Source organism: Dermacentor silvarum, chromosome 1, assembly GCF_013339745.2.
Source record: "Dermacentor silvarum isolate Dsil-2018 chromosome 1, BIME_Dsil_1.4, whole genome shotgun sequence".
Lineage (NCBI taxonomy): Eukaryota > Metazoa > Arthropoda > Arachnida > Ixodida > Ixodidae > Dermacentor > Dermacentor silvarum.
Window position 1 is genome coordinate 45,510,369 of NC_051154.1, and position 129,325 is coordinate 45,639,693.

At 49.3% G+C, this 129,325-nt stretch overlaps 1 protein-coding gene across 3 annotated transcripts; it reads right to left on the reverse strand.

The window, feature by feature from the left end:
• Positions 1–7,133: 7,133 nt before the first annotated feature.
• LOC119461990 (knirps-related protein) lies at positions 7,134–121,501 on the reverse strand. 3 transcript variants are annotated; one of them, XM_037723352.2, is made up of 5 exons: positions 121,293–121,501; positions 79,760–79,813; positions 43,183–43,260; positions 14,934–15,078; positions 7,134–14,429 (listed from the first exon to the last, which is right to left on the reverse strand). In XM_037723352.2, exons 2-5 carry the CDS (start codon positions 79,811–79,813, stop codon positions 13,651–13,653), a joined length of 1,056 nt encoding a protein of 351 aa, XP_037579280.1. In that variant the 5' UTR covers positions 121,293–121,501; the 3' UTR covers positions 7,134–13,650. The 3 variants fall into 3 exon arrangements, with proteins under 3 accessions (XP_037579280.1, XP_037579286.1, XP_049523379.1); XM_037723358.2 differs by lacking the exons at positions 79,760–79,813; positions 121,293–121,501 and adding an exon at positions 56,788–57,361; XM_049667422.1 differs by lacking the exons at positions 43,183–43,260; positions 79,760–79,813; positions 121,293–121,501 and adding an exon at positions 56,788–57,364.
• Between the last annotated feature and the right edge of the window lie 7,824 nt (positions 121,502–129,325).

Genomic DNA, 129,325 nt, shown 5'->3' on the forward strand with positions numbered 1-129,325 from the left:
TGACGCTCGGGCGAAGCAATAGGTCCGCCTGCAGCTAGCAGCTCTCTTCCTCCTGCTGCACGTTCGAGCCATAATTCGTGCATTGGTTCCAAAGCTGATTTTAATTCAACCAAGGCGTTCTTTCGCCGAATGCGTATTGTACTATGTATTATATGATGCATGGTGGCCTAATAATGTGCACATTTATAAAATTAACGCTGCAAATTGTATCGGCGGTAATCTGGAGCTACCATATGCGCGCGCGCATTGAGAGTCGCAGCGAACGAATGAACATGCGTGGGTTTCGCTTGGAACTGTAGCAGACGACAAATGAAAGTCCACTTGCCGACGTCACCGATGCATACGTTACGCGAGCACGCATGTATGCGGAAGTGCAGTGCACTCCTCATTCTTCTAAGCCTTCCGCCAAGCGCAAGTGACTGAACTGAAGTTTTCAATGTAAACTGCGTCAGAAAATTAGTAAGGTACGTCGTACACACGAGCTGCAGACAAGTTAGCTTCGGATTGTAATTCGAACATACGAGAAAAGCATAATTCTGTTACGAGGAAAATCAAAGAAAAAGCCTCCATTGGAGCACGAATATTCACGTGTATGCCGAAAAAGGTCCATATGGGATAACCTCGGGACATCCGTGGTATAATATCCTAAACTGGATGTCCGGCGTATGTCCTATTTGTCTCCGAAATGGTGCATCGGCATTGGGACATGATTCAGATGTCCTACGGACGAAGTGTTTTCACTGAGTAGCGATTCCGGATCTACCAATCTTTTCCTTCCTTGCTTTTTTTTTTTTTTTTCCCCCCAATACTTAAACGTCTCTTGCTTATCTCGACTGCTGACCAGTTAATGCTTCCATCCGCTTTGAATACCAGTGCTTCTGGTATTGAATATCTTCTGGTAGTGAATATCTTGGCATTCCATTACGATGTGCTGAATTGTTTCCGCACTTTTGTTGCAGCAGGCACATGCGTAATCGTGTTGCGAATATTTGATCCGGCATGTTTTAATGCGTATATTTAGCGCACCGGGCTGCTGTGCTGCGAGAACAGGGTTCGAAACCAACCGTCGGACCAACTTTGGTCACCGAGTATGTGGGAATATGAACATACAGTATATATGTATACCGCTCTTCAACGAACCTCTTTCACGCCGACACTGTAGATGCGGGACTGGGTAAATGTATACCGCTCTTCCAATATGGCACAGACTTGGAGTACCGATTAAGTGCCACTCGGTCTGTTCTTCAACGAACCTCTTTGATGCCACCTTGCAGATGTGTGCCGCCCTTCAACGAACCTCTCACCGACTTGGGCCACTGGGTATGAGCCACTGGGTGTGTGGCAAACGAGGGTACAATTGTCAGCGTTCGCAGGCACCGGTGCGCCCGCTTCTCGGCTCGGAGGCCACGTGCGGACTTCACGGCAGCACCACTAGATGGCGTAGCGTGTCCAGATGGAAGCGCGAGAGAGCAGCCCGATTGCCGCGTGTCTGCGCGGCAATCGGCGCGCCATGCATTTCGAAAGCGACGCGCAGGCTTCGTAAGTGTTCGTAAGGAAGTACGAAAGAGGAATCCCGCTGCAGTGTACACGCCGCATACGTAACTTGTTTCGACGCTGGCAATATATGTCGTTACATTGATTCAATAATAAACGCATTATCGTCGACAGTCATCGTGAGATCGGCTCTGCCGAATTTTGACGCCGACTTGGACCACTGCTGCTTGCGTCCGCAACCAGCAGCGGCAGCTCGAAGAGGAACAAGACTTTTCGTCGTTAATGCGATTGGCGTTACAGATCGTCACATTAATCTGCTGTGCCCCAGAAGTAATCTACCGGATTCTACTCGGCTGCACTAAAAGTACATTCGCCGACCTCCGCCCTGCTGCAAGCAGCATCAGGAACTCGGAGGAAGAGTACTCCGTCAGGGTGTTTATCAAGTCTCATACATGAGGCATTTCGGAGGTGTCAATACGGTGTGTCGCTACATTGGTTATATGCTAATCGCATTGACGTTGACATTCATCTAAGATGGCTTCTGCCGGAATTATCGATAACTCCAGGTTGCCTATTTGCACTTTCAATTACCCGGTGTACTTGATTCCCAAATTTCTTGACCTCTTCCCCAATTCCGTGTACACGCTTTAGATCTGCAGGCATTTGTGCACATTATCCTCCAATTTCTTTCCATTCATGTTCCCGAGTCTTTCTTCAAAACTAATTCTGCTCTGCGCTTCTTCGACTCAAAAGTGGCTCAACCCACGTCACCCTGCAGTGCCTCATTTGTGGTTTTACCGAGGGCTCCCAAAGCCAACCGGCCTACCGATCTTTGGTTAACTTCCAACCCCGACAAGATATCTCATTTTAAGCGCAGAATGGCGCTTGCGAATGTTAGCGCTGGCACCATTACTCCTCTCTGAATTCCACGCACCACCTCATATTTATCGTAGCCTCAAAGGAGATCTATGTGTAATTATTGCTGCTTCCCCTTTATTTTCAGATTATCTTGGTGGATGTCTGAGTAGGTCTTATCTTCTGTATGCACCCAGCAAGTTATGTTGCTTGAATATGGGTATGACATGCTGTTAAACTGATACCATTGTATCTTCATTAAAGATAATTCCCGATTCCCAAGGTAAGCATATGGGAAATTAGTGTTTTTTAACTAAAATGTAGTGTTGACGAGGATAAGGGAAACGAAAATGAAAGAAACAGATAAGTTGCCACTGGGGTTTGTCTGGCGAATTATTTGGCGAAAAGATCCCGTTTGAAGTTGAATCAAGAGTCACCCGGCCATGGTTTTAGACCGTAACAACGTAGTCTATTTTTGTTTTCCCCGCCTGTTTAATTGTACCGAGACAGAGGCAGTGCTGGAGAGTTGTCATACATTATATACGTCAGAGGACTTTTTAGTGTTTCGATAAGCCGATGCAATTTTGTGGACTAATTGGATGCATGTAAAATACACGTGAGCAGCAGCGCTGGTGGTGCCATCTCGTGACGGAGGCGGTTAAGAAGAATTTTTATTCACTCGCGAAAATGAAAGCACAGTAACAAGATATACAGAAGGAAGTCCCAAAGCTCAAGGCTGTAAGGGCACCTGTTGTTCAGAGTAAGTTTTTCCCGCAAAATATTATAGGCTTTATCGAAAGCCGCAATGAAATTCGTAGTTGTCTTTCCTTCTTTTTCTTTAGGTCATGCATCCTCCAGAAAACAAGGAGTTCGGTGATTTCTTCAACAGCATGCGCTTGATATTCGGAGAACACCCTTACCCGACTAGGAAGGTAGTATCAACTAGCCCAAGTAGTAAAACGGCAGAAAACAACTGCTCCTGTGTGCCAAACGTTGCGGGCAGTTCCACCTTTATGTTAGGGTTCACCATCTGACCGTTGTTCAAGAATTATTCGCTGGTGTACTGCAGGTCATTAGGAATATTTCGCTACACGGCACGGCTCCCCCTTTCTGTGACGGTATCGTAATATCCTCGGGAACTGTCAATGACTTCACCGTGCTTCTACTCATTACAATCTCAAGCATGCAGTCAAAGTGCGCGCCTAAAGTTGTCGCAGATGCGTTGTTCCATCAACTTGGCACAGAGCCTGCAGGCACGCGTCAAGGAGACGGTTTGTTTTACACCATTTTCTTTCTCCATGTTTTCCACCATGTTGAACCCCGAGACACACAAGCACGGCGCTAACGCCGCGTCTTCGTGGTATGGTCACGTGATCACGACTGAAGGCACCCAAATTCGGCATTCAGATAAACCTAAATCGTCGTTTTCTTACCGGGTATCTTTTTGTTAAGTTAATCCGCTAACGTAGCTATGGGCTACTAGCTGTAAAGGCGTAAGAAAGAGCATAACCATTAATGTACAGGCTTTTTATTTCTTGTTTTATTTCCCTTCCACGAGAACAACATAAAACGCTTTGTGACGCTTAGTAGTTGGAGAAACCGCCGCATAATGTCGTTACTATCGCAGCTGCTACCATCCAGGTCTCCTTTGTCCTGGTAATCCTTCCTGTAAATTGTAACCCATACTTCAACGTTTGTTTATCACTGGCTTTACTCAACAATAAAGTATAACAAAATTATAGACGTTTCGCCACCTATGCGAGTGGCATCGTCAGTACACAAATGGCAACAAATGAGAAAATACATCCTGTTTATGTATGATACTGTCGCAAACATCCGGCAGGGGACCACGGTTAGAATTGCATGCAAATCGATTGCGACGGATAAACCATGATTCCACAAAATTTCTTGGGCTCCATCGCTGTTCCCGTGCTAACGTGGAAGAAAATGTGTGGAATCATGGTTTATCCGTCGCAATCGATTTGCATGCAATTCTAACCGTGGCCACCTGTCGGATGTTTACGGCAGTATCATAGGTATTTTCCCATATGTCATTTGTGTACTGACAATGCCACCTGTATAGGTAGTGAAACGTGTATGTTTTTTCAAGCGAAGCTTGTCATAAGGTACAGATTTCGGTGGCATCCGTGTACGCAGAAAACTATCATCATCAGCAATGGTTTGAGCGTCATCTTCCACAGCTCACAGCTAGCATGTTAGCGCCCCTTGGCGCAACCGCGCTTGTGCCATTGCTCCCGCGTTCGTCGTAGTCTTCTTCCACAGCTGGCTCCGTTGCCACTCATCATTCCAGCGTAGAATTTCACCTCTCTTCTGTCGTCGTAATTAATGGGGAGGCCACGTTTACGGGAGTACGAGCCATTGCTTAAGGGGGTATGAGCCATTGGTTGTCTTTCGTGACGGACAGATTTAATTTTGAAGAATCGCAAGTGTCAATGGCGGGTGGGTGCTGCTAACCACGCTGCCGAGCAAACTCGAGACATCGAACTCGAGCGTTTGTGGTTCGACAACAACTTGTCCCTCATCAGTGTTATCCATTTCGACGAAGAGCGACACAAGTATACATATATGAATGAATGAATGAATGAATGAATGAATGAATGAATGAATGAAGAGATTCTGAGGCAGTATGAAGAACAAGGGCACAGTCCAGTAAACAAAGTTGATGGCGAAGAGGACTGTTAGGTATACAAAGGCACAAGCTTCGCTTATCAGCTATCTTCACGGAGTGGAAGGGCCGACGAATTTTTGTTATACTTTATTGTTGACTAATGCCATAAAGAGGTAAGAGATAAACGTAAACAAACAAATAGTAAAGAGATAAACAAACTTAAACATTGAGAGTAAATAGAGAAACGTAAACAAACTTTAAGAGTAAAGAGAGAAACAAACGTCGAAGTATGAGTTCCCCTAGCTTTTGGAGCATATCTTGAAATTGTAGCCTAGCACTTGATTCAAATGTTGAAGCTCAAACACGAACTCACCTGTAATACTCACCTGTGCGACGTGGTGTCCGCTTTCAGTTTCATACGCCGGAGCGCACACATGCACGTGCGCCACGGCTTTCTCTGCATAGACCATGCTGTGGCTCTCTTAGAATCAAGGATATTAATGAAGTTCAATCTTTCTCTCTCCGCACGTGGCATGTTGTGGTGTAGCATGCTACGCCTTCCTAGTGCTCTTGTACTAAAATTGTAATGGCAATATGTAATTCCTTCATAACGTTTAATCGTTCGTGTGAATGTTCGCGATGCGAAAGGCAGTGCATTTGTGTTGAGCTGTTGTGAAAACTGCTGGGCTGGTACCTCTCAAGCTGTCCGTAATAGCTTTTTTTTTTTTTTTTTCCCGCCTAGAAGACTCAATTCGTTGGAAGATTAAAACATGATAAAAACAACACAAGCATAAGAAAAGGCCGACTATGTTGGTGAAACTAATCTTTCTGAATGGGTTCTCTGTCGCTGAATGAAGCATTTCTGTTCTTTCCGCAACCCACTGACGGCGAGATCCACATTCTTTGCAAGGCCCTGCAGCTCCTGTTACGTCCGAAAACAAAGTTTTGAAAAAAAAAAAATGTTTTGTATGAGACATCAGCCATGTGATGCTGCGAATTCCGTACACACGCACGTACAGCTTGGTGCGTTGCTAGGTGTTTTACCTGACAATAGTGCTTAAGTTCTACATGAAATGTTCCCGAAGATTATTAAATTATGGGGTTTTACGTGCCAAAACCAGTTCTGATTATGAGGCACGCCGTAGTGGGGGACTCCGGAAATTTGGACCGCCTGGGGTTCTTTAACGTGCACCTAAATCTAAGTACACGGGTGTTTTCGCATATCGCCCCCATCGAAATGCGGCCGCCGTGGCCAGGATTCGATCCCGCGAACTCGTGCTCAGCAGCCCAACACCATAGCCACTGAGCAACCGCGGCGGGTATGTTCCCGAAGAGGGTCGCCGATTTCGAGTTAATGAGTTTATTAGGAGAACTTCTGATGTCGTTGGAGTGACTGACGTTATTATTTTTCCTTCTTGCGGCTCTGGAATAAGAACATTACTTTCGTACCTGCGATTCTTAGTGGTCCGCAAACTCATGCGAATCCTGTACCGCAACACATAAGCCACATGTAACTTATACGTCACGACGACATTGACTAGTAATCCTGAAAAGTACTGAAAAAAGTACTGAAAGTTGGGCGAGCTGGTAGCTATTCATCTTGAAACTGCAGCGCGCACACAAGAAACGAGGACGTTTCTTGTGTGCGCACTGCAGTTTCAAGATGAATAGTAATCCTGAGCTGCATGTAAATGCGGCCGGGTAAAGCTGGGTCAGCTTGACTTGCAATTCACATGCAAGATGCACGTGTTGAGGAAACTGGCTCCAGCACAGCGTCTGTTTACGCGTAACAAATGTTGGTTTACCCTTCTCGCTCCGTCCGATTTTCTTAACTGTAGAGTGGCATCGTTGGCGGTCAAGAGAAGGCGCTGGTAGATCAATCCTGTAGCGGCGTCGCTCACAGGTGTGACTTCGCCGGCCAACAACCGTTGTATGCGCGCTCAAAGTGACAGAGTGGCGTAGAAGACAACTGTTGTCCTCGATCACTCCACCACGGCTGGTGTCTTTTTCAGCGACAGTATTTTAGCGTCATAACACGGGACGAGGGAGACAATAAAGACAAACGTCTTTGGCGCTGAAAGACGATTTGAATCAAGACCACCAACTCGCCCAAACATATCACGCTATAGACACGAATAACGCCACGGAGGACTCGTTTTGAAAACGCTCAACGCATCGTTTATTTAACAATGTTACAATCGTAGTCTGTGATTTTATATATCCAAAAAATACACAAGAAATTTCTTTAAATACACGCAAGAATGAGGCTCACGTTCGAAACAAGCACAAAAAGAAGGGAACAAAAAACAGAAAAAGGAAAGGGGGACATGGTGGTGGGAAACGAGGCAATGTGCGTATGAACAAGTGAGTCGCGCGGCTGGAATGGCCTCCTGCACCGTGCTTTCCGTGGTCGGAGAGAGGGGACTGGAGGAGAAGCACGTGCCAGATGGATTTAAATAGAAACTCAAACGAAAGGGGAGAAGAACAAACAGTGGAATGCGAAGGAGTGAAGGAATGTAGACAGTGACGACGCGTTTCCGTGCGCGCTTCTCCCTCGGATCGAGATCAACGGTTAAGTAGAAGTGAGCCCGTGGTGGCTCCGCTTGTCGGCGGCGTCACTGTTTCGGCGCTGGGTGTTTGCCCGAGAAACGCGCGACCACTTCGCCCCCGAGCTACGCTTGATCGAGACTACTGGGAATCCGTCGCTGCATGCAACGTTCGCGCTACTGCCGGATCTAGCAGTACACTTGCGGTCTTAAAAAAAAAAACTTACACCCTTCGGGCTCGTCCCCCAGCAATAATCGTTATCTTTCTTGCGTGCACATTCTCTAATGCTGCGCGCCCGGTACTTTCCTGTCAAGAACCTTATGTCACGCTACCCGCCGTGGCGGCGTAGTTTCTTTGGCGCAGTTGCGCTGCTAAGCCCGAGGGCGCGGGATCGAATCCCGGCCGCAGTTTGATGGGGGCGAAATGCAAGAACGCCCGTCTGCCGTGCATTGGGTACACGTTAAAGAACCCCAGTTGGTCGAAATTAATCCGGAGTCCCTCCACTACGGCGTGCCTCATAGTAATCACATCTTGGATTTGCCACGTAAAACCCAAGAATTTATGTCATGTCACGCTGATACGCGCATACCGTTCACGACCTGAAAGTACCGGGAGCGCAGCATTAAAAGGGACACTAAAGAGAAACACTGAATCGGTTCAGATTGATACAAGTATTCTTGAATAACTCTACTGTCGTTGACTTCGCGATAAGAGGTTGATTAGTAGAGAAAATTTCATTTTTGTATTTCGAAGGGAAACCTTAGGGCAAATCATTTCTTTTTTTCGCATTTCGACCGTTGTGGTTCAGTATAGGTTCACAGCTAAAATAATTTCTCTTTAGTGCCCCTTTAAAGAAAGGATATGCATGCAAGATAGACGACAGGTACTCTTGGGAGACAATTAAGCCCCGAATGGTGCCAATTTTGTTTCGCAGTGTAGCGCAAACAAAGCCTCTTCTTGACGATTTGCATTTAATTTTCAGTGATTTTTTTGCTTGATTACTTAGCTGATGACACCGTAATCACGGTGGGAGACCTGTTTCTCGAGCGCGAAACATGATATTCTAATGCGAGCTAATTCCAGCAACGCGCGAACTCTTTGCCGAGCGCTCATCGCCACTGTAGCTTCGTTCACATGAACTCGACGCGAACGGGTCGAGTAGAAGTCGAGCTGACCCACCTTTACCCGACCGCGTTTACATGCATCTTGCCTAGCGGGTTGGGCGATTCAATCGCTGTTTGTGCAAGGGTGGACCGAACTCTCCTCGACGCTCGCTAGCTTTCATGTGAACACGACGACCGGTTTTCAACGCGCTCAAACCGATTCGACCAGCCTTTGTAGGGTTCATGTGAACGTACTTGTGCGGCACGGGGGCAGTGGTCCCGTGGTCGGGTCCTTCAAGCACCTTCGTTTAGCGACGACTACTCGCGGACTGTGTCGGCAGCGTCAATCGGCATAATGTGCCGGCAGCGCGACGTACTGACTGCGACAACGCTCGTAGCACACGAAGGCAGCAACGACGCTACGGTGTCACACACATTCTAAAACAAATTGGCTCAGTGCTTCAGGGCAATATTCATACATCATTCGACACCAGAGCGCTCCAAATGTCTACAAAAGAGCACCAACATGAGCATCGTCGTGTTTACCGCGTCTAGCGGTTGATTGTCTTTCCTCCCGTATGCGCTGTCAGGTTCAGCAAGGTGGGCCCGCGGATAGCTCAGCTGTCACGTGAACGCGAATCGCAGCACGAACACAACAACGAACCGAACAGCGCACGGAAGAAAAAATATCAAGAAAACGCCACCGTGGCGCGGAAAGCGTTTTGGACGGAAGCAGCAAGTTTCGTTCATCTTGAACAAATGCAACCGATCTAGTTGGACAAACATCAGGCCCAACCTTAGGCGCATCACAAAGCTCGGGAAATTAAATGGCAATCTATATCGGTTGTTCAACCAATATCCAAACGCTTCCCGTATCTTAGCATTGTTTTTTCTCTCTCTCTCATTCCTTGCAGCTGATACATCACGTTCAACATTACAAAACAACTCTTCATACTACTCATGATAAATGTTAATGCTCTAGGAATACGTAAGGCACTGGATGTCCGCACTCTTTCGGTGCTAGCCATAATAATGCCTTTTAATTTTAGTTAGTGCTGCTTACAGAACACTTCCCCCTGTCGGTGGGAATCGGTGGGCCTAGGACTGGCGTCGTGAAGGACAACGAGCGTGAGATATGTCAGGGCCGCCAAGAAATTCAAAGCGACAACGATTGCTGTCGTCAAAGCAGCCGTGTGATGTGCTCGTTGTAGCGCTTTTAATTATTCTCGACAAAGACGGGCGATTGTTTTAAAGGCACAGCTGCAACGAAGTTTGGACCGTATAAAAAGCCTAATTTCAGGCAGTTCAGATATGGGGCAGCCATCCAGCAAAGCTTGCGAGACGTTTGTGATACCGAAACTGGAAGTGCCGCCGTTACCGCTCGCAGGAAATGACGCAGAATCTAGAACGGAGAACCAACGCGGCTACTCGACATGACCTGCAAGATTGGGCGACGCCCGCGGCGTGCTGAAAATCTCGAGGCCATTGTATGAAATTTGCGTCGTAAATCCGCTAGCTAGAGTTACTGTATTTGACTCCCTTTAGGCAGCCAGAGTTGCGCATCTGTTTTCCTTTCGCCGCTCTCGCCACCATTCGTCAAACGTAGTCAAGTGGTTCCAAAAGCAACCATGACACGCGGAGAAGCCGCCACTGAGGCTCAGATAAATTTCGCTATGGCAGCGCCACCAAGCCACCACCGTTTGGCATCTTCTTTGATGGCCAACGTCCAGACGATGCTTCCGAAATTAGTATGTCTTGTATTTTTTTTTTTCAGTGCGAAAATCGCATGATAAACAGCTGTTCTTCGTATAATGAATTGACTGATGATGTAGTAACTTAGAAGCGTGAATTGCTGGGCTAGTTGATGATGTAGTAAGCATTTGCTGTCCTGGCGATGACAAGTCCCCTTGTCGAAATGTTGGCTTAAGCGAAATTCCTTGTTCGACTACTGCTAATCACTTTAAGTTCCCTTCTTCCTTTGAACTTCTGTCTTGTTTTGATCAAAATTGTATTAGAATGGATTGCCTGTGGCCTAAGATGGGGGTAGGCGATCAGGTGGAAGGAAGGATGCCTTCCTCCTTAGCGAAGACAGGCAAAGCGTTAAAGTTCCTGGCGGCGTCTTCTTGCGGTGCGACCCAGTCGTCGTATGACGCCACCCTTACGGGTCAGGTGTGCTTGTCCCTGAGGCTGGCTGCGGCAGGAGAAGACCAAATCAGATGCTTCAGATCGAAAATGGTGATCGCAGGTGAGTTAGGGCATCCCACTTATGTTACTTTCCACCTGATCAGAATATCCGGTGTAATGGATGCCCTAGCTCTTGCCTTGCCCACAAGAATCTGAGCTGCTCAGTGAAGGCCAGCGGGAATAGGAGGGATGATGCTGGGTATGAACTCCCGCAGTAGAGCTTTCCTCCGTGCTTTAGTCAGGCAGTCTGGTGTTCTGGTATAATAATGAATTGCAGGGAGCCATTGGTGTGGTCCAGCAATGGTGGGCTCGCATCGAGGCTGCGCTGGCGGTCGTCTTTTTCATTCAGGATGACTGGTTGGCATGTTTCGGCAGATGGCACCGCCACGCTGCTCGCAACGAAGGATCCGGCGCTAAGCGACATTTCAGCCTATGCGTCGGGATAGATCGATTCGTTCAGAAGAAATCGAACTACCATAGTTCACATGAGTAAGTTTGTAATAAAGTGGTCCTCTGGGTGGTCCAGATATGGTGGGTAGGCCACGGGCGTAGCGCAGGTCGACCACGCTCGATGGGTGATGTCGTGACGAGCTTTTGGCTCTTGCGAACATAAGTGTAGCTTTCCCTAAAAGCCTTGGTTTGTTTTGCGCGCAAGATGGCGGAGCTTCGCGCAACTCTGCTCCCTGCGGGAACGAATACAGTAACCACTAGGTGCATGCGTCATCTTCTTAGGTGCCATTTAACGGGTGTTCAGAATAAGATTAGACAGTTATCAGCCTTGCAGCTTTACCAAGGTTGCTTAATGGTATGTACTACTCATTTATAACCAATTTAGCCAATATGGTGAAATTTCGGTGCAGTTAACCTTTTCGGGGAAAGTCAAAGAAGGCTACACGATCTGGGGGACTTCGCGATCTTCTGGGACATTGCTCAGCACAGAAACGTTCCGAATTTACGAATGTACCGTGAAATCCACGCCGTCGAACTGACGTCATCAGCAATGCGGTATGGACGAAAAAAATATTTTTAATTGGAGAGTTTACGTTTCACTTCAAATAAATGCAAATTGGCCGTTAATAGACTACTCTCCAGTGCGAACCGCTTTAGTGTCTTATTAGTGTCTTTACAAAAGCACAGCAAATACGTCGCCACCTGCCTTTTCTCGTACACAGTCTGTTCTCGCTCGAATACGAACGAAGTAATTCTGTGGTTTAAGAGATCTCTTAGTGCAGCTCCAACGCCAGTCGGCACCGATTTCAAACTTGGGAAATCTTACGTCGGACTCAAAAACTCCCAAGTCCGTTCGGTGGCCAACGCCGGGCAGATTTTCCAGCAGCGGCCCGCGAGCATAGAATGTTGGTCTTAATCACGACCCAGAGGGCCGCCTTCGTCTCGTTCTTATCTCTCTGAAGCACTGCCTCAATGGGGAGCGTGGCTGCTCACAGCCTAAACTCAATCATTGATGGTTAGACGCTCGGACCGCATGATAAGCGACGCGAAAGGATGGCCGTGTGCGTCGTTTTCGGGGGCACGCACTTGCCGTAATTAGCTGCGACATATGAGAGGGGGAAATGCGAGGGAAAAGCAGCAACACGATCCGCGCATGCGCGGCCACACTGTTCGGCAGAGCGCGCCGCCAGGGGCGGAAAGGCCAGAGAAGGACAGCGGCAGCCTGATCAGGTACTGGCCCAGTGCGGAGAAGACGGGGGAAAGTGCCAGAAGTAAAAGCCACTTGGAATGGTTTGTACTAGAATGCCCACAGCCCCGATGCGCGTGTACACGCGAAATTACAAACACACACACACACACATAAAACACACACACGCCGACACACATATATATATATATACATACTAATATCTATATATATATGTATATCAAGGCTCGTAGTGAACCGCCTGGTTCGAAGGTTTTATCACAGTGGGAATAGAAGAAACATTAAACGCTTAAAAACAACGACATTTCGAAACATGCGTATGAAGGCCTCTCTTGGAATGGATGCAGTTTGTGAATTTTGTACAATGATGCAGGCCACCAGTGAGCAGCGATTGTCTTCCTGGCACACAGACAGCAATTTGGGAAGGGAGGCTGCGTGTGGGGGACAAAATGTACAGGGAGTGCGTCGGTGACCGCGACCACCGCCTTTGGCGCCAGCGACGACCCTGGCAGTTTGTAGGCCCGTTTGCAGCGTCGCCGGGCGGGACTCGCGGACAAGCGGTGTAGCTGTACGGAGCAGGCACTGGTGGCACGAGGACGTAATACTGGTGGCGGCTCGGACCGGACGAGTCGCCCAGCCAATGGCGTCCTGCCAAAGGACACTCCTGTGGCGCTATACATCGAGTAGGGGACGCAGGAGAAAAGAGCGACGGAATGTCTCACGAAAAGGCACGAGTTTTGGTGGCGATGTGGAATGGTCGGTGGTCCACGTCTGAGAAGGGCAAAGATAATAGGAACATTGGAAACAGGATACGCGAAGACGAGGAGGAACGAGTTAGAAGACCGACAGATCGCAACGAGACGCTTGGCTACCAAGTCTTCTGCAATGCCCTTAGTGAATTGGGAGAGGGAAAAAAACACAGTAAAAGACAGACGTTGACGGGGCCACAGCGGTCCCTTCGAAGACGAAGGACTATTACAAAGAGCAGGCTCACACAAGTTTCCCTGTCGTCGACATAGTTCTCTCTCTGTGGTCCATAAGCGTCGTTCTGTGGGGGGCATATATTACACAGTATTACAGCTCTGACACACACACACAAACACGCACACACACTGCGACCTTTGTTCCGGCGGCGAGTCCCTATGAACACGTGGACGGCTGGCGAAAGGGGCTGGGGGGCATCACTTCTTGGCGCTCCGCAAGTCGAGTGGGATCTCGGCGCCAGAGGAGCAAGGCGCCTGCAGCGCGGGCTTGACGTCACTGTCCTGGGTGTCAAGCTCCTCGGCGTGACCGTCGGCAGGCGAGGCGCTCGGGGAGCAGGGCTTGCGTACCGAGAGGTCGATCGGCTTCTCCTGCTCGGGCAGGTCGGCCAGGCACTCGCCGTTTACGAGCAACGTCGACGGGTGAAGGAGGTCCCGGTAGGGCTTCAGGTGCCCAAACGGCATGAAGCGCGGCGAGTACGGATACGCCACGGCGCCACCACCGTCGGCGAGAAACTTGGACAGCCCGTTGTGCGACACGGGCGCCTTGCCGAAGAACACGCCGGCGCCAGGGTGGAAGAAGAACTTGCTCGGGTGCAGCGGAGAGATTGGCGACACGGGCGACATGGGGTGGTAGGCCAGCGCATCCGCGTTAGTCGGGCTCTCGCCGTTCGACGACTTGGTTTCAAAAGCCGACGGCGTGGACGCGAACGTGCTGGCAGACGACGACGGCGGGGGATACGATGCTGGTGACGACGGCGGCTTGTCCGACGACGAGAGCGGCGAGCTGGTGCCGTTGCCTTCTTCGGTCTTGGCACCGAAGCCCAACACGTCCTTGTCGTAAAGAGCCGTCAGCTGGTGCGCCGACGCGGCCGCGCCCATCTGGTGGTGCTGTTCGGCGATGCGGGAGGTCATCTCCGCCTGGTCTTGGATCAGACAGTGGATCTTGAACCAGTTGGAGCGGCGCCCGTATCGGGACCCTGCAAACGGGGCGCAGACTCCTGTCATCTCCGTGTATCGCATACCGTGCACGGGGTGTGCCAGACGGAAACTACCACTGTCGGTAAGGCACCACAAGTTTGGACCCGTTTATTGCGGACAAATAACCACGTCACGCCCTCTCAACAACAGATGCAAATTACGAGAAACGGGTGGGCGATAGCTATCCACCAAATAGTCTAACCTTCTTCTATAGCCAACTCGCTATCTCAGTGAAAGCGACATCCTGGCTAAGGTCGCTTTGACCAACAGACAATTTTTACACTAGGAAATACTGACATCCTGTCGCTGTGTATCATCAAGTTAACACATGCACTCTCCCGACCCTCTTTGCTGTTCAGTATGCCGTTACATTCACACCTATTCCGCCGCAGACCGCAGTCTAGCGCACAAAATTTGCGTTCGCGATCTCTAAGCACACCATTCGTATATAGTTATACAAGTTAGAACACACTGCACAACAACTGAGTGCAGCTAATACACACCGCTTTTGGACATGCCGACCATGAGACATTTCTTGAGTCTACAGCTCTTGCAAGAGGTCCTGTTCTTCTTGTTGATAACGCACTGGCCACTGTTTTTGCAGTCACCAAGAGCTGCAAGGTTGTTGTACGTCCGGCCGAAGAAGGACTGCAAACAAAAAAAGAAAAGAAAGCAGTCTTTTAGCGCGATATTTGCTGCTTGCTGGTACATTTTTCTGAACACAATGTGCCGAACAGTCCTCGACTGAATTGTATGATACTATGCTGTCTGGACGTGGCATGCACGTCGTGCGGCATAAGGCATCGCGAAAATGTAGCGGTAGCGGTGAGTGGGATGCTTGGCCGAGCATTTGCGAGGCGGAACAGAAAAATCTAGTATCCAATAGATTGCGATATTTAAGTTCGCACTAACATGTGCAAACATGCGCGAAGATGGGAGAAGTAGAGTCACTGTGAACCACACCCACGGAGGAAGGAAAAAGACCAGGAGGGAGCGTTACGTGAAAATTTGTAAGCCTAGTGATAAAAAAATATAACGGAAAGGTTCATGGGAAAAAGGCCCTCGTCACGCTATGTGCAAGCGGTAATTTCTAGCCGCCGAGCTCGCAGAGAGTACAGGGGAGAGTAGAGCGGATAGCGTGTTGCTAGGACCGATCATGACGAGGGCGCTACTAAAATCTACCACGAACCAAACAATGCCTTGAGAGCTCCGGCAACCATGGAGGATCTACTTCCCAATCTTTGAAATAGTCCCTTGGAATGCGCAGATAGGCCCCGAACAGAGCAGTGGTGTCAGAGGAGACTATAGCGGCCCGACGTCATGCTCCCTCTTAGATTCTTGCCTTTTACCATGCGCAAACTATAGTTCCTTTTTTTTTTAATTATCTATATACGTGAGTAAACGTTCTTCTGCATACCTCCGAAACTCCGATTGGGTTTTTTGGTACCCTCGGCCCTATAGCGTACCTCAACTTTGGGTCCCCTAGTTCTGACAGTCCTTAACGGTCGAACGTCCCGTGGCGGCGCGCAAACTCGCTCTGAGAGTCCGGATTGTCTAGCGGGAAGCCTGGGGTACTTCACCGTTCAGCCCTAAATTTGAGCGCCCTTTCGCCTCGCAAGGGGAATGCGGAGGCAGGTATGGGACTAGCGACCTCTGCGGCACGGCGGGCCACCGCGCGCTGCGCAATGTGGGCCGGCGACGTTGGGTGCTCCGGGGCAGGGTTCTTGTGCTGCGCCGAGGTCGCGACTGGCGTGCGCCGTGTTTGCGCCGCTCAAACAGCCGACGAGGAGGGCGGAATGCGCCGCCGGCCGGGGGTCTCGACTCTATGCAGCGTCCTCGAACTTACGCAAACAGCGGCGGGCGCAGGTGGCCGACCTGAGCACGGCGAGAAGCCGCGCCGATGGCCTGGTCGCCCTGGTCAAACAGCCGCCCGGGCGCCGTTAAAACAAGCGCGCTTCCCTTTAACGAGCGCCGCCGCTACTGGCGGCGCGCACGCGCGCGCGCGCGCACCTGCGGCCGATTAATTGCTTTGGTCAGTCGCGCATGAGCGCCCGCGGGCTCCACTGGGAAGACGCACGCTCGAGTGGCTCCATTCAAACGCGCGCGCGCTCCCCATTCAGCGACAGCCAAGTTCAAGGTGGCGAGCTGCGCCGCCTGATCAGAGCTGGCCGCGATAGCGTGGGAACGCAAGCGGCGAGCACAAGTTTGCCCGTCCAGCGGAGCTCCGGTGGACGCACTTCCGATGCACACGCTGCACTCACGGGAAGTCTAAACATAATCGAAACGCGACGACCGCTGTTCGGCAGATAATGCCAACTTGGGCAATCCGAATTCTCGGTTACGATACCACGAATAATACACAGCGCTGAAACTCGCTCTGCGCGAGAGTGAGAAGGTCTTAATCATATTAGGAATCGAAGTTCCGGAGACGAACGCAGTCACGAACGATCAAAGAGGCTTCTTTGTCCAAATGCCGAGCGGCGCTTCCCGTTGAGCAATGAGGCGCCGTCGACCGTGCAGCTAGCTCTTTTAGTTTTTTGGAACACGACGCCTGAACTCGCCATGCCGCACGCTATTCGCAGTACCATAAGTGCGCAGTACCATAAGTACGGTGGCTCATTGGCTGTGGCATTCTTGCCGCGGAGTATTTCCTGCCGGTCGTGGCTTAGACTCCCGGTCGTGACGGAATGCGAAAAGCTTTGGGTGCGCGTAAAAAACTAATCCCGAAAACATTTTATCGGAGTTGATACGACCAGCGCAAAAACAGACACGAAACACAAAAAGAGGAGACGAGGACAAGCGCTGGTCTCGTCACCTCTTTGTCTTTTTGCGCTGGCCGTATCAGTATGGAATACCAACTAGCCCGGTCTCACACCTTACTTAATTTTATCGGAAAGTGGGGAGGAGAAATGCTGTGAGATACGTATACGCATTGATGCGCGTTCGCGTAATGGATAGCAGTCGATCGACGGATTGTGAATACACATTACCGCAAGAAGGAACGCTACTTGTATGGCTCAGTCATTCTGACTACGCCATAGATATTTGGATGTTAAACTTGCAGGGGGAGTGAGCCGCGCAGGTATATATACAGCCACACACACTACTTGCAGGCAAGGCAGAGTGTCATCCAACTCCTGCCTTCGGGGCTCGCCAACCACCGCCACAAGAAGGCAGCTGAACGACGGCCACCGAAAAGGAGTGCGTCTCCGGGCGCCATTATTAATGCGGCGTGACCTACATGCCGCCTGGTACGGGTCGCGCCCCTCCGATGCATTCCCGTACCGCTCTTCGCCTGGGCATCCGCCGCCTCGTCGCTTTCGTCAGCGGGCGCCGTTCGTTCTCCTTCGGCAGCGGTAGGGCGATGTGTGTAGTACCTGCGGAATGCCCTCTCGACGCGACGCCTGCACAACCCACCGAAGGTCGCCCGCCCGGCATGTTCTCGGCACATCGAAGACGCAGACTGACAGCCCAGTGACCTGCAGCGTGCGAGTGGCACCGTCCTCTCGAGCGCCTTGTGGAAGAGAGGGAAATCCCGGAAATATTGCGCAGTCACTACGGCTCGAAAAAACACTCCTGGTGCGCCCGTAGCCTATCGTAATCCTCTAGCTTCCTCCCACAATCACGTCATGCAGGTTATTCCAGCTGTAGCGCCCGCGCGAGAAAGCAAGAAACGGCATTGGCTATACCGGCTCTCTCGTACTCGTCAGTTCAGCCAACTTTAAGCACACAGTGCGCGATGCATCGAAATAAAGTCATAAGAAACGCGCTGATATAAGGCCAACCAAACTGTTTCTGACGGAGTAACTTTCGCGTAGTTGTTTATTGCACGTATAACCCTTGAAAGTAAGCGCTGAAACGAAAAACCAAAAGCCATCTAATATTGCTTCCACGAGCAGCCCGGATCTTACGAGCGTTTTTGCATTCCGCCTCAATCGGAACGCGACCGAACCCATGACCTCGGCAGCGCAACTCCATTGAGCCGCCGCGGCGGGCAATTCTCGTTTCAAGATTTGCGAGAGAACCGCAGCGTTTTGTCACATCTGGCTTGATAAGCGTCTTTTTGTTCCCGGAGGACACACGCAACATTCGCGTGTCCATTTGACAGACCCAGTTTATTCGTGCCCGGCGGCTGCAGGCACGAAACTTGGAAAATTTTGCCAGCCACAACATACACCGCTTACTTGGGACAATCATTACGTTGCTTTTCGGCCTCGCTAGACCATGGCCCGTATTCACAAAAATGATATGTTCGTAAGAGCAGATGCCGATCAATCGAGACAAATAAATGAGGCAACGTTAACCATACTACCCCGGATTGGCTGCCCTGTACTGTGGTAAAAAGTGCATGAAAGATAAGAGTAAAGAAGAGTTAAGGATGAAGAATATAATACAAGCACTGTTAAAGAAGTTTGGTCTCTGTGTCGTGATGTCGGGCACATTATTAGCGAATGCCGGCTTGCGAATAGCAAAGAGCAAAGTTACGAACGAAACTTTGCCACTTTTACTTTCCGCTGGGCTGCGCGTCACATCAAGGACGCCTAGGGAACTGCCCCGCCCGAAGCCGTTTAGCGTGAGGTGATACGACGGAGGTAGTCGCCAACCGCACAACAGCCACACGCCGCAGTATTGGACAAATCCGTTAATAAGCGCAGACTAATTCTCGGTGCCGCATACAGACGGCATACCACTCGGCACCGCCTTTTGGCAGCGCCAGACAGGCGTAACGAATGGCACAAGACACCACCTGCACGCAAGCCGCTTGGTCTGACGTCGGCGAAGGTAGTTTCACCGGAGAGCTGCGAGATTTCCTTGCCGGGAAGCAAGCAGGTATTTGCCGAAGAGGGGGGGGGGGGGGGGGGGGGGGTTATGCCGGCGGCTTGTTGTGGCTGAGCCCATCAGACTGCCCCCTGCAGCGCCGTTGCCTATGCTCTTGAAGGGACACCAAGCACAACTCCATTTTCAACTGGCGGAATGAAGCGGAAGTTTGGTGGAATGAAGTTGAAGTGCTCGTTAGTGTGATGTCACGGGTATATTTCGTATGTTTGGATCCCGTTTCTGTGCAGAAAATGTACACCAAAACTCACTTATAGGTAGAATGTTTTGTTCCTGTAGAATGACCAGATAAAGACCAGGAGAGTGGTGGCGATGGTTCTTGCCCCAGCAGCCTTTAGCTGCTTTCAGCCCCGCACGCTCGCATCGCCATCCTCTACAAATGTCATTCTTGGCTATTGATAAATTATTAACTTGCCCGAGCAAACGCTTTCCAAATCCATGTCATCACGAGGATCTATAGTGCGAGAATGCCTGGCAAAGCCACCAGTCTTTTTTTTTTTTTGTGTGTGTGTCTTTCATGGCATTACCTAGCCTCCTCCCACGGTAAAACTGGCTGTTTCGCTATTGCAGAAGCGTAATTTAGCGATACCGATTAATATTTCTGTTTAGTGTCCATTTAAGAGATTAAATTTGAAATTTTAACACCTGCATGCATTCGTAGGTTAAATGCGTAGATATAATGCAGTTTTTAAGTCCTGTTATTCTTGGCATCAAAATATTGCTTTCATCCCCATGCAAGAATAAGGGTTCAATTTTGGCCAGCAGCATATGGCATCCACTCAACTCATCCCCCCTCTATGAGCAACGCATTTAATCCAAATCAGTAAAGCAGTTGGCAAACAAGAGTCTCGCCCTCCCTACATATGTGCAGCGATAGCACGGTGCCTCATCGGAGAACGTGTTCCAGTGCGTCTCAGTTACTCTACTCTGCGACTTACAATCCACGAGCAGCACTGCCGGCCTTCGCCGACGGAAAGAACGGAAGCCTACCAGCAAAACGGACCGTCCCATGATGCTCGCCTCGGGGCACGTGACGACCTGCGTGTTTGTGCACGCGCACCTCAGCATTGCAAAGAAGCGGCCTTCTGCGGAGCGGGCGCTCCTGTTTGCCCCGCGGGTCGCGTCACCCCCGGGCGTACGCGGCCCCGCGTTCGGTAAATCTCCGGTATGCAAACGCCGCTGGGAACGCCCACAGCAAACAGACTCGGAACAGCGCCCGCGCACGCGGAAGCTTCCGCCTCGAGCGAAACGCCGAAGGAAACGCGGAAGGCAAACTGCGCGACGGGCTGCGGCCCGTTTGAACGGCGCCGCAGTGGCCCCCGGCAATCGCCGTCTTGCCGGTACATCGCCAAGACAGCCGAAGACCTCGACAAGCGGCGCGCACACTTCCAAGCTCACTAGTACTAACGCACTCGGCTCGTCTTTCCGCTGGAATCAACGTCTCCGATTATTTCTCACCCTTGGTGGAAAAGGCACGATCCGTGGTCGAGGCAACGCGCCCGGAACGCTCGACCGCAGCACTCCGCCATTGCACAACATACTACATACAGCCTTGCAGCCGAGCACATACAGAGCCCGGGTTCGATCTCCGCGTGCTTGCAATGCACTTTAGCTGGACCACGGTTGGCGAAGGAGCAGAGGTTTTAGCCCGCTTAAAGTATAACGTACAGGACTGATTCTGTTGGTGTCATCCGTCAAATGTGGCATTATGGGCATTGGCACACAGAGACCTGTTGTACAAGACCTCAGAATCAACTTTCAATTGGCAAGGTGTTTCAAAAGCGCCCCTGGGAATGGATGGCGCATTCCTTCTACGCCTGGGAACGGACCACGGTTGAAGCAGCGGGCAGGAATGGCGATAGCCCGCCCCGACGACTTGTGCGCGGTCTCCGCGATGGATCCGCGAAACGGGGACGCCTTCGCCCGCGCGGTGGTGGCGAGCGAGGGGGAGGCTTCGGTTGCTGTCGGCAACGCAATAATTTAATCTTCCGCCGACCCCGTGACCCGGCGCCTGCCATCGGTCATTGCGAGACTCACTGGTGCGCCGAAAAGGAGCTCCCGCCGAGGAATCGAGGTCTGCGCATACGCTCACTTGATGCCCCGGTGACGAGGTTAATAGCGCCGCGCTCGCCCGACTGACTGGCTTCGCCGGGTTCGGTGGACCGACAGTGGCAGGCTGCGCGCGTTCCAGCCTACACCGCCTGCTGCACTGTGCGGCACCGGTGCGACGCCGGTGCGCTCCTCGGCGAGTATCAAGAAGCACGCGTCCGATGCCTCGCGGGTGATTCTGTCTGGCGCTTTAGTGAGCGGGCGACTTCCGTGCCCGTGGGTCGGAACACTCTCAACCTACAGTAAACGACTGGGCGAATAAAGCGTGCCTCATACTCTTGAAACTGCACTGCGCACACACGCACACGGATGTGCCGTTTTGTGCACTGCCGTTCCATGCATCATTTTCCCACTACGCTTCGCGTAAACTAAATTAGGCGGGAAGTGATATTTGGAGAAACATTTGGGGACAAATGTCACGAAACTGGTGCTAGTATAACGAGGTCAACGGAATTGCGTACTTGCCAAAATAGTGGATCCGGATATACACATGAAGAACGCTATCGGGTACTTCTTCAAAGCAAAAGCAGAAGTGATATGCAAATATACTTTGTAGTATTCTCCGTACTGCGACAACGCACGGCAAAATAACCGCGTACAAGATGGCGCCCAGGATGTGCTTCAGGGAAGCACATCCCCTGTTATGATGCAGAGAGCGCAGCTGTATACTTGCACATTTAGCACAATTGCATAGTAAACTTGCATGCATTTTAAGCAGCCTAAGGTTGTTGTTTTTTCACTTAAACTCGGAAGCTCTCATTATGAAAGAAAAAATGTCTTTAAGTGGAACCCGAAGTTTGCCTAGTCTCTGCACAACTCCTCAGTACAATCACTTCCTAGAGTTAACGCAACTTGGGACCAAGTTGCAATGCAAAAACGGTATCTTCGCGTCTAGGCAAGCTGACAGGGATTACGAAACATCGCTTACGAAACGTACTTATTCAAATGAAACCTGCTTATCGCGTTGTTGGTTGACGAAGCAGTGATCGGGCTTTTGCTCACTCGTTTTGTAATCTTTCTTGTCCGATGGTACGGTGAAAGTTCAGTGTTGCCCATGAAGCTTACCATACATCGCTGCTACATTCAGTAGGTATTTACAGAAAGCACACTGCCAATACGTAGAGTAATTCCGCAAGATCAAAGGGTTTTATATATTACAGGTGGCCCTTTGATCATACGGTGTCATATTGGATATATTTTCAGATTGGTTGGCGTCACATTCATCCACCGAACAGGACTACTGCCAGGACCTCATTTTCCGTCACTGTTCTTTGACAGAAGACACGCCTGCTGCTGTACTTCACTGTTGATTTCTTTCTGATGCCTCGTACAGACAGACAGACAATGAACTTTTATTGAGGTCCTGAGGGACTAGCCGGCGGAGACCCGCTGGGGCCCCCGGCTCGCCGCTGGCTGCTCCCATGTATGCCTCGTACACAAGAGAATTTCTTCCGGCTTCCAGAAGGCAAGACAAGTTCGGAGCCCAAGGCATGTATAGGTTTCCCTCAGCCAAGAAAGAGTGCATGCATTGTCTTATACCGGAAGGTAATTCGGGCAATAGTTCGGTAAGATTCAATATCGATGACACGCATCGCGTGTCAGCGCGAATGCGCCCACTCTTGCGCGTTGGCACAGCATCCTGGGCGGCAGCGTCTTTTGCTGTTGACGCAAGCAGCGATGACAACTTTCCCGGCCCTCCCGAAGCCAAGCAGCCTTTGACCGAGAAAAAAAGAAATCACGGGGTGACGCGTTTAATAATCTCGCGCAGCTTGGTGGCGATCCATTCAACCACGCAACAATGAGCGTGGCTGGGCATCCGCGACAGTGAGTGGCCTATTTAGTCCCGGTAATTGGACGCATTTAGGCTCGTGGTAACCCAGAGAGACGAGGCTTCGTGACCACCGCATTGTGTGGTTCCGCTGTTTCTTGGATGGCCTTCTGCGACGACGGGCCGCTCGCGTGCACTGCACCCGGCCGCCGAAAGAAAGCGGAGGGGGGGGGGTTCACCGCAGCGCGCTCGGTAATTGTTTTAGACTCGCGTTCGGCCTCCGGGCGCCTTTCGCCTCGAGCAACTCACGAATTGACAAACAGCATCGGCTTTCTGACCTTGGTCGCAAACAAAGCCTCGGTCGCAGTCCTCATTACGCTTCGTTGGAGAAGCACGCGCGCTGTCTGGGACCGTGCTACCGCGATCACGAACACCAAAGATGCGCCGCCGGAGAAGTGGGTCCCGGAGAGGCTCCCATTGCGACGCCGCTTTGTTGACCTTTTACACTGCACGATGGCGTGACGCTTTCCCTTCACGAAAGTCCGCTGGGCGAACTTTTCCATTCGGCAGCCAATCGCGGTAAACGACTGGGCGAAATGCGATCCCGAGTGCAGGAAAACGCGCATCATCCCTGCGACGCACAAGACGTGGAGCGCGGCAGAGCAGAAAGCGCCGTTCCAGAAATCGCTCGGCGGCGGGCGAGCCCCGCACGAAGGAGAGCAGCGCCGTGACCTTGGTCGCCGCCGCCGAACGATGTAAATACGCATTTCTCGGAGTCTCGAAACCATATCACGAAAACTTTCACTCTTGATGGCCCAAGGTCCCGGACGCTTTCCAACTCTTCCAGTTTAAGCCGGCCTCTTAGCTGGCCGGCTCGCGTTTCTGTTCCTCTCTTTGGTCGTTTTTCTTTGCTCCCCTCTCGGTCGGCGGGTTTTGTTCTCTTTTCCTCGTGCTCATCGATTTGAGGAAGGTTCCAGTCGACGAGCTTCGAAAGCCGTTCCCAGGTGCTGCTTCGCTGGACGCGAGCCAAGGCCCGTCCGGGCACGCCCAGCTTCTCCCCTCGCCCAGCCACATCGTCGCGATGCGTGTCTGTCGCCGGACGTCTACGGTGCGGCCGCGCAGTGCCCCCCCCCCCCCCCCCCCCCACCCTCGGGAGGAATGGGTAACGATGCGGCAACCTCGCACCGTTACGCAGATCTTTCATTGACAGGGCACCTTGTAACCACACGGGAGGACTTGCATTTATATGCGAATATTCTGGAAGGCAAGTGAAGAACAGTGGGATTGGATATCTCCCTGGTTAGTTAAGGAGAGAGCGAAGACTGCGATACAATACTCGCCACGGCGGGCGGAACAGTCCACGTCGTAGGCGCAAATGGCCTTCTAGTTAATCTCGATATTCCTACCAACTCTCAACGCTTACGCCGATATTGCCGAGGTGTTATATCACTCTCCACGAAGCGACAGGGGTTCGAATGCTTCATTCATATCGGTTTACCCTGGTATCCGGAAGACGCTCGCTCATAGGCGCACGTGCGCTGTCCTTGATTTGCGCGCGTTTAATGCATTGCATTTGCAACCGGGCAGTCGCAGTTTAGCTCTGGCGCTTTGGAGTACGGTGCTCAGGGTCATCGTTGCGGGGACGCGGCATAGCCACAATTTTACGGGTGAGAAAAGCCGCGCATCCACGAACCAGACTCTTCACGCGTCAAACACGAGCAATTTTGTCGCAATGCGTAGTTTCAGCATCGTTTAAAGGCGCAGTACGCCGCACATTGCGAACAAAGCATTCACGACAGCGCACAGAGAAAAACCGCGATTCGTTTAAGTTACGCTCAATAAGCAAAACAATGGCGAGGCGCTGGGAGGCCGCTGGGAGGCAACAAAGGCCTCGGGGAGCGCTTCTCGCGATGTTAACAGCGCAGGATATCGGGCGAGCAAAAGGCCGCGGCGATGATTGCGACGAGCCATTGAAGCCACGTACTACACAGCCACGGCGGAGGGGGGGGGGGGTCAGCATTGCAGGCTCTTGCGATAGAGCCGCTGGGAAGCGTGAAAACAAACTACGTACGCGCACGAGCGCCGGGGCTGGTACCGCACGCACCCGAGTTCTTGCAGCGAGGGATTGCTTTGCCCCGGCGGGTCAGCTCGGAAGAAGCCCTTATAAACCGGTCCACCACGCGCGCCTCGAGAAACTGAGGCAACGCCGACGCCCCGCACGCGTGCTTAGTCACGCCGTTCAGCGTCAAAGGGGAGGAGGGGGGCAACCGATGTGCGCCATATTAGTTGGGTTGCCATTCCGGGGCCGCACCTGTCTCGCCCCTTCCACCGGTGACGAGTGAAACCGCGCGCCTCCGCTATCGCCGCTCTAGAGAACGGTCACCGCTGCTGGACGACGGCGAAGCGCAATTCAACAAACTGCGCAGACAGGAAATGATTACGCCGCGCGAGGCATCTCCACGTTCTCGTGCATAAATTTGCACTCACGTAGTTCGCTCACAACGATTTAAGAAAAAAAAAAAAAAAAAAAAAAAAAAACGATCCCGTTTTCTACTTCACTATCGCCGAGTGCCGCGAATGAAAGTAAATCGCACGGAGAAAGTGGAGGCGGAAGCTACACGGCACTGGAATTTCTCGCCGCCCCCGCTCACGGTCACATGCCCTCGCGTTGCGACGCGCTTCTTGAGACAGAAGCGCGCGCGCACTGCTGCCGACCGCAGTGGCGTGTAGGCAGCGCGCGCGAAGCCGATAACCGCCGCCGCCGACGGGCTACGTGACCAACATGCTCGAGTGGCCTGTCGTCGCGCGCGCGGATTTGTCGCCGTCTGTAAACAAGCTGGTTCACTCAGAAACCAGGCGTTGTACAGCGGGCGCTGCTCGACTGCGATGGTCATCGGGCTGTGACTCAAGCCCCGCTTTGAGTCACGAAAAAGAAATAAATCGAGCTCCTCAACGGTTTTTCTTCCAGCAGTGATTTGGTTGCCGAGCCGTCGTCATGAGCGGTTGCGGCGCTTTTTCGCCTCTTGCGCACGCGAACAGCAGGTGAACCGGAAAGCCCAATTGCGCGCCCACCGGCGGAACAGTTTCTGAGCGGCGATGACATCAGGGATGTGCCTTCGGGGAAAGTGGTTCGCTCTCTCCTGAGTCACGCTCTGGGGCGGCGAGGGGGGAAAGTGCGGCTCCGTGTGAAATCCGCGCCGGTCGGCTCGCGGTCCGTTCGAGGAAGGAGCCCAGCGGCCTTGGCTGCCGAGGAACCGGCGCATCCGACGAGCGGGACGCGCCTGCGTAACGGGGAGGCCGCCAGGCAGCGCTCGGCGCAGCACCACGGCGGGAAACGTATACGGGGCAGACCTAAGCGAAGGGGGTTCCGAACAACATCTTCAATGATGGCAAAGTCACTGGATCACGTTGAAGCGCAAAGCCACAACTCGTGAAGAAAGGCAGTCGAGGCAGGATCGAAGCAGCGCTGGACTCACGACTGGGATACCGTTCCTGCCCTGGATAGGCTGGCGCTGTTCAATTTCGCTGATGACATACACGAATAACAGGACACAGACATATGCCAATTTCGCCAGCGAGTTGACTAACCTCCCGACAGAATCACGTTGAATGCGTGTTGAAAATCTCCCGAAAAGGAAGCGCCCGCTGTAAGTGATGACGGCTAAGCTGGCTGTTTGAGACGCGACGGCTTAAAAGCATCGCGATCGGTGCGAGAAAAGCTACACTTTCAGCGGCTTCCTAATTTTTCAGTAGACGCTCTAGAGATAACGAGCGCCGCTAGTTGTATAACACCCCCCCCCCTTTTTTTTTAATTTTTTTTCTTTATTCGCTGCATCTAGCAAGCGACAAAGCGCCGCCGATCTTACGCGCAGAAACGGCGTTCACGAAGCGATCAGATAAGACTCCTAGCGTAAACGCGGGGCACGACCCGGTTCAGAGATTGTCGAGCAGCGGATCTCCCTCTTTGCCATTCAGCGCCGGTAACGCTCGGAGCCATCGGCTGTATTCTACGCTGTACACGGACGCATCAATATCAAACGAAACAAGAAACGACACCCTAATCGGCCCACAATCAATGCAGAAATGTGACATCAGACTTCGCCCGTTACCTGATGTGAAGGAGCCCTCCTGTCGCCACGATCTGTTCCGGTATACGTTATTTTCAATGCACAAACAAGAAAAATCTACGGCCTTGCGTTAATGTAAGGACTTGATTATATGTACTCAAGAAGCCACCAAATGCTCAACATTTACAGTCTGTCAACAACAGTCTTATACCCCTGTCACACGGCACGTGTAATGGCATTCGCAGCGAATGAGATTACGTGTTAGTGCCATTTTTGTTGCTTCTACACGGGCACAGTGAATGACATTCACTGCTAATGGCATTCGCCCGTTGAATGAGTTTCCCGAACTCATTCACGCGCGACTTGTGTACTCTCGACGACAGGGGCTTGGCAAAAAATTACAAAATAGATAAGTTAAAACGAAATGTAATATATTTTCAGATGACCATCCAATGTTTACCATTGTATTGTTAACAATATAGTGAAAAGATGTAAACAGCAAGCACGATTTGTAGGGTTTCGTTATCATAGCAGCCTGCCGATAAACATTGCCATCAATTGCGAATGCCATTTTGTTTACCCGTGTAGACCGGGAACCCAAGACGGCAATGACATTCGGTATGAATGTCATTTACTACAAATGGCATTACATGTGCCGTCTGACAGGGGTATTAGTCACCGGCAGTACAGGCAATCAGGAGCCGGAGTTCATAACCCATCCAGTGAGACGCCCGGAATAAGAAATGTGCCGAGTCGTTGACGTTTGCTTCAGTGCATCGATTCTCGCTCGGTGTTCAATACGCGCATAACGGCGAGCGTGTGCGCAATCTTCACCGATGCAGCACAACCGATTACAGTGCGCTTTTTGGAGAAAAAAAAAATTGGGAGGACACCTAAGCTTCGCCTTTAAGAGTGCAACGCGATAGCAATCAAAGATCCCTGAATGCTTGTCAGGCTCCCTGGCAACTGCAGCTTTCTTTTTTCTCTACCGTCGCCTCTGCGCGCCGCTGTTTTACGCTCCCCACGCTGCCGTAAAATCCCTATATAAGAAAAGTACCGCCATCCTTTGATCAACGCCGCTTCTCTCTCTCCTGTATCTCCGATTGGACGATGATAGCGCGCGCTTTCACTTTATATTTTTTTTTCCCCGCCTCAGGGCCATGTTGAAAGTCCTCTGCGCAGTCGCCGGCGGCGGCGCGCGCCTGGCCTGAAAGCTTCAACGTGGACTTTCTAGGTGCGCCACCGTCGACTTGCTTTCGCAAGCAAAAAGTAAATAAAAACAAGCGCTTTAGGAGAGGAGGCGGCGGAGGAAAGAGTAGATGGCGGTACTTTTCTTATATAGGGACTTTACGCTGCCGAGGAGGCAAGCGCCATCTGGATGGTGTTTTTGGCATTGCAAGTAATCTACCCGGGCGCGCCGCTGTTGGTATGGTATAAATGCTGGAAAAGAGGTTTGTGTTTGAGTTTCCTCGTAACAGAATTATGTTTTCTCGTACATTCAAATTACAATCCGACGCTATCATGTCTGTAGGTTGTGGTCTGCAGGATTTTCCTGACGGATTTTACTTTGAGAAATTCAATTTTGTTCACTAACATCTCTGCGCCACCGGACTTCCGCCTGCGTCGTCGCGGTGGTTCGGGATATGATTTTCTGCGACACGGGGCCCTTAACGCGCGTTAAAATCGAGGCGAACTCTCAGCACTTCGGCAGTGGTGCCGCGCTTTTCGGATACAGGCCGTATACGATGTGGCCCCACCACAGAGGTAGATGCGCAGACTTAATCTCGCAATTCATTCGGCGCGCTGTATACCCTCTACGTCACGGTGACAACGTGCCAAACATACCGTGCCCTCTTACTACGCTCGCTTCCACTCTTCGGAACTTTTAACGTGCCTTTCTCCAGTTCCTGTAATTACCGCGCTCTGATGGAAAGTATCACTAGTAATATGCCCTTTGAGACAAAATGGCGGCTTCGTCAACGCTAAGATGGGTGACCTTTGTAAAACACTATTGTAAACTGCAATGTTTACCAATTGTGTATATGATTGCGCGCTAACTTGCAGGGATAAACTCAGCATTAACATTGTGTCACTATGGTTTTCTTTTACCGATTCTACTTCTGCGTCACCAATATTCTAAACGCGTTTGTGTTACGCGTGTGATCGAGCTAGTTGGGTAACCCGCTAATTTTAGCGCCAAAAAAAAAACAAAAAAAAACAAACAAAGGACGTGTGATTTCGTTCTTGTCTCGTGTTCTATTTTGTTCGTGCTAAAAGTAGCTGCTTTGTTTATTTATTTTCCCCCTTTCTCCAACGTTCACAAAGCGCATGGTCAGATGAAACTATTGCCATTATTTGAAGGTTGCGAATCATACCGAAACGCCATGCACTTAAGTAAGGTTCAAATAGGCCGTAGTTGTGGACGTGCGCTGACGAGGTACTTTTGTTACGCCACTCGGCGTAGTCGCTGTTCCAATCCTACTAGTCAGGTGCGCTAACGTCGACAACAGCGGGCGGGCCGCCAACAACCGTAGCGATGTTACCCTTTTGCCCGAGCGCCGAGACCGACCGGCACAAACAAAGAGCGAGGAGAGAACTTTAAGCGTCGACAGCTTTTTTCCCCCGATGCTCGAAATTGAAAACGGAGGCTGCGCGCGCGCCTTGCCTAGTCGAACCAGTCGGGCCGCGCAAAGGGCGTAAGCGCGCGACAAGCTTCACTTTCTCCGGCGGCAGAGTGTACACGCCTCTGCCCTGCTCTCTTTGGGCATGCCGATCACGCGCCGGCGGCGCCATGAATGAGCGACGCATCCGAGATCGCTATCGTATCGGCCTTCTCGGCGGCACACACGGGCGCTTCTCGGTGGCCGTGTGTCGAGGTGGCCTCCGCTGCCCACGCCGTATTGCGGGGAACAAAGCAGGGAGGAGAGAACCCCTTGCCCGTGGGCGCTGCCGATTGTGGGCCGCGAGCCGGAATGCGTCCGCTGCCTCGTTCGGCATCCTGGCGACACGTGGGCCGCTAAGACAAAACGGCCGCCCCATGCCGCCAAGGCCACCGTGAGCGAAATTAATCGCGGCTGCTCCGCGCGCTTCTTCCCTCATCGCGCGTACCAAATACCGCAGCCCGTCTCCGCGGCATTCTTTTGGGCCCCAAATTTGTGCCTTGCGCGATACGCGCTCTTTCGTAGGAGTGACCGGTGGGAAGCAAACAAGCGCGCGCGCAGTGTTTGCACGCGGCAGTGCTTCTTCCTCGCGTTCCTTTCAAGTTCCTCGCTAATTTATTCGTCAGTGCTATCTCGCGCGAGACGGCAATCTTGCGCGCACGTGCTTCACGTTTCGCCTCTGGGCGACGAGCATGCGCGAGCGAGACAACGCAGTAATCGGTGGGTGCTCACTCAAACTTGTAAATGGCAAGAAGATGGGCTCCTCGTCATCGCGGCCTCGATTACTGCAGATCACTGCAGATTCAAACGTTTCCTGTGGGATCGGGACAGTGCAATCTCGGAGGCCCACGTCGCGAGGTATTAGCCGCGAGAGCGACCAAGGCGGCCGTCCGCACACATTGAAACGTACCTTTAGCATAAGTTCGAAGGCGATCAATCCGGAAAGCGACTTGAATGTGTTGTAGCGTTTACGAGGTGCGGCTCCACTGGTAACAGTGTCTCAATTCAAAGTCCAAAACGTACATTCGGCACTATTCTATGCTTCGAAACCCACTATTGAGCGACTACACGTTTCAGTTCCATGTAATTAACCGGAAAAGACGCTCTGATCAGTTATTTTCTGTTCGCGTTTCAAATTGTATTGATGGCAGCGCTTCGCCGAGAGCACTTTCAGCCGACTATCTCGTAATGGAACGCTCTGGTTGCAGTGAACTGTTAATGTACTGTCCTCCAACGTCAATGCCCCCCCCCCTCCCCCCCCCCCCCCCATACAATGCGCCAGATACATTCTTATTCTTCGTGATAGAAGCGCGAAATGCCAGGAAACAGAGACCTCGCACTCAGTCAAGCAATTTATATTTCGGTACTTTGTCGGGCTTCAGGGCGAGCGCATTCGACTTAGGTGACCTGCCATTGAACATTGCAGTTGCGTCACCTACAAGTGCAGCACTTTCTCCTAATCTTGCCACTGGCATATGTAAAACGCAGTAATCTTCTACAACGAAGATAAAGTTTACGCGAGCGCGCTTACAGATTGTGCACTTCATTCGGTGTCCTTTATATTAACGTCATTTTGCTGTGAAATGATGCAGCACATTTCCGCAATTATGCAGCCTAATGTACAGAACTCTGAGCGAAAGCGCGTTAGCAAGGTCACCAAGTTGCTACACACACACGGTTTAGAGAACAAGCGCAGACTTCGAAGGCGCTGTCCCGCTTTCCAATGACAGCGGGATTGTATGACACGTACGTTGCTAGCTTTTTTTTTTTTTTTTTTTTCCCTGTCATTCGCAGCGAACAACGCACAAACTGACGCTCATTTTCGAGACCAACGGAGACATTCTTGACCAGCCACGAGTCGTCGGTAAATTGCTAACTGTGCTCAGCAACACGATACGAGACGGCGTGTCGTCGCGGGTCGAGCGCGGCAGACGTCGGGCCCGCCAGACCTCTGCCCCGCGTCGCGACAAGGCACACCAAAGGAGAACGAGGAAACACAGCAGAGGCGCCGGCGCAGATTAGGCTGACGGCCCCTCGAACAGGTTCCGTTTCACGCTGAAAGGGGGGGGGGGGGGGGGGGGGGGGGGGGGGCGGCGTCTGCTTCAGCCGGAAGTCGTCGCAAATGTGAAACAAAGTGTGCAGACGGGCGACAGTGCCCCGCGCTGATGCGTTCTTGGCGGCTCACTTGTCGGCCGAAATGCATTCGTTACGCAGAGGCCATTAATGCTCGATCGGTTCCGATTTTCATTCAAGAAGAGGTATAAGACACAACAACTTCTACATTTCAAGTGGAACCACCTACTCTCCTTGGAAAACCTTCAAGGCGTACGATAGTATAGCACAATACAGCACGTTATTATAACCTAACTGCACGTTGATTACGACAGCAGTGGCGACCCGCTTACTGTGAACTTGGGTATACCTCGCAGTTGTAGCAAATTCGAACATGACGTGATTCCAACGCGCTATGAATTTCCGCGCTCTAGGTCCACAGGAAGGAATTCTGTGCCTAAAGGAATCATTCACCCAGTACCCACGATTCAGCGAGAGCATTGATGATGTCTTAAATAATATCCATCCTAACCCACTTTTTGTCAATCCGCGCTTTTAAATTTTGACGTTAACATTGAAGTGCGCACACCTCTGCGCTAAGAGGCACAAAGAACGATTAAGTTTTCTGCCTCTGGCGGAGATAATTCGCTCATAACGACGTGTCGGAGGGGAAAATATTAAAAACGACACGAGCGACCACGTGCACACTTTTACGTACTAGCTGGCTCCTAACTTGAACCGATTCTCATTTTGCGAGCACTGCACAGCAGCGGGAAACGCGTGGTTAACATGCACACACGCCTAACCAAAGCAGGGTCCGCTAGAGTCGAGAGAGGACGTCGCGTTTCTTTGCACAAGCAGAAAAGCCGAGCTGAATTAGCACTCAGTATCTGCCTGGCTTCATGCCGCTGCACCAAAAGCGAGTTGTTTGCGACGTCAAAGACGGCGCAGTGACCGCTCGTCCCATCGCGCGGGGCTTGTGTACAAGGCGTGTCTGATTGATAGTTGGGCTCTATATACAAATCCCGCAACTTCCTCCTTGGGCCTGCGAGAGCTTACCGCGGCAGAAAAGTTGATTGACACTGTGCTGCTCGAATAATCCTTCCTTGCTCATATTTGTGTGCGAAGCGATCGTCGTTGCGGAAAAATGGGCGGGAGCCTACATAGCGTATACGCGCGCCATGGGCGGTGCCGCGATTCCGAGAGCCTCATATCCGCAATGCACCACGTAGCGCACCAGAAGGTTGGATGCATGGATGGATGAATATTATGAACGCACCCCTTTGAAATGGAGCACTGGCTGATGCCACCAAGTTTTACCTTTATTCTGCGCTTATTATCGGTCCTTAACACTCGTACTAACAAAAGCATCTAAATTCAGAGAAATTTATTGCTATATGCGCACTTACGTGTTTTCGTTCTCTGTTTTCATTCGCCCTTGCGCCCACCAATACTGAAACAGTCTTTTCTCTGCAGCAGTCGCCATACAGAGGCTAACCCAGAACTCCCGAGTGGGACAAGTGTATCAGCTACTTATTACAACCACGATACTAGACAACAAACGGTATATGTTTTGTTTGCGCAGAACAAAACAGAAAGCACGCCCTAAAGAAAGGGCCCTGACCTCGTGTTTTGCTAGCGCCCGTCAGGGAAAGCAAATAAGTTCCTTGCTGATCAGACGAATAGGCTTGGCACTTGGTATGCTCGCGGATAGCGCAGATGGTTACCAATCCAGCACATCGCGCTCAGCCCATGGAAACGTACGGAGCGCGGATGCTTGGTGCAATCGGCCGAAAGGTCGTGTGCCTTATCTGCCCGAAAGAGGACAGAAGAGGGAGCCGGCGCCATTCGCGCGCGGGGTGCTCTGAGGTGCCACAAAAGGAAGGCCGTCCTTTCGGGTTCCCTAAAGATCCAATTAGGGGACGAAAACTCCCACGCCTTGACGTTTCAATGGGTTCAAAGCAATGACCGCTACTACTTTGGAGAACCGAAGGCGACGACAGAGGGTCGACCCTGTACAGCAGCGGATGACCCGCGGGCTATGCGGTTGGTTGGGGGCAGCGGAGACAAGCTACGCGCACCCCTGCACTTGTGATAGGCAGAAGACCACAGATGTCAAAGACCCTACTGCCGGCCTTCTCAGAAGCTCGGAAACAATGCCAGCGTCTCCGGAAGAGATCGTTGCACGACGCGGAGCAAAACACAAAGCATGCCAAAACTTTCTCGAGCACGTTTTGAGCGGTGTCGCAAAGAACAGCTACCGAAATGGCACCCACGCCCCAAACAACCCTCCCCTAGAGGCACCTATTTTCCCACCGTCATCTTCTCACAATAAACCGTTTTTTTTTTTTTTTTTTTTTTTTTTTTTTTTTTTTTTTTTTCCCCACAGTGAACGTTTTTGCCTCTTTACTCTGCACTGCGTTGTCGGCAAGGGAGAGACCGCCGCTCGCTGAAACGAGCCAATATCCTCGTCAAACAGCGCCCTTTCAGAACTACCTGCCAGGACACAATGCCTCAACCTTGCCTTCCCAAAGTGGTCTGAACACCATTGCAAGCTCACTGCTATATTGCTTCTTCCGCGCCTTTGCACGAGCGAACTAGTCTCCCAGGTACACTCTTTAGGCAGGCGCTTCAAGCGCGAGCTCTCAACGGCTGCACGCACTAATAGCCCTTGTCCTCAAAGAGAGAAGAAAAATGAGATGCGAAAAGCGGGGAGAGGTGAACTGGAAGGCAAACATCCAGTTCGCTACACTGCGTTGGGGAAGGCGTGCCCATCAAAACCTCTGAAAGTGCCACACTCGAAGTGCACACGGGCGAGGTTCGTGGCTTCATTGATTCGTCGTCGTAAGTTCCGATTTCTATTTTACCGAAAGGCCCTACACAAAAATCACGAAGTCCGCTGGTCGGCAGCAACGAGGCACGGGGGAGGAAGGCCGCAGTCCAGCGAGGCAGCGCCAACATCGCAATTTGTCAGGCACTTCGCGTCGCATAGGCCTTTTAGTCAAACATGCAGCAAACCAACAAACCATTCCGAATACTAGCGCTTGTTCTGCGTGGACAGTACCGAAATGCCTTCACTCACCATCTTTTGTGGAAACTGTAGCGCCGTGCGCAAAACTATATAGCCATCATAGCGGTAAGAAGAACAAAAAAAAAAAAAAAAAAGCTCGGGCGTTCTTGCGTTACTCCAGAGCAGGTCGGCCAAAAAAGAGTCCTCTATGCTCATTTCACTCGGAGCATAGGTTGCCGTGCGGAAAAAAATAAGAAGAAAACCGCCTCACAGGCGTCGGCGCGACTCGTTGGCGTCGTCCTCCCGCTCGTTGGCCGAGATGGTCGGCGACAAAAAAATAAAAAAATAAAGGTTAGAAAACGATGAGAAAGATCGCTTTTGCCGCAAAGAAAGGCCCACAGTGGGAACCGGGTCGCGCGCGCAAGAGGCCGAAAGTGAAACACTGGTCTCCGAGCACGACACACAAAAGGGCGTATCGCGTCTGCTTTTGATGCGCGCCCCTTTTGAAAGAAAAGGGTCGCGAGGGTCGAAAGGACCTGCGGCCAACGTCGGGTGTGCAGGGGTCACTCCGAGTTTCGTGTAGAAAGTAGGAATGGCGAGCTGGTCGACGCGTCTCGAGATCTCTCGCGCGTGCATGGCGAGAAAGAAGACGAGCGTGCGGAGATGACGCTTCGCTTCCCTGCGAAGGCGCGTGTACGCAACGCACGGCGAAGAAAACGTCGCGCCACAGTGTGGCCCGCTCGTCGAGGGGGCCCTCTTGACAGCCTGTGAGCGCTTCATCCATTCCCGAAAGCGTTCGGAGCCTCGGTAGAGCCAACCTCGCCAACGAGGTGTCGGCGCCGATGGCCGCCGCACGTCCCATTAGGCCGGCCGTCCCTCGTGGTTCTTATCGCCGCGGTGCCGGAGAAATTAATGGCCCGCCCCAGGGTGGCACGCGTGCCGCCGCGGCACAAGCGGTCGAGCAGAAACCGAAAACGGTCGGCGCTTCGCGAGCCATCGATGCACCCTCTCAGCCGCGCACCGGGAGTGTCGGTGAGCGCTGAAAAAAGTGCACCGGCACAAAGTCCATACGCTCGATTTCGCAGGACGCGACGGCTTCTCTACAAGATAAATAGAAATCGGTGTATTGGCGAAAAGTGGTCGTTACGTGTGTAGCGGGAGCTAAGCTCAACTCGTGGACGGAGTGTTAAGTAGTTTTCCTTAAGGCGCTCTCGAATTATTCGCTTCCTCTATAATGCGACATGAGAAGAAAAAGGAACATGAACTCAGTTGACTTGCGGCAGTCGCACGCCGGACGTTAGAATGAAATGCTGAAATGAAATGAAACAGAAGAACGTGTAAGGGCGTAACCACTACACCATTTAAGTCGGATGCCCGTTTCCCTTTCACAAATCTCCTGCAAAGAAAATGACATGAAGTGGATGCATGTTTCCATGCACTACTAAGGCTTTCTGTTTATGCTAAGAAATATAGACAACAATCGTACTAATTGAAACGTACATTCGCGTACGGGCCTGCTTACCAACGAGTCATATTTGTCACTATACGTTTTTTTTTCTTTGTAATTTAGCAGTATGCACTGCATCTAATCAAAATGTGTCACGTGCAGGAAACTCGGCTGCTTTATTTAAATATTTTTCTTTGTGTGAGTGTGCGCGCGCGTGCGTGTGTGTGTGTGTGTGTGTGTGTGTGTGTGTGTGTGTGTGTGTGTGTGTGTGTGTGTGTGTGTGTGGTTCATGCATGCACGAACCTGCCATCGTTGCACATAGCCGGCATGGCCCCGTCACCCGTGTTTCTTCTTGCAATGTGAAAGGTGCGAATATCTCTACCTGAAGCTGTAACACAGGGCATGCAACGTGGCTATGGTCGCTCGATGAAATCGATTCTCGCGCTGCACGTGCCATCCGCTCGGAGCGCGCGCAGGGTAATGGAATATGGAAATGGACGTTTCAGCGGCTGCCCGTTGAGAGGCGGGACCGAGGCGAGCAGGAAGGAGCCGCGCGCCGGCTTCGCTTTCACCCCGAACACTGTGACCTATGGCGGGCACGGAGGAACGCGACCGCAGCGAGCCGAACCAGGCCGCTCTTTTAATGATTGGACCTAGTTTTTTCGAGCTGCTCGCCGCGAGCTGCGCGCGCGCCGTAAGCACCGCGCGTCGCCGTGGATGCACCTTGGCGAATCGGGAGGGACGAGGGGACAGAGCGGCGCGAAGCAGCGCCCCTGTGCGCTGCTCGGCGGGGTCGTCCGGGAGACACGACCTCGATCCTGGCCGTCTGTGGGGGTACACCGTGGATCGAATCGCGCTGCCACAGACGCCTGCTTCATCTCGATTTCTCGCAGAAGTGTCGCCACACCGTGAAAAGACCTGGGCACGGCTGTGACAACCGCTTATCATAACACAGCGGAGTTTGCAAATCAGCTCGTGAGGCTTAGAAGACGAAGCACTCTCGCAGCGGTCAGTTTCGAAAGTTGAAGACATGTGTGGTGGCAGCGACTACCAAGCGCATTCTTGCCTTCTCAGCGCACCCGAACGCCTGAATCGCCGTAGACGCAATACGCTTGCGTGCGTATGTGTAACGGCGAGTCACAGTTTGGTAAGATGTAAAGAAGAAAAGTGTCCTTTGGTGCTAATGTATTTGCGCGGTGACTGGCTCGCGCGCGCATGCGCGACGGGTCTCCATGCGGCTCGTCGTGAAGCCCGTCTCAATATGTCCAGTGCGGCAACTTCCATTCAGACCGCAGTGAGCTAGTGGCCAACATAAACTGTCATACTTTGGCCCTAAAGGCGAAGAATCGATAGCGATAGCAAATTATTGCCCAACTGCGCGAAAGTAAGGTTCGTAGTTTTATCGGCCGTGCAAATTGCAGTAAACATTCGCTAATTAAAGTGACAAGCGTGGTATCACGCGCGCACAGGCAAACAAACAGATGTCACTCGATGACCGCAAACACTCGCTGTCACAGCGCTGGCGTGATGAAGAGCGCAAACAAATGAAGGGGGAAGAATGTGGAGAACGCTTCCGCTGCTTCTCGCTTCAAAGCATCTCCGAAACTTGAGCTTACGCGTCCCCACAACACTATAGGCGCCGCGGAAGGCAGCGCACATGCAGCTACCAGCCAACTCGGCTCGCACAGACTTTACACCCGCCCAAGACAACCGGCGTACGCGCTCAGCCATGCGCAGTCACGGCCAGGCTCTATGTCCCTGCCTTTCTCTCCTCATCAAGCCAGTGGGCGTTGCGTCCTGTTTAGGTCATAATTGCTAGCCCGCTTCTCTTTCTGTCTTGTGGTGTTCATATACGTTTAATTCACAATAATAAGAAGAAAATAATAAGATGGGACATTCGTCCAAAGCTCTTGTTCGTTGGGAAACTACGATCATTTGCCAGAACCGTGACACGTTGTCGCGAAGTTGGCAACGGTGAAGAGCAAGTGGGCTTTATGAAAAATTCGGAGATAAATTTGTGCCGGCTTATTCGAGGGTGACTAGGTGTCAGTAGCGAAGGCCCTGTATCGCACTAATGCGGCTTTATGCTTGCGGCAAGCAATAAGAAATTTAGAATTCAAAAAAAAAAAAAAAAAAGACCAGTAGCGATTTAGCGGTAAATCGGAGAGACATGCGTGAGCACTACGTCGCAACTTTTGGATTGGAGGTCCCGGATCCATGATTTAAACCGCGTTCACCACACTGCAAGTGTTGTCCAGAGCTCACTCGACACACGTCCGGCATGCATATTTGAAAATTCACCTTCACTTTTTCCCACTTTGGCACTTTAATGCTAGCGCGTTAAAAGAAAAAAAAAAAGTGGGCGCACGCGGTTTGCTGTACTGCAGCGAGGCTGCCGCAACAACCGGGATGTTTATCCTCTTCGCGGTCTCGAACGAGGAAAGCGCGAGCAGATGAAAGCCGACCCAGCTTTCTCTGCGCGCGTTCTTCGCGGGGACGTTCCACGGCGAAGCTGCCGATACAGAGAGGCCGTGACGCGATCGTTGATGTAGCGTTTGTTTTAGCCTCGCACCACTACCGCCACCTGCCAGCATGAGAACTGTACCATGTAACGCTCTGCAGGAGGGGGCTGCGATGCTGAGGGTGCTCGTGCCGCCTTACTGTAACAAAAGTGCTTTGCGGCCTGCCGAAAACGCTCTGCAAACGTCTCGATTATCGCGCTCAAAGCAGTTAGCGGCGTGGCTTGGCGCATCAAAGTGCCGACTTACAAGCCTCCCGGGCTGTCACGTATTGTACAAGACGTCGCCTGAACTTTGTTTGACGCACCAAATTACGCGCAGGACTGCTCGCGGCGCACCTCGTTAAAAGAACTCCACAATGCGCGCCTCTTGCTGGAAATCGGTGGCAGCATGGAACCTCGCAACTTGACGACACCGTCGGCTGCCTGCTCCACAGCTGCGAGTGATCTGTTCGCAAGGTGGGGAAGTGCCCGTCAACGCAACGGCGGTCAGACAAGCTCTACGGGCGCCCCTGTTTTGATGGCGTTGAGGTCAGACAAACTGAACAGTTGCCTAGAGCCACTTTAATGGGAGACAAGAAGGGAAGATTAAGTTAACCAGCATTCAGCTTGCTTTCAGAATGCCGTGAAGCTCACTCTTACCGCGAGCGGGGACGTCGGAAAGCCAGATAAAAAAAAAAAAAAAAAAAGTGACAAATTGGAATGACTGGTGGCGACGCCCCCTTGAAGCTCACACACTATTGTTGAGACTTCATGGATCTTGAAAGCGTCTCCTACAGTGAAATTAGTTATTTATGAATAAAGAATGAGGACATTGTATTATAAATGCAGCAAAAGAGGTTTTTTTGCGTTCATGAACATCAACATCTTTTATTGCGATAGCAATTATATGGACACTCAAAAGCAGATTTCTGCCGTCGGCGTCGCCGTCGCCGTCGGCGTCGCCGTCGCCGTCGCCGTCGCCGTCGCCGTGAGGTTCCGTATGACGTCAATGGAGATGAAATCGTCGCCGCGCGCCGAACGCTGTATGTGCGAGTGAAAGGGCGCGAGGGGCGCGTCTTTCACGGGGAGTGAACGCACGGCGGAGAACAAACGCGCGTTCTGCGCCGTGCTCGCTTAAGGGCTGCAGAAGTAGGCGTCTCTTTTCTCCTTTACAATCACCATATATGTAGAGCAAACGCGCCTTCTTCAGACGCGCGAGAGGCCGTGGGGGAGGGGGAGGGAAGGGAGGCGACGTTTAGCTGCGGCACCAAGTGCCTATTTATATCAGAGGCTCCAGCAACAGTCACCAACGCCGCACGCATTTTGAGCTAACGCGGGCAAAACGCCGATGGCGTCGACAACAGTTCTGCGTGTTGTTGCTACCAAAGCCGCTCACCTTACTTGGTATGACATTGCTGTGTTGCTATCGCATTCATTGCTTCGCCCTTAGGGCGAAACTGTGACATTTTTTATGTCCACTGCAGGATGACGGTATCTCCCAGCGATCTCCAACGCTAGCCGATTCCAACTTGCGCCTGCAAATTTCCTCGTTTCATCACCCCGCCTTGTTTTCCGCCGTCCTCGACTGCGCTTCCCTTCCACCTTGGCACCAATTCTGTAACTCTAATGGTCCACCGGTTATCGGCCCTACGCATGACATGGCCTGCCCGGTGCCATTTTTTTCTTTCTCTTAATGGCAGCTAGAATATCGGCTATCCCCGTTTGCTCTCTGATCCACCCCGCTATCTTTCTGTCTCTTAATGTTACGCCGAACATTTTTCGTTCCATCGTACTTTGCTCGGTCCTTAATTTGTTCTAGAGCTTTCTTTGTTAACCTCGAAGCTTCTGCCGCATAAGTTAGCGCCGGTAGAATGCAATGATAAAAGACTTGTTAGACTTTTATTTACGAGAAAGTACTCTGCAAATTAGTGACGCCTCACTGACGTATCTGCGCTGCAAGTTGGGTGCGAAATTGATTGCCAGTTCGACAGGCACACCTGCTTTGAGGTGTCGCGGCTTCCGAGTGGACACAGTCGGCGGAGAGCCTTCGTGCTCTGGACACCGCGCTCGGCGGAAGGCGGCCTCGCGAGGAACTTCGGTGCGTGCGAACGTGAATTTCGGCCATCGAATGGCGGTGGTAGCTCGGGCGGGCTCAACGGCGGTCGCAGCGAGTGGAGGAGCTCGCTCCGGCTCATAAGCATATACCGAGTTGTTCTCACTTCAGCGCGACGGCGCTCACGCAGTGGCCGCGGACCACCGGCGGCGTGATGCGCCGTTGTACGCATGCAAGTCGGGCCGCGTGAGCGTATATATGCAATTCGTATCGCGGGTCGGCACAGCACCGCAAATTATCGCCGTTCGTGAGCATTGCGCAACACGCGTTTGCCCAGCCGAGCGGTCACTCGCTGCCGGCGCGCCGATCCAACCGGCCACCCGCCTATCGCGAAACGTGGCGGCTAAGAACAAATTACAAGGCGAACCGTTTGTGCCTCCTTATCGCGGGCAGCTAAGCTTATTCAGTGAGCGCTAACTGCTGTGTGAGAAATGCCACGCGGTCGCCCTCGGTCAGGTTCCCCATTCACGTTCCCAATCGGAGTGGGCTTGCTCATACAAAGAGTAATGCAAATTTTGGCCCGAGGGGGCATACGTACGACGCAAATAAATTGCCTGGTGCACATATTCATGGCACAGTAAAAAAGTTATGAAAGGTTATGACAGTTCTGATAACATTTCAGAACTACGAACAATGAGCCTGTCCCCCACCTTCAAAGATACGGCAGGGGCCATATGCAAAGTTCTCCGACTCTAGCTATCGGCAACGCTGGTAGCATCCGCAACGCGTAAAGATTCGAAGGTCATGCCACAGGTATCCATGCATAGCAGTTATAAAGAGGGCACGGTATATAGATGGGCGGATGTGAGATGGCAAAAAACGGGCCTTAACAGGCGCTAAAGCGACTAATACGCATCGAGAACGTGATCATCCTTGTAAATAAATCTACAAAGCCCTTTCAGACAGTCCGTAATGAAACTTTTGCAGTTTACTTACCTGGACAGGCAAGCTAGAGGCGTGTGACGATAGAAATAAGTGTGCTAATAGAAGCGCATAGTCGTACTACAGGTACGCAACGTACTACAGTACACACACACCCACACATACAAAAAGCGTTCTAAATCGTGGGCGAACACAACTATCGGAATTACTGAAGGAATTCGAGAATTTGAGGACGCGGGATTGTACTGCCACAAGACAAATGTTTATTTTACGCGACTTTCATTAAGCACCCCGTCTCTCAGAGGTTAATGAGCCATCCTGTCAATAAATGATCTATTCATTATTTCATTAAGTGGTTTTGATGGCACACCGTCGTGTATAACGATTACGTACTTACATTCACGCTGAATGACAAACGTGAAATGATTATGGGGCACGAGTTACGGAAAAAGTGAAAAGAAACGAATTGATCATACGCGAATAAACCGAAATCTAAAAGCAATTCTTGAATCTCAAAACGTTTACGCAATAGAAGAATCACACAGGAATGCTCTCGCACGCAAGCCTGGAATTGGGATCGTACGCGCAGGACGATTATCTCCTGTGCGAGGCTCATCGCAAAGGCTAGGATTAAATTCACCGTGGCAATTGAGCGCACCGCACCGTACTGCAGCGAAGCGATCGATAGCGTGGTCATGTTGCTATCGAACGAATTACGGGCGCGCATATTTAAACTGCCACACACTACGTGTCCTCAATACCAGGGCAGTAGAGCACGCTCGGGACCGATTTCAGGGGCAACGCAAACTCGCCTCTAGAGGTGCCGGAGACGAGGCAGAGCCCACGCACGACGCGTCTTCCCACGATCAGGACTAGCCTCCCGACGCACCCGAGGCGCGGCAGCGCTCCGCGTGTGAGTGACAGGTCATCCGCCGCACCACAAACCGCTAACGGTGCCTATTGTTGGCGTCACCAGCAGGCGCCCCGCTTGGCACAGCGACCTGCGCTGGTCGTGTCGCTGCGCGCGGACGATTGAGCATTGTTCGCCGCCGCATGCCGTGCGTCCTTCCGCGCTTCGTGCCTGCGGTAGCTCACAACATCGCTCCGCGCACAGCACAGAAACAGTCGGCCACGACCGCGGGGCGACTCGCTCGGCTCGGCCGCGCAGCGGCTCGCACGGAAGCCGGCGGGTGAGGTCAAAAACCCGTCAACTTTCGCCGAGCCGGACGGCCCGAGCGTCGCATTCTTTTAATCGGAGGCGACGCGTAGAGTGTCACGTTCGTCCAGAGAAGCACAAGGCGCGCTTACCTTGCACCCTTCGCAGGTGAAGGCGCCGAAGTGGTATCCAGCGGCGGGCTCTCCGCACACCTTGCACAGCTGGTTCATCTACGAAAAGGAAGGAAGCATAGAAAAAAAAATTACTTTCCTTCTTCGCTCGAGTTAAACGTAAAAGGCATCTACACAATCATCTTCTGTTGGAAACTTGGAAGGCGCGTGTAGCTGTACTGTTAGTAAGGACTTATCAAAAAAAAGAGGATTCGATCCAATGCTGGCTCGCGAAGTCGGCGACAAAGGCCGGCGGCGGCACATGAAAGAGCGCGACGCAGCGGCCAGCGCGTGACTCCGCGGGTCATTGCTAGAAAACAACAGCAGCGACTCTGGATTTACGGCGCTAACGATACTGATTGATGGCCGCGAGCCGCGGTTCCCGGGCATCGTCTCATTAGCGAGCCGCACTGGGCCAGAGATGGACAGCCCCATATGAAATTAAGCGCTCCGCCTCTTCGCGGCCGGCACAAAAGGTCGCTTCGCGCGGCAAATTGATATCAATGCGCCGCCCCGAGGCTCAAAAGCGGCGCCAGCTGAGCGGCCGTCCCTCGGCAAAGGGGCCGCCGCACGCAAGTGGCCCTCTGTCGGCTCCTTTCTCCCGCGCAAATAGTTGCGCCCGTCGCAACGGCCGCAGATTGGGCACAACACGAGAGTTTTACCGTTGTCTTCTTCCGCTAATGGGTCGTTATACTCGATCGGCTCCTTCAGGAACCCGTGCCCCCAAGTTTTTCCTTTCACCCCGACTGTTAGGGTTTCGGGGTCACCGGTTCGCAAAAGAAGCACCCATTGTGGTTCGCCTAGAACGATGTGCGCCGATGATCGGGGAACGTGCCCTTCCTTGACATCGCCGGCAGGAGGCGCGCGATGCGGCGGCGGCAACCAGCATCGTTACACGGTCCCCGCAGGTTGCTGCTCAGCAGAAAGCATTCGAGCGAGTGCGCGTCGTGCCATGTCTGTCCGGTGCCGTTTTCCCATAACCAGAGACTTTCGTGCGAGACACTGCCGCTTGTAGGCACAGCGACGGCGGTGCTCCCGCTGTGCCGGAAACTGTTGCGCGTAGTATTTGAGGGCTCGTCATCGAATCACGCGCCCTCGGCGTGCAGGCAGCGACTGCCTGACGATTAACACATTGAGCAGCGATTTCGTTTGTCGCCGCAGGTGCCCCCTAGCGCCGGAAATACCTCCGCAAAACAAACGGTCACACTACGAATAGGGAGGAAGCACGATTGCAAAATTATACCGTAAGACTTCCACTAGCTGTAACATAAGTTAAACATGTAAGCTTTATAATGCGTGATTAAATGTAACTTGTGTATTTGGTTAGGTAATTTCTGTACCCTAGCACCCATATACACCATCTGTAGCACGCACAAAACGTTTCACTTTCCCCACTACGGCTCCGTCCCTGAACCAAAGACAGTGCGCGCGAAAAAATACACGAAGATTTACGACTGCAGGTGGACACGGGCCCTCTCGTATGCCTTGTCATTCCATGCGCGCCAATTTCTTTCGTTCCTAATGTACCTAGCTCAGTAAGCTGCAAGCGCAATACCTTCGAAATGCAAACCATCATAATGATGTGCAGCGCACTAAACAGAAAGATGTCATACTACTAACCTCAGTTGAAACCACATAAAGCCAACAGACAACGAAGCCAAGGAAAGCGTCGGGGAAATTAAATGTAGTTGAAATTGGAATGTAGAAAATAATGCACAATTGGTAGTGCAACGCACGCGTAATGCGGAGGTTGCGGGTTAAGCTCCAGCCGGCGACAAGTTATCTTTTCGTCCACTTCCCCCCCCATTTCCTTTTTCTTCATTATTTTCTACATTCCAATTTCAACTACATTTAATTTCCCCGATGCTTTCCTTGGCTTTGTTGTCTGTTGGCTTTATATGGTTATGACTAATAAAAATCGAGCCCTTCGGTTCCCATTCTTCTTTCAGCCGTAGTTGAAGACTTATTGAACGAGGATCCTGCAAACGATGTTTCTCCTGGTACAATGGTCGCACGGGATATGCAAGCATCCCTTCGCTAGCGAAGTCACATGAACACTAGCTCGAGTTTGCACTTGCTAACACGTGTCTTTCTGCAGGTCTAACCAAATGAAAAATGACGTGCAAACTGCGGCAACAGCGACGGTTGGAGCGCGCGCAGACGTGTTCAGAGGAAACGGCACTAACTACGTAAGACGGTTACACGCTGAAAAGAGATGTACATTGAAGGGACAGTAAAGAGGAATAGTTAACTACCGCGACAGGTCATGCTTCTGGAACTGCGGTCAATGCTACTGCGGGTGGGGCTGAATGTATGCTGGTCTGGTTCACAAAAGCGTAGCCAGGGGGAAAGGGGACACAACGGGCAGGTCATGGATAATTAGATGTTAAGAGGCTAATGTGACGACGCCCAGGGAGCTCCAGAGGGCATTGTGCTCATGCAACCCGATGGAGGTGCAAACGATTTTTACGCGTCGCCTTTCCACTCTGTCACGCTCCTTCCATGCATATACACGCTCTGAACAACCTCCCGACGCGGCGTGCAAGACAGCAGCACCAGCAGTGGAAAAATCGAAGGAAGAGGCAAAAAAAGCTTCGCTTTAACAACGCGGGTGGCGATTACAGCTTTCGATCGGCGCATCAGATCCCCGTGACGTCACGGATTTTGACAGCTCCTGTTCGCTGGTATGCCAACAAACCCCAATCACGAAACTCTTTATAAAGCAGCACAAATGCGCGAAAAGAAGCCAAATCCTTGAAGTCTCGCTTACCTAATGGCGAGCGGTTTGGACGCAAAAACTTAGAACGGGAAGCTCGCTCTTTATTTTCCCCGCGAAAATTCAAGTTCCGTAAGCTGAAAAAATTTGGGCTTTAATGAATACTTTATATTTCTAAAGTCATCGGGCGTTTATCTTTGTGTACATTTGAACGTAAGAAGTGCGCGCATCGTAAGGGCCGTCCTGCAGCTGCGAAACAACCAGATAAAGGCGATGTTGATCGGCCATAATAGAATAGATGGACACTGTTTTACACCGCCAACGATTTCCTTCAGAAATAATTGGTGGTGTAAATAACAATGACGAAAAAAAAAAAAAAAACAAGAAGAAAGAAAGCGGGATTCCGTGCGTACAACACAGCAAGCAGACACCGATAAGCTGTTGACCGTTATCGCTCTCCCTCAAGGGTATCCGTAACTTCGCGAACGTTCCTGTCAATGCTATAGCGAGAGACACCCGCCGTGGTGGCGTAGTGGCTTTGGCGCTGCTAAGCCCGACGGCGCGGGCTTAAAACCCGGCCACATTTCGATGTGGGTGCATATGCAGAAACGACCGTGTATCGTGCATTGGGTGCACGTTAAAAAGAAACCACAGGTGGGAGAAATCAATACGTCACACATTTTCTAACAAAAGGTTACGTTATTCGAGCAGAGAACTAGGAAATCGCTGCCGGCAAAGGGCTTGATTTCTGCTCATATTTCCCGACGCCTTCGTTTGAACAACGCTTAATACAACACGATGCGCTAATTTAGGAGTCCTGCGAAGACACACGACACACCCGTACCTCGTAGAATACTGGTCGCTCTGGTAAGTATCGCAGGGTTACATTTGCCTACATCATCCTTCCGTCGGTTGTAACTGCAATGAGCTCGTGAAGTCACTGTGTCGCGTCGACCGTTCAGGAGCCAGAACCAGACGTTCTCGTCCCTTCATCGTGGGCTCATACTCTTCCGTGCGCGATTTCGATTCATTGGAAGGATCAGCGGAGCACAACGGGCCAGCCCTTTCTGTTCGGCACACGGCTTGTTCTCAGTGCGGATCTGTTGACGCGACCTGTAGTTTCTGCCGCACTACACAGAGTTGATGAGGTGGAGCGTACGTGCCGGCGTTATACTAAAACGATGCAGGCGAAATTCATGCTCGCGTGCCATATACGTCAGGGATCACACAGACTAGCCACGCGTTCGTCGAATAAGTGGGGAGATTTTCGTCCTTGTCCTTGCTTGCGATTGATTTGTAATCTGTCTGCCTACTCACCAATGAACCTTAGGAAAAAACGCTTTCAAACTATGAAGGTACTTTCTGGCATGTTCGTTTGTATGTTTCCTTTTTTACACAAAGAGCGCGAAAGTACGAAAGAACGCAAGCAGGACATGAGGCTTTGGTCACGCAATGACGCTTGGTTGGGCAGTTTCTAAGACTCCCTATTATGTGTCAAAGCGCCAACGCTTTCACATACATATTTCAACACCAACTAGCCCAATCAATTACATCTCTATTATATGTTTGGACCTTCTGAGAAGATATATTCAAGACTGCTTCAGGTTGGCGCCTTTTGTTACTTCAAATACATTGTAATCCTTGTTCAAGTCAGTGACAGGTGAAAAACGCAGCGCCTTCACAAGAAGAAAAAAAGTACCACATGCGCCAGGGATGACCTTCTGGTTACCACGCACTGACTTATAAACGTGCCGTCAAAATCTGACGGCACGTAGATTGCTGGAACAATCGCTACATTTGCGTGAACCCGATAAATGTTTGGTCGAGTCGGCTACTCAACTTTTGGTTTATGGATAGTTCCTGACTTATGGATAGTTCCGCTGCTCATGTTTAGACTGACCTCTTCAACTATAAATGTCTGAATTGCCAATTGAGCATCCGGCGGCCGCATTTCGATGGAGGCGAAATGCAAAAACGCCCTTGTGCTTGCGTTGTAGTGCAGGTTCAAGAACCCCAGGTGGTCAAAATTAATACGGAGCCCTCCACTACCGCGAGCCTCATAATCAGAACTGGTTTTGGCATGTAAAACCCCAGAAAGAAGAACAGAAAGAACATCCTGTGTATCTTTTTATGAACCGCACATCACGACCAGATGATCATGGTGATAACGTAGGCGTTGCGCTGCTCGGACCACAGATGATGTGTGCGAGAAGGAAAAGTGGGACAAATCGTTACGGGATTTCGGCCTAGTTTTACCTAAACATTTATTTTCGGTGTTTTTAACAGATGTGCGTCATCTGCAAGTGCACAGTTCTCCGAGATTATTCGCCTGCATTACAATGTTCGCAGAGAGAGAGAGAAACGGTTATGCAGAACGCCCATCGTGTGGCGACTGGTTTAGGACTAGCGCGGTTACGTCACAGTCAAGCGTGCATTTCTTCTGCCTCGGTAGCTTCGACGCTCGTGAAGGGGCTCTTCCTGGCACCGGCGCGTACCAACGCAACAGGCAGGACGTTTTTTCGAAATGGCTGTGCGCAATCGTGGTGGCCTCGTAAGTCTCCGACGGCGTCCCACCCTACGTCATTACCGCTTCTGCGGCGAAATGTTTCGTTTCTAGAAACACCGGGTGGCTGAAGAGTGGCGAGCTTTCGCAGACGTAATCGGTCGTCTGAAGAAAGGGCGAGGTTCGGTGCTTGCCAAAGCTTCCGGGCATGGTGGCAACGCGTATGAGGCAACAGGGAGCACACGATTGTGAGGAGGCCACCCGTCAGCCCAAAGGGCGACCAGTCTGCTTCGCTGACTGCCACTATGTTACAGCCGACTGAACATCCTGAAGTCTGACCCATATGCCGCGTTATTGCGCGCGCTGATCGTGCACTTCACTCGCGCGAGCCTGAAACGCGAGTTTCAGCGTTGGCTTGCAGCCGAACCAGGGGTCCTTGTAACAAGCCATGTCATCTTCCATTAGTTTCCTCATTCGCTCGTACGGCGTTGTTATCGCAGGGATTGTCCAAGCGGCGCGACAGACGATACAAAAGCATAACGGAAAATAAAATATTGTTACAAAACACTAATGAAGGAGAAAATAAGAAGAGGAGGTGTAAAAACGCACTTCGTAAACCTTGTTCCTACGCTTTGCCAGTGGTTATAAAGAGGTCTTCGACATCACTGCTAAAGGCTCATTCACACTATAGGCCGACAAGACACCGATTTTGGCCTGCCCACTGTTCGCGACAGCAGTGTACAGGTCGGAAAACGGAAACCGTTGGCCACAGCGTTTTCCGTCTTGTAAACTGCTGTCGCCAACAGTCAGCAGACCAAAATCGGTGTCGTGTCGGCCTAGTGTGAATGAGCCTTTAGCAAACAACTGGAACTGACAGACGTATTTACGTGGCTCGAACCTGGAAAGTGCATCGTCACTGTGTCTATTGATAAGAGTTGTCTGCCGCGCGTCGGCCTCTCCAGCAGCCAAGTGCGCTGAAGGATGCGGGGACCATAAAAGGACGATCCAGAGTGGGGGATTTGTCGTCTACCAACCTTTGGCCCGCATTTGCGTGGCCTTTCTGAATCGAGCTACAGGACAACGGATACATAAAGCCCCTATACATACGGATACAGGCGTACGCGCGCCGTCTATGATAGTCTTTGGAAATGCATTACCATCCCAACCAACGTCCTGCCTTGAAAGCGCTCGCTTATTCATGCCAGGTGGGTGCACAGCGAGCGTTAAGGTAGGGCGCGCGTAGCTGCAGGTGACTTATAGTACGCGGAGGCATTTAGGTAAGCGTTAGCGTGAAGCCAAAAACGCTCATTCCTATTAGTTCTGGCAAGCTCGGCCACCGTGCCGCTGGGCTGACAGGTGTTCTGAACGAACTCCTGAGGGGAATGTTAGTGGCTACTTACGTCAGCACAGCTATGGTAAACGCACTTTAGCCTACTCGTGTCAAGACTCACGCGGTCTGAGAAGGACATACATGCACTTTTCAACTGCTTCGGACTGTGCGCGCACTTGTGACGAGGCCGCACGCGCTCTCAACCCGAGCGCGATTAGAAAGACGTGTCGGCGCGGCACCCGACGGCGGCCTTCCAAGGGGCACCTCTTCTTCCTGCGCGCCACGGATGGCGTGCGTCCTTGGGAGCCGCGCCCTGGTCTCGAAGCGGCGGCCGTCGTGCTCGGACAATCTGGCGCGCCGCTCCTCGGAGATGCACTTTCGCCGCCGTCGCCGCATAATGGCGTCCCGAAGAGAGGGGGGCGCGCACCGCTGGACAGCGCGCTGGAGCGTTGATGATCACGCAACCGTTAGGCTGCCGCCGGGGGCTGCCCCCTCCTCTCCCGGACAGCCCAGATCTGCCCCTCACCCCTGCCGCCAGTCCGCGCAACCGAGGCGCAGGTGCGCGCTCGCACTGGCGCCGTTATATACGCGCGCATGACAGCGTTTTTTTTTTTTTTTCAGCTCTTTTTCTCCGGGTGCAGTGCGTCACGTGACACCGAACTTTCAATGAATGTTTTAATCAACGAGGGTTTTCCCCGGGGGCTACTATTGGCATCGTAAGATAAGACTACAAATTCATTTTGTCAACGTGGAGTTCGTTAAAGCACTGCACAACTCAACCGAGCTGCGCGGCCATACAATCTCACTGTGGTGATGATGACGTAATGGCATCCCCTTTGAAACAAATATTCACCTAGCCTGTTTGATTTAATCAGCTATACTATACGTGTTTTTCATTCTAGCAGGTTTGTATACATCTCCTTTATCTTTTTTTTTTTCTTTTTTTTTGTTCCTCTACACTTCTCTATCTACCTTGTACCACTACCTATGCTGTAACGGGATACTATCGTACAGATTTTCCCTTCTAATTTCTTTCTTCCCATTCTTCTAAATCACCTTGGTCTTTTTGTTTCCATTCTTTGCATCCAATTCGCCCTGTCTCGGTTTCTCTCACTTTCTGATGACTCCTGGTTGTCTATTTACACCTTCAATTGCCCTGTACTTTGTTGCCAACTTTCTTGATCACTTCCTCGATTCTGTGTCCACGCTTTTCGGGTACAGATTGCTTGGAAATCACCACACCCGCTGTCCCCCTGCAAGCGTCCCCACTACACTCAGCGGTGTCGCCATCATTCACGCGCTGTGGTGACGGGAGTTGGAACAATGAGGAGCGAACGTAACACACCGTTTCAAGTTTTACATGCATACAGGAGATGGCAGATACGAAAACGGCACACAGAACTGCGAATATCGCGAGAATGATACTTGTGCACTAAGTTAAAGCAAAAGTCTTCCTGTCTACCATGAGAAGGACGAAAGTAAAACGTAGCGTTTAAAGAACAATGGCGTTGCGTGTCTGCGCTGCGTTCTGCTCATATTCACTATTTTTCGTACCTTTGTCAAGCGCCATTTCGCGAAACCGCCTTGTTACCTACCGAAGATCAAGCAGCAATCGAGGCAAACGAAAGACGTTAGAGCCTTTCACCTATTCTCTCTCTTTTCATCCCTATACCCCCTTTCCCCAGTGCAGGGTAGCAAACCGGACGTGCGTCTTGCTAACCTCCCTGCCTTTCCTCTCTTCTATTTCTCTCTCTCTCTCTCCACCTGGCAGCAAGGTGATAGTTATCTTCCTGTTTGCCACACATGCGATCAGTAGCCAGGATACTACGGCATGCACACCAGATATTCAATTCGATTCCAGTGCGGTATATTTACAAACAAAAGTCCATTAGTGACACATCAATAGTCCGGGCAGCGCGTCGCGTGACGTGGTGCGCTACATGAATAGAATAATGGTGTGTGAAACCACAGCCACACCCGCTGTAACAAATGCGGGCGCACGGCTCATTGAATAGGTAAGGGAATTAATGGTATCTGAAGACGCTAGGCTTGGCATGCGATTCCATGCGAGATGATGAGGAATGAAATAACAGGGGTGAGAAAAAAAGAACACGCGTTAACACATACTCGCGCACGAAATGCACTGGCACAAAAGTTACTCATTCAAGGCCTGTATCCTGCAAGAATGCTAAGCGCCGTAGTGGAACGCAGTTCAGAGCCAGGACACTGCCACGGTACCAAAACGTCCTGCAACTCACGTCGGAAGTATGAACAGATAACGATGTTGCAAAGCGTTTTATGTTAATCCGGTTTGGAGACGCGCGCAAAGCATTGTAATGAAGCCAGTGCGTATATTTGGCACAGACGCAGAGCAGCGGAAATGAAAAAAAGAAAACAAAATGCTAAGGTCAAGGAAATTTTTGGTCGTTTTTTTAGAACGTCACATTAATTATCGCTTCTAGGGCTCCCTTCCCTTCCTGAAGGTGTTTGGTCGCAGACTAAATGTCGCAGTTAATAACCGCGACAGCAGCAGTGGTGCGTCTTTTGAAAATGAATGTCGAATTTTAAAGTTCGGACGCCTAAAAATAGCCGCGTACCATCGTTGCGACAAGAAAGTCATCAGGTAAAGTAACCTTGCGCCATTGTGCGGGCATTTTCACACTACTTACGCGCGAATGAAATGGGCAAAACGTGTAATAATACAGTCGTATTCAATCCTAACGCATTTACACATGACGTCGTGATAATCGTTACCGAACACCCAAGTCACGTGTATACAAGCAAAATGCAGACCAATGTTTGCTATTGATTTCTACAGTAAGCTTGAGGTAAAACAAGGGAAAAAACAGAAATGCTAAAGGCTATCAGAACAAAATATTGAAGCGAAAGCTGGACCTCGGGAGCTATGTAAATAGATCGGAACGAATAAATCAATAAAACGAATTTTTAACTGTACTAAATACGAGTAGTTTCGTTGCATTTGATAGTTAAAGTTACCAATTTTAGAGACAAACAAAAAATTACATTTCCGTAAACCGCATATATTGGGTAGGTAAAGCGGACGAAAATGTATGTATTACACACCACTCCGAAGCATAAAGAAGCAAAAGGGCGACACAGAGCCAACTATCAATGAAGCCTTCCGAATCGTGAATACTTGCAAATACGCTCAGCTTCCTGTCGTGCTGTATACCGATATTTTACAAATAGGCTTCTCGCAAAGCCCCCTCAACAAGATAACAACTTCATGCAAGCTCTGATGATGTGCGAGGTTTAGTGGCGCAAGGGCCTGCAAGCTCTGAACTTAACATATCTGTCCCCATTTTAGACGCTTTATCAAATACAGTTGAAAGATTTGTTATATGTCTTTGCTGCAGAGTGACAGTTGTAAACTTTTTGATTGAGCCTCTATGTGCGTATACATGAGGATTACGTATTCTCGCAACCGTGGTTGAAGTTTGTTACTTTCAACCTTAAAGGCAAAATATGTCATTCAGATCACTTCTACATTTCAGATAACTTATTAGGGCGAAACAGATGACCGCGAGGCCGTGCTTACATCTAAATGAGCTGTAGCTAAAAAAAAAAAAAAAAGAACTGAAAGCTGGGCGAGTTGGCACTGATTTATACTGTGGGTTGAGCACAAAACGAATGGGAAACTGAGCGGACGACATGTCCTCCGTTCCTTCCTCTCTTATTCGTGTGCTTTGTGAGCGACCCATAACATGAGCCGTAGCTGACCTAACAAGAACGGCACGATGATGGGCACAAAGACGATGACGCCAAGACAACATAGAGGAACTTCAATCCTTGTTAGGACAAAGAGTCGTCTTTTCGGGGAACTTCTTGACAACGAAACATGATGATGATGATGATACAGACGCCACGCAAGTTGACTGCATTTCCCGCAACCGCTATCGGTGTAAAAACAGCCATAGACGACTCGCAATGACGTCACCGCACACTGCAATTCTCCTCACCACAGTACGGTTTGAGAGCAATGGGATTGTCCGCTGCTCCCGTCTGAAAAGAGTGCAGGTAACGGCGGTTTGTGCGTAACGCAGCAATGACGCTGATGACATCGCCTGCAAGCTGTCAGTACGGTGTCCGTGGCTCAGAAGTGCCCCCTCCCGTCTAAATGTTAAAAGTCCATTGTTTCCCAGCCACGCCGAGACAGCGAAGGTCGACCCACAAGTCCCACAGACGAAAATAATTTCCGACTACGTTTCCAGTTACCGATTAGCATGCGTGTACGGCTGGCTGCTGAAAGCACGACCCATGAATCAGGATTGCGACACTTGTAATGATAACAATCGCAGCTCTTGTATACTGCTCTCGCGAATAAAACCAAACGAGCCCTGACCCCTCACCGGGCTTGCTGGACCGCCGTTCTGTAAACATGATATTGTACGCGACGAGAGAAAGAGCCCTCGGGATTTATTCGCGCAGTGATCGCTTCTCTGTGGTCCGAATATGCTCGAATTATGGGTCTCGCATGTCGTCGAGAAATACGTACGCGATGCACATTTTCTTCGCGTACCCGTAAACGTTTCGTATACGCTCCATCATTGCAGTCCTTGGGCCGCGAGCTTCGCGAAGACCTCGGCGCTGACGCACACCAGTGTCCGTTGGCACAACGACGACAGATCGTTTTAGTTCGCGCATGCGCGCGGCGCCGCGTTCAGCGTCGCGAGATGCATGCAGAGTGTCGGCAATCTATTTTCGAATTTACGGGGCAACGGGCCCGTGTCACGTTCCCCCACAAACTTGAACTTTCATAACGCTGGAAATGCGACAAAACACGTTGCCTAATCCCCGAGGAGCGTGGTCACGACATTAAAATTCCGCTCTTGGTGCCAAGAGTTTATCTCCACCGAGCAGCTGCAGCAAGCGCCTCAGAAGCTCCGTCGATTGCGCAACTGCGGCCCAGTGCAACGCCTTTCCGCTGCGTGGACGGCGAGCGACGCAGTTGGCTTCGCCGTTCACGGCACAGCCACTGCACGCACCATGGGGAAAGCGCTGCCAAGCCGAAACGGCCCTGAATGTCCAGCGCAAAAAACCACGGCGCGCATCATGAGCTGTTCTCGTGCGAACGTCGCTTGCAATAGCGGAGAGAAACACCACCAGCTCCTTTACTGTTTATTCGCAGGAAACCTTTGACGGGCAGTGGCGTAATGAAAGGGATTATCTGAAACGAGCTATACCTGAACTTGGAGCGAACGCAGACCTGCGTCACTATGAGCATTGCCAATTTCTTAATGTAACTCGTTCGCATTTGCGCGCCCGCAACTGCCTGTTTTACGTTGGCGTGATTGTACAGGTCAGGACTTGGACTACAGCGTATTTCACTACTAGTATCGCACTCCCTAATATAGTCATGCGTAAAATGCGGATTTTTTCCCTGTTTTTAAAATCAAGTGATGCGCTTAGTACCGAGTTCTGAACGCGGGCGAACGTATATACCCGCACCAAACACACCACCTCCATACTTTTAATCTACACCTGAAAACGACGTGAGCATTAAATCACGTGTTTGTTGTGTGAAACGAGCATCTGGGATATGAAAGACGGCGTAGCGCAGAGCTCCAGATTAATTTTGACTACTTAGGTGTGCTTGAACTTGCACCGAAAGCTCCCTATACATAACATTGCCATTCAAGCAATCTGCTGTCATCGGAACGCAGTTACTGTCGGCAATCGAACGTGCGACCAGCATAACCCCCGCATTCTGGCTAAACAGAAACTATCGACAACAACCGCGGCGGTCCACTCGCTATGGCATTTTGCTGTTGCTCAGCGCGTGACCGCGGGTTCGAATCCCGGCTACGGCAGCCGCTCTGCGATAGCGGAATGCAAGACGCGCTCGTGTGGGTGCATTTGAACGTAACCGAGTTGATCGAAGTGAATTCAGAGCACCGCAATACGGCGTCCGACGCTGGGGTACTCAAATTTCAACTACTTGGTTGGTACTCAGTGAAGACATTGCAGCGCAAAATAAAATAGACACAAAGGACACAAGACCGGACACCACGGGCGTTACATTAAACACAACTGACGCAAAAATAGTCAGCAGTTGTCTATCGCCTCACACGATCAAGTCACGGAGGAGCTAAGCCAACCACCAGAGATCCGTGCGAATTGGCTTAAAGGGCGCTCTTTTCCTCTCAACCCAGCTACACTTGACGGCGGTGCGGCAAGTGCTGGCGAAATATGAGAATGCGCACAAGTAAACAACGAAGGAAAGTACCGACCTATGGGTTCATGAACTTGAATGAAGGAAAACGTTGAATGAAGAGAAGAGAGAAAAAAAAAAAGAAGACCAGAAAAGAAACACGCCATCAGAATTAACACAACGGAGACATGCCGCGCCTGCCCTCCACACGGAACTTAATCATGCGGGGCAGGTTGCAGGAGCGTTCTCCGCATCTTGATGGCATCGTTAAGCGACGAACGGTCAAGTAAAAGCACGTTGGAGACAAGAATTGCATTCCGAGACGGACGTCGTCTTCACAGGTGAATGGACGTGTACACGCTTCCCTATGGCGGAAGGCGAACCTTTGCCGATAACGCTGCAGCAAAGTGCAGGCTGATGATTAACGTTAAAACAACACGTCTCTGTAAATGGACATACTGAACAATGAGATACACAGAAATGCCGTAACCAAAGCTCGTGTGGCCGACACTGAAGAGCCGAGAACGACACAAGAAACAGCACCTACGTCGAAACGAGCCAAGCACTTTCACTAAAGGAGCGGGAACCAGACTATGTGAAGCCGCTTTCTGTGGAAATCGGAAGGGGGAAATAATATTAACGGTGCATCAAGAGCTGGCTGCCGAATTGGCGAAAAAGTACAGAATGAATAAGAAGGAAAAACGTGCGAAAATAGAACTGGTAGCGGCGCGCGAAGACCGTAAGCGTTCGGTACACAAAGCGCGCTGGAAGGCTCTAAAGGGCGCGTGCTCCTGCGACGCTCAGGGAACGTGCTGACCAGCAGCCCCTTGGCGTCGCACGAGCACGCTTCTAAATCCAGCACTCACCATTCCCAGAGTCATCCGTACAGCAGCGGCGACCCGGTCCGAGCGACTACGGCGCACAGACTAATCCGGTCTAGCGCGCGCCCAGCGTCTTTGCTTGCAGGCGGCCCACAAGGCGCAGCACGCGAGTCCAACATGTGAGAGCAGTGTATCCAGCAGCAGCGCGAAGAGCGGCCAAGGTGTGCGCGCATCGGCCGGACGGCAACACTCGGAGCACGTCCGCACCGCAAGTTGGCCGCGACGCGTCTGTAGGTAAGCGTCTTCGCCCCTTCGCGCCGGCGGGAAACTGCATGTGCTTCCAAGGTCCCGTGACGTCAGTGATTACCTGACTTACGAGGCCCTCCCACTTTCTCCTTGCGTCTTAACCTCCTTGCGGCGGACGTCACCTCCTCTCCGCGCCTCAATGAAGGGGGCGAGGGGTGGCCATTGAGTGGACCACGCGTGGTCGGCTCCAGCTGTTTGGCACTCCAGGTGCCGCCAAAGGGCCGTTGCCCGGAGCACCTGCCGCCCGCGGTCCACGGAGCCCCGACCGGCGGAACGCGGGGGCTTCCGCATTGCCGGCGGGCCGAGCCAACACTGTCCGACGGAACTGGCAAGCTCGCTGGCAGGTTGAAACGAACGTTTCTCGAACCACTGTGTTGGGAAACCGCGCCGCTAGGAAATGCTTCGTGCCGAAACGAATGGTCGGCTAAACAAAAGCTGTGGCAGAAACGCTCGTTTTCGGCCGCAAGGGAAAATTCGCCAGAACATGCACTGCTACCCACTTCCGACGATCGTCTTTCGCGATAGCGCTTTTCTTTTTTTTTTTTTCTTTTTTTTTTTTACTATACGATTACGAAAGTACGCAAGCCGGTGCCAAAGTGCTAGGATACTCAAACAGAGCTGGCGGGAGAGCGCCTTCCGGGGCGCCGTTAGCCGCTTTCTCTGCACGGACTACCACCTCGCGGGATCGAAAGTTGAGACAGAGTATACCTTGAATGGGTGCGTCGTTTCAGAGTTGCCTGCTTTTTCGCATGCATCACCACCGAAGTTCGCGCGTCCAACTGAACAGTGGTTGGGCTGGTGATCAACAAGAAGGGTAAAGTTGTCGCATGGGAAAATGTTCCGCTAGGTGGTTGTGTAAGTGGTTTTCATAACTGAGCAAAGTGGATATCGCTTTTTTTTTTCTGCTTTTATTGTTGCTTTTTTTGCTCCACATAAACTTTTCCGTACCAGTTTTATCAACTGAGAAATGACGCGAAATTTTTTTTAAAGTTCATATCTATCGGTTTGGCGCCGAGCTATCATTCTATTGGCTTCTTGCAAATCTTTGAATAATTTTGACCACGTGGGATTATTTAACGTGCACCCAATGCACGGGAAAGACACGATGAGTGTCGGTGGACAAAGGTGATGCTTGAATAGTGCCTGCTATGCATGGCAATAGCAAATAAATAAAGTGTGCGTTTGCAGCCGGGCTAATAGCTTGTCATTTATGACACGGACACTTATCCGCCTGACGCACCGGGACTGAGCTGCATCTTTGTGTCACGTCGCTCATAGCTAATGGCGCAGTTTAAGCAATCACGTTTACTTTTATTTCCCACGTAACGATTGTACTATATGGTTACCTGATTCCTTCGAGATACAACACAAGGTCGATCCACATAGGTCGCGAAGCTTCGGGCGAAAAGCGGTTCAGAACGAATTGTCACCGACATCAGCAAGGGTGGTTATGGGAGCAGCGATTGAAGCGCGACTATGTTTAGAGGGAACAAACATTGGGAAAGAAAAAAAGCGTTTTATAAATAAAGAGAGACACAGTTAGATTCATTCAACGAAAATAAAGTTCCCAATCAATTTTATATACGGATGGCGAGAAAAAGAAAATACAATTCTGTTCTACTTGATCATTATCAACAGTACCTTTTTCAGCGCCCACCGATAGCGGCGGGCGTTGCAGCCGCTATCACTTGCAATGCAATGCAGCTCTTGAAGTGTGCAGAAAGGCGCGCTCGTAAAGCTAACCTGTTACAATACGCCCCCTCACATGTTGTGTTGTTTTGCTTGCCGATGTTTGTCTGAATTTGGTGACGCGGTAGTCTCATTGTTTCTTAACCTATGTAGTCAAAAGCAGTAAGTTGCGACCGCCAGATAATTGTTTAATTTAGTTGTTTTTGTGCGACAGCGCTGGCCGATGGGCTTGGTGTCCGACGAAAGGACGAGCATTCTACGCCCAAAGCGTTCGTCGGCCTCCAAAGAAAGTATGTTCTGTGCAGGGTTGCGGTTTCGACACCCGTATGGCTGACCTTTTCCTGCATTGCTTTCCGCGCTGAAAGCTCGGAATGCCCGTCAAGTCGTATGGCGGGGCATTTGAGTATACAGCTGTAGTGGCAGGCCTCCGAAAACAAATTTCGCGCCTTTGAGAACAAAATGACGTCACTTCTGTTTTTAACGGATATGACGTCACATTATTTTTTTTTCCGCCGGAAGTGTTCCCTTCTCACACAGATGGCGCCAAGCCCCATGAACCGCCTCATACTTTTCTGTAAAGGGCTTAACCCTACAGTGCAAAGCAACGGGGCTGATTTTTTCAAAGCATTGGGGTTTAGGGACAGTGAAGGCAAAATAGACTTTAAGCGGGTAGAAATAACCAAACGGAGGTTATCTGATTGGTGGATAAAATCAAGGCAGGGGTGAAATTTCACCCACCACAAAGTACAAAATATGTTAATAGTCATGGCTAGGTGGCGTATGCCACCGCCCGGTTTAAAGGGTTCAGCCTCATCCATCCATACATCGCCATGTTTTGAACGTATGGGCTTCTATGGAAGCTTCGCTACCAGGTATATCTACCTTGTACAACACATAACTGCACAAAATGTAATAGCGAGACGGAAGCTGTACTGACAGATTAATTCGTAGCACGCATGCGCCCAGCTTCACTCTGTTCACTATACTTGTGCAGCGAAACAAGAGCATAAACTAGGAAGTTGAGAGCGTAGTGTTAATTCATTAGAATAGAGCGTTAGAACATGATGATGCGGTGTATAAATATGTATTTTACCGCCACCCCAGTTCACTGGGAAAATGTGCAGCAAGTTTCCGAAGCTTGCTCGAAAAATTCGCCTACTCACGCGGTTTTCACACAGCCCGTTCGGCTGTGTGAAACAAGCTTCATGGAGTTAGCGTGCGGCGCGGCAGCAGAATCCTACACATGACCTCACACGTGAGAAAGCACGGAACAGATCCATAGAGACGGTGTCGTTACAGGCATAGGTAACCGTATAATATAGGGACCGAGGTTTTATTTGAGAGACAAGATCACGGAGAGATGGGCAAAATGTTTGACGGCAATAGATCTAGTAAAAACCTGATTAGATCAAGTAGGCTGGGTGACTACTTGTCGCGGCCAAGTTTCAAAGGCGATGCCTATAGAAATGAATCGTAATCTTGTGCTAATATAAACTCAAATCGAATATGGTCTATTAGTTCCAACAGCAAATGGTACACAAACAAGACCGATCACTACCGTCCACTCGATGTACATTAGCGGAGTGCAGTAAGTGAACACGCGGTTTACTACTCTGAGAACACGTGCACGAAAAGCGGGGAGAACACGCTCTCAAGAACCACACTATCCGTCGCGGAAAATATGGCGGTGGCGCGCTCAAGAAGCACATACGTGCCTTTACTGCCTTGTTGGTCGGAAAGAAAGAGAACGTGAATGCATCACGAAAGGTTAGTTTAAATATTCCCGTCGCATTATTCCGAGTGAATGTTTGGTTAATTATTCAATGATGCATTTTCATTTCCAGTGTAAGTAATGTGTGGCTCTTCGAGTAATGCAGCTCCAGGAGTATATTTGTGCTATATGCCACAGGGAATTAAAAAAAAAAAACAACACCTGGTATATATATCGTATATATGTGTGTGTGTGAAAAAGAATCGCCTGTGACACATTGCACTGTTCCGCCTTGCCGAGGTGGATATCTCGAAGAGGCGGAAATTATCGGCCTGAAAAATCGCAATGTTGAGGTAGATAAACAAATTTCTCTTTAATTAGCTTTTTTAATTTATTTAAACATACTGCCAATCCCAAGAACGAATTATTGCACGGAGGGCAAAAACGTACAATACAATTGTTTACAGCAGAGCGCGGGCTGTAATTGCAAAATTGAAGCCGATCAGCAGTTAAGTCATATTTGCTTAGCAGAGTTCCTAAGACTAAGCAAAATCTCAAGCAAAGGTCATCTCGAACTGCTAGAGGGGCATTTCTGGGAATACGTTCACTACAACATCAATGTATCTCGGGCTTGGAACGAGATTTTAAACGAGCACTAATATTTCCAACTTTCTCTTAAACACGTGGCAACATGCAGTGTTGTTTCATTTCGTTTTAACTAACGAATTTTTAAGCAGTGCAAAACAAATTTACGAAACACCCCCACCCTTGCATTTCATCGCACATTTTAGGGACGAATGATATCAAAACTAGTGCATTGCGGACTCACCAGAAAACGCGAAGCCTTCTCAAGGAGCAGACGATCTCTCGTGCTAGCCGACATCAGGAATAAGGGTCAAGTCCTGAGCTAGGGACGCACGTCGCTGCAACCGATCCAGTCTAATAAGGTCTAGGTTGTCACGCAGGCGGCAATGTCGCGTATCTGCGGCTGCAGGTCTGGGGCCGGTCCTTGTGGTCCCACGGGACGGGGGTTGTCAAGGGGTGCGCGGCGCGGAAGTAGCAGCGAACATTGGAACGCCCCCTCGTAGGATGCCGTGGTTTGGACATGCAATTCCTCGCATTTGACAAGAAATGGCAGCTTCGTGCTCTCGCCTACGTAAAACCACAAACAGCTCTGTGAGTGCCTCAATGCCCCCCCCCCCCCCCCCCTTTTTTTTTTTTGCAGGGGTCGATGGCAACAAGACCACCGTGAAATCAGTTTTCTAGGCACGCGTCGCACGCTTGACAGCCAATTTGTCAGAGAGAAAGCAAGAGGGAAACGTAGAGAACTTAACCAAGGACCGGTTGACTACCTTAGACTTGGGGAGGGAGAAAGCGGAAAAAGAGATTAGGCGCTGAGCCGTGCTCCCTGAAGGGCTGCAGAAGAAAGCGTCAATGCTTCCTTTCCCATACGAACCACTTAGTAGTAGAAAAGAAAAATAATAGCGTCAGTCATTCGCAGGGTCATTCTCAAGGTCAGACTCAGAGGAATCTTGGCTGTCACAGGAGTTCGTACAATCCACTATCCTGAGCGCGGCTCTAAGCCCCGCATCCGCTTCTTCATTACTTGTCTTTTTTTTTTTTTTCTCCTGCTGCCGGCCGCAATCCTCCTAGAGAGAGGCAGTTACGGCATTGCACTTATTTCTTCATCTTCCCCCCAAAAATCACATGCTACTACTACTACTACTACTACTACTACTACTACTACTACTACTACTACTACTACTACTACTACTACTACTACTACTACTATCCTTTACCAAGTGCAGAAGGGCTTTTGTGGCCTTTTGCATGCAAGAATGCATAGGCCGTGGTCCAAGGACCTTTTCTTCCGGGATCGCTTTATTATCTAACAGGTTCAGTTCAGCTTGTAGAGTACGTCGTTGAGTGTCAAATGATGGGCAGTGACACAGAAGGTGCTCAGAGTCTAATCGCATCCGCACAAATTGCACGATGGATTGTTGGCCACCCCTATTAGGAATGAATAGGCATTGGTAAATGCGACGCAGTAAAGTTGTTTCGCGACGGGAGAGTCCAGGGCCGCGATTTTGTAGCAAGGCATTATGACTTATTCTACCAGTCAGTCTTACCACCTCGGACAAGTGGGAGAAGTCCCTCAGGAGCTCGCTTCTCGCCGACCAGCAATGGGCCGTCCAGCAGGCCCACGAAGCGGCCGGCAGGTATTCCCTGTCGGTCCCTACGTGGGAGACGCCCGCTACGCCCTAAGCGCGTCCTGCAGGACCTAAATAAAGTTTTCCCAGTCCAGTACTCTAGTCTTATCATCCACCGCTCACGGCCGGCTGATCCCGTTTATAATTCGAGCGGACCGTCGCTCCGACCACTGACAAAGCACGATAAGCGCGAAAAGGCATTATTACATTAAAGGCATCGCTACAAAATACCGGCCCAGGTGGTATAGGCGAAGTCGCAAGTTATGGTCGAGGGAGTGAAAGCGTGAGTTGATGTCTTTGTTGAGCCGAGCGCGCAGCTTCATCTGCGCTGTCATTGTCGCATTGGCTCAGCCACCATGTCGTGTCCTTTCTCGAGCGCGTGATGATGAGCGTGCCTTATTTCGTACACTAATTTCGCTCGCGTAACCCATGACGTAGGGCAAACTGCTGCTGTTCTGCTGCTGTAGACGTGGTATCATGATAAAATATGTAACTTTCAAAGAGAGTGCAACGATGGAACAACTACTGCTCCGGTAGAGCTGTTGGAATTGGTAGAACCGTCCGTGTAAATGTGTATGCGGTCAAAATAAGATTCCTTGAGAAGCAGCTGAGACAACTTCTTCAGGGCTAGCAGTGACAAACTTGCCTTAGCAATCTCAGGAACTGAAAGGCACACGTGAATTTGCTGGATACACCACAATGTCAATGTTGGGCGCTTCGCAGGCTTCAAGCCAGATGGTGCTGAGTCATGGTGTCTCGTCACAATACTGCAGAATGTAGCCTATGGTCTTCGCACTGGCAAATCGGCGAAATGGTGGGATAGTAGCCGTGAAAGGTGTCTCTTAGCGTCTCACCGACTACATGAGTGGTGCTTGGGTGCTCCCGTGCGATGAAAATCGTTGGAGCTGTCGAAGAACATCTCGGGAGGCCAAGACATGTACGAAGTGCTATGTACGCTCTGTAGTGCAAGGAGATTAGCCTTGCATATGTCGGACAAGACAAAAAGACTATCGCAAAAATCCAAGAAAAAGGACTGGACTGGGAAAAAGTGCCGTGCTGTAACATGGAGCGCACCGATGGTCCCCATGATTCGCCAGCTATGAACTTAGATATATTATCAATACAAATTAGTTTTTTTCTTCATGTGGGAGACATGGGGACTCTAGGTGAGGTCACGATCCACAATAAAGCCCAAGAACCTTTGAGTGTTCTTATACGCCGGCCCTCGATGCACACCGGGTAGAAATATATCGGTCTTCGTGTAAATGCCCCTAGTGCACATTTTTCTGTAGATATCATCAGACCATGTCGGCGAAGGTATGCCGCTGTCAGGGCTGCCGCTTTCTGTACTCTGGCGCGCACTTGTGGCCTTGTCACGCCGGACGCCCAGATGCAAATATCGTCAGCGTAGAGCGAAACATTAGCCGCCTGTGGTGCGTTTCGGCGAGCCTCACTAGAACGAGATTGAAAAGTGTCGGGCTCAACACTCCGCCTTGTGGGACACCATGACTGGATATATATCTATGTGTCGGACCATCTTCTGTAAGGACAAACACAGATTTCCGTGATTAGCTCCTAATCCACCTAAAGACGTGACCTCCAGGTTGTGAATAATTGAGAAATGGCTGGCAATTGTTTTAATTTCCGAGAGATCGAAAAAGAAGGCTTCTATGAACGGTGAAGATTAAACGGGAAAAGTGGCAGCCTACGATGGCCTCGTGTGTGTACAGTGTGAGTGCAGCGCGTTCTGTATATATTTTTTTTAAAAGCTCGTTTACACTCACGGACTAAAATTCAATGAAACAGTGTACGTACAGCAAAGCTGACATTTTGGAATCAAATTCAAGTTTCAGCGATGCTGTTAGCGCGGAGAGACACGTGCACATCAAATACATTTTAATCCTTCAAAATTATCAAACCAATACACCCTTTAGTTCCTTTACGCGTCAAGTGTTGTAGTAAACTACTGATATTTTGTGGCTTCCTAACTTGCCCTACAGAATTATAATTTCGTCAGCCCGTTATCGAAGGGATGTGCTGTATTCGTAGGATTTGTCTCTCTTACAAACCTAGTTCTTGTCGCGCGACGGTTCCATGAAGACCCGACATTGGCCTGGGGCAACTGACGCAATTTGTCACAACGCAGGTAATTCATCCCGCATTCGTACATTTGCCTCCATATTATTACCTTTATCGCTCCCAGACCTACTGCATGACTTATGTGGCGGCGGTTAACACAAACTGGTGCCGCTGTGGCACATTTGTACAATGTGCGACATTCTGTGATTCTAATTGCAGCTTGCACTTTGTGTAGATTTTTTTTTTCAGTGATAACAACTCATAACAAAAGCTTAGCTTGCGTTTGGAATAATGATGATGATGATAACAATGTATTTATTGAAGAATTGCTCGAAGACCTATTTTGTGGAATAGGAAGGGTGGAGGGTAGGAGGAATAATAAAAATAGTAGAAACAACACTTGCTTCTAAGCGCGTCTCCGCTATTCATACGCGCAGCGTACTTTTCGCTTATATTCGTTTGGCATGGTGCATGGACTTTTTTTTTTTTTTAATCCTCGTCATGGATTCATGATATCCCATGCTATTTGCCAGGATTTTAATGTTTCATCCTCAACCCAGTGGGACAAAGAGACACGACGAGCAGTATCTCGGTCTCCATTGTGGTACACGTCGGCGCGGGGCTGCTCAAAGGCTGTCACCACCCTGAACGGCGGCGCTGCTATGGAGGCACCCTACGGAACGGTAGCACTGGGCGCTGTAAGGCAAAGCCATTACAATCGCTTTCTGCTCCATTTCTGCAATCAGCCAGCCCTCCACGATTGGCCAAACATTTGTCGGGCCACCCCCACTTCGCCTGTCTGTCACGCGACGTAACGAAAACCGCGAAAAGTCCTCATCTGATATGCAGGTGCACACGTTGATTACGGATGATTAGGCTGAACAAAAGAAAATAATTCTTTACAATTGTACGCATTGTTCGCCATGAGCCGTACGCTATTAGTCACAATTTTTCGGGCTGCGTCCACTTGGCCTATCTGTCACGCGACGTCCCATAACCGCCAAAACTGACCACGTCAAAATGACGCACTAAATAGGAATTACTATGCCGAACAACGCTGCATTTTTTTTTTCATACCGCGTTCCGAAAGGAATAAAAGATGGCTGCCCACCGATTGCTCTGGCACTGGCTGCTCGGAGCTGCCGGGGACAATAGATTTCTCAACGTATAATGTTCTCCGACGTGGAGCTCACGAACAACTAACGTATGAAATTGTCAAACTTCACCACGACGTCAAACAGAAAGGCCACGAAATTATTTTCCAATGGCTACCTGGCCACTGCGGGATCAGTGGAAACGATCTCGCTGACAAAGCTGCCCGAGAGTCACATCAAGAACAACACATCGTTCCCATTCCTCTTTCCAGGACAGACGCTGGAAGGCAGCTTCGTCACCTGGCACGTAAGCTCTCTTTAACAGAGTGGAACAGCCCAAATATAAGGCGCACGAGGCTACACGAACTGAACCCTTCCCTCCAACCTCCACCCGGGATTCACCGACGTGAGGCATCGCTTCTATACCGGCTGTGGTTGGGAGTGGCTTTCACGAAGGCGTACTGTGCTTTGATTGGAATGACCGAAAGTGCCACGTGCGACGTCTGCGGCAGCGAAGAGAACATAGAACATTTATTGTGTCACTGCGATCGATTTCAGTCGGAAAGACAAACTTTATCGAACGCATTGCGACGACTTGACGATCGACCGTTGTCCGTGCAGGTGCTCCTTGAAGACCGTCCCCATCGCTAGTCAGCCCACAAAGCTGTGAAGGCACTGTTGTCTTACTTGAGGACGACTGGCCTATGTGAACGCCTTTGAATTGATCAGGCCCTCCGCGTGCGTGCGCGAGCTCACCGTGTCCTTCCTCCTCCCCCCCCCCTCCTCTCTCTATCTCATCTTTCTGTTCCCTCTTTCCCGTCCCCCAGAGTAGGGTAGCCAACCAGACGCATTTCTGGTTAACATCCCTGCCTTCTCTTTCTCTCCTCCTCCTCCTCAACGTATAATAAAATTTGTTAGGCGGCAGCATAACGCTGTCGAGCCTCTTCGGCACGATATCGCTCCGCCAACTCCTCTTCGCTGAGCCTCCGTTTTAGCTGTGTTTGCAACCTTCTGTTGCACGGTCGCCACGATTTTCGACCGGCCACCGCAAGCTAAGCAAAGGGAAGCGGACTAATCGCAGACACCGGTACTGCTCTCCTCTTGTCAGTCAATTAGATAAGAAAAGCCTGCCATGGTAGACAATGCTATTTGCTTTCCAAGCAAACGAAAGTGACCTCCATAAGCAAGGAGAGAGTTTGATTGGGCTGGTCAAACAACGCTGCGAGTCACCGCCCGATGATTGCGTCGGCGGCTACGAAAATTTGACGTCAGGAGATCAGAATACAGCCGGAATGAAATGATTTTACGTTATACGGCCCCTATTCATTATTCTCTTGAACACCTCAATGCATTTTTACTATGAGCATATGTAATTAATTATCAATAATTATTTAACCAACTTTTAAAGTACTTTTTTTTAAACGTAGGTTCATCAATGACGAAGTTGTAGAGCCTATTGACAAATGTCCCGCAATATCTTTTTTCGGGATCATAGCTGCTGGTAGCTTTGCGCGCCATGACATTGATGCCCTGAAACTTGCTACGATTGAATGTTCGATGCTACACGCAGAGCAAAGTCATGATTAGACCGCAAGCAAAAATGATAAGCGTCGTATCCGATGCATCGCCATTCAGGCTGTAGCAAAAACGCTGACAGAGCTTCAAGAATTACAATTAGTTATCTATTGCACATCCCATGGCTCCATTTCCTTCATTGCTCCATGACTTAACAGACAAGATAGCTCGACAAAAGTGGAAACCTAAACGATTGTATTCGATGCATCAACATTGCATAAGACATGTTCATGCCTTCGGTCTGCATGCAGCACCAATCGTTACTTGGTAGCATGTTTGAGAGCACTAATGGCACTGCGTCCAAGACGTTGAAGACGTTGTGTTTAATGCAATATTTTCAAAATGATTAATTAATTATTGGTAATTCGTTACTTGAGCTCACAGTAAAAATACTTTGGGTTGCTCAAGAGGACAGTGAACAACAGGGATTGGCACAAGTTATCTGAAACACCCTGTATGTGATTGTTGGAAGAAATAATGGAACAGGAGAATTCCGACCGCACTGGTGACGGCTAACACCGAATCAAGGGCTAGCATGGGGGCTGCAACAAAAAGGAAGAAATGGTAGGGAAAACCACAGAGCCGGGAAAAGAGAAGGGGGACTATTTACAGTATTTACAGCAGCGACTATTGGGCTATACAGGACGGATATCACGAGTTCATGCCAGCTAGAGGGCAGCATAAGTCATTGTGGCCCTGAGCAATTGTGAGTAAATTAAAATCCAGAAATTTCCAGGGCGCGTTCCATTTTTGTTCATAAGCTAGTGTGGTGGTATTCTTGAAGTGGGCACACAACTTGCCCTCACCTTCACCCACCTATGTAGTGCGTACGCTGCCGTCTGGCAGTCATGCGGCATACCTGGCGAGACCCATCTGACAGGCGCGCACTTGTATAGTGGTTTGGTTGTCAGAATGTTTTTGTCCAGAGCTGACGTGGGCGTGTAGCCTAACACTTAAGGGTGGTTGACCCCTGACTGTGGCTGACACGTGAACACGGGCCAGCAAAGACGGGTGCAATGAAAAGGGAACAGAGTAGGATAAATTATAAAGCGAGGAGATAGAAAGAGCAAAAATAAACTATTTTCAACATTTACAATATTTACATTAGCGACCATTAGGGCGACAGGAGCATTTCGCTTTCCATGCAGGAGCATTATGAGTGCGCACCGGCTAGTGCAGATTAATAGAACGAGCACACGAGAGAGCCTACTTCAAGGAGCTCAAGCAGCCCCCGGGCCATTATGGATAGATTGATGTTCGAGAAATTTGCGGAGGCACTTTTATTCACGGGGCAGTGACGTGACGTTTTGGAAGTGATCATGTAACTTTCGTGCATCAATCTCGGGGAGGGGGTGTTCGTCGCTGTTGACGGAGAAATCCTCTGCCTGCTTTACAACCACTGAAAAACGAACGATCCTGTGCTCCTTATCGAGTGGAATGATGAGCCTCCCGGGTCTCGGACACCAAGTGTCACAAGTTCGGTGACACTGGCTTGACAGCAGACTCTGAATGGCTAGCTTAGTCCCGCTAAAGACGGCCCATTTTCTCGGCACTGCCTGTCTGACGTAATTTATTGCGCCTAGAACAGCGGCAAGCTCAGTCGCCGACGATGTCTTCACTTGGGACACTGATACCTTGATAGGGATTAATTTCGCCATGATGATATATAACGGCGCCCGAGCAGCTGGCATCACCCCGTATAGCTCTTGCGGCATTTGCCTTGGACTCGGGAGGCAACGTATAGAGAGCTCGGAAAAAGCGTGGCCTACTTCAACCAATAATTTAACCTCACTTGAGACATACTAATATGTATGGTAACCGAAGTTCTGTAGATCGGCCTGGCACCTTTTAGCATTTCTATACGCCTGACCACGAAGGCCGCCTCACGCTGCCAGGAACGATGGCGAGGGCAACGACGGAAGCGGAAGCGTGACTGAACTGTCCGCGCATCGTCGCCACAGTCGCACGCATTCGTCCATGTCAGCCAGATTCAGCTCGCTTCTCTAGCGTGTCCATGTATTTGCGTGCTCGTCGTTTGGCCGACCTCGCTTTAGTTCCTTTGGTACTAATAAATGTTATTGCTCTCTCTCTCTCTCTCTCTCTCTCTCTCTCGCGGATCAGATATCTAACTCAGCTTTACGCGAATCTGTAGTTAGGAAGTGTTCGAAAGATAGGCCGGAAGAGGGTGTGGGGTGGAGGGTGATACTTGCTTTTGGGTCACTGCCACGTTTGGACCATTTGCAAAAGTATGCGCGTGCGCAAGAGAGGTATTTCCCAGCCGAAACACTCTCGACCACGCACTATAGTAGAACAAAGTATAGCTCGCATTCAACAACTTCGCATTTAGCACTGTCCATCTAAACTACTCTGATAGGGGTCGGCAGCAGTAAACGCTGGCATTAATACATACTTTTTGGTTTGCTATAAGTGTGGAGTGTAGGGATTTTTACATTTTTCGGAGGAATTCTCGGAGAACATTTGTGCTAAAGATCGTTTCTTGCTTTATCAGATAGCTGTCGACCCCGTAACTAAGTGCCGTGCCAGAATTCCATGGTTGCGCAAATCAACTGTATCCTCTTTTCACCTAACGAAAATCAGAGGCAGTGGTCACACACCGCTGACGCACACGGTCATTGTGTGGCTTGCGTTAGCAAGCCGCACAATGACTGCGTCTTGCCGAATTAATTTTTCACTCTGCGCTTCTCCGCATTTTACACGGGATAATAAACTTGGATCTCTGCTGTCGCTTCTGTTAGAAAGCGCAGCGCCTTTGGTCCTCCTTGCCTTCCTCTCGTCTATTATCCCGTCGTTCGAAGCTTTTCAACGTTCGAAGGCGATCGCAACGCAAAAAGAGCGCGGCAGTAATTTTGTGTCTATTCACTTTTAAGGTTCGTTTCCCAAGTCGAGCTGACCCCAGCCCGACCCGATCGCGTTTGCGTGCATCTTGCCGATTGCCGAGAGGGTTGGGACAGTGAGCCCACCCTTTGAGGGTGAGTTGACCGAAATCACCACAACGCTCAGTCCGACCTGCTAGCATTTATGTGATCCCGGCGACCGGTTCTCAGCCCGCCATGCCGACTCTATCCGACTTTGTCCGGTTCATGCAAATGTAGCTCTAGAGGGAGAAATGTAGTCTGTGGCTGAGAGGTTTCGACGGGAAAACTGCCTTGCCGCGCAGCAGATTGAGATTTTTGCAAATGGTCTGTCTGTCTGTTGCACTCAAAAATCCTCTGTCGACCCTTATTTCGTGAATGAAGCAGAACAAAAAGTATAAGGGGATTAAAAAAAAGTTCTGAAAAACAAAGCAGAGAGAGAGAGAGAAGGGAGGAAGGAAGGAAAGGCAGGGAGGTTAAGCAGACTTTGTCCATTTGCTGCCCTACACGTGGGGAGGGGGGAGTGAAAGAAAGAGTGAAGAACGAGTTTTTATCGCACTTTCACATGCACTAAGCTAGGTGCAGCATGTCTTTTGTCGGGCACTCAAGTCTGTCGCCTTCAGGTACTGAAGAAGAGCTCGAATGGCTTTCTGGGCGGATAAGCTGTCAGGCCAGGATCCCAAGACCTTTGCTTCTGTAAATGGCCTATCGTCCGTCTATTCAAGGCACACTGGAGAGTCTGGCGTTGATTAACGAGGCGAGAACAGTGACACAGAAGATGATCGATGGTCTCTTCACACTTGCACTTAGCGCACATGGGTGATTCCGCACTTCCAACTTGATAGTTGTAGGAGTTAGTGAATGCTACTCCTACCCACAGCCGACACAGCAGTGTTGCGTCACGCCGGGAAAGGTTTGCCGGTAATTTCAGTTTCCGTGATGTGTCGAGGCTGTATAATCGACGGTTAGAGTTCTGCGGAGTATGCCAGTAACTGAACGTGATGGTACGCGCGTGATTGCGAAGCTCTCTTGCCGCGTCTACTATCGATAAAGGTATAAGGACTGTCGATGCTCCAGCCTGAGCACGTGGGGCAGCGTCGTCGGCGAGGCGATTACCAACAATGCCACAACGTTCTGGCAGCCACTGAAAGATCATATCATGTCCTCGTTCAGAAACGCAATGGCAAATTTCGCTGATTTGGGACACCAGGTGGTCAGAAAACAATGTAACGCGCAAGAGACCCGGTGTAGCCAAGATAACAAAGCGAGCCCAAGTGCGCTCCACAAACGATTAATTATATGCCCCAAACAATCCGCAAACCATGCTATAGACTATGATGAACATCTGGGAGAGGAGCACCCTCCGAGGTCGGGAAGCACACGCCGCCCAATCTCGGAGACTAGCTGACTCTATTCGGCTTGGTTTACGAGACGCGAAAGTCCCGGAAAGACTGATCATGGTGATACTATTGACGTCCAAGTGGCTGTTCTGAGGTCACTGAAGGCTTTCTCGATTCGCGGTTTCACGATAAGTGACTTGATAGGCTTTCACGTCTTTTCCTTGGTCCGTGGTGTATGCGTAGAGTCTACATTACATTATTGCCTGCCACTATTGGCGGATTTACTATCACTATACTTATCAATAAAACAAAATTATTCTTATAAGCTCCAGTTGCTATTTCTCACTCATCTATGAAGTCGTCTTTGTAGCTAGTGAACCTAAAAAATGACGCTTGTTTCAGAAGTACGCGTTGGAGTAATAATAATAATAATAATAATAATAATAATAATAATAATAATAATAATAATAATAATAATAATAATAATAATAATAATAATAATAATAATAATAATAATAATAATAAAATCTGATGCCGCTTCACATTACGAATTATTGAAGCAAGGTTAAGGAAGATGAGATGATGCCCGCTATTAACAGTGATTTCAATGACCGCCATCACAAATTTCGCAGGACGACGTTTGCTGTCTACTGATTTTTTGCTTCAATTGACGTTGATAAAGTTGCGTAGAGCAACCAGAACGCAATTTGCTTATTTGTCCACGCGGCTTGCTCGGGAAGTCAGCACTCGGTAATTGCAATAACTGCCTTCGATTACAACCGGGGCCAGTCACATCTACCGGTCAAACTATACACAAGAATGCCTCCGCCAACTCTCGCCACGTTTTGCAAGAAAGCGCGCAGTACGTAATAGAAAATTTAGTTGTTCTATAAAGTTGAGGTGTGTATGTGTGGGTGAAGGAGAAAGGGGGGGGGGGGGAAATGTTAGTTTCCTCTTTTTCTCAGTGGTGTGAATTCCCGCCCAGCTTACCATGAAACATGCCAAGCGAACATTGACTTCGCAATTTGCAATCAGTCGTAGTAAATATACTATATGAAGCGTTGATATTGTAAATGCAAGCTTGATGATCTTGCTCCATATTTAAAATTTTCATCTCTCTCTTCAATTTTCACTTTTATTGACGATTGTCAAAGTACAGAGTCACAGTAATATACGGGATCGAGGAGGTACCAAAGTAGGAACTGCAAACGGGGCTTCCTACAAACCAACATTGATTGGTTATTGGACACGATACGCTCGATACTCAAATTCCCAGCAATTGTCGGCACAGGCTGCGTAATGAAAAAAAGGGGGTACTTATTAAAAAAAAAAAAGAACATAACTTTCGCCTCGCCATTGAACCAGGCGGCGCTCGTCGCGGTGAGGAGCCATTTGATTTGGCTAAACCACAAGAGAGCGTGTAAAGAGGCGCCTCTGGCGCGGAGTGGCTCGCGGCAGCTGACCTCGCGCAGCCGTGCACTACAGGCTCGCGGCTTGTAAAACCGCTTCGGCGGCAGCAGCAGGGTAACAGGCCGGTCTTTCTCGGAGTACTACACCGCAGGAGATTAGGGTCAATTCTTCTCGCATCGGAGACGCAATACCGCGCTCCAGCGGGAGGCCGGAACAATGGCGCGCTGATATGCACACAGCGGCGAGCTCGGATGCGTCGAATGCAATCTGTCACAGTAATGTGCGCCGGTGCAGCACGGCCCTATGCTAACGCAGCATTACGCCTGGTCGAGCTGCTGCGAGATGTCACAGGGCGCGCGTAGTGTTTACGATCGGACCACGATGACGACGGCCCGCGGAGCACTTCCTGGGCACCGTGACGAAGCACGCGAAAGGGGGCCAGCCGCGCTTGAACGGCCGCTGATCAGCGCTTGCGTAAATGAGCGAGCTGCGATGGCCGGCCCGATTTCGCTGCGACGCGGATCGCTTTCTGCCACCGAAGTTGCTTCGATGTGGTGCTCGGACAAATGCCGTTGATGAAATCTGATTTCATCAACTGCCTGCGCGAATCGCCTTCCAATCGCATCTATACAGATGTGCCGTACATTGTCTCCGAAAGTTGCACACGCGGTTTATTGGAAGACACGTATCGCTGTGCTCGCAAAGGTACTCTGGCTGGCGCAGCGCTGCTTTAGAGCATCACGTCCATTGCTTTAGTAGAATAACATAAAATTTTGCATTTTGCATCCCAAAGCCCCCCCCCCCCCCCCCCCTCCCCCCCGCGCCCCCGTCCAGTCTACGAGAGACGCTGAGTAGGGGCCCCGGATTTAATTTTGACCTGCCCCCGTTGGAATGCAGAAGCCGTGGTTCCGCCTTCGTCGGTATGCGGCCGCCGCGACGGAAGCCGCGACCTCGTGCTTCGAACGTTTGGCATATACCAGCAGTTACAAGGCGCAGGTATGACGGTACACATACATTCGGTGGTCACGCCTCGATTGACCAGCGGTTACCCGTGCGTCCGATAAGACTGCTGAAGTAACCGCTGTCGGCAGCCCTTCCGGCAGCGCGCTTCCTCGTCGTCACCTATAGCGGCGGCTTCGGCTGTGGGCGCGCACCCGCGTCTTGCCAGTCATGTTCCGCTCCAAGTCGGTGCCGTAGACCACGGCGGACGGAATTGTATGCTAATTCCGGGCAGGTGTAACGACGGTAAGCACTGTCTCAACGACTGAGAAACTGGGTCGCCTGCGGGCTCAGGAAGCAGGGAGTGAGAGAGCGCGGCCTTTCGCCTTCGACGCCAGCGGGGCGCCCAAGCGGATCCGCGCGCGCCCAACGCCGTCGCAGCGACGTCACCTTCGCGCTGGGCTTGTCGCGCGTGACGAGCTGCCGGCCTGCTTGCTCGCCTGGTGCTGTGCATACACTGCAGTGCTGCGACGTCGCGGGACTCGCCCCGGTTGCCAGCTCTGTGACGTTCCTCGCACAGTATTGGGCTCAAGTCGCTCCCACAGGAACGCCGAGATGTATACTGGCAGCGCTCAGTCAGCGCGCTTGCATGAAACGGACAAATGCGGTTCGTGTCAGTTGAAATTTTCCTCTATACAGGTTGGTCGCAAGCTTCGTTTACATGAACTAGGTGCGAGCGGGTCGAGTCGGAAGTCGAGCTGAACGATACCGACCCTATACCCCGTTTACTTGCATCCCGCCAAGCGGGTCGAGCGAGTCAATTCCCCTCTTGCAGTCGGTTTGACTGAACTCGCCTCGACGACCCTTCCTTCCGACCCGCTAACGTTTACGTGAATCCGACGACTGTATTCCGGTCTGACAAACTGCCACAAACCGACTCTAGCCGGGATGGCCGAGCTGAGGTCTAACCAACCGCGCCTGCACGGACTAAGGTGTTTTGCAATGTGCCTGTAGACGCGGAAAGGTCGCGTGGCGGTGCGTAGCCATCAACGAAAAATCCGACGCTTTTTTTCTAATGCTATGTTGTCCCTTCGACGCAGTCTGCCGCCGAGATTAATTAATTTCATGTAAGCGCCTGTCGGATTTGTAACTCTTTATCTGATTTCTGACTTGACCCACTTGCGTGGGTTCGTGTTTGCATATATATAGCGACCGCGCATTTCTAGGAGAACGAGATGCGCCCTTGGCGGTTCTGGTGACGTACGCATACACCCGGAGGCACAAGTGCCATTACTCTGTTTATGCGCAGACCGAGAGCCGCGTGCTGGTAAACAGGCGGGTGAAATCTGCATCTCCGCGAGCAGCTTTGTAAGCGCAAGGAGCTCGCGCAAAGCGCTCACTGGCCCCGAGAAACGCAGATTGCGCACTCGTTCCATCGACAGCGATCTTCCTGAAACTTAGATGATAGTTGCATATAGTGGCAGTAAAGTAAAAGGGTTGTCATATACGCTTTGCCTTCGATTCACCGCGCGAGAGCACGATGTTCAGTGCCCATTATCTTGTTCTAACGAAGTTTCAGGTTCGCGTTGTGTGATATGTGTCCCCCCCCCCCCCCGCCTATTTTTTTTTTTTTGTTACCTTCGACAAAGTTTTGGTATTTGTGGCGTTTTGCTGCTGAACACATGCATGGTTGTGGCCTAAAGATTGCCAGCCACGGTAGGGACGGGGTGCAAAAAACATTCGTGTACCTAGGTGTGGGCGCCTTTTAGAGAACCGCAGTTACTTCACGCAGGTCGGAATGCTAGAGGCACAGGCAGACACAGGCAGAATGGTTAGGGAACCACTGGTCAGAATTAGTCCTGAACCCTCCTCCACGGTGTCTATCGAGCTCAGGTGTAGACGTTAAACTGCGTTAATTATTATATTTTCTCGCTATTACTATTACACATGTTGGTGTTGCTCCCCGACACTTACTTCCCGTGTTTAGATCTCTTTACCAACTGTTCGTGAAAATGAATGGAAATGCGATTTAAAAATATAGTGTTGTGTGTGTAAGTATTACGCATGCGTCATGTGCCTCATCTGCCGTTCTCTCTTTAATGAGCGTAACGTATAAATATATAAAAGAAGAGTAGATGCCGTTGGCTAATGATGCCGAAATAGCCTTATAGACGAATTTAAATAAGAAAAAAGAAAGAGAATATACCGGACATAATAGATGATTCCTGCTATTCTTTCTCCCTGTCACCTTTAGTGCTCTTAAAACCTGTGTGTACAAGATAAACCAAACTGTCCAAATTATTTGTACCGATAATAGGACTAGTATTTTTGAGTTGCGCTTACAATTAGAAGAAAAAAAAAAACACGAAGATATCATCATGAAGGTTACAAAAAAAAAAAAAAAAAAGCGACGGCACAATATATTTACGAGTGGTCACGACTGCATAACAATCAAGTAAAACGAGAAGAGTGAGGTAGAAAAACTGGCACGCGCGCGCACACCCGCGTACACCTACAGAATTAGTGAATAGCACACGGGAAGCGGTATAGATTTGTCATGTGCTCTCTTGACGCCATGCCTGGTAATGCTGTTATCACGTTATGGTTGAGGAGGCTCTTTATATACTTGGTAGGATTTCAAAACAAAGCTTTCTAGGCGATTAGCGATTAGACGATTAGACGCTTCGCCGATCGTACGCGGGATTATGGCTTGCCTCGAATGACACCAAGCGTTCGCCAACTAGAGCGTCCCAAGTCCGCCGGTGATGCACTGGTTTCTAGGACCACCTCTTTTATTTGGAAGAGGCGGAGCAGCAAAGTGGCGCAGCAGCATAAACAAGTTCACGGTGCAAAATAAAAAGCAATGTTATTAGTCTTACTTCTACTACTGCTACTACTACTAACGACTACTACAAAAGAGAGAGAGAGAAAAAGTATACAGATAAAGACAAGGAGGTTAACCCGAGGTAGTTCCGGTTGGCTTCCCTGCACGGCGCGAAGGAGTAGGGGGATAAAAAGAGGAAGAGAGCGGTAGGGGGAGGGAGAGAGAAAGAGAGACGAGCACAAACAAACCGTGTACACTGTAGAGTGGTGGGGGCAGCGTTCCTAAAGTCTGTCGTGAAGCCCCTTAGATCGCAGGAATCTTAGTATAGCGCGAATAAGGCGTTCTGCGCGGATGTTTTTTGGGAGCAACTGGCCCGGAGCTTTCAGTTTTGATAGTGGGCGATTGTCCAATCGGTCCATCACTTTGCACATCACTTGCCTCTGCTACTACAAAAGTTTGGGAGATATATGAGGACAGAAAAGCTGAGAAGGGAGTTTCATACGAGGAGCGTGGTTCCTAGTGGTTACCCATCACAATGAGGGTTGTGGGAGGGGAAGGACAGTGAGTACAGGGCGACGAGAATGATGATGATGATGATGATGATGATGATGATGATGATGATGATGATTAGAAGGAGGAGTAGGGACGCAAGTCGTCCACAGACACGACGGGATAGAGCGCAGCACCATCACAACATAATCGCTCAAGCCCAACGACCTCAAGAAATGGATTTGTGTCCTCCAAGCCATCACTGCTGACGGGCTCATGCGTATACAATTGGTAGTGGTGACCGGGATTTCTCGAAATCCCCAATGGAGCACCATTTCCCCCTTCCCCAGTGCAGGGTAGCCTACCGGGCTCGGCCTGGTTAACCTCCCTGCCTTTCCCTTATGACTTCTCTGTATAATCTCTCTCTCTCTCTCTTCACTCTGACCGCGGTGCACAAAGAAGCACGGTAAACACACTCAGTCGGGTTGCGCCAGAGCTCCTCCCGCATACAGGACCCGCCAGAGATTCCCCTTGTTCTTAAGAGCGTATTTTAACGACACAGCGCAGTGAGTATAATTCGACATGCGATGAAAAACAAACAAACAAACTAAGGAACAAACGAAGCACATAAGGCAAGTAACAGTAGCAATCCAACGAGGCCAAATAGCAAATAAACAAAAAGGCGAACGAAGCAAGAAAGAGGAGGCAAGCGCGGCGGGAAGGGTTACGACTTAGTAGGGCGCGGCACGGACCTCACGGTACGGGGCGTGTGGACAAAAGAACTGCTTGGAATAACGTGAGCATCATTTACAAATGGTAGATGTCTCTTCCGGTCATTAGACTCTCACTTTAATTGCCTTCGTCGTCTGCCGTTTCATATATTACTTTCTGTCTCTGCACTGTTTCAGATTTCTCCTCGCGACATGGCATTACATAATTCGTAATTTATCCTTGTTGACTCGTATTCACACTAACGGCCCGGAATTCCTTTCTTTTACGTCCGCGCTGTTAATTTTCGGAACGTCCGATTGGTGGTTAACGGGCGAAAAGGAACACTTTGATGTCGCGCAGAGCCTTTCAAAGGCAGCACGAGCACGGAACTCGCGTATGGTGAAACCGAAGGCTTCCCACAAACACCAGTGAAATTGTTGCTTCGCTATGTCGAACTACTTTGGTGTGAGTATTGAGAGTATAGCTAACAGTTACGGGCAGCTACTTTACCTACTTCCTGCTTTAGCATCGGATGCGGTGTGCACACAGCTCAAACTTACAAGGACACCGAACTGCGCTATACATCTTTCTCCTGGATTACCTCACGGTTTACGTCTCTCATTATTGATATTATATTTTTAGAAGGATCTGCGTTTCCCACTTTGTCCCGTCGCCGTCAGTTTCTTTTCTTTCTTTTATAATGCCGTCTTTGTAGTCTTGCTGTTGTCACTTGTGAATATATATATACAGCAGCAAGACGACATTGATGTGAACGGGGATGGGCATACCATAAAGGGCACAAACATAAAAGGCAGAAAGTTCATTAGAATATTTTTGCAATGAAACCATGTCGGCAACAACAAATTCAGAATATTCTTATTCATCCGACAAAGGAGGGCACCCGCGTATTTTTGACATGCATTTAGTAGTTGATCCTCTGTTGTAAAAAAACCGCACGGTACGATTCCCACCAGCACAAGCGCACGTACTATAGGCCGCGTCACCGTGTGCCTTGAAGTGATATCTTTATGCTTCTGAATAAGCTTCAGTTTGAACCCTGCTATGAAGTGGTATGGTTCAGTACAAAGAGGTAAGGTAAGGTTCAGTACGGCTAACGAAAAAAGAAGAGATACCCGTAAGTCCTCGCAGCGGGAAATACTAACGTCGCAGCTTGTCTACAGCGCTGCTCCGTATAATCTCGCTAATGCACCGACGACACCCTTTCAGATCGCGTCAGGCTAAATGAGAAATAAGAACGCTGTACCGCCCGCATGCGACGTTCCTGCTTCCGCGCGACCTCACAGGGCAGCGCAAGCGATTTTTGAAGGCGATAATAAGCGCCGAAAAGTAACCGCGTCATTTCACGGATCTGACACGTCCTCCTGCACCGAATGTGCACTGTGGCGCGCGGCGTCGGCGGCGACTGACGACCGGTCTAACGGGGCCGTTCTCGCGTACCGGGCAGCCGCGGGATTACGGTAAGGCTGCTGGGCGGCGGCCGACCGCTGCGGGGCAAGTCATCTGGCTCGGCCGCGCGCATATCGGCTCGCGCCCGTTCTTGGCGGCGCCCGGGTTCAGTGCCGATGCTGCGGCAGGGTCGCGACCTCGCCAAAGAGACGGGCTCCGGGACCTTTTGGCCTCGCCGCCGCCGCGCGGTGACTGTCACGACCCGCCCATTCGGTGGTGGGCGCGAGCCGCCCTTGTCGTGGCGGCATCGCCCAGCTCGGACCACCGCGGTCGAGAATAGGTGAGAAAGAGGGTATTTACCCGGTTCGGCCACCATTCCTTTGGCATGCAGGGCTCGCTCAAGCCTATTTCCATCTGAAAAGACAAGACAAAGGAACGCTCGTGAGATGACGCTGCACGTGAGAGAAGAACAAAAGCAGAGAAGACAAAAAGGTCGAGTTCACTCCTTCCCAGCCCATTTTCCTTTGTTCTTTTAAAGTAAACACGGGCGAAGAAATGCGTCCGCGGCTGTTCACCCCTTCCTTGCGTAAATCGCATTACTGTTTACGGCACCTCCCGACTCCTGACACGGTCTCGCACGCGTCGTGGAGTGCGCAGTGCCTCCGGCGAACGGGCCGAGCTTATTTCGTAAGGTTCTTTTTGCAAGACTGCGCATTTAGTTTTCTCCCTTTACAAGATATCCGCTTCAACCCTGCAATGGCCCAGACGTAATTCAACATCGAGAAAAATTGGAACTTGTTCACCTTTATTTTTGGCCACCGGAAGTACACTTGTAACAACAACAAAAATAATAATAGAAAAGCTTTATTTTAGTTATACCCTAATTAGTATAATCATTATTTAGTAGCAATTGGCTTGCTGCACTCTCCGCAGCATAAAACTCGCTCCAGCGTATACCAAGAACGCTACTCAGCTTTCTCGATACGTGCACACGTATACAAACGTACACACGTACAAATTTCACCGGCCCCGTAGTATAGCTTATGATGATGCGCGCTGCTGAGCGCGGGGTGTTTGATCCCCCGACCACGGTAGCCGCATTTAAATGGGGGGGGGGGGGGGGGCGAATTACAAAATTACAAAATTACAAATGGCGAAATACAAAAAAAAAACGCTTTAGTGTACTCAGATTTAGGTGCACCTTAAAGAACCCCAGATGCTCAACAGTCTCCAGAGTCTCCCACTACCGCGTGACGTATAATCAGATGGTGGTTTTGGCGCGTAAAACCCCAGAATTTAATTACTTCCCATTGAACGTCGGGACGCATACCAATGTCGCGAAACGGCAAGAAGCGACATTTATCTTAACCGACACCTTGCAATAGTGATGCGTGAAGGCCCGAACTGAAATGGAAAGCTGGCTTTCTTGAGGGGCCAGGCTGCGCACGTCGACTCAAGAAAAAAAAAAAAAAAAAACGCAAGCTGCACTGCGCAGGTTGCTGCGCATAGTTTTCACAACCGATCGGTCAGGATTTTCTTGCGCACGGAGGATAGTGAAAGGGCTTCGGCTATCTGTGGAGCGCAGGTGCCGTACCAAATCACTTTATTTCAGCATAACAATCCGAAGAGAACAGACGCTGGCTGCCGTGGACTAAAAGAAAAAAAAAAAAAAAAAAAAAACGGCTTGACGAGGCCCACGGTCCCTTTAACATGGCGCAGCGGACAGGAACATACGCAAAGAGCGAAAATATTGGTTACCCTTACAAAACAAGAAAGAGAAGACAAAGAGGAAGAAAATGTTCGACAGCAAGAATTATCATGTTACACGTCAATGCGACGCAAAGTAAACAAGAAAGCAAAAATACAGACAAAATTATGAGAAATTTCATGCTGAAAGATAGTTTGACCTAGTTTTATACGAACTTATCCCAGTTGGCATTTAACACATTCTGGACCAAGGACCAAGGACAGACCAAGGACAGAAAATCCAATCGTTGTGTGTCTCTTTTCTGCCCTTCGTCTTTTCACTGGTATAATACCCAAGATTCTTCTACCCCCATTTTTTTTTTTTTTTTACCGAAAGAAGGCACTGTTACCATAATTAAATTTTTTTTTGAAGCGCGTGATATTGTGCGCTGGTTGGAGTATGGCAGTCCATATACCATATATAAGTGTACGAAACTCCTCCGTCATGTTTTTTTTTTTCTTCTTGTTAATGAAAGGCCATGTCAATAGTTCGCCGCTGCATGGGCCAGAATAGTGCCGCACCCATAAAAGTTACTCTAGCTGCTCGTATAGAGCTATACTAAACATCAGCACTAAATTCCTTTAGACAGGTGAAATATTCTCTTAAAATTCAACTTTCACTCGCTCGACGAAAAAAAAAAAAAACGTAAAAAACACACAAAAAAACAAAAAAAAAAATACGAAAGCCAGACGTTCCCCCTTTCTCTCTCTTTTTTTGTTGTAAATTTCGCGACGAAACCTCAGCGTCGGTAAGTCGGTGTGTTGCCGTTGATTTCAAAGTATTCTCTTCGCATTTGGACGAGTTCCGTGCTTAAAAAACTTTTTGACACTTGTTAGGTTCAAAATTACACTGCTCTTAGCATGCACTGAAGCCCTCCTTTACTGGTAAATGATTAACTAGAACCGTCCAGACGCTGCCAAAATCCAGGATGTCAAGGCGAGCTTCTGCGAAAAAATTCAGAGCGGCGTCGCCCCCCGTTTTTTGTTCTTACGTATTTTTTCAGCTTACGAAGACCCCTCTTACGGTATGGATGGTGCATGATCGGGCCGCTATTTAGGAAACGTAATTTACTAATACGGCTTTAGGTAATGTCCTGCTGAGACCTGAAGGCACGTCAAGCGTGCAATTCCCTTTCCCCAGTCGGTTCTTATTACCTGTTGGTACCTCACGAACATGAAAATCCTCTTGTTTTCTCAAATTTCATCATCATGGTTAGTTGTTTTAAAGCAGCGTCTTCACGTACGTGGACAATGTAACCGTGTCATCCTGCTTGCTATATGGTAAAAAAAAAGGTTTTTTTTTGTTTTTTGCCTAAACTTAAAGCTCAAGACTTAGCATCGAATGGTAGGTTGCAATGTTGACGCTGAATCCCGGATGTTCACGTCATCTCCCGCTTTTCTGTCAAGAGAGCGTTTTTGTAAAGAGCGCGTAGTTCCCGCCCCTGCTGAGCATGAAACAAACCGTCTTAAAAGGCATGCTGAGAGGTGTCCTCAGCTATACATAGGGCCGTATTCGTGATCGATTGATTTCTGGGATAGTGTCACATTTAAAGCGAATACCTTTCTTTGGTTGCCGTACGTGTCGGGTTTCTTGGTGGCCGGCGGCGTTTCTGCGCGAGTAAATGTGCGTGCCGGTTTGTGGGAGTGGAGCGAGCTATTATTGCCTCTCTAGGGCCAGCCATCCTCCTCTCCCACCGCCTCTTCCTCTCTGGCGCAGAAGGTATCGGGAGAGAAGGACAGTCGCAATCCGCGCCCCCGATAGCGCCGCTGGAGACAACAGGACACGTGGTAACGATGAGGCTTATATGCCACCGATATGCTACAGATGTTCTCGTTACCGGCTCTGTTCTATACGGAATTCTGCAATGAATTCTGCAATTACCAAGAACTACTTAAATATTTTCTCTGCAACAAATATACACCCCTTCAAGCGCATCACAACCTTTAATAAAGCGAATAGCTTCGCAGTTCGCTTCGCCAGCCCTTTATCGCTTATATTTTATTTAAAAAAAATCGTGTAAGGTTTTTTAACTTTGCTCTAATAAGTGCTGTAACATGCCCACAAAGCGCACCCTCATCGAACTCGAACGTTCGTGCCTGGCTATTCGCTTACGTTTATCATTCAATCATTCATCTTCGATAGTTTTTAACTGGCTCTCCTTCGATCTATCGTCCTGGACTGTTCAGGACAGCCGATGACGCTGCGTACGACAACGCTAATTGGCGTAAAGCACTGCCTGGGCAGTCATGGACAGTCTAGAACGACAAATCGAAGAGACCGACTGAATCCAGCGGACATCCTGACAATGAACGTAACTAAGCGACAGAAAATAACAGTGGTAGGGTGTCTATGAATCCAGCCATGAATCCACCAGATTACGAAGTCCCCCAGACGTGCACTGAAAGTGGTGTCCCCGGAAGGAATTCAGTGAGAATACGGTTCCAGGTTCATCACATCTGGTGCATGCTGAGGATTTCACGCACCCACTTTATTTTTTATTTTTTCAGAAATTGGTTGGTGCAGCCAACACAAAGCCGAAGTAGTTGAAACAGAGTTTATGCCGCTCCGGCGTGAGCTTCCGGAAAGTTTAAATTTTAGTTGTGCGTCTATACGGCAAACAACACTAGGCACTTCGTCGCATCGTCTATCGAAACGCATTCATGATGCTTAAACGTTCAAGTTATACTTAGGGAGACGCGGACGAAGCGAGTGGGAAATTAAGTAGCACTAACTTCAACAAATGTTTTATCTGACAAAGGCCCAAAATTTTTTTCCTTCAGATTTTTTGGATAAAACTTCGGAATCTGCTCACTTTTGACGTCTTCCAGAAAAACCATACAGAAATCTACTACTGTTTCCAAATGTTTTACTTTTTAATTTTGTGCTTTTTTTTAAGACACCCTGAAAACTTCAGGAAACCGCTGTCATCTGAGGCCCTACCAAAACTTATTTGAAGGTTAGAACAAGGCTTTTTTCCCCCGCGCTCTTCGCCCTGTGGCTTTTCAAATCACGGCACCACGCCAGGAATTTTGGTGGTGATTGTATTGGGTTACTGCTTCGCCGATGGCACATTGTAGAACTAACACTAAGCATTGTATCCGTGCCGGCAAAAACTTTGTTTTAAGTAACACTTTGGCCAGCGTACACAATCTACAAATTCTGCATGCAAAAATACTTTTTTTTTCCACGACCTGTGCAACACTGGGCCGAATTGGGAAGTACCGAGAAGCGAAATGGGAAGGAGCGACATTCGCAGAATGGCAGAGACCAGTGCGGGCAATGTGGCCGGGGCACCTGCTGAAGCACAATTTCACGAACCCGAACGCTACACCGTGAGCGCGTTCTGCGGCTGAAACAAGGACGCGACTGTGTGCGCCGTCAGTTTGGCGTGTAGTGCAGTACAGTGGCAGTATTCTCGGAAGGGGAGGGGGGGGGGGGGGGGATACTTTCACTTTTGCCTGTCGCGCCTCCTTTGCAGCATCCGCTTAGAGTGGTATACACGAAAGATCCGCCACCGCACTCGTAATCAATTAACTCGCGGCAGAGGATGCTTTGTGGTTGTAATGACCCGGTTGTGTACGTAATGCTACCACCTACTACTACAACTACTACTACTACTACTACTACTACTACTACTACTACTGCTGCTGCTGCTACTACTACTACTACTAATAATAATATAATGTACGTATATGTGTTTATTAGCCTTGTGAGTTAATGAAGCCTCTCGGGAGAGCGAACAGAAAAGTGCGTTTTCTATAACCGTCGAGATATTTACGTTGTGGCCCTTGATGATGGGTTCGCAGGTATGCCCTCCTCCGGACACGCACGGTGCGTTTTTTCCGCTTCGCACTCGTCGGCGGGTGGCCCATCGCTCTCCCTGGCGCGGGGCGTGTTTACTTTCTCCGCGCCGGACTCTCTCCTTTTTCTCGCCGCCGCAAAAATAGGCCCATCAAGGACGCGTGCCGCGACGGGCGATGCAGGGCCCCGCCAAGGCGCGCATCATTTATGCGCTCGGGCGCGTCGGCCGCCGCGGCAAATCTGGGTGATACACTTTCGTTGCCACCTCGGCTGCCCGTCTCTCACCGTGGGCGCGCCTGGCCCAGTTTGGGCGTCTGCCACGTTCCGCCGAGGCATTCAAGCGCGAAGGGGGGGGGGGGGGGGGCGAAATTTCGCAGAGGAAGAAGAAGAACCCCTTCCTACGCTCTTCTTCCTGGTGGGGCGCCAGCTGAGTGCGCGCGCTGGCGTAATCCTCGCGGCCCCGGAACCGCAGTCCCGCCATATCGAGCACGGGTCTGCAGGAAACGGCCTGCCAATTTCTCCACGACGTCCTCTGGCTGACGTGCATCACGTCCTCGCCACGACGTGTCCTTCTGCACGTGTTCGCTAAGGCGGTTTCTTTTACGCGCACACTTTCCTACATAAATTTACTAGAGGGAGCTGCGATCGTCCAGCTGTCGCGGGAACGATGAGTATAATCCTACGTGCGTTTGTCTAATCTTCGTACTTGTGGTTCGATACTTTCTTGCAGCGTTATTGTGAACTTCCGAGAAATCGTGTTTTTCTAAACGCGTGATTGCAGTAAGTTTATGCGCACAGGCTTAATCGTTGCGAAGTAATCCACTTATAACGCAATATATCGACGAAAATGATCCATTTGGAAAGTCACGAGGCCGTTTGAAGCCAGGAGGGCAACGTTTAGGCAAATCCGTTTACTGCGCATTTTTTTAACACGCTGGCGTAACCAGGATCTTTGCAACTTCCTGGAGACGCCATAGTGCCCGAGTTCCCTCCAGTAATCTTTAAACGAAACTCTATGCTTGTAAGGACGCATTTCTTCATTTAGTGTGATGGCATTTACTCGGCAATACTGCTGTAAAGTGTCGGTTGGGGCTAGCTGGGCACTTACACGGCAATAAATTAACCGCGCGAGAAAAAGACGAGGGTTCCGACTACTTTGTAACGTGTACTCAGGGTCGTGGCTTATGAGGGTTTCGACTACTCTGAGCCAGACGGCCAGCTGATGCTCTCAGAGACCGACACAGGCAGATAAGCATGGAACAGCATCTCTCTACTAGGCCGCGTCCAGGTGTACCAACTGCCGCGGCTGCTATCCAGCTTCCGCGGGTGCACACCCCCGGAGCGGGCATCATGATAATGGCAGCGCCCCACAGTGTGTATATAGTATATAGTTAATAAATAAGGCAAGAAAAAAAAAAGAAAAATTGCGATACCACTGCCTCAGTGATATGGTTTCCACGTGATGAGCAGTGGTCGAACTATAATGTCGGTAGATGCAACGTTTCGACAAGTGGACAATTGTATTCGTCCGGGCAGCAACGCTTTCCTTAGCAGCGCTTTTATGTACGCGTTTTTAGCTCTCTCACCGCCCACACCCATAATGGTGGAGGAGGGAGCAGTATAAGCAGGTGCGTGGTGTGAGTAGCTGATTTCAAAGTAACGAAAAAAGAAAGAAAAAAAAAATGAAAAAGAAAGGAAACACGGGCCGGAAATTACAGCGGGAGGGACAAATGGAGGTTTGGAGTAGTGATAGTAAAGGGGAACAATAGGGGTAGTGGTGTTGGTGTCTTTCGAGAAGTAGAAATATACACCGGAAACGGAAAAAGATTTTGCGCGCATATGTAGGTGCTGCCATTCCAGCGTGCCGGTCTTTCTAAGAAATTTCGATTAAATTAATCTTTAGATTTCACGCTCAAGCTTTCGTTCTCCCAGAAACCGAAAATATAAAGAGAAAATATAAATCTCAACTACAAGTTTAGTACACTCCAACGAACAGGTATGAGTGCTTCGAAGGGAGTTTTTGAAACCATATGCTATGCTAATGGCACAAATATACCCAGTAGCCCTTATTTATTATATATTTTTGTGGTCGTACACCCGGTTGACCCAGGGCTGTTCATAGCTCCTGCACCGACTTATTTCTTTTATTTACATATATATTTCTTTGTACTTTCTCACAAGCCGTGCTACTCATATACTGTCATACTCAGTTTAAGCCCCCCCCCCCCCCCCCTTTTTTTTTTTCTTTCGTTTTTTTAACTTTCAATAGTATTTTGTGACTGTCTTCTTAGATTTTCTTATTGTTTTAAATCTCCCGACGGTATGTGTATGCATGCTCTTTGCTTCCAGTTTCCATTCATACTCTAAACATAACACAGATTGCTACAACTCAGTTGTTTTGACCCGGTTTTCGCCTCCTCCCCCCAGCGCGCGCTGTTTCTCGTTCAACAAATTTAGAGTGTCTTGAATTGACCATTTCCATATGATGATGATTTATTGGCATCTCCTTCGAAACGGCGCGGTGACAAGCAGTCACCTAACTTGCTTGATTTAGCAGGGTATACGGAACATGCTGTTCATTCTATCATTTTTGTATACACGTCCATAATTTGCAAAATTCCATAGCCATTTGCCACATTCGAAGCGACCTCTAACGTTGGAAAACATGTGTTCCCGGCAGTGCGTGCGCTAACAAACACTGAGCCGGCTGGTTCGTTTATAGTGCTTTTAAGCGTGTTCGCTTGCTGCAGTTGAGCGACTCATGTCGTTGACAATTAAGGAAAGCTCTATGTTCACTCCGCTAAAGTGTTCCCAGTCCCGCATATCGAGCAAAATCCAGTTGGCAAAAATATATGAATCGATTGCCGCGCAAGGCTGTTTTTCAATGGAGAACTCACGTTCACAAAGTACATTTCTCTCCCAAGTGCGGTCCTCTTCCCCATTAGGCAGGAACCGCGAGGCTTTGCGAGAATTACTCTGAAAATTTCTGGTCATTGTTGCCTCACAGCCTCGCCTGGCAACTGAGAGGGAATGTATTATTGCTTTCGATAACCTTTACCACCGCCTAACGCTTGCAGAGTGAGGGGTGTGCCGGGTTCTCGGATGATAAAGGCGAAGCTTTTGAATGGGATAATACTTCGTCTGTGGCTGGAAGTAATTTGGTTGGAAAATAGACCATCTCGCGCATGCGCAGCAACATTCTTGCAGACAGTCAATTGTATGGCAGGATGGGCTTCGGTGCTCGTGTTTCGTACTTCCGGCAAGTATGATCCTCAAAATAACTTGTTGGGCATGTTGGTTGATTATTGAGAAGGAGAGGAGGCAAGTATGTTAACCAGAAAACCGTCCGGTTGGCTACCCTAATCTGTGGAAAGCGAATAGAAAGATGGGAGGAAGAGAGAGTAAGGAAGGAATGCGTGCACCAGGCGCGCCCATGGTATTCTTTATCAGTATTGAAGAAAGGCTTAGGAACATGGATGAAAAGAAATTGGCGGCTAAAGTGCACAGATACCTGTACCTCAAAAGCGTGGACACGGAATTTATGAAGAGGTCAAGAAAGTTGGCAACCAATGGCAGGGTAATTGAAAGTGCAAACAGACAACCTGGAATCATTAAAAAGAAAGTGAATGAAACAGAGAAGCTAAATTGGATGTAAACAAAAATACCATGGCGATTTACAAATGCGACAAGAAAGAAATCAGGAGGGAAAATCTGTATAACACAAAGGGCAGAGCCTTGCCTGAGCTGGCTGCCTGAGAACAATGAAAGATCGGAGCACGCATTCGCAACAGGATGGCACATGTGTATGCAGCTACAGATGTCCGGAAACGACTCGGCTCACCGTAATGTAATGCCAGGATATTCACCCAGCAAGACTCCTCCACCTTCATAGAAAGAGAGAGAGAGCAAGGAGAGAAAAGGCAGGGAGGCGGACGAGCGTCCGGTTTGGTACCCTACACTGGGGGCAAGGGGGAACAGAAAGAGAAAAAGAGGGAGAGAGTGCGCACCGAGTGCACCTTCCAGAATCACTGGGATTCAAAGCGGATGGACTCATTAACTGGTCAGCAGTCGTGATAAGTAAGAGACGTTTAGTGTATTGGTGAAAAAAAAAAAAAAAAAAAAAAAAAAAAAACCGGTGAAGGAATTTACAGAACCAGATTCGTTAATTATGTACAATAATATTGAGATAGAGGTTTTAAAGAAGAAAGAAAACATCAAAGAGAGACTGGCAACATGCTAGACTGCGATAAATGTAACAAAACCTGATTAGATCACGCAGGCTAGGGGACTATTTGTCACCGCTCCGTTTCAAAGGGGATGCCAAAGAACATCATCATCACGTCCTCCGTGTAAATTGCGCTACAATGGCTTTGGGGGGGGGGGGGGGGGGGACGCAATTTTGCAAGAATCAACTTTAAATCGAAGTATCAGCTCCATCGCACGGTGCCTCATACGTGAACGTTTGTAAAGCAAAGCAGTTTCTAAGCAGGCACAAGACCTTGCACAAGTGCAAGTGTTCTAAACGACCCCTGGCTGCTTTGACGGTCGTGTGTGTTGGGGGCCCCCTCGACAGAGAACAGTCTCTGACAGGGAAGTTCTCTGAATAGCACAGGATAACAAGAAAAAAAGAAAAAAAAAAAGAAAAGGGGGGTATTGCCCTGTGACACATTGACAGCAGCACCATGCTTCACGGTGAGCACTCTGAGCGTGAAACGAGGTATGTATAATTGGTTTCAAGATTTTTTTTTTCGGGTTTCTGCGTAGCTTGCCGAGGCAGAATGGAGCTGAGCCGGGCTCCCCAAGGACTGCAGAAGATAGCGCCCACCTTTCCCTTTCTCCACTTCTCTCTCCAAGGCAGCCACCATACACCGTCCTTCTTCAGCTACGTTCACATGAACCCGACAAAGTCGGGTCTAGTCCCCGGTTCCGAAAACTGGTCCCATAATGTGAACAAACAGCGCAAAAAAAGAAAAAAAAAATAAGAAAAAGAAAAAGAAAGAAAGAAAGACTGACAAGAATTGGGAGGCGACGAACACTGGCACTGAATCGCAACTGAAAGTTTATTTAGGAGAAAAGAAAGTATAAGTACAAAAAGGCGGCCGCAACACAAAACTAGAAAAAAAAATTATACAGCTGTCATCTAACACGTACAAATCAGCATAAGCAAGTGTAGTTGGGAACACGTTACGCGATACATGGCTCATTAGTCAACATCATTGTGTTCGTCGTCTTCTAATTCTTGTTCATTTTTTTTATTGCGTTGTTTGTTCGCATTGTGTAATCACCCCGACTAGCCTGGATCTCAGTCATGAAGAATACTGGTCGTCTGTGTCGTGTAAACGCCACCGGGTCGGGCCGAGAGAGGCGAGTTTGGCCAACCCGCCTGCAAAGGGTGGGTTTGACTCGCCGAACCCGCTTGGAAAGATTGCATGTAAACGTGGTCGGGTCGGGCTGGGGCATTTCGGCCTCCGACTCGATCCGTTCGCGTCGAGTTCGTGTGAACGAAGGTTCTGAAGCAGGCGGGACGCGCGTTTAAACGTGGAAGATAAGACGACAGCGAGCGCGTGTTCCCATTATTCAGAGCGGAAGGACGTGACTAAAATAATCGGCAGTACTGCGTCGTATCAGTGATTAATGCTCTTAAATGTATGCAACCAGATGTTACCGCTACGTCGAGGCACCGGCTACTACACTGCTCCGACGAGCGACAAAAAGAGAAACACTTAGCAAAGAACAAAGCCATATAGCAATTAAAAGCACGCACACCAGACGCGTTTCCGCGAATAATTCGCAAGTCGCGATACACAAGTTCACAAGCGAACTTATCAAGCCAGAAAGCAAGCCCACTGCAGACCATGTGATATAAAGAAGGAGGAGGAAAAAAGTGATCAGGAATTATTTTGTCAGATATGCAGTCTACTCTCGTTAATTCGACCTCGGTTAATTCCACTTTTCGCTTAATTCGAACACATTGAAGAGTCCCGGAGAGAAGCAATGAGATGAAAAACTCATTTCGTTCGAACACCAAAACATGCCACCTCTGTTAATTCGACCCCCACCGGCATCCCCTCATGCGCCGCAGCGGTTACTAAGGCTGGAAAACCCAAGGAATTCAGCAGACGGCGCTACTGTTTCGTTAGGCGTGAAGCTGTTTTAGTTTTCTCTTACTTCTCTTTTCAGAACTTCACGTTTCCTTTCAGTCCAATGCTGGAGGCAGCGTTTAAACATGTCGGCGCTCGTCGCCGCATGCGGAGTGGTGTCACGCTTCAAGGGCAAGAAGCAGAAAGGCATTATGAACTACTACGAGCTATACACTTTTTTTTTAATTGGTTCATTTTCCCGCCGTTTGTTAATTAGACCTTTCGGATAGTTCGGCCAAGTCTTGCAGCCCCACAAGGGTCGAATTAACGGGAGTATATCCCAAACAAACGTCGTGCCTAAATAACAAAGCGCCTTATGCATGTTTTGGGCATCGTACAGAGGAACAGCGCAGAATCTGATGAAGACGAAACACAACCGACGCACAATCAACAAGCCCAATCCACCTTTTTTTCTTTTTTTTTTCTTTTTTTTTTTTTCCTGTACTGCCCTCTGCCGCCCGCCGCCGGAAACGTTTTGAAAGGGTGCCGGGACTTTCGCCGGTTGATTTGTGAACCTGCGCCCATGATGAGTGCGCATCAGTTGTGCATTTCGTGGATCGCGAATAATGATTAATGGCTTCTGCGGGGCAGCGTGTCGTTCCTGGAAGCCATGTAGCACTCACCAACTATATACATGTATATAGGGTGAGCAGGCGTGAGTGCGCTGTTTTGTTTATAATGTAAGGCACGCTGAGTTCCCTCTGCCGGCGCGGCTGCTTTGGAGGTTGTTGTCGCTGACTCCTGCACTTGCACCTCGCTTTTCTTTCAATTCTTTTTGCACATTCTTTAGGCATTTTGCATAAATAAGAAGTTTTCGAGCGCGCAGCCTTCCGCGTCGGATTTAGCAAAGCGGTGCACTTGTTTACATCGACATCTACAGCCACAGATCGTTGTTAGCGTCAAAAATTGGGGAAAAGGTGTATCGCTGATATGAAAAAAAAAAGTCAAAACGTCGAATAAAACACACATACCTGCTCATATGAGCCGCTTTATTCCACCGTGAGACGAGTCAGTATGAGCGCCTGAGCTACTCAACGGCGACTGTGATCCAGTTACAAATATCGGGCTGTTAATTTATTACTGATTCTCGCTTTTCTTTAACTTCATCATACTTAGTTTTCGCGTGTCATAAAGCATGATCAGAGAAAATTGTGGTCACATAAGCGCTCATTTAAAGGCCGTGTTCTCCCGCAAAAACGCGGATGACATCGCTGACACTGTTGGTATATAACTGAGCGAGGCGGCTGTTTATGCTGCTGTACCGAATGTACCGTCTCTTGTTTCGCGTTTTACGCAGAGATAAACAGTACATCTCAGGAATTAAGAAATGTGTGAGCATACCAACACGTACAAACCCACCCATCTATGTTGCGAATACGAGTGGCAGCCTACGGGAACGGTGACGTACAGATGTTGGCACAGCCGTTGGGCACAGCGCTGTGTCCCCGCTTGCAGCTTATTGTGTACGCGCCGTGCGAAGCGAAGAGTAGTTTATTTCAAATCGCTAAGACCAGAATTGACCTATAAAAGCCAGTTTCCTTCGTCCTAACTTGCTTACTTTTCAGTACAGGTCCGCCGGTAGCGGGTACACGAACTCGACTGCGCCAGGCCTAACCTTCGATGAACAGGATCAACATTGGCTCAAACTTCATGTGCACGGCTTGAGAGGGTCGAAACTTGCGCATTTCAACCTTTCAACTTCGTAGGCATGTTTTTACTCACTTTGAGCGCGATTAATTATATATACCAACGAAGGTGTTGCGGCTATCGCGTTATCGGTTCGACGGCCTATCGCGCGGGTTTCGGTCGAACGATGGTATAGGCACGGCGATTTTATCGGTGCCGTCGACAAGAAAGCCCGTCGCAGTACCAAAGCCATTCTTACGCTATACGCACACTTTCAGTACTGCACTGACGTCGAGCTACCAGTGGAGTTTCAACGCGGTACACGGCACGAGTTGTCAGTAGCGCGCGTCCGAGCGCTTTTTTTTTCATTTTTTTTTTCAGGGGACGTTTCCCCGAGATGGGGCCGCACGGCCGCGCGCGCGACCCTTCCAAAACGTTCCGCGACTAATCCGCCAGGGTACGGCGCACATGCGCCGTCGGGCCGTGAAAAAGGCGGATTGCAGACGTTGCTCGCGCACTGTGACATTGCTCACTTTAGCTTAGTGCACAATCTTAATGGCGTGGTCCGTGTATAAACGCATTTAAAAATCACGCCGTTACCATCGAGGGCGTTTTCAGAAACCACTCGGAGTAGTCCCTAAAGTACAGTATATACTTGTACTGGCACTGTGGACTAGTGCATTATTTTTCACTGTGTTGTTGGAATGGAAAGAACTGAATGGGATAGCTCTGAGCTAGCGTCTTATTTGAAGATCGCCTTTGTTCGCGATAAATTGCTTATAAGTGCATAACGATGTCTGTTGCAGGGACGCAGTCACAATAAACGAACTACCGAACGTGGAGAGATAGATCAATTTATTTACCAAAAGGCAGAGAGGTCGACCTGATTGCCACAGAGGCTTTACATAATTATAACCGATTGAAGGAAAGTGCAACTAGGTGCCCTGTCGTCTCTCTTCCGAACGTCAAGGGGTTCGCGCACGGATTTACCGTATGAGCATGATCAGGGCGTCTGAATACGCTAGACAGGGAAAAGCACGTGACCGAGTCGCTTTGCGTTTGAATAAATACGTTCGCTGACCTCTACCCGGTGCTCCTTTTTTGTCATTGGCAAGCAGCTCGAGCTATGATTAACGCACGCGGGAAACTGGTATACCACATACGTGCACGTTCTGCGCCACCCGTTTTGCCGTCGGGACGGCCGTCGCCTCGGCAGGGCGTCGTTGTTACGGGCTGATGCCTGCGCGGAAGGAATCGGTGATGAGCCGGCGCTCTACGGCTGGACTGGTAATCGTTACAGATGATGCCAAGCGTCTCTGGAGACCGGGAGACGCGACTGCGCTGTGGGCGACCGATGTCCGAGGAGCGGCCGCTCTGCGGTACCGCGGGCAGCCGTCCCCCGCCCGAACCGGAAACACGATGTGACGGCGGTTGGGCTCGCGCCATGTACTTGCTGTCTACTGTCCCCGCCCCCCCACGTGGAGCTCCCAAATACCCTATAGCTCACAGAGCGGGTAGGTTTCGCATCATCTCCATGCCTGTCAACCAGGTACTCCCTCCTAAACCTTCTAGCTGCCTACTCTATCGCTCTAAGGAAACACAAAAGAAAGCGAAGAAGGAAATCTTAAACCAGTACTTAATGAATGAACCCCGTACGCAGCCAATGCCAAGCTCGTAACAAATATCAGAACACAGTGCGACCGTCAGCATTTATTTCTTGTCTTGAGCAAAATGTGGTCGACTTATATCGTCCCTTTTACCTTTAAAACAATTAAAGATAGGGCCGTGAGTATAGCGATACGTAATGCATATTAATTCGAATAATTATTTCGCCCATCTCAGGCCCTTTGCGTCAAGCATGGGTGTTCCTGTCTCGCCTCGTTTCAGGCCTCTTCTGATCCCCAGCACAGCAACCCGATGCTCTAACCGTCAGGCCACGATCGCACGCTCATCTCCCTCGTGCCAACGCCACTGAACCCTTTGAGACAACTGGCGCGCGCGTCACATCACATTGCACGAGCGAGGGTACGTGAGCGCGCGCCAGTTCCGATCTAGTGCGTCACGAGCCGGAGCGTGCAGACTGCACAACCTTCGGGATCGGCCCACGTTCACCAGTTCTTTCCTCGTAGCAGATAACGCTACGAAGACGCTGTGTGGCATTGTACGTACCGCCTTAGGGATTGATCCAGGTCGTGACGGAACACATTGTAACATTTGTTCACCGGAATAAATATAAAACTGTCATCATAACCGCCGTCATATATGCACCAGATACACTGTCGTGTTGCTTCTGTCGGTATAGAGAGGCTCGTGTAACACATACAATGCCTCGCTTAACACAAACGCGTTTCTACAGCTGCTAACACTTTGAAGAACCCCGAACGATGCTGGATAGCCGGCCAACTGCCTGCAAAATGCTTCGCGTAACATCGATTCCAACAGTGCGTAGGATCTGCATTTTTTCTTCACCTGGAAAACCTCACAAGTATTCAATGCCGTCATACACGATTCGCCTATTCCCAACATTACAATTATCTTGCAATGTAAAATTTTACATATTTTGGAGGATTTGCGCTCCCCTTCGACCCTGCTCAACCATGCTGACTGCTGACCTTGGGTATACTATGCAGGATGCCCCGAGTTTCTCGCTCCCCGGAGTTTTCTCTATATACGGCAGTCAGTGAACAAAGGTAGCACGGAACGCGAGAATGCAGCCGACAGTAAAATATCGAGCACGTATGTTAACACGAGCGCCCTCAGCGCACGTTCCTTCCTCGTTTCAAACACAGAAGGCTGGGCAATGTTACGCGCCGGCGCAACACCACCTAGATAGCACAGGCCTACGCTCTCCGATCTATGACGTCATGTTACCTGGCCCGAAATTTCCATTGCCAAGGCTGGCGTCACGAAAGCGGTGACGTAAAAATCACTGTTGCTTACGTGGGAGCATTAATGCCATTAGATTCTATGCCATCGGGCCAGGTAGCATGACGTCATGGATCGGAGTGCGTAGGCCTTGTGCTATCTAGGGCCGGTATTTTGTAGCGATGCCTCATTCTATACTAGTCTTATCATCCACCGCTCACGGCCGGCTGATGCCGTTGATTACATGAGCGGCCCGTCGCTCCGACCATTGACCAAGCGCGAAAAGGCATTAGCATCGGAAAGGCATTGCTACAAAATACCGGCCTAGTATTTTGTAGCAATGCCTACAAAATACTTTCCAGTAATAATGTCTTCTCGCGCTTATCGCGCTTTGTCAGTGGTCAGAGCGACGGTCCGCTCGCGTTATCAACGGGATCAGCCGGCCGTAAGCGGTGGATGATAAGACTAGTATAGAATAAGTCATCGCTACAAAATCGCGGCCTAGGTGGTGTTGGCCAGCGTCGCTTATTGTTATCAACGCAATACTACAATATCGCAGAAAGCCGCTTGCCGCGCCTTTCTGCCGCGCGTCACGGGCGTGTCTCCTCTATCGGACATTATCTGTCTATACACCGCCGAATGCGAACACTGCAGACGTGGCGCATTCTCACGCCTACCTTTTCCTATCTTTCGAACACGTTAAAAGATAACAATTCTTGTACAACTTACTGGCACGTGTAATGCACTGGGTGGAGTGATAAACAAATGAAAGAAGGCCCCGACGGTTTGACCACGTCACTCGTTCTTTTTCGGCCGCCCATAAGGTACCGCCCAGTGATAACAACCTAAGAGTGAATCTAGATAAGCCAATGAAATTGGAGGCGTGCCGAGGGTTCAATTTTGTGTCTCGATTCTAGTAGATAGCAGCTGTCTGTGTTCTAGTAGATACAGAACGACGTCCGCTCGCAGGATTCGAATCAGCGGCTCCCCGTGTTTGACCCTGGGAGAGGAGTCACGAGGCCTTTCCATTCTTCTGGTGCGAGCGTCGGCGGATGAGAAAGGAACGAATAAAGCAACAGTGTACAGGAAAAGTTTGGTCATGCTTGGAGCGAAAAGGGAATACCTGCGTTATTGCAGGAAATTTATGGGTATTGCGGTGGGAGTAAATCGCTCTAGAAAAGAAACTGTTAGAAAATCAGCTCATTTTCAGCCAGTGAGGTCGTCGGATAAAAATGAAATATCCTTGTCACTTTGGCACCAAAGTGTTGGAGTAATGAGTCCACGCATAGTAAATCTATTGACGAGCGCTGTTGCAACACGTGGACACGTAACGAAGCTGCAAGGTGCTGTCAGGGCACCTTGTAGCTTATATGCGTAGAACGAAGTCCACACCAGTCCACCGGTGCTGACCTCGCCAATTGCATTAACCAGAAAAAAAAAAGAGAAAAAAAAAAGAAAAACGTGAGAAAGTGTGTTTTCGTTGCCGAATTTACAAAACACTGGTGTATGCAATATATATTTAGGTACTGGAATCTCTGTACAGCCACATGTGCACAGCGTGGACTATATACACGAACGTACACTAACAACCCGCGACCAGGAAAATAAATTGTCCACGGAAATACACACGAAATCGTGCGGAGCTTATTCAGGAAACTGCAGGGAAAAAGTGTCAGAAAGTGGAACATTTTTTAGGCCAGGAAGGCACAATATATGGAACGTCACTAAGTGGGTTCAAACGTGAATCAGCGCTGTGCAGAGAAACATCCCATGCAGTGTCTATTTTGTCAAACGCTCAGAATGTTATATACTGTGTCAACCATTGATGAGCGCCATCACCCATTTTCCTCAGCGGGTGCGACGGGGGCGGAGCTGCCTTTGCTGTGTCGACCATCCACGCATGTATTTCCGTTGCACAGACTTTTCGGTGGGCGGAAGTTTCAAGACAAACCACCGGACAATGTTTGGACTACGCGAATGCTCGGGTGCAGTAGCGCACCCAGGATCTCTGCCAGGGGGGGCGGGGGGGGGGGTTGACAGTTTGCCAATACCATCTAAACAGCACTAATTTCGATTTCTTCACGGGAAATTGTCAATAAAATGCGCTTTTTGCGAGTGTGCAGACGATTGCGCGTCTTACATCTTAGTTGCAGTACTCAAATGCGTAAGGAAAGAAAAGGGGTTAAACAAAGGGGGGGGGGGGGGGGGGTTCCAACCCCCGAATCCCCCCCCGTCGGTGCGCCACTGCTCGGGTGATATAGTACCCGGCGACATTCGTCCTGAAGCGGATGGTGCAGGCATAATGTCGCGCTCGCCAAGCAGTACTGACAAGCGCGTGGCTGGATTGCGGTAAACGTTAAGAAAGCCCGTGTTTTTCTTGTCACCCACGCTGCCGCAGTCATCGGAAGTCGTTTTCCTCACGAAGAGCAGCCGCATGCAACGGCATACCTGTAGCTCCACGCGAATGCTTCGAGAAGGCCTTGCCGCCCCTCTATAGTGCGGCAGTGAAGACGTACGCTGTATGATTTAGGCAGATACTTTATTTCAGCACGCGCCTACCGCAGTTCGGCCTTGACTTGCGCCGGTAGCGCCCTCTTCGGTCACCGTCTCAGGCGAAGCAAAAAGCGGGACACGATGCAAGGCCTACGGACTGCGAGTCCCGCGAGCCTTTTGCGGCAGCGATCGTTCGTCGGTGCCTAGTAATAGCCGTTACGCGTTGCAAACAGGACAAGAGCACGACTGTGCCTACATGCGAGTTACGCCCTATTTCTCGACGCGTGTCGTGCGACTCGCGAAGCGTGCGTGTGGGCAGTGCTTTTCTGTGCCACCTTTGCCACCGCTCGTTGCGACCCTGAGAGCGGAAATGTTCGAAGAGCGGGAAATGCGAACTTGCCGTGATGCATTATTCAGCGAACTCACTGGGTAACGTTGCGCACAAATGCGCGCCCAGCTTGCCTCAATCTGTGATGGGCGAGACAAAGGGCGCGCTTCTGCCATGCTTCGCATTCTTGTAAACTTTCACTTGCCGCACGCCTTTCTTTCTTTCATTCATTCTTTCTTTCTTTCTTTCTTTCTCTCCCAGTAGGTTACTACAAATATATAGTCGCGCAATTTGCCCACGCGGCTTCAATTCTGAATGTTTCCCGCGTTTTGGTGTCGCTTGCACATCGAGCACGAACCATTAGCGCTCTTAGCTGTGACGTCACGAGGGAAGGTCCCAAACGGCAATATTTTCACCGTTCTTCTTTCTTCATCTCATGACGCGTCATGTGTTAGATTGTACATAACTGGGAAACAGCAGTCCCTGTGAAGTTTAGTTTCAGGAATTTAAACACGTACTTGCTAAACACATGATTAAATCAGACAGCAAGCAGTGTCTAACAAAACAGAGGGCAAAGGTTATAGCCCCGCGTCGAAGCCATACTCTCCCAACATAGGTTGTCATGCTTAGTAATAAGCCGTATAGTAGCTCAGTCTTCTCGAAGGTTATGTGCAGTGTAACCGTGATGACCAGGTCCGGAGACCTGCAATACCTTGTATTTCCCGATGGATCAGTTATAGCCCGTGAGGCGCGTCTTCTTCACACCCGCAAATAAACTTCACATCTCCTTATCGAATTCTTAAGAGATAATATGGTTTGATGGACATATGGTGAAACCCTGCAGCGATATCCTAAGAGACGCTCGGGCGGAGCAATTGACGGCCTTGATCGCCAGGCTAAACCCGCCTTTTGCTACAATTCACCACCACCACGCGATCTTATGAAATTATTCGCAGGCATACATTTGCGAAAGGGTAGCGATTGTTTCTCGATCACGCTTTCTCTTGTCACCGAGAATATTAGTGCACACTCCGGCATAGCTGTGTCTATTTCTGTTTTCCGAAGACAGAAATTATAGAACATGCATTGGGAGAAAAGCTGCAGTATGTGGTTTCCAAATGAAACGTTTTACAATTTCCAAGAGAAAGAGGTCGGTGGCAGCCCGCACGCGCATCACTCTTGGATTCTATCAAAACATGCAATAGCCTCTATGGGCTTTCTCAGCTGCTGTTGTCCCATCCGCTACATCTGGTGTTGAAACCCTGGATCGAACCAGGGACCAGGAACACAACATGCTGCTTAATGAGCCGCTTTGGGGCGGCCTCAATGTGACCGAGCGTGCAAGGCGGAGGGCAACGATTCAAGTCGGCCAGCGTGTAACGGAAGTTCCCATTTCCAATAAACGTTCTATACACATATCAGCTGGAGATATGTGTGCATAATTATTCTGAGGGAAAATTGAGGCTTGCGCTGGCCGCATGCGAGCACTGCAGGGTATGCGCACGCTCGGCACTGCGACGTGTGCAAAGTAGCTGAGGGACACTTCCTGTTCTCTCGCAGTGCTCGTGTTCTGCGAGCAATCGGAGCGGTCGACTGTCTGCTGCACTCCTCGCGTTGCCGTGTTTCCGTTTTCAGCCACATTTTCCCCGCTTGCTCCCCGCGCACAGGCGCCAAGCTAATGACGGCCGGCTCCTCTTCCGGCGGCGCAGATCAGCGAAGACACGCGACCGCGAGCCGACTCCGTTCAACGGACACCGAAGCAGATGGCGCGCCCTGATCGCCCCGAGCGCAGGTGGACTGTTATCGTCAAACTGCATTGCGTGCTTCGATTTCGGGACGCGCGCACCTGTACGCGGCTCATCGTCCTCCGGCGTGCAACGGGCGCGCATCCTCAAGGTTGTGGCCGGTGTTCCCAGTGCGCCGTCCGGCCTCCGTGCCATCGTCGCCGGACAGGGTGTATCGACAGCCTTTAAACAAATGCGCGCCGCCCCAGCGCTGCATATAATGAACCAAAAAACTCGCCCGGCAAAAAATCGCACTGTCTGGCGCAAAATGAGTGATGGAAAGTCAGCGAGTGTGAAAGACACTAATGATTTGTGTGACTTAAGCGCGTCCCGTGGGCTAGTCCTGGCATCCCGCGATAGCAACACTAGCGGCTTCTTGAACCAAGACCGTATGCTTTCGTACGTCGCGCTGGGAAGGGGAGAAATGTGCAGTAAGGTTTATTAGCATTCGCCCATTTGAATTTCGGATCCGATCGCGTATCCACCATAAATGGAGAAAGGGGACGTCGACGCACCAATCAATCTGCCCCAGGGGCGCCCTTTGAAATGAAGGGATAAAAGAAAGCTTGAAAACCAGCCCGCAGTTAACGGTCAGTTGAGCACTACATTATGGTAGGTCGGGAATCACGCCTTAGATGTGAGGAAAGTTGAGGAGCTCGCTCTGCATAGTTGAAAGACGCTGTACTTGCAGCGGCTTCCGGGTCCACGGAAACTTCCCAACCATCTGACCATACGTATATGCGTTTCGCATTCCGTACCACTTTCGAACAGAGAACCTAGTCTGGCAGGGCTGCAGTTATTTTATTGACGCCTGTATGTACGTACGTACCTAAACGCCAATTCATGCATGCATGCGTAAAGTAGCCTGACAGCCTGCTCTTTTAAAGGTCATGGAAGTTTGTCACAATGATACCACTCGAACCACACCTCTCAAGGCATCATATTAGCGCCTTCAAGTTCTATTCTACGCCATCGACGCGTCCGGAATGACTAGGCTTGCATAATTTCGGATTCCAGTTAAGCGAGAACACGTGCTAAGTAATTGGAATTTGTCAGAGCAACCTAGTTTTCCTGTAGCGCATGCAACATTTCTCTTATGCAAGCAAGTGACAGCAGGTTCACATCACGTACTTTTCGCGATATATGCCTAATCTGGTATTCCCTCAATTCTATTGAGGGGGAGGGGGGTCATTTTGGACATCCAAGCGAAATCATAAACTCGCTTGCATATATTCTCAGAACACAGGAACCATGGAAGTAGAATGTCCTCGCGAACTACGCGCGCTGACCTGGAATTGATGTGTGCACTCAGGTAGTCGCACATACTATAGTGCTCAATGATGTCTATGCCAGACTGCTTGTTCTTCCGCAGATTAATGAAGGCATGCAGATTAATGAAGGCATGGGACCGCAAGCCGAGCCCTTGTGTTCGTGCGCGCACACTAAATATCACAGCATATAAAGACCCCATATCCAATTCCTCGAAAAGTGAATAGTGAAGTGAAGCGGCACAGCTCAGTGTGCTGGCGACATTCCATTACGAGAAATGACGAGGGACGGTCAGGGGCCAGCCGTCATTCCAGAAAAAGTCGTCGTCGGACAGTCACGTGCCTCAGTTACTTCCAAGTATATTGAGGGTTTAGTAGTGTAAGGCTCATAGGCAGTTCGTCCTAAATATACACTCTAAGAAGAAAAGGAGGAAATGGGGTATTGAGGTTACTCCTTTAGGGGAGGAACTGATCTGCCACAACCATTCCTCCCTTTAGGGGGTAAGTGAGAGGGGATGAACTGTTACTCCCCATGCGGAGGACTAACAGTTGCTCTTTTCCGATGCTCCTCAAGGGAGTAACGGTTATTCTTTCCGGTGCTCCTCGAATATGGAATTAATTAAATTAACCATTTATTCGCTTATAAAAAAATTACTGGGCGAAAAAAAAATGCACCGGCAAGTAGGATTCGAACTCACGTCCTATCGCTTACAAGTCGGGTACCCTAACCACTTCACCATGGCAGCTCGGTTGACAAGTCAGGTTACCGAGTCGAGGTTAACCAGCTTAACGCAGGTGCGGCAATAACAGAAGAGACTCGGCATTTGGTGTATGCTATGCCGGGAGAGTATAACGTTGCGCATACTTACAAATCTAAGCGACTACATAAAGAAAGCTGCCCGATTATTCTTACGGTGATTTAAACTGAGACATTACGTGATCTTTGTGTATATAGCGAGCGCAAACGGGGCACGCAAGACGACAGAGGACAATTTCTCTATCGCTTAGCGTGCCCCTTTTGAGCTACACATCGCTTCAGTTAAGTTTATAATCTCCTTGCAACGAAAGGAACTCCTTAGGTACTACTGGCCAAGAAAATCTGGCAATCCATTTATGACTTGCGCGCTTAATGCGTATCGTTCACTTATGGTGTGCACGCACACGAAGTGCACGGCTCTTCAGATTCCACCTTTTAAATTTCAGGCAATTTTCTCACGAAGATGCAAAGTGCTGCTTTACATCTAGTTCAGATAGACAGTACACGAACTTCCAACTATTCATGATATATAGACAATACCGCGTTCGCCGCATCGCTCCACGAGACGGACGAAAACAGCAAAGTGCATGGGGAGTAACTGTTGCAGTTCGTCCTCGCCGTTGCTCTCTTTCGGACCAGGGATCGTACACTTACTCTTCAAAATTTGCACACGCCACGCACACTCCTGCAGTTACTCCCTTGAGGGACGAAAGTGCCGTTTTTTGGACTAACTGTGCAGTTACTCCCGTTTTCCCCGGAATACTTCTTAGAGTGTAGGCATCGGTGTCAAGAGAGCGTTCATTTATAAGGTCGTGCACAGGTACTACTTTTTGGCAAGCAGCGCTGAGGGCGGGGGAAGAGGGGAACAAACATGGTATACCTGCATTGATGGGTGACGATGGAGGATACGCTGAAAATACGCTCTTTCAGACGAAGCTAGAGGCAACGCGTTCAAAAGCTATAGGGCATGGAGGGCACCTTGGGTATTATCCAAACAGCTCTTTACTTTCTGCTTTACGACTTCTCGAACGCGTTTTGTGGTCAGTTGTCCTACTTCGTCCACCGATTGCTTGACTCGCGGAGAAAGTCAGGCACAGGAATGTTAGCCAAAAGAAATAGAAGTGGCTTCAAGCGCACGTCTTTTTATTCTTGCCATTCTTGTCATCATGTTCTGTCATTGGCTTTTGCCTTCAACCTCTCTTGCTACAGAAGCTCTGCATTTAGCCCCCTCGCGTTCGAAACCGTAGGAACCCGTTGCTGTTCCTCGTCGCAGTGCACGGATAAACTTCTGCTACAGCCGCCTAGCGATGATCTGTGCGCTTCGGAGGATGACACCGACTGAGATGTTTCGCGGCGTGCGATGGCCGTCGTCAGGCTCGGCTGCACTCTGCCAGAGTCGAACCCTTGTTTCCAGAGCTATACAGCAGACACAGACAAAGGAGGAGCACAAAAATAGCTGACAGCGGCAAATCAATCATCTCATTTTCTTCCAGAAACCTAGTCGTGTTGTCGTCTCAGGTACGTTGAACGTGTTGTTTCCAAACCTCGTTCGGTCTTCGCGCAAGAATGCACGCTGTTGTAAGGAACGATTGCAGTGCCGTGGAGCAACGCCCTCCGAGTAAACAGGCCCGTGCAATTGCGCTGAAACGTCAGCTGCTCGAGACCTGGGCCGAGGGGCGCTCTGCAAGTCCGGTCACATACGCGAGGTACACGTACGGTCCGTTGTTTGTTTTGCGAGAGGTATGTCGGGTTAGAAGAACGGCGTGCAGCCGCGTTGCTTGCATTCGACAAACCGAGGCCTGCTATATACCGGATGACTGCAAACAGTGCGTCGAACACGAAATGCGTCCCTGGGGAGTTAGCAGCGCGTTAGTTCCTTCGTGAGCCGTTTTTGAGAGCTTAAGTCGACGCGCAATCGACGCATAAAGCCTTATTTGTTAATTCTCGTCGATCTCCGCAGGCCTCGCTTGGCGTTGGCTTTGAGAGGGGGGGGGAAAGAGACAAAAATCGGTTGCAGGGCTGCTAGGCACCGCGTGAGCACCCGCTGTTGGCGCAGTCCGGTAGCCGCATCAGGGGCCGCCCTGTGAGCAAACGTCCGCGCGCCGTTGACGCATGCCCGCGTGCCGAAGGTGCGCGACCGATAGGATCTCGGTCGCGTGCGCATTTACATGTGGCGACCCGGGCGTTGTTGGCGCACGTCGGCGACAACCTCCGACCGACCGGGCATGCATTGCGAAAGGTCAAAGGGGCTTGCGCAGCAAAAGTGCCGACTTAAGCAAACGGCGAATATGGAAATTTCGTGTTTGCTGCATCGCGCGCCCCTGGGTGTTCGCGCGCCGCCTGGCGGCGCGTGGGCGGCTCGAACGCTTCGGGTGTTCGGCCATATTGCCACATGAGCGGGCGCCTCTGCCGTTACTCTCGCACGGGGCAGGCCCGTCTCTTAGTGGCAAAAAGAAGAAGAAGAAAAATGCAATGAAATCCCGGCGTGACCCACTTGTTCCGCGGTGACAACCAGAATGCATCGTCTCAAGGACCAAGACACTTCGTGCGGTGCACCTAAAAGCCTCATTGCACGTGTTGTGTGTGTTTTCGCAATTCCACTTCCATGTGATTCCAGGCTGGCTCCCTCTCATATTTTAAGCGCGAAGGCCTACATTTCTCTTCGTCTGCCGTGCTCACGGACTAGTTGCGGTAATTACCACTGCCTCTTATGGTGCCCCGCGACACCTCGTATTACGCTCTTTTCTCCTGCGTCTGCGTTACTACTGCTTATTGCTGTTGTTATTGTGTGAAAACGTTAAAATGCACTTTATTCTACGTACGTACGTGCAGAATATCAAACAGCCAATAAATAGCGCACAGAAGTAGCACCAGTAACAACGTAAGCAATCATCTGAGTTGAGAGCAGACGTTTGGAGCAGGTAGTCCGTGGTACATTCGAAATAAATCTATCATATCGCAGAGTGACCAGACAGACCTGATTTCAAATTCTAGCGAATCAATATTCATGGGTGGGATCTCGGTCCTGCTACGCTTTTACTAACCATGCTCTGACTTCTCGATGTAGGAATTCCGTATTACGCTTGGCCCTGAGCAAACAAACGAGCAAAAAATAATAATAATAATAATAATAATAATAATAATAATAATAATAATAATAATAATAATAATAATAATAATAATAATAATAATAATAATAATAATAATAATAATAAAAAACAGAACCCGCATTGAATCCTGAAGTTATTCACGGAATAATTATGCAGGGGGTTGTACAATTATCAGACTGTTAATCACGACAATGTAAAAACAGATTTGTCTCTCACGGTACATCAGAACGGTTAAAAGAGCCATTATCTTCATCGTAATACAACGCCTATAGATATAAATCTTACGCGAGAATTTTTTTTCTGATGCTAACCGCTCAATGAAAGTCTGCGTTCCGCGTTTAATATAGGAAGTATCCTGGCGCTCAGAAAAAAAAAAAAAAAGAATCGTAAATGTACTATTGACCAAAAAAGTTTACGGACCAAGGGATCTGACAAAAAGCTGAATATCTCCGCAGCCTCAAAACGCAGCCTGGTATTCCCATTTCCAGCCTCTACTGGTATATGCGAACAACATTGTGATGTACGGTTTTACTGGCTACCTTTAAAGGCTGCTCGGATATTTAGCGTTTTCTGCTATCCCGTGGTCCGTAATTCGGTCGATAGTGCATCTCTTCCTAAAACAAGCTCAGTTCGTAGACCGCTTCGTATACATCTCAAAGTGTACACTCGAAGTGTACATGCAAAGTGTACATTACAAAGTGTGAAAACTGACATTCAATCCCCCACCCCCACTCACTCACTCACTCACTCACTCACTCACTCACTCACTCACTCACTCACTCACTCACTCACTCACTCACTCACTCACTCACTCACTCACTCACTCACTCACTCACTCACTCACTCACTCACTCACTCACTCACTCACTCACTCACTCACTCACTCACTCACTCACTCACTCACTCACTCACTCACTCACTCACTCACTCATTCACGTAGGCAAACTTATGACACACTCAATATGACACCCCTGAACTCTGATTTAAGCTCGGGAAAGTTAACGCAGAGCCAATAGAATTTTTCGATGTGCTGGAGGAATTTTTCAGTTGTGGGTAGTTCAGCTAACCACTAATTAATAATTTACCATACCAAAGAATTATTTACCTAAAACATTTTTTTTTACTAATGTACTCTTCATGGCTAGAAATAAAGATGATAGTGGCAGTGGGGATGATGTTGCTACAGGTGGGGTTATAGCCTAGCAGACTTTGTTGGCACATGCTCGGCCTGAACGTCTCTTTCCGCGTCAACTACGTCACCGTGGGTCGTCTCTCGCAGAAATGTGAGAAGCATGGATGCCACTTCCTTGCGCACTATATGCCGTCCTTCCTGGAATACGAACTGTTCTGCACGTTTGTGAGGAAACCCTCTACTTCTCATGCTGCCCAGAAGTCTCTTCCTTTCAGTACAGAAGCGCTTGCAAGATGAAGCGCTCTATCTCGCCCACTTCGTTTCACTCGGCGTAGGATGGAGAAGCAGCACTTTCATTCACTTCTGGAAGGCGCATGCAGCATCAGCCCTGTTTTGTAAAACTACTTAACCACACAGAAGCCACACTGCTATATACAATGTAAGCACAGGATCGACGTTTTAAACGAAGGTGAACAAGTTCTAATTTTGCTTCATGCAGAATGGGGCTGGGGCGTTGTGGGGTTCAAGAATCTACATGTGTTGTTTGCTCTCTTTAACTGAATGTATGTAAGGATATGCTGGCGCATCGTTAGGGGCACATAGATGCGTTGTTTACTGTAATCAGGTCACTTGCTCAATTTCTGAGTTAAAAAATTGGGAAGACGCTCAAGCTTCGCGTTTAAGAGTGGAACGCGATAGCATTCAAAGATCCCTGACTGCTACTCATGGTTCCCGACGACTGCAAATTATGCCACCGTAATGGTGGTTACTAGCAAACACTGGCGGTGAACGCTATGCACGTAGGCGAGCTTTCTGGTGGAAACGCGGCTTCTTGTGTGGGCCGGTCCCGGAGATGGCGCACAACTGCGCCAAAGAAATTACATCATTTTCAGGTTTCCGTATTTGTTTCGCACTTTTAATATTTCAGTCTGAGAAAATTTAACATAAAAGGCATGCACTGTGGGTGTTTTATTTCATGACATTTGTTTGTGGATTGTCATTCTCAAAATTCCGAGGAATAGCTTTGCCAAGCATGCAAGACAAGGTATGAGCAACATTAATGATGGAATGGTGTGGCATACCTAAACGTGGCTGGGGATGATTTTCTCGGCCGCGGGCGCCAATGCCGACGCCGGATTTTCTGCGACACGGGGCCCTAAACGCTATCGCGTTAAAATATTGGCACCGTTGCTATATCCGTCGCTGGCACAAAAAAAAACTGTGCGCGCGCTAGTGTCGTTCTTGAAGTGTAAAGTCGTGTGCATCTTCCGCCGTGCATCAAGTACTCCATCTCTCCCTCTTTCCGCTGTATATTACCCTTTCCCTTCCTCCAGTGAAGGGTAGCAAACCGGACGCTTGTCTGGGTGACCTCCCTGCCTTTCCTATTCTTGCTTTGCCTGCCTCTTCATAAAGCACTCCTGCATTGAATGGTGGGACACGAGACTCTCGAGAATGGAGTTAAATATGGGACGAGCAGTTAATACTGCGAAAGAAATTTGCAGCACTCTCTTTGCTCCTATACAGTCGGTGATTCATACAACCGGCACAGACATAGTTGCTTTCCTTAGCTTTCCTTAGCTTAAACAAACCGAAAACCTGCACAGCTAGTGCCGAGTTAATCAGTACTTTGCCTTTTCCCCTGCAGTCTCACTTCTTTCCATGCACGAATACACAGCGGCATGAAAGAAAGGAAGCTATTCGAATGCAACTCTATCGCATGCAGAGTGGGCAGATCCTTTAGTGAACGGTTTCGCCTTATTGTCAGGTCGGGCACAAAAGGAGTTTGTCCGGCCAAGTGGCGTATACAAAGTGAATGCAGCCGGCGTGAGCGAGTCCGTAACCGTCCCGCTATGCGGCCCCGGCGGCCATCCCGTCGGCGGCCCATCCGCTCCACGCAGGTGGTGGCCGCGGAAGCTCGGGGCAGGCAGGAAAAGAGGACGGGTCTCCGCGAGGGCAGGTGTTCTGCAGGGCTGATTTGCACCGCTAACTGGCTTGATTTCTTCGCACGGAATGTTTCGTGCTCCTCTGGCGGGCGATCTCTCTTCGCCGTTACGTCGTTACGGCCGCCTCTCCGCAGTGTAGCGCGGCACATGTCGTTTCCTCCCGGTCCGCTTTGCGAGCCCAGATTGGGATCGTTGGCGCGCCCGTTAATTGATTAGGAGCGGAGGACAAGGCGAGACAAAAGCGACCAGAGGGCAGCTCGTCCAGTGGAGCGGACGACTCGTTCTCACGTTGCCGCCGGCCACCGCGCCGGAACGGGAGGCGGCCTCCGGTCCGAGCTCTTCCAGCTGGGTCGTTGCCCCTGGACGCGCACATGCGGGCCCGTCTTGTTAGTGGCCCCGTCGGCAGTCACGTGGGACCGGCGCCTCCTTATTTCGCGAAGCCACGTTGGGACAATGCGGTGCGGGTGACAATGAACCGCAACTAGCTCCTGAAACGACGCGCACTTTGCGCGCTCAGTGCACGTAATTTCGTCTTATGTTCACTTATCACGGTTCCTATTGGAAAAAGGCAGGCGCTGTGGACGCGTTTTTTACAGCGAAGCCATTACCCCCTAGTTCGTCTGGATTTTCCGCGTGCGCGACCTTTGCTCACGAAAAAAATTGGGCCGATCCCGGAGACAGTGCAAAGAAGCGGGAAGCGCACAGTGTGCTGCTTCTCCAAGAGGCATCACACGACGTCATCGAATGACATCATCACTTGACGAAGGCGTCATCGCGTGACGTCACGTTTGACGGGATGACGTCATCAGATTACGTCATCAGGCGATATTGTGCCGTGCGATGCCGTTATCACGTAACGTAACGTTTGGCGTGATGTCCTCACGCGACCTTTGGTATACGACGTCATCACGTGCCCTTTGGCGTAATGACGTCGTCATGTGACGTTCAAGGTGATGACATTATCACGCTTCGTCATCATGTCAAACGTGACGTCACCACTTGGTCACATGGGTTTCGGTACCAGCGTGTGTTAATGCCGGATATTTCGCTTCATGGGCCATATCTCGTATTTATAAAGAATACCCCCCTCAGCAGTTGTAGTGGCCGTTTTCCACAGCTTCGTTGGACATCCCCTCCCCCTAAAATACGACAGGGTGAGTGGGTGTGTCACATTCACTGGAAACTGCTAGCAGAAAAGCTGGAGTGAAGGAAAGTAACAGTTGACCAATTAGTGACCTCCACTTTAATCTGGGCTATGCCGGGCGTCACCCGCACGTATTTATTGTATTCGTTCGAAATTTTCTCGTAGGAGTTCAGTGCGAGACAGTTGCAGTATAGGACTGCGGAGGCCATTAGAGCTGCCAAGATATTCCGAGGAAGCTTTCCAGTGCCACCAGGTCAAACAGGCCAAAACCTCTCGCTGCGCCACGCGGGTGGACAAACGAGCAGTTTTGTGGGGAAAAAGACTGTTCTCCCGCAGGCGCTACCGCGGCGCGATGTCGCAATTTATTACACGCATGCTCAGAACTCGTGCCCGCGCTCATATCGGAAGCTGTATACTTGTTGCATGGACCGACCTCGAATATTTCACTGTCCAGCCCTACACGCGCTAAATGACAAGAACATTGGGCAAAGAAGAAGCAAACGTTAAAGGGCCTCACGCAGAGCTCGAGCGCAGTACGAGTTGGAACGGTTCGTTCAAGACGAGGTCGGGAAGATAAGAGGGGAACTGCCAGAAACGCCTGGGCGAAATGTTCGCAGGTACGAGTGCATGCTCCGCTTGCACGCTGTGCGAGTTCAGCTCGGCTTTCGGGGGGGGCCCTCCCGCAGTGACGTCACGGGCCACATGAGCACGTCTGGTTTTCGTTTTCGCGCAAGCCAGAAAACGAGGTAGCCGTGGTGCCATGATATATTGGCCGGCCCGTGATAAACGATCCAGCGGTTTGCTTGAGTAGTTCAGTTTAAGGTGAACGACCCTGCAAAGGAGTACAAAAACTAAGTGAAGGGCTTATTGATACCATACGCGGGCGCTAACTGCTTCGTCTATTTCTCCCGCGATGGGTCGGCGATTTCTCGCCGGTCGTGCATGGAAAAAGCGTAATCGCATCCGGCACAGCGCGACCGCGTGCAGGTCCCGCGGGAGCTGCGAGGCAAACGTGATTCTGAAGCGGGCCATCATTGAATTTCACCGAGCGGGGGCCCGCGGCTTTTCATTACTCCGCGGATGCCTCGGGTCCTCATTAGGCCGCCCATCCGCGGCACTAGTTTGTTTTTGCCCACAGACACGGGCGGCAACAGAGCAGGCGCCACGTTCCACTCCGTGAAGGACCAATGTCGATGAACACACCGGTGCCCGGGAGGAGAGCGCGCTGCAGTGCAGGGCGCGATGGTGATGAGAAAGGAAGCCGGCGCGCGCGCCGAATCGACCAATCGGCGCGTTTCGCGTCAAAAGAACGGGAGAAGATGAGGGCCGTTCCGAGGACGCTTTTGCCACTTCGGCCGCGCAGCTTAGCCATCGCAGCGATTCGTAAAAGGAATACCAGCGATAGCGCTTCGCCGATCTACAGCTGGCCTCCCCTATTTTTTTTTGCCTGTTTTTCAAAAGTAAATGTAGGTTGTTTGCTAAATGAGATGAATTCAATGTGGTACTCATGAGGGAGGACGTGCATTGAGTGCTTTCGTGGTGTTCAACTTAGGCGATTGATGATGGGCAGCAATAGAAGTTTTGGAGAGAGCGGAAGCAGGTCGTGATCGGTTCCTTTGATGATATTGGACATGTTGGTAAAATTGCCATATTAATTCACGGAAATGACATGAGCAAACGGCGCGAGCACACGCACGCACGCACGCACGCGTGTGTGCGAGAGAGAGAGAGAGTGTGTGGCTCTTTATTAGAAAAACATAGATTTTTCCCGGTGCGTGTACAACCTCTGTCTGGCATGCTATTCTGTATAGGGATGGGGAATGGGATTAAAAGATTCCAGAGGAGAGTGAAAAGAAGAAAAAAATAAAAGAGAATAAAAAAGAGAATAAAAACAAATATGAAATGCGTAAGTGATTGGATGTTCCCTTTGATGTTGGAATAATGTTGTTGTTTGATGTTGATTGATTGATTGATTGATTGATTAATAAGTAGAATAAAGAAATCACGGAGGGGGTGGAGTGTAGATTGCTTGCTTTAGGTTATAAACGTTTACCTGATTTCTTTATAGTTCTTTTTTCTTTATAAAAACTAGGTTAATTGGAGTAGTTGACGCGGATTATACGTGAGCTAGCAGTTTCCCGCACGTGTCGTAGGAAAAGTGGTTTGCTCAGTGATGGTTTTGTCCATTATCCTTACGATATTACGTATTAGCCGTTAAGTGAATATAGATAGGTGTTGGAAGGCCAATCGACATGATAATGCTAATTTAATCGTCACAAACGATTTTGACGTGACTCGCGCATTGATGTGCGCTTTGTAAAATAACTGACTGCTCCGCCAGTTACGGCATAACGCAGATATGTAGGACTTTTTCTGAAAATGGCGACACACTGTGACAAATTTACGACAATTTACATTCGAAAAGTCACTTATGAAATAGCCTCAAACTCACGCCTGTCATTTCTGGAAATGAGCGCGCAAATTGACGGAAACGTGCCAAACGTTCGGTGATCAAAAAGCGATGGTCGGTGACTCTCTTGGAGAGAGGTCCGTAGTTATTGCAAAGAACACAATGTTGCCCGGGTATTGACGTCAGAGTCGCAACAACCAAAGCTGAGTAATACGACTATTTTTGTTTGAGTACATAAATAGCGATGTGCTGTTAACTTTGATTGTAATTCGCATTATTCGTCACGGTACAATTTCCAAATGGTATCGATACGCGAACGAGTCGAAACATCGCATCTTGCTCGGCAGTTCCAAAAACAATGGACCCAAAGTTAGGAGACGCTGTTGGCCAGGCATACAAAATTAACGCAAGAAAAGTACAAAAGAAACCAGGCGTAGTTTGGATTCTGCATATGCCCAGTGCCACAGACTTGATATGTCTAAAAAGAATAAACAAAAGAAAAACCTACTGCCTTCAGAAGTAACAGGAAATAATGCATACGTAACCACATCAGACGCCATGTGACACTGTCAAACCCTTGGCAAATGCCGAGATCGTCCCCCTCTACAAGTTACCCACCTTATTTACTTTCTTTCAAGCGTCTTTTGAAACTTCCCCGCCTTTGCTTTCTTTCGACTCTCTCTCTCTCTCTCTCTCTCGCTTGTAACCCGCTGCTATGCCAACAGCTTGCGAACAAAACATGATGTCGTCCAAGCGTACCTCCAGCAGCGCACTACACAGAGGTTCGCGTTTGTGACAACGTGAAGTTCCCTGCTGCAGCTCCCACAATTCCTGCTCTTGGGCGACAGCCTGTCAGTCGAAACCGGACAGAGAAAAAAAAATGGAATATGGCACAAATGAGCCCCCAGTTCTGACCTTGACCCAAAGTATACGTCAGTGTTTAGTAGGCTGTCGCAGCCTGTGCGCTCACACTTTGATCCACGTTGCGATGAACCACGGTGCGCAAGAACAACTGTAGACCTGCGTTTACATGAGCTCGCTAAAGCCGTGTCGAGTCGGGCTTAAAGAACAGGCATCCGCACTTGTTTACCATCTCTTTCTGGTCAACCGTCTCGTTGCAGTGTTGTCTGCGCTGAATATAAGTCAGGTTGGAAACGCTGTAGCTAAATAAAAGAACACACTCAACGCAAGCGGCTTTACTGGTCGCCACCCTATGGACTGAATGCTAACGAACACGAAAATTTACAGTTTCAACGATCTAGAGTCTAGAATTTCAACTAGCGCATTTACTGACACAATTGAGGGACCTTCTAAACTTTTTTTTTATTATTAATCATGTCAGCGTATATTAACACGACACAGAGATAAGGAAAAGCGGGCTAGCAAATGTCTCCTGGTATGGACGCTATACGACCACCCGCTTTGAGAGGAGAGGAGAAAGTGAAAAAGTTGAAGCCACAACACATTGTCACACAACACATTGTCACACACGGAGCATCACCACTACACACGAGAATTGCCTGAGCTCGTGAAATATGAGCGGACCGGACCGTAAGGGACGCTCAGCTAAAACTATTAGTAAAACTGGCCTGGTCCCGGAAACTGTCATCAAAAGTGGTGGCTTGGTGGGCCGAGCCTCACACCAGTGCACGATAACGATCAAGTGTCCTCGCTAGAGTGTTAATGTGGTTTGTAACGCAGACCGACAATGGTGGCAGTGTAATCAAAGGGTCTGGGTAGGTCGATCCCGATAAAGCTATCGCTTTCTACAGTCGCTCAGGTGCGGCATGTGGACCTATAGCTTCTTTATCAGGGTTTGGCGTCGGTGTTTCGACGAGTAGACGCAGCGGGGAGTCTCTCACACAGCTGAGGAGTGGAGAGGGAAAGCACGAAGAACAGATGCTCCGTTAGTGTGGAGTAATTCGTAGGGGAAGCACTTCCATAGTGGCACTGGATTATACGTCACAAATAGTGTTTGTACTCACTAAGAAAACATTACCACCTTAAGGGTGTTTTCTCGTGTGTATAACTCACCCTCTTACAGCCATAGAAAGGGTGTTTAAGTGAACTAATACACCCATTTAAAAGGGTGATTTTTGCGAATTTCACCCTTTCCCCCACTGTGTGTTTTGCCTAAATGGACACTGCGTTTTAGTTTTGCAGCAATATATTTTATATAGCTCTACGCTAATGTTCCGCACGTCCGCCGACGTAAACCCGAAGTGTTTGCGGAGCCATTTATGAAAAATAAAGCGCAGAAAGAAAAAGCAACTCAGCCTGGATTTTAACAGCGGACCTACAGATTGGAGGTCCGAAGTGTTACCATTCCACTTGTGCAACAACAGGGTATAGTACAGCACCTTATGAGTGCAGTAGCGACTGATAGGCTGGCGGCACCTATTTAGTGCTTCAATTTACCTACAAATTAGCACTATTTAAGCGACGTACGAAGCTGGCAATAAGGTGAAAAGCAGGAAGAAGAGAAGAGGACAAAGTATACATATAGTTCTGTCTTTCCACTTTTCGATAGGGGCGCGCCACCTCCTCAATAAATGTTGTGTTCTTATCGGTAGTAGATTTCTCCGCATGCCCCCCGCGAATGTTTATTCCAACCGATACTGCATTACTGCAGCGCAATAATTACTGTGCATAATATTGCCGGCCCCTATGATATACACTAGAATGAACACGCGACTGAAGAACTATGACTGGTTGACGCCGCTATGATTCGCTGACTATTGGCATGCGATCTATTACAGCTGCTGCACCTGAACAGAACTGAAACAAACGAAGCCATGTATTGGTAAAAAAGCAAAAGGCAGGGTAGGAAAAAATGAAAAGCCATGTCTTTCCACTTCACCCTCGGGAACGTCATGTACATGAAGCGGTAGGTTGACATCGATAGCCTACTGTGGCCATATGACGCGCTCTACCAATGACTTGGCGCAAACCGCTGGGGAATAGACACTTATGCCTTTTTACTTGCTTGAAATGTGACCGAGCATCCTTAAATGCTACGAGGTGTATGTTTGGCAGAAAACACTATTTGAACACCTTGGCATTACTCAAAGGGTGCTCAAATGGTGTTTTGCTGACGAAGGCACCCATTGCCGAAATTTTCTAGAAAGGAAGAGTGCAAAAAGGGTGTTTTCACATCCAATCTACCCTCGAGGGTCTAGTTTTAGTGTGACACCAAAGGACATTTGCCAACGTCTTGACTGGGAGGTGCAATTGAACACCAAATGTGAAGCATGCAGTGACGATCATTCAATTCGTTCGTCGAATAAAGAAAACTTAATTCATTTTCGTGTATTGCGTCAATACAAGCAGCGTCATCACCTTCATGGCATCATCATCATACCATTTACATAACATAAAAAAGGAATGTACATGAGGTAACACAGTATCAACGTTGATGTAACATCACAGAACGCCAACACGTTAAGCATTAACACAAGCATCTATACCCAAGAAGCTTCGCGTCCACCGATAAACATAAAAATGTACACGCACGCAATGTCATGCGTTCTATGCGTGTTGTTACGATTAAAGTCGAACTGCGGAAAAGAAGAAAGCCTTGTTTTTTTCATCCGAAGATTCGGCGCAATCCATAGAGAGAAAAACAAGTCGAGGAACTTGTCCATCTGGTTGTAGTGCCTCGTCATGGTGACGTGTCCATGACAAACTCTATCGTGCTTATGCTTATGTAATTGAAAGTTATGTGGGGCCACAGTTGTCGTGGATTGTTTGTTCGCTGTCGCTAATTTAGCGTCGTTGCAACGGGAATGAGACAGTACAGTTTGAACCATCAGGTGCTACTAGACGGCTCTTTCTGACAACCTATTATTTGAAGACGGTCTCTTCTACGAAACGGCTCCGTATTACAGTAGCACTTGTCTACTAGGAAATAGCTTGTAATTAGCCATGATGCACAAAGCTAGCGCTTGTTCATTCAGAAATGGTTCGTGTGCTATAATTTACGTCACTTCACTGTGGCGTTGATTCACCAGCACCTGATTATCAAGTTTACCTTTTAAGTGAAAAATACATCGTGTTGCTAATTTACTTAAATCAGCTAAGAATGGGGGATGCCCCTTCGCTCTAATACACGTGCGCACCTGATAGCAAAAGTTTCACACTGTGGTAACTGCGAAAAATCGGAAAAACTTGGCAACCGAAGCGCGCAGCCTGCAGTGAAGAGGAGCACTGCGTATAGTTTCTGAACTTAAGTGGGCAGTTGTATACTTGAGCTATCGTTCCTTTCATTGCTTAATTTTTATTGTTCATTCGTATTTTCATTGTGTGTGTGTCTTCCTTTCATATCATGTCGATCATTTCGATCTGAAGTATCAAACCTCGATTTCTGAGTACTCGGGCTGAAATATTTAGTTTTCAATTGTCTCTTCCTCTCTCGCGCGTATTTCTCTGCTTCTCTGCTCGGTGCCATTGGCCGTATGAGAAAAAGGAAGCGATTCTTCTTAGTAAACTGTTCTCCATGCTAAAACTGCCTATAGCTGTACGACTATGCGGCCACGGCCACAAGAGTGGGGGCCAAAAAAGACAGTAAGAAAGGATTATATTTCTTCTCAAAATTCCACGCGCTCGTCTCAAGTGATCGTGAATGGGACCCGTATATAATGGCGCTTTCCGAGAGACAACCGCTTGAAACATTCATGAACAGCGACACTCAAATAGCCCGACCTCTTGTAACGCCGGAGAAGAAGAAGAAGAAGGAGAAAAAAAAAAAAGAAACTAATTTGAACACTGATTTGAAGAAAAAAAAAAAAAGCTTGAAACACTGATTGCAGCGTTTCAGTTAAATGCTATACAAAGACAAACATCATGCGTGCAATTTTATTGTACTTCTAAGTACGTCGCTAGGAACTCTTCCGGAACTTATCCCATGTCGCAGCAGTTTTGTGGCTTCGTGGTAACGCGCACATAACTGTTCGTGCTGTGTGTGCACTGCACTTTCAGGACGGCAAGACGCAGAAGGGGGACCACGTGACTCACGGGACCCACGCGACCGTGTATTGCGCTGTCCCCGGGATCGGTCCAGTTTCAATTACACTGCCTCTGGGATCGGCTGGCCCACTTAACTCGGCGAGAAACCGACTGAGCAGAAGCGCGAAACACCGGGGAGGAAGGGAACTGTTGAATTGGACGGCGCTGTTAATGGTGGGTGCTGTGTGAAAGAATACACCACGATCTCTGACTCATTGTTATATTAATAACCAGCGTTCCAACATTGCAGTTAAAAATATTATGGGGTTTTACGTGCCAAAACCGCGATCTCATTACGCCGTAGTGCGGGGACTCCGGAATAATTTGGACCACTTGGGGTTCTTTCACGTGCACCTAAATCAAAAAGCACACGAGTGTTTTCGCCCCCATCGAAATGCGGCCGCCGTGCCCGGGATTCGATTCCGCGACCTCGTGCTTAGCAGCCCAACACCATATATCCACTAAGCAACCACGGCGGGTCAACATTGCAGTCAACAGCACGTTTTGGACACTATAGTCAGACTTGCATATGAATGATGGCGTAGCCCTGTATATGCGCGGAAGCAGCTGACGCTCTATAAACTAAACGGTAGAATTTGATTGGCTGCGTGCATGTTACGATGGCGTCGCGTAGCAGCATTACGCGTGTCCTCCTGATGGAAGTTACTGTATGGGCTACGTTCGTATGCAAGGCGGACGACTCAAAAGCATCTGAGGGACTCCAACTCCCTGTGAACTATACGCGAGACTCGAGAGTCTTCGCTAACGATGTGAGCACGAGCCTGGAATCCTGCAATCGTATCCTCAAGCTTTTTCCCGTTATACTATTATCGAGTATAGCAAGTACAGTCAGAGTGACCAGTTCTGATAAGTGGATATTTACTTTTTGCTTCCGCCGAGTGGTTTATAAATGTCTTCGGTCACCTTATTCTTGGCTTTTGGAACTTTTTTTTTTTTTTTGGCGTAGGGGAAAAAATGAAGAAACAGAAAGATAGCCCGATGCATTTTCTTGCATGGTCAAATTTGCAGACCAAGCTAGTACTGTAATCAATGATGGCCGGCGTTTTACTTTTCTTCCTCACTGGTTGTCACAAATTCATCGATATCCCAAAACATACATAAGGAATTTTCATTCAGAACAGCCGAATTTTCAAACGCATTCTTCGTGCGAAATAGTTTGCTTGGTTTAGGTGATTTCTGAACAATCTATGGCTGCTTATTTGAGATTGGTTTTGAGAGGGCTCTCCGCTTGTTGGCCCGATTTCATCTGGTCGTCGTCCAGTCGACTAAGGATTCGTGTGGCACTCACGCCCGTCACCTCCCCACAGAACTCAACAGAAGACACGGAACACTGCAACAGTTTATACACTCGCAGGAATTGTGTGAATCTCATGTTATAACTCACGTACGATACCTGTGGACATGCCCTACCACCTCGACTGCCATTATTACCATTGCTATGTTTACGGGCATGGACCACCAAGAGGATCTCGAAACTTCTGTGTTCTAGCAACGTGCGCAAAATGTAAAGACCCTTTCGGCCGCATACGTATCGAAGCGGATGGGAAACGGGTAAGTGAAATTCTGCTCAAATCGCCTCCACGCCATGAACCAACATCCCGGGGGCAATAGTAAAGAAAAATACTCCAACGGGGCGGAGAACGCAAACAATAACTGAACGCAAGAGCAGTAAAGGTTCCTTTTCCCAAGGTATTCAATGAATCGAGAAAAGCTGCATTCTAATGCATACCACAAATGAGGTGCGGTATAATTCGAAGAAGGTGCACCTTGTACACGAGGTCTGCCAAATTTGGAAAGTGTCCGAATGCCAATTAGCCACTCCACCTTGACGATGCCCTTTCTCAAGAGTGTGCTTTGTTAGTTTCCTACGCGCAATATCCGACCCGAGGTGACTGCTACGCTTGCGCTGGTAGGCAGCCCACCCTCCGAGAGGCCGCCACCAAGGTCGGAAACCTGGCCGGAGCGGTCCGCAGGCGGCGGCCAGCGCTTCTTCGGGCACCCGCTGGCGAAACACTTTTCTTCCAGCTGGGTACCCTAGCGACAAAAGGCTCAGGGAGGCGCGACGCGAGCAGATTTGTGCAAGCAGCGTCCTGCCAGGCGCGTGCGATCCGGCCAGTCGGTCGCTAGACGCGGGGGCCGGCGTGTTAATAGGCGCCTCCGGGGTCGCACAAAAGAAGCTGGCATCAGCGCTGTGCATATATTTGGGCCGCTGAAAGGGAAAGGGGATGCCCCATCGCACTGTTCCCGAGGGGGGGCCCGTAACGGTACAGCGCGACCACGAGTCGCCATAATAAGGGGCCTGCGCTCTCCCTAATTGCCTGCTGTCGCAAGCGGCGGCTACCACTCGGTGCGTCGCCCGGCTGCACTGACTAGGGGGCGGTGGTCAAGCTAGCGACGCTGTGGCGCGTGCGCTCGCTGACGCGCAATCAGTTACTTGAAGACGTACCCCGTTTCCCTTAAGAACAACGGCCCATTGAAGGTACCGTCGTTCACGCAAGGGTAACATCTCTCGCCTCTTCTTCCAAGTACAACAGCTTGGACAACTCAACTGTTACGGAATTAGCTTCTCGGGGGAAGGCTGTTGCTGTACAACAGAAGAAAATAATGGCAAAAGAAACTATTTTTTGAGGTGTCTGTGTTTGCTCTATGGACGCAACTTCCGGCACGAGCCTGATTTACTGCTTAAAAATATCGTACGTGCGTCTATATGTTATCGCTACTCGTCAACCGCATTTGATAGTATTTGGGGAACAAGCACTGCCGAATTACTGTTCTCATTCTCCACTGAGCGGGCGCCGAAAGACTTGCGAAAGTTCTTGAATCTAAAGCGTATAGATACTCGCATCGATGTGCACTGATGTCTGCTTTCGGAGACTGAACACGCACCATGTGCATATTTTCGCTTCATTAACCCGCGTCGTCGTTTACCTACACTTAACCTCAACAGGAAACCATGGAGGGGCGTCAGGGTAAACCGTAAATATATCCTCAAACTTTTAAACGCGAATAGTGATATAGTTCATATCTCAAAATAAATTACCCTGGCTTTTGACCGTCTGAAGTCATAACAAATTTCTCAAGCATCAATTGAGATTTACGAGCATTTTTGTCCCTATTCACCAGCAAACTCGTCAGTCACGAAGGCCCGCTTTTGAGCGTATGCGAATTATTTGCTCACGGTCGACAGACTTTTGGAAAATGTTCTAACAACTGAGGCAGGGAACAAGAAATCAGGGAACACCAGAATCTTACGGCCGTCCTGCCGTTATTGTATTATACCGAGTTGCGCAATAACCACTCCAATGGTGGGTGTGTTAGACGACACTGCAGTATAAAGAGACGTCAAGCGTAAGAGCGCACTTGTACATGATCGTTCTTAATGATGCGATGTTACATTACGAGTGAACGGATTGGAAGCAATAAAAAAAGTAACACATGTTACGGCGCTGTCTCTTCTGAGAATCGGTAATGGTCACTACTGAAGCAGAAGTTCATAATGTCTTGGATTTTCGCAACATGACCAGTCTAGGGCGGTAATCACTACCTTCATTAAGATCGAGCCTGTCGTGCACTTAGACCGATACTGAGGATACGTTCCGTTTCCCAAACGCAACGTGTTTCGCCTCTCCGGTTGTAGTTTATATTCCCTTCCTCGCTTTACAGCAGTATCAAACGTCTCGCGAAGCACGCACCCGTTATCTCCAGAATTCCCCTTAATGTGCCATCGTCACTGGTGCCAAGCCGTACGTAAAAGGAAGAAGCGCGCCAAATGACCAGAACGTGCCGTCACGCTGGCTGTGCTGGATCATTATAGCAGCGACTTCGATACGGCGCTCGTGGGAACAAGCATGGATATAATGAACAGCGCGTGCTTAAACAAAGCGTCACTTCCGTTTGCTGTCTCCGAGACCAGATCCCAGCTTGTAAGAACTAATGAGCGTACTAGCAAGGCGTCATAGAACATTTTGACTCTTCTGGGTACTCGCTCTCTGAAGCTGAATTCGTGCGTTTTTTTTTTTTTTTTTTACACTTCATCGTAAGTTGTTTGCTTTCGCATTTCATACGGGTGTTAAAAAAAACCACAAAATCTGAGCGTTTGCAAATTTTGTAGTTTTTTTTTTCTTCCTCTCTCTTTTCTCTTAACTACATATGCAGCTAGAGAACAACCCACACACACTGACATCAGGTGACATCGTGCGTGATCGCATCGCGGGGTCCTTCGCGCGAGCAAAGACGTTCGGCCGGGCCTTCTCCAGACTGCAGCGAGTGCAGAGAAGGCCCCGCCGGCGCGCGAGATGTGTTGGATGGAGCCTCTCATACCTTGCAGGTGGTTGTCGTGGCCGGCCGAACACGCGCAAACACACACAACGGTCGGAGTCCGCGAGCGGCGCACAATCCAGCGCTGCGGCGGCTCTGTAATCCAGAGGTGTGGTGGGGGGCGAGGACCCCAGGCCGGCAGGTATCCGGTGGGGGTGGGGGGGGCCCGGGCGTCGGTGCGCGCGCGTCGTCGCGGAGGAGCGTCCGTGCCAAAGGAGCCGCTGGCACTGGAGGGCACGCGCGCCGCAAGACGTCGGCCTCCCCCTCGCCCAGGAAGGGGGCACGTCTGATCGGGGTCGGTGGGCCTGCCGAGGTGATTCCTCACCACTCCGCCAATGAGCTGCTGCCGTGCATCTTCTGCCGACGAGGGGGCGGACGGAAAACGGGCACCCTTTCTCGCCGCGAGAAAGTGCCGGACGCGCGCGCGCGCACCGGGACGCGGCGTGTCTTTGGCGCCGCCGACGCCGGGCCCCGACCACGTGCGCGGCCCGACGGGAGGCGCCGCGTTGTATCCCGGCCGCCGAGATACGCTCGACTGTCGCGCCGGTGTCGCGTGAGAGGCGCGCATCTTGGACCCCTCCTTGGAGACCTCTAATCGTTTCTCCATCTTGATCATTATCTTCGCGCTTGTGTTCCCCAACCCCAGGGAGGCCAGCTTTATCGGACGAAGTGTAATCACGCTTTGAACGCATGCATACCGTTGGCGACCGGTCATTTCAGACACTCCATATCGCGGATAGCCTTCAAGCACATGCCTTGTTGTGCTTCGATGTCCTTTCCCTCTTCCCCAGTGTAGGGTAGTCAACCAGGTTCCATCCTGGTTAACCTCCCTACTTTTCTCGCGTTTTCTCTGTCTTTCCGTGGCTTTGGTGGCCTTGAGTGTACCATATGACTGTGTATTTGTATTAACATATTTTTAGAAAATTATTGGACAGTGAATGCGGCACTATACCGCATTCATGGAACTACAGTGCAATAGAACATAGTGAAAAAAGTGAAAACAGTGGGCGCATCCTATTGCTTATTTCTTGGCTACACGTTTGAAGCACTTTATATCACAGATTTCTTTTACGCAACTGCAAGCTTTTGTTACACATAGGTTCGTATACGTAAAGTTCGTATACAGTATATCTGTTATGTTTGCCGTGATGTTGAACGAGCTCGAATCACTAAGTTTGTATAGATCCCTTTGAAAAACGCATGGTTTTCATTCGCTTCCAGTTACCTGTCCACTAATTAGTGAGGAAACTAGCCGAGAGTGAGCGCTTGAACTTCGATGCGAATTTGGTTGTTGCTTTTATACGGCCCGATCAAAAATTACCTGCATATATCCGCCTTTTATGTAGGGTCGTTGAGCGGAATAAAGGCGGGAAGAAACGATGTGGACAGGACAGCGTTTCTTCTCGCCCTTATTCCGCTCAACGACACTACGTGATGTGCACCAACTGGCCCAACAGTCAACGCTTCAAGCTTTAAACAGACCTTTTAAAACAGTAATAGTAAACAAACAATTCAAGAACCTGGCTCCCACCACATTCCACTCAGTAATTGAAGTTAAGTCATCGCTGGCACATGTTTTAATTTTCGGGTGTTATTTTATTATATATATATATATATTTTTAGCTCGGCTCGATGGAATTGATGGGACGTTTGTTGTTACTTTTCACTAAGTACTTAGTTACTATGTTCAGCTACCTTGGTACTGAAATAAAATAGTTCTACACTTTATATTTATTTCTAGCGGTGTTAGTGCGTATGGACTCTTATTTTCAGAAAAGTATTAACTACGGTGCATTGGTAATCTAGCGAAACTCCTCAAACATTCTTTTATCTCTCTTCCTGTTCAAAATTCTGCACATTGCTTTTCGAACTTTCGTACGTTTGGTACAGTGCGTCTGAAATGTAGTTTTACTCAAAAGACAAACAGAAATCTAGAAAATGTTACAAGACATCGTCGGTCCTCTATCTTTATGATTGAACACTGTTTCGCGCTAGAGGGACTCGTGTATATTTTCTGAAGTTATGTTTGCAGTTATTTTGAGCCTGTATAAGGAGAGAAGAGCTACACAAATGTGTGCTATAGAACGCTTTGCGCAACAAAATAAAAAAAAAATAAAAATGGTAGGAGGGGGGGGGGGGGCATTATGTACCAAACAAGCATTTCATCATTTGTTTAAAAATCCTGGTAGGAGGGGGGGGGATATGTACTAATCAAGCATTTCATAGTTTGTTTGGTCTAAGAGCTTGTAAAGAAAGCAAAGCAAATGATTCAATAAATTTCCACTGCGTCGTTTAATTCTGCTTATCTCTTCCGAATACAGTGGACACCTGTGCATCCCAATGACCCGTACACGTCTCCTCGGAGTTGTCCGAAGTCGGGTCCACGCTTTCGTAAGTATATGCCTTCCGGAAGAACGTTCTCCGGTGCCGCATGTAAAATTGGGCCTGAGCGCACTAATTTGACCATGGCGCGGTGCACATCTGTCAGATTTGGTTGATCAAATCGCACAGAAGTGCTGCGCTATGGCTAGGCAGCAGTTCATCAGGCAGCAGCACTTGACAATAGTTACAAAGCACCTCGGAGACAATGTTGCCATTTCAGTAGATCTTCTGCCATATCTAGCAGATTTTTAGTTTGTTTAGTGGCACAAATGCTCTTTAACGGATTTCGGTATTTTTTTAGAGAATTCTGAACGTTGTTTTAGCGAATGACAACAATGTTAATGAGCAGTGCGTATTTTTGATAAAATTTACTATTGCAATGAAATGACGGCCCATACTACTTTTCCATCACATTTTATATAATTAAAACATGTACAATTTATAGAAAAGTGTTCACATGACCACTTTGTCGTCGAAGTGAACAATTTTCTTAGGTATACCATACTTGTAAGTCGCTGCTATGGCATATCATATGATGTTCAGAGGCTTTAAAAAAACCTGTTTACTCTAAGTTGTTTCTTAACGAAAAGCTCTTTAGCGGACTCGCAGCAAACTTAACTGACTCTAGCGGATTTAGAATTTTATTTAACGGAGTTCTTGGGAGAAAAATTAACGAGACTGGTCGACGAATCCAGACAGAAATGTCTCCCGCTCCCTTTTATTCTTGGGGTGCATTTGCTCAACTATGTGGAGAAATTGTGCCCGGAGAGGTGTTTCTGTTTCTTTCGAACTTCCGCGCACTCATCGGACGAATATCGACACTTTCTGGTCATTCGACTGCTGATACTGCATTGGATATCTTTGAATTAAGACTTGTAAGAGGCTCGTTTGCAGTCCTTGACTTCGGTACTACCTTTTGTGTGTACCTTAATTATTGATGCATGCGCAGTGAAGTGTCTTTTATATTCCAGACAATAAGCAAAGCTGCAGCACCAAGGCCTGTACATGGCAGAGGGATCCATTGACGTAGTCAGAAATATTTTTCGCCAGGGGAAAGAGCAGTCTGATGCCTTTAGGGGGCTGGGGTAAGAGGAGGTGAAAATATGGGCTTCTTGTGCACAAACAAAGAGAGACAGAAACTAAAGCAATTCGACAGGTTAATCAAAATAAACTTCGTTAATGAACGAATCTTCGGCCACATTGTTAACAGAGTCATTCCGTGACCTACAATCGCAGTCTTCTGATTCGTTGCTCGAAAGTGGTTCCGCTTGCGTCCGAGGCAATTCGTCCGCCTTCCCACGCAGCCTTTGCGCGGTTCAAAAATAAGCGCTAAGAACATGGCGGGGCTTCCGTACTGAGCCGGAATCTGAGATCGAGAAGAGAGCGCTGAGAAAAAGCGCAAGTTTAGACGGAATACTCAGTGGAGGGGTTTTGAACCGCAACGGCGTCGAAGTTGGCGCGGTATACTGCACCGCCATTGGATGTCCCTTGCTATCTCTGCGCTTTTGCCAATTACTGAATGTCAAACCAGGGGTTGCATTTTGTGAAGATTCTTCTTCTTCGATTGTATTCATTTCTTATCATCTGTCGCAGCGAGTGGCCGATACTGGGGATAACGAAGACGTGGCGCCATGCTTGCCAATGACGAAGGACAAAAATAATAATAAAAAAATTTAAACTTCTCCGCGCAATACGACCCCCGTTTCATACTTTGGCATTTGTGTTACCGCAGAGGTTCCCGTGTAAACACTGATTGTGCGTGAAACAACTGTGTAAATGATGCGAAGAATATGAGGAACCGAGCTAGGGGCTAGCCATATCAAGCGAACAGACTACGAAGTGGAAATAAGGTTTTTTTTTTTTTTGACACTGTAGAAATAATTACAGAAATCAAAATTACACATACAGCATGAGGGTGGGAATATCCTTGAATCGATGGAATATATGATTATTATGACGCAATGCACTGCAAGTCAATATTGTTATTCACTAAATGCAACTTTTATGAGTACTAGATATCGAATTACCCTGCAAGTCATTGGCAGGCAATTCTGCATGGTAATGAAATCGCAACAATCTGATAGAACCGGCGAAGCTTATTTTTCGTGCATGGCAATTTGCTTTGAACTTGCTTGTTTTTTTTTTCCGGTAGTATTAGCCGATAATATAGTGTTTGAGGATAATGCTACTGTTCGACAGCCATCGCTACCGTTTCCCCCCGACTGCGCATGCGCAGTAAGCCCCACGCATGTGCCATCGGCGGCAGGCGGCATCGGTAATGGAAGAACTGTGACGCTGCGCAGAAATGAATAATTCAGCTCGTAGTACCGCGCTGTTTGCACTCATCAAGCGACGATGGCTCTAGGCAGTTCAGTTTCATGACGAGATTGATGCCCCCGTCACAAGTACGGGCGTTTCCAAAGTCGTTACAACGTAATAACGTTAACTATACGAATGTGACAGGTGAAGGCAATCCATACCGTGCCACAAATGTATAACGGGAGTATAGGAATAGAAAAGTAGGGATAAAAAAAAAGGGGGGGGGGGTACAGTAGAGAAGAGAACAAATATTTAATTTTGGCAGTAAGAAATGTAAGCGTCGGGAAAAGTAAGAGGAGTTATGTAAGTTTCTTGAGCAAAACAGTCGAGGAAGAAAGCAAGATGATCTGGTATTGTGCTTCGTTGCGCAGCCGACGGAGCTGGTCCACAAGCGAGCGTCTGCTTTTCACTTTTTTGTTTCCTCCTTGAATATGCCGCGCTTAGAGTACCTTCATTGTGTCGGTCAGTTCTTTCGTATATATGGTTGGCGAATTGTTGCTTCGTGCTCCTTGCTTGATGCTGGTGGTCCTCTTCTGCTGCGGTTGGGTTTCCTCGAGTTGGGGCTTGGAGCAAGAGTCGTTAGAAGTTCTATTTGGAAATTATGGGCCTCTAATATTTGATTTTGTATTATAGTGCGAGCTTCTTGCCTTTTATTTTGCCGTGAGGGGGAGTTATTTTTCCAAACGTTAAAGTTTCCCAGCTTTCTGCAAAGATGTCAGAAGAGCGGCTTGGGATCGCAAGTCTTCCGCGTTTTCGTGTTCGTGTTGTAATCCGATATAGGGTGTATTTAAAAATCGCCATCGGCATTAACTTTATCTACCCTTTCTCCTGCTAGTCCTTAGTTTGTTATTTTAGAGCATTTATAGTTTTGCCTGTAACACCTTGTATTTGCTTGTTTTTCATTGTTTCTTTTTTTTTCTGCTTTAGCGTATCTACTATCGACCAAAAAAGTTTACGGACCACGAGATCTCAGAAAACGCTAAATATCCGAGCAGCCTTTAAAAGTAGCCATGCAGTAAAACCGTACATCACAATGTTGTTCGCATATACCAGTATATAGAGGCTGGAAATGGGAATACCAGGCTGCGTTTTGAGGCTGCGGAGTTATTCAGCTTTTTGTCAGATCCCTGGGTCCGTAAACTTTTTTTGGTCGATAGTACATCCCGTGACAGAATAGTCAGAATGTTCAATAAACTTCTTGCATTCACAAAGTGAATGTTGGATATACATTTACTATCCGGGGACGGAGGTAGAACGGGAATATCTCGTGTCCAGAGAGACAGAAGACAGGGGGGTTAAACAGAGGGGAAAGTCCGTTTTTTTTTTTTTGCTTGAATTTAGAGATGTGTTGTAAGGAAAAGATATGGTTAAGTGTTGGTATCGTTACCCTATACGTCCCAATAATTATTCATCCTGTTTTGTCCATACTATTCAGGTTTATCGCTTGATGAATTTCGTTGAATTTAGTAAATCCATTTTAGACCCTATTTTTCACGCTTCATTAGCTAAGGTACTTTGCCAATTCATTGCATTCGATGCATCTGTCACCTTTGAGGTAGATAAGAATTACATTACGGATATTAAGAAGTTAAAAAATGCGAGTTTATGGATTCAAATTGTTTGGATATATGAAATCAAATCAAATCAAATCTTTATTTCCAACATTTTGTTGCAATTTGTTGGGGGGTCCTTCAGGCGAAAAGCTGTGTAAACAGCTTGAAAGTGCCTGAAGGCCCCTTATGACAGCACTACAGACATCGTACAACAAAATAAAGTATATAAGCGTACATGGGTTGTATTAATCAAAACATATTAGATATCAGTTTGTGCACAACAGTGGTCATTTGACAGAGTTATTGAAAAGTAAAAAGCGGAAAAACAACGCAACTTCATGTCATAATGAAAACTAGAGTAAATACCATAAGTATACAAAGAAAGATAGCGATACATTAACAACAGTTTATTAGATCTGCGCGCTTGTTTTCACGCACAGGCGTCATGGATCACTGGAAAACAAAAAATGCCGTCTCATTTCTTTCCGGGTTAAGGCATGAACGTCAATACCTTCGTTTTCATAATTATTGAAAAGAGAAGGGACATTGTAGACCATGCAGTGACTGCATTAGGTAATTAGTACGCCTTTTCGGGACAACCCATTTGTCCTGGCTACGGGTGCGTTGGTCACTTAACTGCCGTTGTAGTCCTGAGAGCGATTTCAGAAGTGAGGAGAACTTTTTAGAGGAAAATAAGTATGAATACAGCAAACGAAAGTAATACACCTCAGTAACTCTGATTATGTTAAATTTGGTGAAAAGGTGTAATGTTGTGTGGAGATATGGAACACATATTACGGATATACACATATTAGGCGAACTTCTTCCGACCGACATTTTACACAACCCTCGGCGTACGCAACTCACCCCCTCGCATAACGGATACAAGCGATCGCCATGCTTTGACAATAGGAAATCTTCCTCCATTCCATAAACTCTATGCTCCATCACAGCTCAGGCGAAAGTTACCACCAGAGGGTGCACTGTAATGCGTCTTGCAATGCTGGACACTGCTTTCGATGCCCCAGCGTAGCGTCATGTGGTAACGCTCGATGTAGGGAGTGCGCCCGTATTGTCGCTCTATTGCTCGGTGTAGGAGCGCCGCTTCCAATCCAAGTCATGGAGCTCATGCGTTTTGTCAGTATACAGAGACCAAATGACCTGTGTTATCATTTTCTTGCGACAACAGTTATGAGCTAAGAAATGGGGTCGACGTGCTCTGTCTGTCCGTCCGTGCATGCGCTTCAGTTGCCACAAACGTACCACTGAAGCTAAGTGGGTGCCGCTAGAAGCAGAAGCAGAAGAAGTAGAAGTTTATTTCATGTGCAATACAGAACATGAGGAGTGATAGAAAAAAAAAAGCTGCTTTTAGGCAGCTTGACGAAGCTCTCAACCCCTGTAGGTAAAAGGTAAAAGGAGGAGGATCCAGGAGCTGCACGGAGTGATGCGCATGCGCAGCAGGCGAGTGTCAGAAAGGAGCAGTGGCGACATGCAGTGAGGCAGTGCTGTAGCCGTTACCAAAATATAAGAGTAGCAAAATGCGTTACTGGTTACGTATTTCGTTGCAGGAAGCCATATAGCAACAATTTTATAAAAGCCTTATTTTACATGCAGCAACTTTTTGACCTTAATTCTGATTGACCCTAATACTTGAGTACAATTATTGGTCAAAAGTTGTGGCCTGTAAAGTTACACCTTACAGTTCACCTTACCTCTGTGTCACGTGAAGGTTCCATTTCTTCAACGTGAAATTAAATACAAAGCGAGGCTTCCTCACCAATG

Coding starts and splice junctions, on each gene's coding strand:
- LOC119461990 (XM_037723352.2), bottom strand. CDS start 79,813: ATGGAAATAGGCTTGAGCGAGCCCTGCATGCCAAAGGAATGGTGGCCG. Junction 43,261..79,759: donor AGGAATGGTGGCCGAACCGG/GTAAATACCCTC, acceptor TCCTTTTCGTAG/ATGAACCAGCTGTGCAAGGT. Junction 14,430..14,933: donor GGTCGGCATGTCCAAAAGCG/GTGTGTATTAGC, acceptor CCCCGTTTGCAG/GGTCCCGATACGGGCGCCGC.